Here is a 144,179-nt window from a genome sequence, read left to right as displayed (position 1 = left end):
CTTTATAAATATCATCAAGAAAGTTAGGCTTTACTGTTTATTGAGTTCAGGTCCAGCCAGGTTTTTACATCATGACAGTCCTTGTTTCTTTTAGAGTATTTTGTAATTCAGAATTGCAGATAAGGGATGTGGACCTTTAATAATAGTCATCATTAACATGGATGGTGGGTAGACCCAGACAGACAAATACTAAAGTCATTTACAAAAATAGGATAAGGAGAGCATCGGGGAAACACATAAACCTGGAGAATGAGTTTTTAATGTGTTCTTATAAAAATGAAAAAAGTAGGCCTCCTACAAGAGAACTCCATTCTCCTGGGGGAAGGAGATTAATGCAATGAAGCTAAAAGCAGGTGGCTCCATTGCAACTTAAATCTGTCATAGGAAAGAAGGTGGAGGGAGGATGATCTCATTTTGGTCTCTGTAGTGAAAACATAATACCAACTGCAAGACAGAATGGTCACGTAAGGCAATTGGATTATCCTATATGTCATTTAAACAGTATTTTTAGATCCAGTGACACGTGTTTGGAGAGGGAAAAATATATATAAGAAACATATAAATATGATATTATAGGTTGAATTGTGTCCCCAAAATATATGTTGAAGTCCTAACCTCAGAATGTGACCTTATTTAGAAATAGGGTCACTGTAAAGCAATTAAAGATGAGGTCATACAGAATTCAGTAAACCTTTAATCCTATATGACTGGTGTCTTTTTTTGGGTTTTTTTGGCCACGGCCACGTGGCATGTGGGATCTCAGTTCCCTGACCAGGGATCGAACCCGTGCCCCCTGCAGTGGAAGTGTGGAATCTTAACCACTGGACAGCCAGGGAAGTCCTTGACTGGTGTCTTTAAGATAAGAAAAGTAGCAGCACAGGCAGAGATACACAGAGGAGAAGATTACACGAAGACAGAGGCAGTGGCTGGAGTGAAGCATCGATAAGCCAAGGAATGCCCACGATTGCTGGCAATCAGCAAAAGCTAGGAGGAGGCAAGGAAGGAGTCCCCCTCTGGAGCCTTCAGAGAGATCATGTCGCTGCCAACACCTTCATTTTAGAGTTCTTGCCTCCAGAACTATGGGAGAATAAATTTCTGTTGTTTTAATCCACCCAAGTTTGTGGTAACTTGTTACAGCAGTCCTAGGAAATAAATACATATGTTGATGAGGCTTATAAAGGTATATTACTTTCACCATTTAAGAATACTAATATTTTCAGTAGTACGAATAAATATCCTAACTCATGTTAACCTCAACCACTTTCATCTAACATTAATGCTCCAGGAAAAGGCAGAATTTATAAGTAATTTATTCTGTAAATTATTTACAGAATGTAGGGGACCAGTAAATATCTGGCTGTCCTTTTGAAAGAAATAGTTAGCATAACATTAGCAATTATCCACTAGAGAGATTTACTTCAGTAAAAAAAAATGGTCGTGGTGAGAAAATGTTAACCAAGAAAACTACCTAGCTGAGAATCTGATGACAAACCTGGTTTAGTTCACATTTCTAAGGCTATGTTCCTAGAATTCAACTGCAAACCTACTAAATAAATAAATAGAGTGATGCTTCCAAGAAGGGCTTGAACTGAGATGTTGGTATAGCTTTCCAAGAAATTCTCTCAAATATTTTCAGAAAACTGATGATCCAAACATGAAAGCCTTTGTCCCTGCAATTTACAACTTTCACTGTATTTATGCTTTTCATCATCTCGTAGTTCTCTTTTAATGGAATATTCCACCCCAGTCTCCAAGGTCATCTCACTGCTTCCTGTGCTTTCAGTATTCATGCTTTTGCTCATCTTATTCCTGCTTCCAGAAACATCCTCCTTACCTCTTCAACCTGTTGATAACATAAGGCTTTCTTCACGGCCCATCTCAGGCCTACCTCATGACTATCTCAGCCTGCAGTACTCTCTGTATTTTGTGAATTCCTAAATTCCTGTGCCTCATATTTGAACAATCATCAGGGTAATTTTCTGACTATTTTCTATACAGGGTTCTGTATTTTTAATGGGCAGTAGCATTAACATCTTACAAAATTTTCTCCAGTGACTATTTGCCAGTGATGGATGCAGGAGATGTGAAGATAGAGCTATTCCCTAAAGGAGTTCAAAATATGGAGAAACACTCACTGTTTTTCCTTCAAATACCACTGGCCATGTGCAAACCAGGGGCTCCGGAAATGCAGAATTGGGAGGAATGACTTTCAGTCTGGGTGATCAAAAATGCATCCTGCGAGAGCTCTGAAGAGCCTAGATCTGGAGTCATACACATGACTTATCAGGATCAGGAGAGCTGCCCCTGTGCAGGGATGCCAGACTGTACCAACTTTGGTACCCCATTAACACTGGGATGTCAATAAGCTATCCCCCCCAACCACTAGGGGTCCCAATTGCTTTGAGGATGTCACACAACCTTTGTACCCTTCCCTATCTTTATTAAACCATTCTTCATTAAACTTTAAAATGTTGAATCTATTAAAAAAAATTCATCCTGGGAGAGAGTACACTTGACTCATTTATTCATTATATAAACACTTACTGGTGTCCAACCTGCCCTGGGCTTGTTCAGCTCAGGAGGCACATGGGGAAAGGCAGCGTGGGCAAAGGCCACACTCTAATAGGGGGAGTGGCTAAATAAGAGTGAAAACAATTTTACAGTTAGCAACTGTTCCCATTTTATTGTTTGGGAGGAATAAGAATTTTATTTGTGATGTTATTTTTTTTCCCTGAGCACTGGCCCTTTCAAAGTAAGCAAAGGGTAGATGACAGTGTGTGGATATGGTGCTTTCTTAGACCTGTATAACCAGAAAATGGGAATTTCATGATCTCTATCATTTAGAATTTGTGGGGGGGAGTCATGTTAGAATGTTTATAACATTCCTTTATTCCAGCATCTCTTTTGATAGGAACTCTGGCCACACATTTTTAATATTGTTAATCAGAGCAGAGAAAAATATTTAACTACGTACTTATTAAATGTGTAATAAATTAAATACCTTTATAATATCCAAAAAAGTTAAGCCAAAAGAAAAAGCTACTTTCCCCAAAGAGGCATGACAATTCATGTAATGGGAAAGAGAAATTGTATCACTGCTGCAAGATAACACAAAGTGGTTAAGACTCCAACGAATCCCAATGTATTCCACAGCTTATAGATTCCTTCACATAACAAAATGGCAAAGGGCTACATAGGACTTTTCCTCCCAGGGAAGTGCTGTGCCCCTCCACATGCTTGTTCATGTACTATACATTTAAACATCAAGCATTGCAGAATTCCAAGATTAAATCAGGAGTGAAAGAATAAACAAATTTTACTAATGTAAAGCAATGCAGACATCATGACAAACTGCTGTGTAACTGAAAAACATTAAAATAGATTATAATGACTTTTAAAAATTTCTTAGACTTCCACACTAAATTCCCATTCAGATATTGCTTTACCTTTGTTTCCCCCTAAATTGTACTTGTGCAATATATTTTAAAGTGCAATATGCACCTTGCTGTCTCTTAGGAATATTTTCAATTTAAGTTGGTGGATTTAGTTTCTCTACTTGATGTAATAGGTTTAAAATGACATGTGTGGGTTTTTTATAGTATTTTTAAATTTAATTTTGTTTTTTATTGAAGTATAGTTAAGTTACAAGGTTGTGTTAGTTTCAGGTATACAGCAAAGTGATTCAGTGATACATATGTGTGTGTGTGTGTGTATATACATATGTATATATATTTTTTCAGATTCTTTTCCTTTATAGGTTAGTACAAAATATGGAGTATAGTTCCCTGTGCTATACAGTAGGTCCTTGATGGTTATCTATTTTATATATTGTAGTATATATATGTTAATCCCAAACTCCTACTTTATCCCTCTCCACCCACTTTCTACTTTGGTAACCATAAGTTTGTTTTCTATGTCTGTGGGTCTATTTCTGTTTTGCATTTAAGTTCATTTGTATCATTTTTTTTAGATACCACATATAAATCATATGATATTTGTCTTTCTCTGTCTGGCACTTCACTTAGTATGACAATCTCTAGGGCCATCCATGTTGCTGCAAATGGCAATGTTTCATTCTTTTTTATGGCTTAGTAATATTCCATTTTGTGTGTGTGTGTGTGTGTGTGTGTGTGTATATATATATATATATATATATATATATATATATACCACACCTTCTTTATCCAGTCATCTGCCAATGGACACTTAGGTTGCTTCCATGTCTTGGCTACTGTAAATAGTGCTGCAATGTGATTTTTTCAATAGAGGAACATACCCAGATGTTGTCTTCTCCTCAGTATTACTTCCAGTTCCTCTAGCCATCACTGGACATCAGGAACTGGCTGATCATCCTGAACTGGAAAGAAGAAGGCAGGAACTATTCAAAATACTCTTGCTAAGTTTTTACAAAAAAAACCCAACACTCTAATTCTCAATATTTCCAATGTTTTAAATTACATATGCTAAATAAATACAGTTTTCATCTGGCATAGCTGTGTAAACAACCAGTTTGACTATGTGACCGGATGAACATAAAAAATCTCACTGGAGAGTCTGCTTGAACTTTCTCAAATCCAAGATTTGTTGCACAGATTTGGTGGTTCAATCAGAGACAAACATGTCTGTGTGCAAATAAGAACCCTGAGGAGCTTGTGCCTGGACATGTTTCAACCCTCAGTGCTTTCCTAACCTATTTTTCTCTTGGTGCCCTGTATTCTTTTGCTTTAAATTAAAAATGTACATGAGTATGCTCAATGGAGTCCTGTGTGTCCTTTCAAATAAAAAAAATTGTGAAATCTTCTCACTTACCAAATACATACACCACATTGCAAGAGACATTATTATGATTCCAAGATTTAGAATGTGACTTGAGATAGCATTCCTAAAGTAAAGTTCTCCAAATATAATTATGCATATTTCTGGTGTTGTATATTCAACAATATGAAAGTAAAGCTATCAAAAAGAAATGAGAGAATGAAAAAAGAGAAAAAAGAAAACTCATCTCTCCATTAAAATGCTTCTTAGACTAATGTTGCTCACTAAATCTGTTGAATTAGAAGACAGTAACATTTTCTGACTTTAACATCTTTCTCTTTCAAACAACTTTGTGCTGGGAAAATATATGACTGGATGGCTCCAATTATATAATTTCAGAATACATTCTAAAGTATTTTAAAATGCACTGAAGTCTATTAAATTCAGTAAGTATTTATGGGGTATTTATAGAGTATTATTAAGGAACGAGGCCATATCCAGCCTATGTCATCAAATATCACCATAAAAAATGCTTTGTATTTAATTCAAGCACCAGAGAATCAGAGTGTGAATAAAATGCTTACAATATTTTTAAGAAGTGACTCTGGTAAGAGACAGAGAGACATGTATGAGAGCTTGAAATTTAACTTTCACTTGATGCCATAGCAGAGAATTGAGATTGAGGATCACTGTTCATCTCGACCTGCATGACCTTGGGCGAGTCAATGACTCCCTCTGTTATTCAGGGTCCTCATTCAGACTATGCATGGCTTGCAAATCTCTTACCTCTATTCTTGCTTGATGAGTCCAATGCATCATTTAATCACTGCCTTACTTTGCTCAGCAAAGCTCTCTTGATCTTCATTGAATCTCTTGACTTCTTAGACATGGACCTTTCTTTGTCATCAGAGCTCTAAGAAAGTATATCAATTAGTAAAAATTTTAAGAAAAGATGATATCAAGTATCTTAGTGAGCTTTCCTCGGTTCTATTGTCATTCATTTATTGCTAGATTTATTAATCAATATATGATTAAACTCATTTAGTTTAAAAAATAGCATTTACAAAAAATTCAATTTCAAAAAAATCAAATGTGTTATATATGGAGTGCCAAATGGTTTTAATTCAGCATTTCTAAACTTCCATTAAACTATTTTTGTTAAGATGTCAGTATTTCAGGAAAAATTTTGTTGTTTCTGACTCTATTTTGCAAATGAGGTAAAGGTTTGATTCCAACTTTTAAGTTGTCTTTCAAACACTTTCATGTCCAATATGAAGGGCTAGCATACTTATCTAAAATTTTATATTCTAAAAGGATGATTTATAAATAAATTAAATAAATTGTATCTTCTCTTCCATTGCCATCCATTGGCAATTAACTTTAATAGGAAATCAATGAATTTCCTGGTGGAAGAATGGACCCCATCACTTTATTCTTTATTGTGCATTCAGTTTTGAAGCCTTTACATCTCCTCCAAGATAGGACTTGTAGGGTTGTGCTTGAATTCACAAAATGCATGAGAATCATTATCAATTCCCTAGAAATAATCAACTGAGAAGATCCACACATTCAGACTATAGTTGTTACACTCTTTTTTTTAAATTTTAAAAATACTTTCCATGGGCTTCCTTGGTGGTGCAGTGGCTAAGAATCTGCCTGCCAATTCAGGGCACATGGGTTCAATCCCTGGCCCGGGAAGATCCCACATGCCGCGTTGCAACTAAGCCCGTGCACAGCAACAACTGAGCCTGCTCTCTAGAGCCCATGAGCCACAACTACTGAGCCTGTGAGCCACAACTACTGAAGCCCGTGCACCTAGAACCTGCGCTCCGCAACAAGAAAAGCCACCGCGTGAGAAGCCTGCGCACCGCAATTGAAGAGTAGCCCCCGCTTGCCGCAACTAGAGAAAGCCCAAGTAGAGCAATGAAGACCCAACACAGCCAAAAATAATTAATTAAATAAATTAAAAAAAAATGCTTTCCACACAAAATAACAAGTTGAATTGAAATATATTACAAATCATCTTTGTTTTGATTTTTAAAATTAAAGATTCTTTCCAGAAGACAATTTTAGAAAATACAGTATTAAAATATATAAGCACTTTATAATAAATAAACACTTGAAAATTGTTTAATAAGTAGATGTTATTTCATTGCGAGCATTTAGGGTCATTAAAGTTATACTCAAAGTCTTCCAAATCAATCACTGAATTAAACAGAAGAAATTATTCAGAATCAATAATCTGTGAGTTTTGTTTAGAGATTCTCTAAAGATGTAACTCTGTTTTCTATTATTTGTCAGTTTATACTTATAGTAGGCTTTGCTCTTCGTGTCCACAACATCTATGAAGATTTTGTGGAATTGACACCAATCTCAACTTCATAGTCCATTCCACACAGGCTTAAGCTGATTGTCATCACCATTGCCCTGGTGATTTAATCATGAACAGGTATGTAGCCTAAATAGGTCCAATCAGAGTAATGACTTGGAGCTTGTTTAATGCTTGAGTAAAACAATGCTCTTTTTCTCCTTGTTTAGTCCAGTGTATGGCTGAGTGGAACTGCCATGGCCCTTCTCTACCAGGAGGGGCATCTGGAAAAAGAAACCAGAACATGCAGGAGAGTGCTGAGGGATGGAGCTGGAGCTGCTCAGTGTCTGAAATTTGATGAAGTCCATAACTATAGACTTGCACTAGTTTGTAAGTTCTCTTTATTTTTTACCATTCCATACATTATGAATCTGATAGGTTTTTGACAGCTGAATTGAAATATAAACCAATTTCTAGTATATTGTTCTTAATGGGAAAAATTGATTGTTAGTTTATAAACCATTAATGGTTTAAAAATTTTGAGTAAACAGCCATTTCAAAGTTTTATATGTAGACTTGGAAGTAGTAAGTAATGTGTCTAAAGAAGTATCTGCTTTCTTTTTTCATTCTAAATCTGACTTCTCCCACCTGCCCTTTTAAAAAATCTTTTGTGCTAATATCATTGGCTGTCAAGTAAATGCTGAAAAAAAAAAGATACCTGAAAGAATATTTACACATAGTTTCATCTTTATTTTAATGTCGTAATATGTATACATGAAATCCATTAGGACAAAGACTAGCTTTTTTATCTTTGCATTTCTGGTATCCAACAAAATTCATACTGTAGGCTAAATAAATGCCTTTTGAATAAATAAAGGAAAGACATAGTGCCCAAATATTGCAATGCTTTGTTTTCATAAAAAGACAATATAGTACAGTGGTTTAAAACATGGGCTTTATGGTCAGATGGACCTGAATTCAAATCTGGTTGTGCCAATCTCTACCTGAGTCATTTAGAGATGTTACATGCACCTAATCTCTATAAGGGGAATAGTTACAGGTCCTTCCTCAGAAAGCCCTCCTGACACTTCATACTGATTCTCTATATTTTCTCTGGATAAATGCTTTTGGGACTTAAGAGCAATATTGCTTAGTATTTTCTCAACTTTACCCTTTAGAGATCACATTTTCAGGTAAAAATATATCTAAAAATAAAGACCAAATAGAAATAAAAATCTCTAAGTATCAAGAGCTCTGCCACCATAAATTTAAAAACCTATCAAACGAATTGGCATTTTGTGATTACTTGGTTTTCTCTATATTTAAATCAGTGAAAGGATGAGATGGAATCAATTATGTTATGCACTGAAGACTGTAGTTAAGCTTGGAAGTATTAAACCAATTAATCCACTTTCAGGACAAAATTAACCTGTTTCCTAAATTTATGGATCTTATGTAATATAAATTGCATATAATCTGTCATAGGACCCAATCCAATAAGTACCCTTGAAGGCTGCTGATCTAGTACTTAATTCTGGCAGAGCTGTTATCAGGAAGATCTCTCAGATCATAAAATTGGTTTTACAACTTTATAAATTCTATGCCTGCCAAGTATGAGGATGAGGCTGGCAGAAAAAATAGATTCTGATCAATGCATATGGATTTTCTTTAATTTATTTTTTCCTTTTCTAGCAGTCTAAAGACACATTCACTGAACACACAATGAAAATCATTTTCACATTTCCTGGTGATCTAGTTCTGTTCAATGCAGTCAGGGATGGGATATCCACTTACACCAGTCACGTAAAGTAATTTCTTAATATGAGTCACCCTTTCCCCTTCCTGGTATATCTATAAAGTTAACATTTCCCCCTTTTTTCAATAAGATACATAGTCAAATTTTAAAAATAGGGTATAGAAAAGTAGATTTTTTCTTTTAAAAAATCAGCATTTATTTTTGTAGGCTGATGTTCTGATATTTCAGCTGGTCTCACCTTCACATAATGTTCTACTCCCTTTCATATTTCACACAGATGCCTGAGTTGTAGTTCTGAATCACAGATCTGATCCCCCTGTGCTGATGCTCAGAAACCTCTGAAGCCTCCCCAGTTCACCCCATTCCTGGCCAAGACCTGGTCTACTTAACAATAATGTCTCATAGTGTCCCCATCTTGTCACAATCCCTGGCATCTTCTCCATCCCTCCCTTCCCTGATAACCTGCCTACGACCAAGGGTTTACCCTCCACCTTTCCTCTTCCAAGATAAAATTCATCCTGTGGTTTTGGGGAAGTGGAGGCTTATTTCCCATGAGTTTCTCTATGCACCCACTTTGTAGATGTTTTCCTCGCTCACTCTCAGCTCTCCCTACAGTGCAGTGTCCTACAGTGCAGACACGTAACAAAGAGATTGATGGCATGCTCTAGCTTTAACCTTCTCAAATTCTGAAAAAGATCACATCCTAAAATGTGTTGCTAGCCGATGAACTGAAATGTCACTTGCAGACTCACTCCCATGAAAAACCTTTAGAAACAAGTAAGTGAACAAGTAAAATTGTTCTGTGTTTTATGGCTTCCAAAGGTTCTCTCTTTTATCCAATATGATTTCTAGATGGGGCCAACAGAAAAATGTTAGACATTTGCAGTTTGTTTTTTCTCTGAGAAAATAAGATGTTAGTGTTATTTATTTTTAAACTGTAAATTCTTTAAAAATTTTTGTAAAAGTGATGAATGCCCAAAGTAAATAATTTAAATAAAAGAGACTATGTGGATTTGAAATAGAACTTTGATTTGGGAGACACTGAGGGATCATAGCCCTAAAACTTGCCAATCAATTACATGCGACTATGGAGGAAGAGGGCAGAGCTTTTATTCTGATTTTCTCAAACCCCTAGTACCTGGTTAAAAGAATCAGACTTGGTTCCTGGTTATATCTTTGTAGCTGTGGTTATGTGCATGATTCAAAACTCTAAGGATGACTGTGAATGTCAATCAGTTACTTGGTCTAGCTCTTCCCCTCTCCTCCAGTCTCCTTTACCACTTGACCTGCCCATGAACTTGTGGGGTAGCACCAGGCTGGAGGAGACTCTCAGCTCCCTGCATGCTATCTTGGCAATTGTCAGAGTCTGTTGCTGATTCTGACCCTGACCTCCAGCTTCATATTACTTATCTAGGCCCTTGATCCCTGTAGCTTCATCTTCTAGATACCAATCCTTACTTCCTGCCTGGACCACCCTTCCCTTCTGCTTTTCTTCTGAGTCTACAAGGCTACTTCCCTTCTTACTTTATCGGGTCTTTTGTCTTAAAAACTGTTCATTCCACTGGGGTGACTTGAGTTCACTTACTCAAACTTGGTATCTTGTTCATCTCCTTGGTTTCTGAGGACATCCCAGAACTTTACAATAGCCTCATGCTCTAAATGGTATTGTTTTCTCCCCTCTAAAATATGTTCTCTCTGGCTGGCACCCTCTTTTGTTTACTTGGGTCTCTCAGAACTCATAGGACCAACCCATTTTCACATCTGACATATTTGCCAGGCCTGGCCCATTGATAAGCAGCCTAGCACCTGCTCCACTTCTCAGCAGAGCTGCACTAAATTAAACCAGAACACACACCTGTTCATTATTTTCATTAGCCTGACAAGAATAAAGGGTCTTTGGTAAAACACTTCATTGCAAATTACTACTTGATGCCTGGTACGAGTTTAAGTCTATTCCCTTACCAAGTGCCTTCCTCATCAGACTTGAAGAGCAGGTGTCCAGGGCCCCCCTTGTTGTAAGGACTGACGCTGGGGCCCTAGGACAGGTCAGGCTGAGGTGATTTCCAGGAGGCCAGCCCGACTGGAGTTGGCACACCTGCTGATATCTGAGCTCTGGGAAATGGGAGACAACAGAGGCAGTGTCAGAGGGGGCTCTGCAGATCAAAGTTTAGCCAGACTGTCTTCCTGAGACATCCCATAATGGGGGTTAGGGTGATATAAGGGGCAACGGAAGAGAAATCAGGCAAATCACAGGCAAGCAAGAAGGCTCATGGCAGAAGCCAGGAAACAAAGTCCTGAGACAAATTCCCTGAGTTGCAGGAAAAGGCATTTAGAATCTCTAAGACTGAGGAGTTGGCTGAGAGGAAGGGAACGGTACAAGAAACCAACAGACCCTCCCCAAATCCCATCTACATAATATGAAACTGCAAGGTTTCCATAGTGACTTAGGTGCCAAGATTGAGATGAACACACCCCAGTTATGGCATATGGACCACCATTGGCCTGTGCAGGATTCTCCTTTGGTTTTGTTTTATTATTTTTTCCTTGTCACGCCCAACTCCCAGTCTATTCGCTTCAATTTTAATTACCTTGTAAAGTGTAGATTCTTCTAACTCACCCACACACATACACACTTCCTTAGTACTTAAAGTGTGTGTGCTTTAGTGTGCAAAATATTGCATTTTGCTACTAATTTTATTCTGTTTCATACTTTTTCATTAACATTATGGTTTTTCATCTTACTTGTGTTACTGCATTATTTCTGACTGCTTTATGGTATTACAGAGCATTCATGAATCACATTTAAAATTTCAATCCCCCTAGTGATGCAGATGCTCCAACACTTTGCTGTCACTGATGACACTAGTCAACATTATGCAGGGTCAACATTATGGAATTGCTAAAGAACGTTTTAATATGAGGAAGACATATTTTTAGCTTAGTAAAAAAAGTATAATGTAAATAATCATTCTAGTCATTTTGAATATACTGCATTGGGTTTTACAAGTAGAATCCAGCTATTGTGACACTATATTGCCTCTTGCACAGTAAACACTCACTAAGTGTTAAAGTGACTTGGTTTACACACATAAGGTCCTAAATCAAAGACTCAAAATTTATCTCACCTTTATTCATGAGACATTATAATGTGATCAATAATGTGCTAGTGACCCAAGAATATCAATGTTTTTTCTTTAAAATTTGGCATAGCTCTAAAGAGCATATGTTAACTAGATTTTAGAAATTTGGAGCATAACTGGTTTTGTTTTGAGCCTTAGAGGATACCTAGTTCACATATTTTGGTTAGATAATGCATTGTTTTAGGATTAAGAAATTTATTTACTTCTAGAGGAGCCATTAATGTCTAAGAACCTCAAGTCTTCAATTTAGGCTTCAAGGAAATCTTTTCAATTTAGGATTTCCAAGGAACATAGACCCCAAATGTAATGTAATGGGTGATTGATAATGGTTTTAGAAAGTGGAGTATCCTCAGGATGCAGAAGTAGCTGAGATCATCCAGTGTCATCTGCAGGAACTGATGCTGGCTCATGGAGGGGTCCTCACAGGAACAGACCCATCTTCACCATGGTCCAGCATCTCCAATCACTGCTGGAACCAAATGCTCTTAGACGTAAATCACTCCAGAGCTTGACAATTGGTATCCCAGAGACTGACTCCATTTCATGTTTTGTTTTGTTTTCGTTCTTTACAATAAATTTTCTGCCTGCATTTAAAAATGAGGACATTTGTCATAAAAATCTACATTTTTAGCTTCTTATAAATTAAAGAAAATAAAGAAAAGATCTTCTAAGCTTGGTGACAATGGTTAGGAGTGAGGAGTAGCTGCCTCTGTAAGATGAAACATAAGATTTTCCATCTTGTCATATCACAAGCCCCACTCCCATTGTGTACTGAGGTTGAGCATCCTTTCTTTGTTGTATTTATCATTTACATTTTCTCACTGATGGTGCTCCCCGCTGCCTTCCCCTGGGAATAATATGCTCTGATGCTTAGGCTGTGTTAAAAAAAGAGAGTGTACCATGAAGAAAGGATCATGGACAATGATTAAGTCAAGAGACTCAGGTTTGTGCATCAGAACCTCCAGTAATTAGCTCTGTGACCTCAGACAAGCTACTTCACTTCTCCAACATTGGTAATCCTTTATAAAGTAAAGGGATTGGACCTTTCAGGATTTTCCAAAACAAGCACTGCTGTTCACAAGAAACTAATAGGTACCCCATAAAAAACTGAGTGAAATTTTTCTTCTAAAATATATTTCTAAATATATTGGCTTACAAAAACATAAAGGCTGCTTATTTTGCAGATTTTATTCTGCCAGTTTTATCTTGCCAATTCCCTAATTTATGTCTGGAGACGGCTACTCTATGAAAATGAACATATCTAAATTCAAACTCTTGATTCCTCCGAGTCCTGTTCTAACCCCTACTCCCAGATGTTAAACACATCAACCCTGTTGCTGAAGTAGAAACTTTTGTAACATATTTGGTTTATTCTTTTCCCAAAATTATCCATTCCATCAGTTATCTATTACTGTGTAACTAAAAAACCCACAAAATTTAGTAGCTTAAAACAATAAACATTTATTAGCTCACTGTTCTGTGGGTCAGAATTTGGGCTACATACAACTATGTGGTTGTTCTCTTGGTCTCACTTAATTCACTCAAGTAGCAGCATTAGCTGGTGGGTTGGCTGGTGGCTGGTGGGTCTGGAGGCCTTAGCTGTGACTGCTTGTATCTGCTACACATGGCCTAATCCTCCATTGAGCCAGCCTAGGCTTCTTCACACTGTGTTCTAAGGGCAGCAGGAGAAGACAAACCCCATTGTGCCGACACTTTTCAAGTCTTTGCTTGCATCACATTTGCTAATGTCCTATTGGTCAAAACATGTCAGCTAAACAAGTCCAGAGTCAGTGTGAGAAGGACCACACAAGAGTGTAGACACAAGAGTGGTTTACAGGGACCACTGCTGTGACAATCTTTCCCAAAATCCAAAACAAATTCCAAATCCTTCTGCACCTTCCCACATCCACCAGCTTATTTAGGATCCAAGACACTCTCATTTCTCACTTAGAAGTTGCAATAGACTGTTAACTTGTCTCTCTAGTTTTCCTTTTGTATCCCCCATAAAGTTTTCTAAGAACAACAGATAAATTATTTAAAATGTAAAGAAGATCGTTCTATTCCCTGACAAGACCCCTTCAAAGATTTATCATTTGATTAGAATGCAATACAGGGAATTCCCTGGCAGTCCAGTGGTTAAAACTTGTGCTTCCACTGCAGGGGGTGTGGGTTCCGATCCTTGGTCAGGGAACTAAGATCCCACATGCCACACAGCATGGCTAAACATTTTTAAAAATTAAAATTTTCTTTAAAAAATGGAATGCAATATAGATGCCTTCCTTGGGCTAAAACACCTGTATGATTTTGTTTCCATTTACCCATACTATTCCTCTCCCTTTCACTCTGCTAGTGTCACAGATGCCATTTTTCAATTCATTAAGAAAATTGAGTTCTTTCCAACGATGCATCTTTCCATTGTCAGTTATACACTCTATGTAAAAGGCTCTTCCCTCAGCCTTTGCATGACTTTGCTCCATCCTGGATATCATTGATGTGGGATCCTTTGTTCCCTTTGAAGCACTCTATAAGTCACAATTTTTTATTTGTTGGTGTAATTCTTTTTTACTTGTTAGCTCTGTTACTCACTAGTCTATAGATGCATGAAGACAGGGGTGTGAATGGTTTTTTTTTGTTGTTTGTTTGTTTTTGCACATTATTCTTCCTCTCATTTTAATACATAGTAGAAACTCAGGAAATCTCTGTATGATGATCTGTCTAAATTTGTTCTTCAGGATCTGTGCTCAAGAATGACACTGATTAAATAGTCCACATTGCACACCTAAGCTCCAGTTTACATTCTAGTCATTTATTTCAGATGTCACATGTTTGGTAACTGCAGAATCAGATTTTTCTAAGATCTGGTATAATCCTGAATTCTAATTTTCCACTCTCTCATTTTTCCAAAGCAGAGATTCTGATGTATGTAACAACCTAGATTAATCTCAAAAGTACTATACCAATAAAAAAAAAAAGGCAAAATATATATAGACTGGTTCTATTTCCATGGGAGAGGGAGTTGGTTGGAAAGGGAAATGAGGACTATTTTGTGGTGATAGACATGTTCTATATCTTGGTTGTAAAACTGGGTAACAGGTGCATACATTTGTCAAAATTCATCTATACATACCCTTAAAATGAGTGATTTTCATTGCATGTAAATTATAATTCAATAAAGTTGATTTTAATACTGCTCAACAAAAAAATTTCAGGTAATCATATAAACTCAAAAATATACTTAGAAATTTTATACACAATGTTGGAGTGTAAAACTTTAGAATTATTTGATATTGAACTTTGTTTCCTTCTTTTTTTCTTCAGGAAAATTTAATTATATTCCCAACCAACTGATGTATTTTGTTTTTATCTGGAAGTACAAAGTAAAAGAAGAAAAGAACAATTACATATTTATCGGTACTGCTATTATGAAGTGATAATAATTGAATTACCCACTAGAATTCACTTAGACTACTCATTTTTAGGAAGCATAGTTTGCCAAAAGGGCTGGCTCATTTTTTGACTGCAGCATAGACATAAACTTGGGTGAGTCAGGAATAAATGAGATTACAGAGGAATGTGAGCTGAGTGAATCCATTTTATTTTAAATGTAAATAAATGAATCCATTCCAAATATTCTTTAAAAACAATAAGCAAATAATTCTCATTTTACTAATGAAACTGAATGGGTTCATATGCACATGTGCTAAATATTAAAGGTTTTTATTTTGTAATAATTCAGTACTCTTGAAAAGATAATGAACATAGAAGAGTATCTACACAATTATTATTTGCACTGATTCTAACTGACATTTAAAATTTAATTCCAACAAGGATATTTTGAAAAAAAACTGATTTTTTAAAATGGGCAAAGGATCTGAATAGGCATTTCTCCAAAGAATATATACAAACGACCAGCAACACAAAAAGGTGTTCAACATCATTAGTTATCTGAGAAATGCAAAACAAAAGCACAATGAGAAACCCACTAGAAGGCTAATATGAAAAAGACAGACAATAACAAGTGATGGGGTGGAGACCTTCAAGACAGTGGAGGAGTAAGATGTGGAGATCACCTTCCTCCCTACAAATACATCAGAAGTACATCTATATGTGGAACAACTCCTATAGAACACCTACTGAATGCTGGCAGAAGACCTCAGACTTCCCAAAAGGCAAGAAAATCCCCATGTACCTGGGTAGGGCAAAAGAAAAAAGAAAAAACAGACACAAAAGGATAGGGACAGGACCTGCACCTCTGGGAGGGAGCTGTGAAGGAGGAAAAGTTTCCACACACTAGGAAGCCCCTTCACTGGTGGAGATAGGGGGTGGCGAGGGGGAAGCTTCGGAGCCGAGGAGGAGAGCACAGCAAAAGGGGTGCAGAGGGCAAAGCAGAGTGATTCCTGCACAGAGGATCGGTGCCAGCCAGCACTCACCAGCCTGAGAGGCTTGTGGGTTCACCCACCAGAGTAGGTGGGGGCTGGGAGCTGAGGCTCGGGCTTCAGAGGTCAGATCCCAGGGAGAAGACTGGGGTTGGCTGCATGAAACACAGCCTGAGTGGGGCTAGTGTGCCACAGTTAGCCGGGAGGGAGTCTGGGAAAAACTCTGGAACCCCTAAGAGGCCATTGTTTCGGGGTGTGCAAGGACAGGGGATTCAGAGCACCACCTAAACGAGCTCCAGAGATGGGCACAAGCCGCTGTTATCAGTGTGGACACCAGAGACGGGCATGAAATGCTAAGGCTGCTGCTGCAGCCACCAAGAAACCTGTGTGCAAACACAGGTCACTATCCACACCTCCCCTCCCAGGAGCCTGTGCAGCCTGCCACTGCCAGGGTCCCACGATCCAGGGGCAACTTCCCTGGGAGAACACACGGTGCACCTCAGGCTGTTGAAACATCATGCTGGCCTCTGCTGCCACAGGCTCACCCCACATTCTGTACCCTTCCTCCTCCTGGCCTGAGTGAGCCAGAGCCTCTTAATCAGCTGCTACTTTAACCCTGTCCCAACTGAGTGAAGAAAAGACACCCTCAGGCTACCTACACACAGAGGCGGGGCCAAATCCAAAGCTGAGCCCCTGGAAGCTGTGCGAACAAAGAAGAGAAAGGGAAATCTCTCCCAGAAGCCTCAGGAGCAGCAGATTAAACCTCCACAATCAATTTGATGTATCCTGCATCTGTGGAATACCCGAATAGACAACGAATCATCCCAAAATTGAGGCGGTGGAGTTTGGGAGCAACTGTAGACTTGGGGTTTGCTTTCTGCATCTAATTTGTTTCAGGTTTATGTTTATCTTAGTTTAGTATTTAGAGTTTATTATCATTGGCAGATTTGTTTATTGATTTGGCAGCTCTCTTCCTTTTTTTTAGTATCTAGATAGATATATATTTTTTTCCTTTTTCTCTTTTTGTGAGTGTGTATCTGTATGCTTCTTTGTGTGATTTTTGTCTGTATAACTTTAGTTTTACCGTTTGTCCTAGGGTTCTGTCTGACCATTGTTTTTTTTCAAATTTTATTATTTTAATAATTTTTATTGTTTATTTTAATAACTTTCTTTTCTTTTCTTTTCTTTTTTCTTTCTTTCTTTTTTTCTCCTTTTTCTTCTGACCTGTGTGGCTGACAGGGTCTTGATGCTCCGGCCAGGTGTCTGGCCTGTGCCTCTGAGGTGGGAGAGTTGAGTTCAGGACTTGGTCCACCAGAGACCTCCCAGCTCCATGTAATATCAAACAGCAAAAGCTCGCACAGAGATCTCCATCTCAACACAAAGACCTAGCTCCACTCAAACACCAGCAAGCTACAGTGCTGGACACCCTATACCAAACAACTAGCAAGACAGAAACACAATCCCACCCATCAACAGAGAGGCTGCCTAAAATCATAATAAGGTCACAGGCACCCAAAACACACCACTGGACATAGTCCTGCCCAGCAGAAAGAAAATATCCAGCCTCATCCACCAGAACATAGGCACCAGTCCCTTTCACCAGGAAGACTACACGATCCACTGACCAACCTTACCAAATGGGGACAGACGCCAAAAACAATGGGAACTATGAACGTGCAGCCTGTGAAAAGGAGACCCCAAACACAGTAAGTTAAGCAAAATGAGAAGACAGAGAAACACACAGCAGATGACAGAGCAAGGTAAAAACCCACCAGACCAAACAAATGAAGAGGAAATAGGCTGCCTACCTCAAAAAGAATTCAGAGTTATGATAGTAAATGTGATCCAAAATCTTGGAAATAAAATGGAGAAAATACAAGAAACGTTTAACAAGGACCTAGAAGAACTAAAGAGCAAACAAGCAATGATGAACAACACAATAAATGAAATTTAAAATACTCTAGAAGGAATCAATAGCAGAAAAACTGAGGCAGAAGAATGGATAAGTGACCTGGAAGATAAAACAGTGGAAACAACTACCGCAGAGCATAATAAAAAAAAAACAATGAAAAGAACTGAGGAAAGTCTCAGAGACCTCTGGGACAACATTAAACGCACCAACATTCGAATTATAGGGGTTCCAGAAGAAAAAGAGAAAAAAAAAGGGACTAAGAAAATATCTGAAGAGATTATAGTTGAAAACTTCCCTAATATGGGAAAGGAAATAGTTAATCAAGTCCAGGAAGTGCAGAGAGTTCCATACAGGATAAATCCAAGGAGAAACACGCCAAGACACATATTAATGAAGCTATCAAAAATTAAATACAAAGAAAAAATATTAAAAGGAGCAAGGGAAAAAGAAAAAATAACATAAAAGGGAATCCCTATAAGGTTAACAGCTGATCTTTCAGTAGAAACTCTGCAAGTCAGAATGGAGTGGCAGACATGTTTAAAGTGATGAAAGGGAAAAACCTATAACTAAGATTACTCTACCCGCAAGGATCTCATTCAGATTCAAAGGAGAAATTAAAACCTTTACAAACAAGCAAAAGCTAAGAGAATTCAGCTCCACCAAACCAGCTTCACAACAAATGCTAAAGGAACTTCTCTAGGCAGGAAACACAAGAGAAGGAAAACAACTACAATAACAAACCCAAAACAATTAAGAAAATGGTAATAGGAACATACATATCAATAATTACCTTAAATGTAAATGGATTAAGTGCTCCAACCAAAAGACACAGACTGGCTGAATGGATACAAAAACAAGACCCTATATATGCTGTCTACAAGAGACTCACTTCAGACCTAGGGACACATACAGGCTGAATGTGACGGGATGGAAAAAGATATTCCATGCAAATAGAAATCAAAAGAAAGCTGGAGTAGCAATTCTCATATCAGACAAAATAGATTTTAAAGTAAAGATTATTTCAAGAGACAAAGAAGGACAGTACATAATGATCAAGGGATCAATCCAAGAAGAAGATATAACAACTGTAAATATTTATGCACCCAACATAGGAGCACCTCAATACATAAGGCAAATGCTAACAGCCATAAAAGGGGAAATTGACAGTAACACAATCATACTAGGGGACTTTAACACCCCACTTACACCAATGGACAGATCATCCAAAATGAAAATAAATAATGAAACACAACTTTAAATGATACATTAAACAAGATGGACTTAATTGATATTTATAGGACATTCCATCCGAAAACAATAGAACACACTTTCCTCTCTAGTGCTCATGGAACATTCTCCAGGATAGATCATATCTTGGGTCACAAATCAAGCCTAGGTAAATTTAAGAAAACTGAAATCTTATCAAGTATCTTTTCTGACCACAACGCTAGGAGACTACATATCAATTGCAGGAAAAAATCTGTAAAAAATACAAATACATGGAGGCTAAACAATACACTACTAAATAACCAAGAGATCACTGAAGAAATCAAAGAGGAAATCAAAAAATACCTAGAAACAAATGACAATGATAACACAATGACCCAAAACCCATGGGATGCAGCAAAACAGTTCTAAGAGGGAAGTTTATAGCAATACAATCCTACCTCAGGAAACAACAAACATCTCAAATAAACAAGCTAACCTTACTCCTAAAGCAATTAGAAAAAGAAGAACAAGAAATCCCCAAAGTTAGCAGAAGGAAAGAAATCATAATGATCAGATCAGAAATAAATGTAAAAGAAATGAAGGAAACAATAGCAAAGATCAATAAAATTAAAGCTGGTTCTTTGAGAAGATAAACAAAATTTGTAAAACATTAGCCAGACTCATCAAGAAACAAAAGGGAGAAGACTCAAAACAATAGAAGTAGAAATGAAAAAGGAGAAGTAACAACTGACATTGAAGAAATACAAAGGATCATGAGAGATTACTACAAGCAACTATAGGCCAATAAAACGGACAACCAGGAAGAAATGGACAAATTCTTACAAAAAGCCTTCTGAGACTGAACGAGGAAGAAATAGAAAATATACACAGACCAATCACAAACACTGAGATTGAGACTGTGATTAAAAATCTTCCAACAAACAAAAGCCCAGGACCAGATGGCTTCACAGGCGAATTCTATCAAACATTTAGAGAAGAACTAAAACCTATCCTTCTCAAACTCTTCCAAAATATACCTGAGGGCAGAACACTCCCAAACTCATTCTACGAGGCCACCATTACCCAGACACCAAAACAGAAAAGATGCCAAAAAAAAGAAAACTGCAGTCCAATATCACTAATGAACATATATGCAAAAATCCTCAACAAAATACTAGCACACAGAATCCAACAGCACATTAAAAGGATCATAAAACATGAGCAAGTGGGGTTATCCCAGGAATGCAAGGAATCTTCAATATATGCAAATCAATCAATGTGATACACCATTTTGACAAATTGAAGGAGAAAAACCATATGATCATCTCAATAGATGCAGAAAAAGTTTTCAACAAAATTCAACACCCGTTTATGATAAAAACCCTCCAGAAAGTAGGCATAGAGGGAACTTACCTCAACATAATAAAGGCCATATATGACAAACCCACAGCCAACATTGTTCTCAATGGTGAAAAACTGAAACCATTTCCTCTAAGATCAGGAACAAGACAAGGTTGTCCACTCTCACCACTATTATTCAACATAGTTTTGGAAGTTTTAGCCACAGCAATCAGAGAAGAAAAAGAAATAAAAGGAATCTATTTGGAAAAGAAGAAGTAAAGCTGTCACTGTTTGCAGATGATATGATACTATACATAGAGAATCCTAAAGATGTTACCAGAATACTAGAGCTAATCAACGATTTTGGTAAAGTAGCAGGACAGAAAATTAATGCACAGAAATCTCTTGCATTCCTATACACTTATGATGAAAAATCAGAAAGAGAAATTAAGGAAACACTCACATTTACCATCACCATGAAAAGAATAAAAAATGTAGGAATAAACCTACCTAAGGAGACAAAAGACCTGTATGCAGAAAATTGAAAGACACTGATGAAAGAAATTAAAGATGATACAAACAGATGGAAAGACATACCATATTCTTGGATAGGAAGAATGAACATTATGAAAATGATTCTACTACCCAAAGCAATCTACAGATTCAATGAAATCCCTATCAAACTACCACTGACATTTTTCATAGAACTAGAACAAAACATTTCACAATTTGTATGGAAACACAAAAGACCCCGAATAGCCTAAGCAATCTTGAGGAAGAAAAACGGAGCTGGAGGAATCAGGCTCCCTGACTTCAGACTATACTACAGAGCTACAGTAATCAGAACAGTTTGGTACTGGCACAAAAACAGAAATATAGATCAACGGAACAGGATAGAAAGCCCAGCGATAAACCCACACACATATGGTCACCTTATCTTTGATAAAGGAGGCAAGAATATTCCGTGGAGAAAAGACAGCCTCTTCAATAAGTGGTGCTGGGAAAACTGGACAGCTACATGGAAAAGAATGAAATTAGAACACTCCCTAACACCACACACAAAAATAAACTCAAAATGGATTAAAGACCTAAATGTAAAGCCAGACACTATAAAACTCTTAGAGGAAAACATAGGCAGAACACTCTATGACATAAATCACAGCAAGATCCTTTTTGACCCACTTCCTAGAGAAATGGAAATAAAAACAAAAATAAACAAATGGGACCTAATGAAGCTTAAAAGCTTTTGCACAGCAAAGGAAACCATACACAAGATGAAAAGACAACCCTCAGAATGGGGGAAAATATTTGCAAATGAAGCAACTGACAAAGGATTAATCTCCAAAATTTACAAGCAGCTCATGCAGCTCAATACCAAAAAAAGCAAAAAACCCAATCCAAAAATGGGTAGAAGACCTAAATAGACATTTCTCCAAAGAAGATATACAGATTGCCAACAAACACATGAAAGAATGCTCAACATCACTATCCATTAGAGAAATGCAAATCAAAACTACAGTGAGAGGGCTTCCCTGGTGGCGCAGTCGTTGAGAGTCCGCCTGCCGATTCAGGGGACACGGGTTCGTGCCCTGGTCCGGGAAGATCCCACATGCTGCGGAGCGGCTGGGCCCGTGAGCCATGGCCGCTGAACCTGCGCGTCCGGAGCCTCTGCTCCGCAGCAGGAAAGGCCACAACAGTGAGAGTCCCGCGTACTGCAAACAAACAACAAAAAAAAACTACAATGAGGTATCACCTCACACCAGTCAGAATGGCCATCATCAAAAAATCTACAAACAAGAAATGCTGGAGAGGGTGTGTAGAAAAGGGAACCCTCTTGCACTGTTGGTGGGAATGTAAATTGATACAGCCACTATGGAGAACAGCATGGAGGTTCCTTGAAAAACTAAAAATAGAACTACCATACGGCCCAGCGATCCCACTACTGGGCATATACCCTGAGAAAACCATAATTCAAAAAGAGTCATAAAAAAAAATAAAAAAAAAGAGTCATGTACTATAATGTTCATTGCAGCTCTATTTACAATAGCCAGGACATGGAAACAACCTAAGTGTCCACTGACAGATGAATGGATAAAGAAAATGTGGCACTAATATACAATGGAATATTACGCAGCCATGAAAAGAAACGAATTTGAGTTATTTGTAGTGAGATGGATGGACCTAGAGTCTGTCATACAGAATGAAGTAAGTCAGAAAGAGAAAAACAAATACCGTATGCTAACACATATATATGGAATCTAAAAAAAAAAAAGTTTCTGAAGAACCTATGGGCAGGATAGGAATAAAGATACAGACGTAGAGAATGGACTTGAGGACACTGGGAGGTGGAAGGGTAAGCTGGGACAAAGTTGGAGAGTGGCATTGACATATATAGACTACGAAATGTAAAACAGATAGCTAGTGGGAAGCAGCCACATAGCACAGGGAGATCAGCTCGGTGCTTTGTGACCCGCTAGAGGGGTGGGATAGGGAGGGTGGGAGGGAAAGGCAAAAGGGAGGAGGTACGGGGATATATGTATATGTATAGCTGATTCACTTTGTTATAAAGCAGAAACTAACACACCATTGTAAAGCAGTTATACTCCAATAAAGATGTTAAAAAAAGCAAGTGTTGGCAAGGATGTGGAGAAATTCCAAGCCTAATATATTGCTGGTTTGATTGTGAAATTGTATAGCCACTTTGGTAAAGAGTCCGACAGTTTCTTCAAATGTTAAGCATAGAGTTACTCTGTGACTTAGTGATTTTACACTTAGGCATATGCCCAAGAGAAATGAAAACATACATCCATACAAAAACTTGTACATGAATGTTTATAGCAGCATTACCCATATAACTAATGTGGAAACATAAACTGATTAATGAATAAATAAAATGTGATATACCCATACAAAGGAATATCATTCTACAATTAAAAGGAATTAAATACTGATACACGCAACAACGTGGGTGGACCTTGAACACATTATGCTGAGTGAAAGAAACTAGACACACAATGCCACCTACCATATGATTACATTTATATGAAATTTCCAGAATAGTCAAATCTATAGATACAGAAAGTAGATTAGTGTTTGCCAGATGCTAGGCGGTAGTAGGGGTGGGGCATGGAGAATGACTGCTTATGGATATGGGTAGTTTTTTTTGGGGGGGTGATGAAAATATTCTAAAATGAGGCAGTAGTTATGATTGCACAGCTCTGATGCTACACTAAAAAAAAATTGAGTTTGTACTTTAAATGGGGGAATTTTATGGTATGTTAATTATATCTTAATAGAGCTGTTATGGTATGTGAATTATATCTTAATAAAGCCGTTAAAAATTCATTCCTAGAGAATGAAATAAAATCAGGCATAGCAGTATTCACATTGGTCCTGATTTTTTTCTAGATAAAGAGGCAGCATGATTTTGCATACAGCTGTTCCAAAACTCCTCTAATATCTGTTTGCTGTTTATCATTTCCATGAAAGAGGAAAATCTTAAAATACTGAGTGTTATAAAATTTGAAACAAGAGAAATCAGCTTAAAAGCTCCTCTGATTATGATGTTCAAATTACAGATAACATTACAAAAATCATAGAATTTTAAACCTTAAATTTATTCTAAAGAGGATTTTATCATAAAATGCTATGCCCCTGAAGATATCTTAATTAGTTACACACACACATAGACACACACTTCTAAATGCATTTTGACTATGCAAGCACCAGGGTAACCCCAGTCACCATTCTGACTCCTAACAGGTATAGAAGTTGGCTTTTTCTATGTTTGTGAAAATTCACCTTGGTTGTCAAATCACTATCAATTGCTGATTTTATCTGCCTGAAACTTGAAATTATTTGAGTTTGCAAACTGAGTCTGCTCTAATTCCTTTATTAGTCAGATAAAGAAGATTAGCCAGTGTGTTTAAGAGACTAACCTAAGATGATATAGCTAAAATCAAAATTCCAGTCTCTGGATTTCATTTTCCTTTGTCTTTGCCCTAAATTTTGTCATCAAAATTTGTAATTTTTTTTTTTTTTTGCGGTACGTGGGCCTCTCACTGTTGTGGCTTCTCCCATTGCAGAGCACAGGCTCTGGACGCGCAGGCTCAGCGGCCATGGCTCACGGGCCCAGCTGCTCCGCGGCATGTGGGATTCTCCCTGGACCAGGGCACGAACCCGTGTCCCCTGAATCGGCAGGCGGACTCTCAACCACTGCGCCACCTGGGAAGCCCCAAAATTTGTAATTTAAGAGCTATAATGTGGTACTAATAATACTCTGTTTTGGAGTTTGCTGCCTGTTACAATTTTTTGGAATAGTGGTTCAACAGTGATGGTGATCCACACATCAGCGCCACATTTTCATTGATGCCTGATGTTGCTGAAGCAAAAGCTATCATCTTGCCACTCAGGAAAAACAGCCATCACATCCACACAATTCTCTCACCAGAAAATGCTTTTCCTAAGAGGTGTGAGAATCTTATTTCCCACGTCCCATATTCTTTCATGTATTCTATCGTATTCTTAGGAATGTTTTTTTTTAAAAAAAAAAAACTCTCTGAAATAAAAATCTACTACTCTGTTTCAACCTGTCACATTATTTAGCACATTCTATACTGAATAAGTGGACTGAACAACCATGCTAACAGTTTATTATATGACTGTAGAGATTAAAGACTGTACACTATGGAAAATGTCTCCCATCATGAAGGGACAATGAGATACCCAGGTCTGTTAAGCTGTGTTGGATCCCCACAGTTCCTTAATTAAACAACCAGTCTCCATGTGGACAAGCTGTCCTTCTGCTGGCATGAGTTTTGTCTCCCTCCTTGACACATGTGTCCTACAACAAATGCTCACTGAAATAGCAAGACTGACTTCACTCCTTATAATTTAAAGAGCCCACCTGACTCAGGGTTAAATGTATAGAATACCACGTAACTTATCAATGGGGCCTGAGTTAAATACTGAATTTGGAGTTTAAATATAAAGATAATTTGAGTACAAAATTGAATAGAAGTTGATCTAAATAAAAAATTAATGAACTAGTTTTGGTTCACAATTTTTCTTACTGGAAAGAAGACAAATGATAATTTATCAAATATTTACATGCCAAGTGACTTACAAATTATGTTCTATTTAATCTTGACATGAAACGTATGAGCTACGTATTATTCAGTCTGCACTACAAATGAAGAAATAGAGGCTCAAGAGGTTTTAATAATTGCTTGAGATCATATAACTAGTGAGATATATAATTACTTTATAAAGTAAGTTTGACCAATTTTGTCATTTTTAATACCAAAATATACATCTAGATTTCCTCAAACTTAGAGAAATATACAGAAGTTTTGGAATTGAAGCCATTTCACAGTAACTTATTGACATTAGAAGAAATTATTTAAATCATTTGAGAGTTTAAAAGATTGTTAAAGGAAAAGGAAATTGGAAAAGTGTATTGTTGTTGTTGTTTTTTCTGAAATAAAGTGGCTTTCCTGTCCTCAGAGCTAGGGTTCAAAAGTAAGTGAACTGTCTGTCTGTTTGCTTCTCAGAGAAGGATGAAAGCCTTCCAAAATTCAAGGCAAAAGATTAGAAAACCTGATATTATAAGATATCTTGATTCCGTAGCTTTGCTCCTGTCATCTTCATGCAATTCATATTTTGACCCCACTACTTTCACATTTATCAAAAGAATACAAAACTTTAATCAAAATCGTATCAAAATTTACATTTTATTTCATTTAAAATATTCAATTAATATTGTCTTCCTTAAATGTATTTCCACTGTAGATAAAATCTAATTTCTGCATTTAAAAAATTGCATTAAAAGTAATTTCACTGGTTCCAATTCCTTAGTGAAGCACTATTATAGAAAAAAATTTAATTTCCTGACCAAAGTTTACTAAGTCTATCTTATGTCAATGTGCATTTTGTTTTGTCTGTAGTTGTTAACTAAGTGAAATTATTTAAGATTAGCTTGGTGCTTTGTGTCCACCTAGAGGGGTGGGATAGGGAGGGTGGGAGGGAGACGCAAGAGGGAGGAGATATGGGGATATATGTATACGTATAGCTGATTCACTTTGTTATACAGCAGAAACTAACATACCATTGTAAAGCAATTATACTCCAATAAAGATGTTTAAAAAATTAAAAATAAATTTAATTTAAAAATATTTTAAACATTGTCAAAATTTTTAATTATTGGGCTTCCCTGGTGGCGCAGTGGTTGAGAATCCGCCTGCCGATGCAAGGGACACGGGTTCGTGCCCTGGTCCAGGAAGATCCCACGTGCCCCGGAGCGGCTGGGCCCGTGAGCCATGGCCGCTGAGCCTGCGCGTCCGGAGCCTGTGCTCCGCAGCAGGAGAGGTCACAACAGTGAGAGGCCTGCGTACCAGAAAAAAAAATTTTTTTTTAATTATTTATCAACATTTTACCAAATTAAAATCTTACCATGTAAATTTTACCTGTCATCAATATTATTTTGTGCTGATTATTTCTATCAAGTGTAATTTTTTGTATTATATTATTGCTGTTTTTAAGGTTTTGTGAGCTAAATGATTCTTCAATCATATTTTTACTTATAACTAATTTAACACTGTCAGTATGGATTTGTGGATTACTTTAATCATAATATTTACTACGAAATAGATAAAAGTTTTAGATGTAATTATCATCACGTTTCATGATAGGCATTTCAGACTTTTTAAAAAGAGCTATCATTTGGCTTAATAAAATAAAAAAAATTTCTCCTGAATTCATTTCAAGAAATGCCATACTTTGGGCATTTTCTATTGAATAGTTCAGTAATCCTATTCTATTCAATCTGTTCTTAAAGCTATCCATTTTGTTCTTAATTTTAGATATCACATTTTTCAATTTTAAGTTATGGGTTTTACTTCTATAGAATGTCTAAATTCTTTGATAAAATCATCCATTCAATCATTTTTGTGTCTTTTTCTCTATTTTTTTAGCATATTAATCATGATTACTTAGAGGTCCTGTCTGCTAAGGTTACTTTTTGGATCATCCATTGAACTTTTCTACTATCTGTTCTTTTTTTCTTGTGGGTTTAGCCACACCATGTTACCTTGTTGCATGTCTTGTAACTTTTAATCGCATGTCACAGATTTTGGATAAAAGAACTTTTGAGGATCTAGATGGTACCTTTTATTACATATCCATTTCTTCTATTAGACAGAAACCATAAGTGGCTGGTTGCTTCCATCCAATTAGTAAATTTCAGTTTGGGTAAGATTTCATTTACCTCTCCCTCATCCTTCTTTCTAAGGCTGGGCCTTCAATAGCTTTCAATTGACAGATTGTTAGATCCTCCAAACAACATAGCCTTAAAGTAGATATTCTAGAATTTAAAAGTACATTATTTAAAATAAAACACAAAAGATGGGTTTAAGAGAGACTCATTTTTGCCCTTTAAAGATTTGTAGCTTAGTCTATCAGCCAACAGCTTCAAAATTTGAAAACTGGACTTCAGTTTTAGATTGGTGATGTAAGGAGTTAGAAAGAGGATTGCCCCATCCTTAAAACAAGAAAAAAGCTGTAACTAACTAATTTTCATGAGACTATAAGAGAACTGAGGACACAGCTGATCGATGAGAATCTGTAAGGAGAACAGCACCAGAACATTTGCTTACCTGAGACAGAAGTTGCCAAATAACATATAAATAGGTAGAAATGTTAAACAAGACATTTTAAACAAATTGTTGAAGCATGGGCTATATTGAGAGTGTGAAGCTTCTGATATGAGGGCGGGACTTTGCCATCTTGCGGTCTTTTCCCTCTAGAAACCCCACCAGACAACCACAGGGAAGATGGGGAGAATGCTGAGAAAGGTACTGGCTGGTGAGGGAACAGCAGCCACTGCCAAAACCCCACCCAGACCCCTCCCTCCTTATTTATCCTAAAGAACAAAGATCTTAATTTAAAGGAGGAAGATCAGTTAAATGTGCAGTTTGGGGAGCTGGGGAAGAACAATGGAGGCCACCACTGAAAATCTACCCAGATCCATCTCCCTTATCTTTCCAAATGAATAAAAGCCTCAATCTTCAGAGGGAAGAGTGGCCAAACCATAGGGGAGGGGGCTGATGGAAATCCACGGAGCCTGGTGGAGGGGCAAGAACACGAATGAGGTCCATCTCCCAAGACCCAGATTCAGAGTGACTGCTTAAAACTGAGGTTTAATTAAATAACCAGAGGATTCAACGATCATCCAACCTCCATCCCAAGCACCACACTAACCAGCCTGGAATAAAAATATCAACGGAACACAACAGAGAACTCAACATCACTGGTTTTAGGGAAATGCAAATTAAAATCAGAATGAGATACCACAGTTAGAATTAGTACAATTAAAACAATAAAATGATGACACTAAATCCTGGTGAGTATGCAGAACAGGAATTCTCCTTCACTGCTGATGTGAATCCAAAATGGCAGAGCCACTTTAGAAGACAGCTTCTTGTAAAGTTAAACATATGCTTATGTTACAACCCAGTAATCTCACGCCTGTGCTTTACTCAAGTTAATTGAAAAATTATATTCACACAAAAATGGCCTGTACATGACTGCTTATAGTTGCCAAAAATCGGAAACAATCAAGATATCCTTGAACAGATGAGAAAGTAAACAAACTGTGGTCCACCTGTACAATGGAATACTGCTCAGAAATAAGAAACAATGAGTTGTTGATTCACATAATAACATGGATGAATTTGAAAGGCATTTTCCTAAGTGTAAGAATCTCTCCCAACTTCTCTGTCCCTCGGAAGATGCCTTCTGACAAAAGCACAAAATATGTCCAAGTGAAACACAGCTGTGTTCCTCAGTGTCAATTCACCACTCTCTAGAACTTTCTTCCCAGTCTGTTTTATTTTCTGGGTCTGTTCACCTTCACCAGGATGGAGGGCACAGCGAAGTGTTTTCTTCCTAAAGATTGTGAAACTAGTAGAGGTTTTACTCTGCCTTCTATAAGTTTATTTATTTATTTGTTTATTTATTTATTTTTGCAGTACGCGGGCCTCTGACTGTTGTGGCCTCTCCCGTTGCGGAGCACAGGCTCCGGACGCGCAGACTCAGCGGCCATGGCTCACGGGCCCAGCCGCTCCGCGGCATGTGGGATCTTCCCGGACTGGGGCACGAACCCGTGCCCCCTGCATCGGCAGGTGGACTCTCAACTACTGCGCCACCAGGGAAGCCCTATCAAGAGTTTTAATTCATCATGGGTAGTCTGTCGGCAGGAGAAATTCAGCTGAGGGCTAACCAGGTTACTGATGAGTCTCTGGAAAGTACAAGGAGAATCCTGGGTTTAGACATTGAGTCTCAGGATGCATGAATCAAGACTATCACTATGCTGGATGAACAAGGGGAACAACTAAAACACATAGAAGAAGGCATGGACCAAATAAACAAAGACATGAGAGAAGCAGAGAAGACTTTAACAGAACTAAACTAGTGCTGTGGCCTTTGTATATGCCCATGTAATAGTATTAACAAATGATGCCAGGGAAGACGAAATGGAAGAGAACCTGAATCAAGTGGGCAGTATCCTAGGAAATCTAAAAAACATGGCCCTGGACATGGGCAATGAGATTGAGGCCCAAAATCGACAAATAGAATGGATCACAGAAAAGGCTGACACCAACAAAGGTCGTATTGACAATGCCAATGCCAGAGCAAAGAAACTCATTGACAGCTAAAGCTACTGCTGTACTTCTTTACCATTTATTCACTTCCCTATCTCCCCCTTCAAAGTAATTACCTTTCCAGAGTTTGAAATTTTGTTTCCACACTCTTCTAATCGGGAGATGATGTGGAAGAAGATCGAGGAGTAACAGCCCCCTATTCTTTTATTTTCTCTTTTTCCCTTGAGGGTAGACTGCTGCTTAGCTTTCCTTCTAGCATTTTCTTTCTCAGTCCATACTCTTAGGTTGGTATCCATACATCATATATGGTGTTGTTTTTCATTCTCTCCATTCACTTAGCAGGTTCTTCTGCTTTCAAAATTTGGAAGCATTGCCAAACACAGCCATGTAAAAGGAAGCTGGGGGCATTGGGGGCAGGCACAAGGAGGAGAGGCAAGAGATAAGAGGTTGTTACCTCAGTAAAATCTGCAGACCCTAAAGCCAAAAGTTGCATAACCACAGTGAAGATCTAATTGGGTTTAATTTCTATTTAGGTTGCAGTTATTGCCAATTTAGGCCAATGCTTTGTTCTGGAGTCTGTATACACAATATTTTTGTTATACATCACAATTTTGCAACCTCTGCTTCAAAAAAGAATTGAATGAGTTTTCTTAAAGTGAGCTTAATTTCTGAACTCTCAGTGATTCATTTATGTACATAAATTCTATGATCCCATTTTATTTTGCACCATATAGGAACACATGGTATAAATGAATGGCTTTTTATTTTCATATTATTAGCACTATCATTTGGACTTCCCTGGTGGCACAGTGGTTAAGAATCCACCTGCCAAAGCAGGGGACACGGGTTCGAGCCCTGGTCCGGGGAGATCCCACATGCCGTGGAGCAACTAAGCCCGTGAGCCACAACTACTGAGCCTGTACTCTAGAGCCCGCGAGCCACAGCTACTGAGCCCATGCACAACTACTGAAACCCGCGCGCCTAGAGCCCGTGCTCTGCAACAGGAGAAGCCACCACAATGAGAAGCCTGTGCACTGCAATGAAGAGTAGCCCCCGCTCACCACAACTAGAGAAAGCCCACATGTAGCAATGAAGACCCAACTCAGCCAAAATAAATTAATTAATTAAAAAAAATAGTATCATGGTCCCATTACAGGCCTATTAACCTCATAAATGTGTCATTAGTCTTTGAAGAAAAAATATGTAAATATGTATCTATAATATGAGAATTTCTCTCTACAGCAGGGCTTAAAATTTTTTTGAAAAGTTTGACAAAGTATATCACATGAATTCAGATTTACCTCAATGCCAAGAATTATGTTTAGATAGGAAAAAAGAAATTTGTTTTGATCTCAGGTAGAAAATGGTTAGATTACTTTGAGTTTTACGTAGCTTTAAACTTTTTTAAAACTAGAATTTATTCTGTTTAAAAATGATTTAGAAAATTATGTCTTTGGTTTACTTATTGATGACTGCACTATCATTCTCTTAGCCTTTTGTATTCAACTTCCAGAATCACATTTGTTTAGATCTTGAACAGTGTTATAAGAATTTGATTGGCATTTGTCACCTTTATTTAAAAACTAGCTTCTGCACACTTCAAAGCTATTGATGTCGATTGGTTTGACCAATAACCACTGTTTGATCCTTACAATTAAATTTTGTAACTTAGGAAACTGTTTTTTCAAATAAGCGATGTGCTTCTGGGACTACTTTTTGGGGGGTGGAAAGCAATAATTTTGTCAACTCTTATTCGACAAACTGAATAAAGCAAAGATCCGTAAATAAAAAAAAAAGAAAGAAAGAAATATGGATAGAAGGGAAGAGGGAATCAATAATAAATTAGCCAGGTAAATATGTCTTAAACAATAGGTTTTAAGTAGACCTAGTATCATTAAGATATTAGTTATTCATAAATTAATGTATACATTCAATGTGATCCCAATTAAAATAACAACAGTTTTTGTTTTCATTTTTGTTTTGGTGAGTGGTGAGGTGCTTTAGTCAAGCCAATTTGAAAGTTCACATGAAAAATAAACAAAAAAATTTAGTAAAACTCTGAGTAAAGGAGCAATAAAGAGTAACGGCTCCTACCTGATAGTAAACATTCACATCCCTCTCATGTACCCAGTACATTCACCCCATTCTAATATCCCCCAAAACCTTAACCCATGCCAGCATCAACTCTAAGCTCAAACTCTCACCTAAATATCATCAACATAAAAGGTCCCAAATCTCATCACCTAAATCAGGCATGGGTGAGACTCTGGGTAGTATGGTCCATGCCTGGAAAAACTGTCTCCCCATCTGTGGACCTATGAAACTAGAAAACAACCTTTTGTAATATGGAAGAATCTTTTGTATTCTGTTACAAGTTAATCACTAAAGGGATGTTGCCTATAAGCTTAAATTATACATAATGGCCCATCTCTGGGAACCCTGCTTTCCAGGTAATGAGCATTAAGCTAAAATACCTTTGTTTAGCTCACAGGAAACATCCTGATCAGGCCCACCTGTGAATGACTGCAGGGAGGAAAATATTAACACATCCCCTCCAGAGGCTGATGGAAACTAGGAAGTGTTTGACTTTACTCCCTCCCCTTTTAGTATAAAAGGAGCCTGAATTCTAACTCAGGCAAGATGGTTCTTTGGGGCACAAGCCCACCATCTTCTCGGTCTGCTGGCTTTCCAAATAAAGTCATATTCCTTGCCCCTACAACTTGTCTCTTGATTATTGGCCTGTCGTGCAGCGAGCAGTATGGTCTTAGACTTGGTAACACTTTCTCCTCCAGAATAGAGATGTGGTACAGGTACAGAGTAGACACTCTCATTTTCATCTAGGAATGGAAAGGGGTCACCAAGCAACTCTAAGCCCAGCAGGACAAATCCCATTAGGTTCTCTGTGGCTTGATGCCCTGTCCTTTGGGCCCATGGTGGTGGCCTTTTTGGCCCCTGGCCCTAAGCCTGTGTCTCTGGGCTCTGCTTCCATGCCCACACTCTGTCTTTGGAACTGTTCATCCTTTTTCCTGAAGGGCAGCCCATGTTTGTAACCAAGTAGTTCTATCAGTCCCACGTCCTGTTTGTAAAATCTCAGGAGTTTAATAGCCTCCCTTCATTACTTCCTGTCTCTATTCCCTTCAGTCTAAGCTGGCAGTGTTTCTGCTGATGTAACATTCTCAAAAACCCCATTGGTCTTTGGTGCATGTCAAGGGGGTCTACTCCATTAGGCAAAAGAGTTCTTCACTGAATCTCCCCGTATAACCCCATCTCTATTCCAGGCTTCTGCTGAGATGGTTGAGTGGACCCAGGAGTCACCTACATAATCTCTTCTGCAACACATTTTCCAGCCACACCTTGGCCCTCTCTCCCCAGCACACTTCCCCCCAAAAATGAATTTCCTCAGTTCTTCATACTTTGTAATCTGGATTGGCTTGAAACACTCCAAATAATCAAGGGCTGGTTCCTTTTTGCCTAGTAGTTTCTTGTTCAGTTTCTCTCTTTCCTCAGGCATTTTAGTATCAGCAGGAAGGAGCTTTGCTTGGAAATCTCTTCAGCTCCATATCCAAGTTTATTGCGTGTAAGTTCTATTTTCCACCCAGAATGAAAGAACACAGTTCAGCCAAGTTTTCTGCCACTTTATAACAAAAAATACCTTTTCTCCAATTTACAATAAAATGTTCCTCATTTCCTTTTAAAGTCTCACCAGAGAGATTTATATTTATAATTATATTTATGTCAAGATTCTGTTCATGAACAATAGGATGTTCATGATGAGACACTTTCCTTACAATGCTTTTGACTTCTCTCTGAGCTCTCATCAAAATCACCTTTGACATCATATTTCTACTTTCTCATCAAGATGATCTAGGCTTTTCCAATCACCAACCTCTAAATTCTCCTAGCCTTTACTCATTACCTAAATTCAAAGCCACTTCCACATTTTTAGGTATCTGTTACTATGGCACCTTACTTCCCAGTACCAGAATCTGTATTAGTTTCCTAGGGACTGCCAAAACAAATTTTCACAAACTTGGTGGCTTAAAACAACAAAATTGTTTTCTCCCTACAGTTTTGGAAGGCCAGAAGTCAAAAAATCAAGGTTTGGGCAAGGTTAGTTCCTTCTGGAGGCTCTGAGGGACTATCTGTTCCATACCTTTCCCCTAGTTTCTGGTGGTTGCTGGCAATCCTTGGCATTTACTGGATTGATCACTCAAATCTCTGCCTCCGTCTCCACACGGTGTTCTCCTTTGCGTCTCTGTGTGTGTTCTTTTCTGTTTCTTATAAGGACAATCTCATTTGATTTAGAGACCACTCTCACCTAATAGGATCTCATCATAATCCTTACCTTAATTACATCTGCAAATACTCCATTGCCAAATACATCACATTCTGAGGTTCTGGGAGGACATGAATTTTGAGGGGACACTATTCAACCCATTATGGTTAGTTATACTTCAAGAAAATTATTATTTTTAAAAAGTTGCCAGAGCTTGCTTATATAAGATAGATAAGATAGTGTATTAGGGAATTTTTCTCCTACTGAAATGTTCTTCTCTAGCCTGTTTGGCCCATTTTAAAATCCTGTTATCCACATGGTGATTTAAAGTGATCCTCCTTTTCTGTCAAGTAAATTAGAATTTGTCTCATTATGCCCCCAGCGTTGAATTTTCCTTTTGATCTGATTGACTTCTGAAGTGATAAGTTCACAATTTGTTTTGGTACTTTGAGCATATAGTTGCTGTTTTACACATCAGAGCTTAAGGTCCCCTGAGGGGTTTCTGTGATTTTCCCAGGAATCTTAACAGTAAGTTTCATTCATATTTTCACACCATATTTACTATTACTTTTCAGACTCCGGTTTATTCTATCAATTTGTTGCATTTTCGTTGATGTGTATACTCTATTTCTCCCTCTCTTGGTCTCTCTGTGGAGTACAGAATGGCTGTGTGCTGCTTTTCTCTGTTATGCGGTGCTGGTGTGACTGGACCCCTCACTAAAGAAGACTCCCTACCCTTCCTGCTGGTTTCTCCTCAAATTTATCAGTTATAAAAATATTCACCTCATAGCAGACCTTATTATGAGGTCTAACATAACACTTGTGCATCAATAAAGCCTTTTTTTTTTTTTTTTTTTTTGCGGTACGCGGGCCTCTCACTGTTGTGGACTCTCCCGTTGCAGAGCACAGGCTCCGGATGCGCAGGCTCAGCGGCCATGGCTCACGGGCCCAGCCGCTCCGCGGCATGTGGGATCTTCCCGGACCGGGGCACGAACCCGTGTCTCCTGCATCGGCAGGCGGACTCTCAACCACTGCGCCACCAGGGGAGCCCAATAAAGCCATTTTGAAAACACTTGTAATTCCCCAACATTTCATGAAGTAAGCAGCTCCATGTTTTTTTAAATGTTTCCAATATCATGATTTCATCTTTTTGTTATGCTACCTGACCGTGAACGATGTTAATGTTGTGGAGGTTGCTTTCTGATACAAACTAAGTTATAAGAACTTATTTATGGTCAGGAGTATATAGGCAGCTTGTGGGCCAAATTCTTTTGTCTCTTTCAACATTTTATCCAGCCAAGTACATACACATATCAAAATGCAGCCACAAGTGTCATATAACACTCTGACCTGCTTCCAAATTCAGAGTTCTGTCCTTTTATCTCATAACATGGCTGTTACCATCTTGTCCAGAGCCAAGTGTTCCTTGATAATATGCATTCCTTATCAATGCAGCCTCTGCATGGAAATCCCTGAAGAAGAAGGCTGGTGTAAACCTTCCTATGTCCATGAAAGTGGTATCAACAGTGTTTGATACATGAACAAAGTATGTGTGCACTTCTGATAGAAGTTGGGAGAAAATGTGAAAGAGTGTAATTGATGGAGTACCAAATGAAATAAAATATAACAGTTCAATGGAATGACTAGCAGGATCTTGATCTACAAGATACGTAGATCAGGGATATATATATGTATATGAGAATTAGAGCAAAAATGAGTGGGGATTTTTTGTTTTGTTCTTGAGCTCATAGAGGAGTTGTTAAGAAGACTCTTGAAATCATATCATGGAGGTGCTACACCCACAAAGTGCTGTCCCTTTGGTTTTTTATGAGAGAGAAATATATATATATATATATAACCTTTATATATATATATATATTTCCCTCTCATAAAAATAATATATATACTACATTAATATTATAGTAAATTATGAAATAGTAATATTACATTAAATTATACAATATATCATATTATTATATATTATGTATATTATATTAATAATATCTATATTTCCCATATATATAACCTTTATATATATAGATATAGATATACACATAACCTTAATTGTTCTGGGGCTAGTATTTCTTGCAATTGAGTGCAGTTTCCCGTTTTTCACTCCCATTCTTGCTTCCCCTCAAAGAATAGTTCTTATGCTTACATAGAAGTTACTAAAAATCTCAACATAATTCCCTACTACTCTTCTTGATATAGATAGACAGATACAGATAAATATATAGATATAGATATAAATATATAGATAAAACCAATCAACATTACATTGTATAATTGTGTGGTGATGAAATGCAAATTTATTTTTATTTATATTCTCATATAAAACATCAATAAAATAAGTTCCATGTAAGTAAAAGTCAAAAAATGTATAAAAACTAAATAAATATTCATGCCAGTGAGGTCAGGTAAGGTTATGCTGTGGTATAAAAACTCCAAAAGTCTTAGCTGTTAAACAACAAAACTGATTTCTTAGTTATATGATATGTCAAATACATATCATATAGGTTGGCAAGGACAGGCAGGCAAGACTTGATTGAGGCCAAGAGATTTGATCTCCAGTGATTTTTTTTTAATGATCTCTCTCATTGAGAAGGGTGGCGTTTGTCTAAAAATCCTTCTCTGAGAGCTTTGTCCTTCAATGTATGAATCTATGTAACATCTCAACGGCAGTAAAGAAAAGTGTGTGCTTCTACGTGAAACTGGCTTGAATATTTAGATGAAAAGAACACAGTTTAAGTTTTAAACAAAGTGAATACTCTCTACCTACAAGGGGGAGAGCTCAATGGACATGTAACTACAATCTTGGTATTAGAAATACGTCTTCTCAAAATAACATTACAGAAATACAACTTGAATTTGCTAAAATAAACAAAAAGAGATTGTTTCTCTTTTCTCTGCTTCCCTATATGTGTGTACTTTATTCTTATCCTCCTGGGTGGGATGGCTTTTTTGTTCCTTCAATGAATGTGGGTACCTAAGATTATGTCTTTTGTTCACGAGATGAATTAGATGGGAGTGGGGAAGTGAAACATTTTAGTCTCATTTTAGATTCCTAGGGAAGAATCCTGATCATCCAACCCTAGGTCAGAAACTCATCCCTGATGAATCAACCAGGGGTTCGTCAGCTAAGAATATGACACCTTCTGTAGAGATCATGTGGATGGAAGGCATTGCAGAGATGAACAGGGTAGAAAGTGTCTCCCAAAAAGAGAACACTGGACAGATAGAACAATAAGTGTCCAGACAAAGAACAAGACCCAGAGAAGAAGGTGAGTTACACATCACTGCAGAGTTAGCCAGAAGGACAATTTCATCTAATAGACATTGGGGGCTCAGGGGAAAGGAGTGGTCACAGGTCATTGTTACCAAATGATCCAAGGACTCAGGATCTCTTCTTCATCTCCCAAGGGAGCTTGAGACCTAAACTCAAGAGCACTCCTTGTGTCAGCAGGAAGTAGATACCACCTTACCCACATCCACCCTCCCCACATCCACCCCCCCACATCCACCCTCCTCTCCACCTTCCCCACATCCACTCCTCCTTTCATTAGGAGTTCCTAAATGGGCACATTGGTCTGAATTTTGCCCATTGCCTCCACTGCATAGTATTTTCTTGTTGCTTTAATTTTCTAATTTTTGTACATGCAGTGTATTTTCTTGCCTCTTAAAACCATAGATGATTCCAGGGTTTATTTACTTAAAACAGAAAGGTAATTTTCAGGAACTTGGGAATTTTCTTGTCTGTACCCAACACTATCATGGTCTATTTTGAAATGTGAAAGAACATGATGATTCCCAGCCTTAGTCTAAAAAGGAGCTAAGTAACTCTGCAATGAAACAAAATTCTAGATATTTAGCATTACTTTTGTTAAAATTTTTTTAAAAAAATATTTGGTTTTTACCTGTGTTTCCTTACTGCTTTACCCCACTCTAGTAGAGGATTACCCCACCCCCAGTAATAAAAAGAAGCAAGCATAAAACTTGGAAGAAACCCTCGAGAATATAGAAAAACAAAATATTTGAATTATTGGTGGAGCTTTTCCCATTTTGTTTTCTACATTCACTATTTAAAATATGCTTCTTACACATAGAAGGGCAGCAAAATGCAATGGCTCTAACAACTTGCAAACATAAAATGTTAATTAAAATGTGTGGCTCTCAAAGTTTCTAATGGCCTATAAAATTCATTCTGCTATTAGAATTTCAGTTTCTGTTCTCTTTTCTTGATTGTATCTCTAATTATAGACTATAAGCTAAAATAATTTTATTTTTATATTTTATAAGAGCTATAAAAGAAAACTACCAAATGTTTAAAAATATAAATGGCTTCCTAAGATTCAGTTGATGCAAATACTATTAAATAATTTGGTTTCACTATGAAGTGAAGACTTCTAACAGAAATGATTGTGCCTTTACTTCATGGATTAGGATTTAGGGAAAATAATTTCAAATACTGATAATGTCTAATTAAATTATGGACATAATCCCATTTGTAGGTGATGATATTACATATTCTTCATTTTCTTTTTTATCTAAATGGCACAAGAATGTGGCAGGAAAAGGTGAGTTATCACTCCATTTTTTGAGTATGTATACAAGTTTGGTCTCTTAATCTTACATAGTAGTTAAGAAGTCGAAATGATGACAAAGAAGAGTCAGAAATCAAGACAATAGTGATACTAATAGCTGCCATTCATTAACTAGCCCCATACACCATGCATTTTTACCACAACACTGAAAGTTGCCAGCTTTATTGATGTATATATATCATATATATACCCATAGAATTATATATTATATGGTATAAGTATACATATATACATACCATAAAAGTCACCAAATTTAGGTGTAAAATTCAATAGCTTCTAGTAAATTTGTAGTGTTGTACAACTAAGACCACAACCCAACTTTAGAACATTTCCACCCCCACATAAAGATCCCTCGTGTTCATCTGCAGTCACTCTTCATTCCCACTCCAATTCTAAGTGATCACTAATGTACTTTCTGTCTCTACATATTTATATTTTGTGGATATTTCATATAAATAGAATTTTATAATCTGTGCTTTTTAAAATTTACTTATATCTGAGGTTCATCTGTGTTGTAACATGGATGGGCATTTGTGTTATTTCCACTTTTTAGCTGTTATAAATGATCTGCTATGACCATTCGTGTACAAATCTTTGTACAGACACACATATTTTTATCTCTCTTGGATGGATGCTCAGGAGTTAATTTTCAAATAAGTGAGAGCAGCATCTTTTTATATTCCCTTGAGCAATGAATGAGGATTCCAATTTCTCCACATCTTCTCCAGCACTTGTTATTGTCCAGTGTTTTTATGTAGTCATTCTAGAGATTGTGAATTAGGATCTCATTGTGTTTTTTACTTGCATTACTAAAATGTCTAAAAATATTGAGAATCATGTATGTGCTTGGTCACTCCTATATATGTCTTCTTTGATGAAATGTCTATTCAAAAATATTTGTTTATTATTTATTGCATTTTTCTCTTCTGGTAAGGGGTGAGTATGCTTTGAAAATATATTTTAGATACAAGTCATTTATCATATATATGCTTTGAAATTTTTTTCTCCCAATCTATGGCCTGTTTTTTCATGTATTAATGATGTCTTTTGAAGTTCAAGATGTTTGAATTTTGATGAAGACCAACTTATCTTTATTTAATCACTTGTGCTTTTTTTTTTTTTTTTTTTTTTTTGCTGTACGCGGGCCTCTCACCGTTGTGGCCTCTCCCGCTGCGGAGCACAGGCTCCGGACGTACAGGCTCAGCGGCCACGGCTCACGGGCCCAGCCGCTCCGCGGCCTGTGGGATCTTCCCAGACCAGGGTACGAACCCGTGTCCCCTGCATTGGCAGGCGGACTCTCAACCACTACACCACCAGGGAAGCCCAATCACTTGTGCTTTTGATGTTGTATCTAGGACTTTGCCTAATCCAAGGTCACTCTTTTACTTAATTTTTGCTGAAGAGGAAACTGAGGCTTGGCAAGACCAAGGAGACACTTACACGCAAGACTGTGTTCCTCTGCAGGATATTGTCCCTGCACGACTTTCCTCTCCGCTCACTGCTACCAGTGTAGAATTCAAGTGAAGTCTGATATTGGGCCAGGTTTTTTGCAAGCTGAAATGTTTCTACAGGCAGCATACCCATTTTGAGTGACTGAAGTTCACACAGAAGGATCAGATGTGTCTTTCCAGAAAACTCTCCTCTAGTTTCTTCTGCGTACCTTTGGGATGAAGGTAAGAAGCATACCTAGAATAGAATTTTTTACTAGGGAGTTTGAATGAGATAATGCAACTCTGCTTTTAGAGCATGAACCTGTTGATCAGCCCTGTCTGCAGCTGGCTGAGCTGTGGTCCTTACTGGGGAGGGAGGAACCTCATCATGACATCTTGGTCTCAAGTGGGCCTTCTGGGTGTATGAAGTGTGAGGTCTATGCTGGATACTGATGAGACGATATTCTATGTGAATCTGTCAACATTAACCATTTTACTTCTGCCAAATTACTATTTGAAAGTTCAACTATGTACTCAAACTTGAAAGGTTCTATAAGCAAACACATAGTACAAGTAAGTCTCTGAGGACCATTTAATCATCCCAAAATAAAAAATAATTTTCTTTGAGCTTAAGACCTATAAAAGTATACATTTAAGTTCAACACTGTCCTGTAAAGTTTTAAAAAATTTTCTATACAAAAAATTTTTATATAAGAAACAAAACAAGTTAAATTTGGAGTGATCAAAAATTTCAACTGTATTATCAAATGAGAAAAATGGATTATGTATTGTGACATGCCAACAATTAAGGCTAATTGCAGTGTATGCCCGTTTGATGTTAAGACTGACCAGAGAAATTTTATGATGAATAAATTGTGGAGACTGGCTCATTTTGTATATGTAGAAAGCATTTCAAAAAAGTGTTCTTATGGGAGGCAGCCTCTAAGGTGACCCCCAAAGGCCCCTATCTTCTTGTATCCCCACTGTTGTATGATTCCCCCTTCCCTTAAATATGGGCTAGACTTATTGATTTCCTTCAAACAAATAGTATATAGCAGAAGCATGAATAGAGGTACTGCTTCCAAGATAAGTGACAAAATGACTTGCTCTCCCTCTCTTACTCACTTGCTCTGAAAGAAGCCAGTTTCATGCTATAAGCTGCGCTATGGACAGGCCCACATGGTAGACGCTGGGCCTCTTGCCAACAGTCAGGTAGGCCCTGGGGCTGGGGAGTGTCATTCTCTGGCCCTGGGGAGTGGCCATATCTTCAAGGGATCCTCACCAATGAGAATTTTCAAATCTACAGAAGAGTAAAAATATCCTTTAAATCAGTATGACTTTTGGAAAAACTAATTATTCCAATTAAATGGAGATTGGTCAAACCGATAGAGGGTGAGTTCATTTTAAGTATCCCTCTATTCTCCAAGCATGTTACAGGTAAGGGCTAATGAGAAAACGCTATCAGCAGCCAATGTCACCGCACTAAACTCTGTGGGCGATGAGCTCTGACTGCCATGATGACATAATAATCAAAACAGTTCCTGGCACTGTTTTACTTGAGGGCTGCATTGAAGGACCAAGGATGTCTTGCTCATTCAAACTGCACATTCTTAATACTTGATGTTCTAACTACTAGAATTTAGGGGTTTATTTTATATTCTTGGTTCAGTGGTAGCTTACTTAGCAAAGGACGCAATTCAAAATCAAGCAATTAAAGGGAGCAAAATTTCTTATAACTTACCTCTCTTCAGTTATATTATAATGAATGGTTCTAAGCTACTAGGTATAGAGAACACAGCAATGATGAATATGGAAATAAACAGGGAATCTTTCAAGGAAGTGCGACTCAAAATGTGCTGATGACTGCAGCATCAACAACATCTTGTATTAGAAAAGCAAATTCCCTCCCCCTAGTCCCAAAATACTGGATCAGAATCTCTGGGTCTGGGGGGGTCCTCCCAGTGATTCTTACATTCTCTGAAGTTTGAGACACACTACTCTAAAGAATTTGCTTTCAAAATGTGGCCTTGTCCTAGAACCAAGAGAGTCTCCAAGACTGGCTAAAATTTGATAGCATATGCAATATAGAATGCTATATTTTTCATTTTCCATTCTGCTGAGGATTAGATGTTAACAAACCAAACTGGACTTATGATTATTCATAATTTGTGGTTATTCATAATATTATGGTTATTCATAATTTGTATTCATAACCTAAGATCAATTATTCAAGTTTAGTGTTGAAACCAGTTTCACTATGTATTTTAGAAATCTGGTTGCAAAATTCCTGCACTAGAAAATAGTCAAAAGTTCCACGTGTTTTCAAGAATGATATTTGGTTATCAGCGCATCATCAGGATACACAGTGGGACTGGTGAAATCTGTTGCTGACTGAGAGGCCAGATTTAGAAGGAAGAATTAGGCCTCATTAGGTATAGTTAAGCAATGAGATCATGCATCTAACAGAAAAAGCAATAAGTCTTTCTTTCTTTCTTTCTTCTTTCTTTTTGTTTTTATTAATATTTCTTTGCCTCTGTTGAGAGAAGTGTTACTGCCTGGGACCTTTCCTGGTCCCCAGGTTTTGGAGGATTTGAGTTTGGAGAGAATAAGGATGGGGATTGGTACATCCCCACCTTGAGTTCAAGGATATGGAGGGCAGTGCTTTGTGTGGGGATGTGGGGGAGGACTAGGTCTGATGGTTCAGGACTCAGAGAAGACTGTGTGAGGAGTTTTGGAAGGAAAAGAAGTATTGAGACAAAATTTCCCTTCTTCCCCAGTGAGGCTGTGAGCCCCTCTGAAAAGTTCTTTGCATTTCTGGAAACATTTTGGCTTTTTTTTTTTTTTTAATCTGTGCAGCAAGAGTAACTTTTTCTAGCAAATAAAACTGTGAACTGGAAAAATGAATAATCAAGAGGAGGGCCTAGGTGGGAAGGGGATTTGGTGATCCCCAGGATCAGCCTGGCATCTTCCTATCTACCTGCCCAATTTAATATCTTTCAATTCAGTCATGAAGGGGTTTCCAGGGCCTCTAAAGTGGATGTGCCATATGCCCTGACCTGGGAATTTGGCTCTCTCCTTCAATTTAAGACATCTTTAATCCACCTCTCTCTTCTCCCCAAATTTCAGTCCTCCCTGTGTTATTTGGTCAGAGATGGTCCCTTTCTCGTGGATTTCTGGGATAGAGACGTCTGCCTCTTTCTTCATACTCGTTCCCTTTATTCTATTGCCCTAAGTCTGATGATTATGTTTACCTTTAATTCACTGGGAGGAGGATGTCACGAGAAGGTCGGTGAGGGCCAGGCCTGGGGGAGTGCCACTGGACTGAGGAAGGAGGCTTTGGGTAACACTTCAGAGAAGAGCCTCTGGAAAGGCCGTTCAGTGGGCTGCTTCCTGCCTCTTCCTCAGCTTTTATTTCCAGACTCCATCTACCTCCTCCTTCAAGAATCTTCTGCCTCAAACTAACCTTGCTGCTGACCTCAGTCTCATTATCTACTACCTTTAGAGTATCTAGATTCACTTATTCCCAATAACTGATCTCTTCCCTTTTCCTCATTTCCAATAGTCAACAGTTTCCTTCACCTTTGAAATCCCCTTAAAATGCTAATGTCTGTCTCCTAAAACCTGCCATGCTCTTGCCTACCTCTGTTTATCCTGTGTGCCTAGTGGCCCCTGCACATGTCTTTCCCACCAGAGACAGGGAGGTCCCTGTCCCTTCACTCATGCTATGCTCTCAGCCTCCTACACGTGACTGCTCATGTTACTATTCTCCAAATTGTCAGTCTCTCTTCTTTAAATTTATGTAATTCTGACATATGCTTAAGAACTAGTGATTTATTTTCTAGTCTTTAAAGGATCTACCATGACCTCTACCTAATTGAATACTTTTTTTCCCAAATTCTTTCTGCATTTCTAGTGAATTACAAATGGATGCAAGCCATGATTTATATACACTTGCTGTTGGCCATTGGGCCATTAACAAATGATATATTGCTGATTGAGATAGCAACATTTGGAATATCTAAGATGGTTTTTAGTAGCTGATAAATAGAAATTGTCCCCCAAATAGGTGTTACGTGGTGAATAAGAGGTGATAGGTATGCAGAATAAATCTGATTCTACTGATAAAAATATTTCTGTATTGAAAAATCACTGTGAAATGCAGATAATAGTTGGGTCATATTCTTTTGGAATTGGTAAAGTGTTAGAATTTTATAGGTGACAGTGAGTTGCCTGGGTTTTCCCTTTTTGCATCTAATATTCCAGACTTGGGTCTGGAGAAGTCAGCACCCATAAATGCCAATTGGAAAAGGCAAAATAGTGTACATAGTAAAATAAAATCCCAATAAAAGCCTGTCCTCTCTAGCTAAAGGACCAGAATACGTGAGGCCTAAAGATACAGAAAACTTTTAGGCAATAACTGTTCTACTCCAGACAAACACCACAGAAAAACTACAGCCCCCTCCCCAACCCTACCAGCAAAGTCCAATTTGGGAGTCTAGACTTCCACCCCTGCCAGTCTGCAATAAGGCAACCCAGTACTGACTCCCCCGGTCCCTGGGCATCAGAGAAGGCCTGAAAAGGTATTGCCAGAGTCGCTCCAGATCTTTGCTCAAAACCCATCCACCCCCAACTTTAGTAGGAGTGTCCTTGCTCACAACCCTCCAACCCTCCCCCGACCAACCTTTAGCAGGAGTGAACATAAATCCTTAAGCTAAAGGGTCCAGAGATAAGAAAGGAAGCTACACACAAAAAAAAAAAAGAAAAAAAAGAAACAGATGGAACCGCTTGAGACCAAGATGGCAACGAATCTGACCTCCAACTGACCCTGAGTCTCATTATATGTTGATTTTTACCACATTAGCATATTAAATGACACACCTACTGGTGGCCAGAACCAGACATTAAGGATCAAAAATGTATATAAAGGGGGTATATCCCACTCCCTCAAAAAAGCCCTGCCCCTTCCCTGGTTAACTAAGGCATGTGCCTCCCCATCCTCTGCCTCACTCCTCTTCCCTTTGTCTTTACTCTTTACAGTTAAATCACTTTCACCAGGTTGGTGAGAAGTTGATCTATGAACTTACTTCCTGCTTCTCCATTTTTTTTGCCCATTGAATAAGGGTTGTGCTGTGTGGATCTCTCGTTATTCGGCTACTCGAAGAAAAAGAACCCTCCCCTGCTGAGCTGGGCCTGAACAAGGTCCATATGACTTAATTCTGTAACATAAGGAGCCAGGATATTCATCCTGAGCAGGTGGTAATGCCGATGGTGATGAGTGACCATCTCAGCAGTGCCCCTGAAGACCACAGAGACCCTGGACTTCCACTTCCACCCAGCAAGAACAAGGCACACTCACCCCTCCCTGCAGAGGTAGTTTCAGAGTCAGGACTCTCACCACCATCCAAAGGTAATGAGGCTCTTCCGTGATGTCAGGTTAGGCAAAAGGAGGCACAGGAACAAGGCACCCATGCCCCTCCCAGAAGGGGGTATCAGTGAAGGTCCAGTGAGAGCCAGAACTCCCAACCCCACTGAGCAGTAACAAGGAACCCCTCGCTCCCTGGGTGAGAACAGAGACAAATCCAAAACCTGGAGACCATGACCTGGACCCCCATTTCCACCAGGCAGTAATGAGATGGCTTGTCATCCCCTGCTAGACTGGTGTCAGAAGAGGCAAGTCAAACAGAAAATTTATATAATATCCAGAATCTCATAATGTAATACTCAAAAAACCCAGGTTTTTATTAAGAATCACTCATAGTAAGAACCAAGATGATCACAACATATATGAGGAAGGACAAAGACACTCAACGGACACCAACAACAAGATGTCAGACACACTGGAATCATCTGATTCCAACATTCTTGCATAGCACTGATATTTGATAGGAAAATAAAGAGATCTGATTTATTTGCAGCAAGAACATTCAATAAGTAGGAAATGGGAGAAAACAAAACCACTGTCTTAGTTTAATTAGTTTACATTGTTTTCTAAACTGCTTCGTGCAGAGTCTTGCATTAAGAATACAAAATTTGGGGCTCCCCTGGTGGCGCAGTGGTTGAGAGTCTGCCTGCCGATACAGGGGACACGGGTTCGTGCCCCAGTCTGGGAGGATCCCACATGCCGCGGAGTGGCTGGGCCCGTGAGACATGGCCGCTGAGCCTGCGTGTCCGGAGCCTGTGCTCCACAGCGGGAGAGGCCACAACAGTGGGAGGCCCGCGTATCGCAAAAAACAAAAAAAAAAAATATGAAATTTAAAGCTGTAGGGACTCCAACAGGGCTACAGCAGTCTGGTATGAATCATAAGAATTTCTTTATTCCAGGACATGTTTTACTGCCTGGGATATCTACTAATACGGCCTAGAGTTTGGGGAAAGTCCTTAGTTTACTGTCTTGTGGATGTGGGTAAATGATGTGGAAGCACTCATAGATTATGGGAAGTTGCATCCTGGACCACTGAGTAAGCTTCATAAATAACAGTGTTAATCACAGAGAATAAGGTAGTATGAGATACACTGTATGATATTGCCATGAACCGTAAACCTTTTCAGACAGGGCTGGATGGTGAAAGGAGGAACCACCCCCGAGTCAGAAGGACCTGGGTTCTGGTCCCAGCTCAGTGCCTGACTGAAGAGAAATTACTTAATCTCTCTGATCATCAGTTTTTTTATCCAGTGTGTGAGATGAGGGATGTCAAAGCCAGTTGTAAAATGCTATCATTCTCACTACTCAGTATAAATACCTACAGTCTTCACAGTTGTCTTACAAAACAGAACATGTTATGCATCTTCAGGATTATTTTGTTACAACTACACAAACAAAACAATCTATGTGTAAAAAATGGTATTTAAATTTCTATGAAGACAGTTATATATTTTAACTTTGATCTTTTTCAGTAGTGTACATTTTAATCTCCTTAAAAGTACCTTTTATGGCTACCGCATATATACCCCAGGGTCGGTTAACTCAGAAAGCCACTAGACTGATGTCATACACATTTGATCTGACGTCCCATTGTGAATTCAGTTTTTCCATTTGTGAGGGTCTCCTGATCCTAAGAGGCTTTGCAGTGGCACACCAGGGACTGGGTGTGGTCAGATCATGGCATAAGACCCACATCTATGAAACAACTACAGTCCAACTCCAAAAAAAGATGTAAGTGGCATGTGTCAAAGAAGAAATAGAGTTCTATATTGCGTTTTAGGTTTAAAAGCTGTCAGAAGTATCTTAGTCGAATCCACCTTGTCATAAACAAGGTAGCGGGAGGGAACAGAGAATCACTGTTTCAAAAGCTAGGAACCTCACTGAAATCATTAAGATGTTGTGAAACAAAGCTTTCCTCTGGTGTACAAAGAAGCCATTTGAATGTGTTTTTCTGTGTCCTCTGTAATACTTTCTAGCAGACAGGGCTCACTTTTTCTTGTTGCTATTGCTATATTCCTTTTCCCCAATTGTTTGTTGACATTATTGTTTTGATTTGTCTTTTAAAACTTGCAAAATAATGTGTGAAAGTTATGCAGAAGATGTAAAGAATAAAAATAAATGAACACTCATGTGTAACCACTCTTCCTAAAAAGAAAACTTACCCATATCTTTGAAGGCCTCTGTTGGTCCTTCTTTAAGCCTAACCTGTTTGTTATTTCCACTGTTTTTCTTTACAGTTTCATCAATATGAATATACTGCTAAATAAGATATTGCTTTGACTTGCATATTTTGAACTTTAAAAAAATGGAATCATACTGTATGTATTCTGCAAATAGCTTTTTTGCTCAGTGTTATAATATTCATTATTATGAAAATTTTACTGTAGTCTATTGTCATTGCTTTATTATATCCCTTATAAATTTATATTAAGCAAATGCATCTATTCCAATTGATTGGATTGTTTTTCCCCCATTTTTGATATTACAATAAAAACAGCTATGAATATTCTTAAATGAGTTTTCTATATAAAGGAGCTGGAATTTCCCTAGGTTATATAAAGTGCAATTGCTGTGTCAAAATGTTTACACATTCACACCTACTAAATTATGAGAAACTGTTTTCCAAGGTGGTTGTAACAATTTACATCCCTACAAGCAGTTTAAAGACAATGTCACGTTTTTTAAATGTGTCCAATTTGGTGTTTTTCAGGAAATGGTATCTCACTGTGTTTTAATTTACATTTCCTTAATTACTAAGGCAGCAGACAAAGAAAAATAATTTTAGTTATTAATAAATGCCATGAAAAATAAACAAGTCAAGGAGAAAAAGATGGAAAGGGGTTACTTCGGAAGAAGGATCAGGGGAGAGGTCTCCCCATGGAGGCTCATCAGTGTTAGAAACAAGTGACAAGATGGGGTGAGCCAGGTAGTGAGGTAGGGGCAGGGGGCTGCAGGGCAGAACAAGTGGGTTCCAGCTCTAAGAAGAGGCAGAACAGTCTCTCCTTTTAAGTGCTGAAACTAAGTATTTTTAGTTAATGAGTTAGAGAACAGGCCAGAAGGATCTCAGCTAGACTGGGAGATTTAAACAGATGGTGTTGAAGAGAAAACAGAGCTTTGGGTATGAAAAGGGGGTGTGGAGGGAGCCATACATGGTGCCTATTTATTCTCTTAATTAGGATCTGAATTACTTTGCATTATAAAAAAATCACATGTGAAAACAAATTTTTTAAAATCCTTGAAAAAAATTAACCTGTCATGAATTATGTGAATATTTTAAACCTAAAAGAACAATTAAGATCTTTCTATATTTACACAATTTAAACAAATTTTGATCTATTGAATTTAAGATCTGTGTGGTTTTATAGGACAATGCCCTGTCTGTGTTAAATCTAGATGAAGCATTTCCAGTCCTTTGGAGATGCCTCTTATTATTCCCCAAGTTTTATTATCTGCAGTCCCAATGGGTCATTCATTTTCTGGAGTGAAAAATAATCCTTGCTTTCCTACCTTGAATGTTAAGCTGAGTTGAGTGTCGCCATTAATTCCTAGAAAAGGATTCACTTGCTATTGATCAAGTGGAGTCTAGAGGAGCCCAAAGGAAATTTTTCTTAGTGGATCACTTAGGGTTCTCTTGCAAGCAGATGCCAAGATGAAATCAGACTTGTAAGTGATCTGCTGGGGAAACACCTGTGGAGGATAAAGAAGTGATGGAACAGGAGTAGGAGGGAAAAGCATTCAAACTGCCCTGCAGATCTGACACCTGTGAAAGGAGACAGGGAAGGAGGGAGGATTGTGGAAGAAGAGCCTCAGACTTCAATGCAACTCTGAGAAAGTCTTGGCTACATGTGTAGGGAGTCCCGGAGCAAAGGCTGCCAGCTATGGTAATCCCACACGGGGCAGGGAGGGCCCTGTTCCATTATCCAAACATTGGCTGGGAGCAGCCTGGGGAGAGCATACCCTCGGTGTAAAGGCTGTTGGAGGTCCCAAAGGTCCAGAGGCACAGCAGCTGGAGGCTGTCGCTTTCTCCCACTCCTCACAGTAGGTTCTTTTGAAGGGTGAGTTGGAAAATGTACTTCCTTAGCTGCCACTTAGAAATAAAATATATCAAATTTGCTCTAACAAGATGCTTACAGTCTTTGATGTCTGCATAACAATGAAATATGATAAATACATCTGGGTTTCTAATCAATATTCTGACCTATCAATTACCCTGTATAAGAATAGCTCACTGGTTTTCCTAATGATATTGAAGGGAAATAAGAATTATTTGGCTCAAGAGATTATTTTATAGGACTTTGTTTATAAACAACTTAAAACCTCACAATATTTTTCAATAAAGAATATTCCATTTAGTTTATATTTTTAATTCTCCAAAACCATTCCTTGAATGAGCCCGCCCCCTGCCCCCATGAACACACTTGTTTTTGGTTCAGTTTGATTTACTAATTTATCTCAATAGTTATAACATCAGATTTATTTTAAAATTCCTTCATAACCATTTAGTGACAATTCTTTTTTTTTTTTTTTTTAATTTTTGGCTGTGTTGGGTCTTCATTTCTGTACGAGGGCTTTCTCTAGTTGTGGCAAGCGAGGGCCACTCTTCATCGTGGTGCGTGGGCCTCTCACTATCAAGGCCTCTTGTTGCGGAGCACAGGCTCCAGATGCACAGGCTCAGTAGTTGTGGCTCATGGGCCTAGTTGCTCCGCGGCATGTGGGATCTTCCCAGACCAGGGCTCGAACCCGTGTCCCCTGCATTGGCAGGCAGATTCTCAACCACTGCACCACCAGGGAAGCCCTAGTGACAATTTTTTACTCTGATTATAAATAGAAAACAAGAAAATATTGAGATGTATATTTGTGCATGTGTTGTGGTCTATGTCTTTTTATTTCCAACTCCCAAACTTCTTGGCTATTCTGGTTAGTTTTTACATGGCTTAAACAGAGGTTTTCTGTGTATCTCAAAAGTTTTCCTTATGGAACATTTTTCTACAACATTTTGCTCGATTAATTTAGATGTGATTTCTCAAAGGGCACCTGACTTGAAAAAATTATTTTATTCATTCAGGGATTGGCAATGCCCAGATTTTAGGAGAATGAAAAACCTCAGAGAGTAAGGGGAGGAGTGAAGTAAAAACTGCAACATAGTTTTGAATGTTGAGTTTTCACTGTGAGTATATTTCAAAGGTATCTATGTACATTTTAACACTCTGAATAAAGATGTGCAATCTAAACAAGTTCAGATTGACTACACTTCAGGGTTTTAAAGCATGTAAACTCTTTGGGGAGCTTTAGCTTTATAAACCTTGTAATAACAAAGCCACATGAGTCCTACAATCATTATTCATACTTCTTAGTTTCTCACCTGGGAAGCATTATTGACTTTTCTTTCTGCAGAGCATACCTCATTTTAAAACACATTGAATTATGGTTATCAAATAGTGTTATAGTAAATAATCTTGTTTGGTTAATGTACATGAAAGGCTAATTGTGTGGAGATAGAGAGCAAAGTGTTGCAATTTTGCCTAAGATTGGAGTTCCTTGAAAACATAAGATTAGTTCCTTGAAAACTAATCCTAAGATTAGTTCCTTGAAAACATAAAAACAGAGAGCAGAAAACAACTCTCAATACTATTCTCTGCCATCTTTTTCACACAAGACATATATTATGTCAATGAATTCAGATAACTAAAAAGCCAAGTGAAAGCAGGTATAAAAATCTCCTATCTTTTACTTTACCTTTTGTTAGATATTGACAGGTTTGTTATAACTCAGTGGGTAGCATCACCTGGAACATAGAATTTACCGGTTGTGATTCGTTGTGTTGTTTTAGCTGTAGCTTCAGGGTTTCAAATATACATTTTTACTTATTACAGCCTATCTTCAGCTTTTATTATACCACTTCACAGGTAGTATAAGAACCTTACAGCAGTGTACTGTTTTCTCCCCTTGGGCCTTTTTGCTATTATTATCACAGGTTTAATTAACCACTTATACATTTTATTTACCCACCTTTTGATGGATATTTGGGTTGCTTCACTTTTTGGTTATTATGAATAATTCTGCCAGGAACAGTCATGTGTTGAGTCTTTCTGTAGACATAATGTTTTCATTTCTCTTGAGTAGTTACCTACTAGTGGAATTTTGCTAGGACATGTGGTAAATTTCTGTTTAACAATTTAAGAAAGTGCTGAGCTGGTTTCCAAAGTGGCTGTACCATTTTACATTCCTGCCAGCAATGTTCCTCCCCACATCCTCACCAATATTTATCTTCTTTCTCTTCATTGTTAGCCATTCTTGTGGATGTGACTGGGGTTTTAATTTGCATTTCCCTAATAGCTAATGATATCGAACATCTCTTCATGTGGCATTCACCATTTGTATACCTTCTTTAGGGGAAATGTCTATTCAAATCTTTTGTCCATTTTTAAACTGAATTACTTTGTCTTCTTCTTATTGAGTTTTTAAGAGTTCTTTACATATCCTGGCTATAAGTTCTTTATCAGATATGAATGGCAGATATTTTCTCACAGTCTGTGGCTTATCTTTCCACTATTTTTTTCAGTATTTTTTCCAGTTTATTGAGGTATGAATGACAAATTAAAATTGTATATATTTAGGCTGTACACGTGCTTTTTTTAAATGCCATATGTGATGATTTAATATACATATGTATTGTGAAATGATTCCCACAATCAAGTTAATGAACACATCCGTTACCTCACATAGTTAGCTTTTCTTAGTGAATTTCAAGTATACATTATAGTATTAACTATAGTCACTAGGCTGTACGTTAGATCCCCAGAACTCGTTCATCTTATAACTGGAAGTTTGTACCCTTTGACCAGCATCTCCCCATTTTGTCCACGTCCAAGCCTCTGGAAACTAACATTCTACTCTCTGACTTTATGAGTTCAACTTTTTCAGGTTCCAGATGTAAGTGAAATCACACAGCATTTACCTATTTGTGTCTGGCTCATTTCACTTAGCATAATGTCCTCCATGTTCACGCAAATGGCAGGATTTCATTCTTTGTTATGGATAAATAATATTTCATTATATGTCTTTATAGATATATGTGAAATATATATATGTATTTGAATATATCACATTTTCTTTATTCATATAAAACCTCACAATATTTTTTTTAATTTACAAATTAAACCAATATAGAGGCATATTCTGTAGTCTCCTTTTTCTATTTAACTGTAAGTACAGTGATTCTCTATTGTGCTCCTATCCTCAGGCACCTTTAATTGGTTTACTGTGAATAGGGTTTCTTCTGCATGAACACATGCTAATTATTTATTTGTAATTCCTCACACAAGAATTGCTATCCCTGACCCAGTGGTCCCAAACCACTCAGGTGTCTCTAGAATGTTCTGTGCCTAGTGATGCTGACATACAACTATGGAAACCAGCCCTCCTACAGTGTTTATTATGTGATGTTCAGACCCCTCAGACTTGTTTGCCTCATTGACTTTATTCCTATTAATACCACATCCCATTAAAGCAGAAAAACACAACAACTGGATACACATAAAAGAGGCCAAGCTTAACCAAGAAACTGGTTCTTTATCCCTCTCTTTGTTTCTGATGTTTGGTTTATCTAATTTACAATAGGAAATGGGGTGAATTGGCTCACTTACTAAAAGCAGAAGTAAGTGGAGAAGGAAAATTAATTAGTCAGAGCAAGGGTTCAGCATGCAGTAGCAGGTTGGCCATCTGTGCGGGAGAACAGAAAGTTGCATTCCTGCAGGAGGCCTCTCTAAAGGAAGCCATGCGGCCCAAGGAGGCACAGAGAACTCTAGAACTGACATACATTTATGCTGTGTGTGACCTGCCTTTATCTAAACCTCTTTCTGTCTCACTAGAACTTCTTACTACCTGGCATGATTTACCCAGCATTAGCCCCAAAATTGCAGTAAACTTTCTGTGAAGAGAATAACTTTCCAGTTGGAAAACAGTATTCTTTGCTCTCCCAATGGCCTTACCTTCTGGGCCCCTGACTCTGCCTAGGCACCTTTGCCCCTGAATTGCTCTCACTGACCACCTGACTTTCTTTTGCTTCTGTCAAGACCCCTAAGCCCCCTTTAATGGAAACAAAGAGTGTTCAATGACAGTTGCAGGAATACCCGTCAAAAACGGAACACAAGTCACTGACCTATTAGAAGACATTGCAAACCAAATAATTAGCTATTCTCAAAATCAAAGTTCACACTGGAAGCCAGAACTCCCAAAGCCAAGGAAACTACCTGACTGACAAAAATGTTAACATAGCCACTTCCCAAGAAAATCTGTCCTCTGTCACCTACATACTTCCCCTTGCTCAATCGTTTTTAGAGATGGGAAACTCTACTTAAGGAACCTACGGCACAACAGCCTGCTAAAACCTGAGGCTGAAAAATCTCATTGGAAACAAGCTGGATGTTTTGCCACTCAGATGGATTTTGGAGGCACCCAGATGGCCACTTGGTCTCTTCTTGGTTACTTGCCGAAAATTTACTACACAGCATCCATTAGATTACACATCAGGACAAAGGGAATCTTGACGATCTCTTTTACAAGTATTGGTGGGACAAGGATGAAAGCTAACTCTTTTATATGGCCCAGGGATCATGTATTAGTATCTCTGTGCTTTTGTCCAACGCATGGCTAAAGTTGTAGACTTGAAGCTCTCTATCTGTGTCTGCCTGTATGTATTTTTGTCTATGAATGTGTAATAAGTTTCTACCTTTGGATGGTATTACAAAATTGCACTATGAAATTTCTTAAAGAGAATTCTGTTTTGATTAGCTTAAACATAAACAAACACACATAAATAGTTCTAAAATTACCAGAAATTAAGGAAGCTGAACTTCTGATATTTTCATATGCTTAAAAAAGTATTCTTACGGAAACTAACTAAAAAGTTTTTAAAATTCAAGTTTACATAATTAAGGCAAATCTTTGTCAAAAAAGACTAGTTTAATATTATTGGTTTAATAAAAACAGCTATGTTTTCAACATCATACATTTTTATTCTACCTGGATATGCTCTTCCTAAACTTATAAAATTTTTCTGATTGAATAAACTAGCATTGTATCTACCAGATGTTTCAGGTTATGAAGAATGTAAATTTTTGTTTAACCAAATTGAATCATTATTCAAACCAATCTTATCTTAACAGTGCTTATGCTTTGTGGTATGAAGATAGTTTCCAAGATCTTTAGGTAACTTAAAACATTAGACTTATGCTAAACTGAGTTAAATAATAGTATTCTTTAGATACCTATACATTTTTAAATAAGCTAAAATCCTGAATATTCGTTACTAAACATAATTTTAAGTTGATATGATTTTGCCTCTAATTTTCACATGGAAAAGAGAGGGTACAGACTTTTTACTTACTATAATATTTTATGTTAATACTTCTCTTCTTCATTTTAGAATCCCTCTTTTAAGACGCCTGATCTCCAGAACTCTAAAACGCTCATCTTTTCCACTTCCTCTCAACAATTGTTCAAATGATTTTGCAGGAACAACGCCAAACAAGAGTCTTCAGGAGATTATTCCTTAGACCCAGATTTGACCCACTCAAAGGTTTATGATTGTCTCTGTGTTGTTCAACAATGAATGACATTTCTTGGTCATGAACAAAACTGAGGCCCATCAGTTTTGAATATTACCTGTGATTTGTGATCTCAGAAAATAGCAACAGTTAAGAAATCACCTTATCCTCTGTTTTCTGAAATCCTCCACCTTTTGTGTACCACAAAGAACCACCCCACTTAAGATAAGATTTGCTACCCAGGCCTTCTCAGGATTCCCCTAAGACCTGGAGATCACTCCCTTGTTTATCTGTGACCAGGGAAACACCAACTTTTCCCCTGTTGCTTTAACCTGCTGATAAGACCAGGCACTGATCTCTCAACTTCCCTTTCTTTGTTTCATGAAATATTAGCTGAGCTCAGAACTGTTTGTCCTTCTAAAAGTAGCCAGACACAGAGATGAACCTTCCTGTTCATCTAACTGACTGAGACTTCACCTAATTGCAAAATAATTCCAATTGTAAATCAGCCCCACCTGTAATTTTCCTACTTTCCCTAAAAACGTCTAAGGCAAAAACCACCCTGCAAGACATTCTGATCTTCTTATTGCAAAAGCCTGAATAAAATCAATCCTCTTACTTATTTTTTGTCTTTGAAAACATGAATAAGGGCATATATATCCAGCAATCTATGTGGGCATATTTTGTTACATACATTAATGGGGCATACTTAGCTATACTGACAGCTGTATTAGCATCCTAAAAAGAACTAAATAATTTATATAGCCAAATGAGGGACAATGTGGAGAGAATCACCTGGAGTGGGGTGGAGAAACTGACTTAAATGTGCTAATTTTTCCAGGATTTTTTACTTTTCAAAAATTCGGAACTGAGGGCAAGAGATGCACCATTAATTTATTTGAGATAGTTTCATAATTAAGCAAGTACACTTAAGGAGCATATTAAACTACTACTTTGGGAATAATTTTAGAATAACAGCAAAGTTGCAAAAATAGTACAGACTGTTCCTTGTACCCAGTTCCCAGTTTCCCCTAATGTTTCCATTTTATCTCCTCATTTAAGAGTGTAAGTTATACTTCTTAAATTTTTTATGGTTTCCTTAGAGTTTACAATATGCATTTTTGAAATAAACTACTCCCACCTTGAAATAACACCACACCACTTCATGGGTTCAGGAACTTTATAACATAGTATTCCCAATTCTTTTCTCCCATCCTTGTGACGTGGCTGTCATTAATTTCACTTATCCATGTGCCATAATTCCTTAACAAATTGTTATTACTCTCCCTTAAAACAGTTATATGTTATCCATTAGGCCACCAGGGCTGATAAAAAGTTATTTTTTAGATTGATTAAGAAGCAGAAAACTCAAGGATTTCATTTTACCAGCATTCATTTCTCCTTGGAAGTTCCTCCTTTATGTAGATATAATTTTCTGATCTTTGTCAGTTGTTCTGTTTTTAATGTTTGTGGTAACATAGGTGCCAAAGGCTTCAAATTCCTCTAATGTCCTTGTTTTTGTCTCTCCTCTTTTTTTTTTTTTTTTTAATATTTACTTATTTGGCTGAGCCAGGTCTTAGTTGTGGCATTCAGGATCTGGTTCCCTGACCAGGGATCAAACCTGGGCCCCCTGAATTGGGAGCACAGAGTCTTAACCACTGGACCACCAGGGAAGTCCCTTGTCTCTCATCTTGATGTTGGGGCTTCCCTAAGTACTGTTGCTCAGCTTGAGTCTGTGTCTTGCAGTTCTTTTGGCAGTGATCTACTCTTAACTATCCTGGAGGCCTGCAGGTGTGATAGTAAACGGTGAGGGAGGGAAAACATTCTATAATCTTGCGGGCCTCTGTTTGAGGGTGTGGCCTTCACAAGTGTTTCTGACTCTCCCCAGGGATATGGCTCTTTCCCCTGCCCCTACTCCTTGCCTTGGCTGCAGCATTTCCTTGAAGCCTTATCCCCTGCTGATATGTTCCCCCAACATACCGCATCACATGAGAAAGGAAGGATGTAGAAGGCTGAATTGGGGGAGAATTTATTTCCTCTGGCTGGGATGAGATTTCAGAATTGCACTCTGGCCAAGTCCTTTCTCTGGAGAGTAAGATTCTGCTACATAGAAAGCTCCATTGCCACCCCTTCATCCCCATCCGTTCCAGAGCCACCAGGGCACCTCTTTCCATCCTCACCATGAAAGCCTGCAGGGGTTCCTGAAGGGAACACCCCACAAGAGTCTGCCTCCCAGGATTTTCTCCCTCTCAATTAGTCATCCATAAGTCCCCCTGCAAATGAAGCAGAATTCAGGACCCACCATGATCTCCAGGTACCCTGGCAGCCCTCTGCTTTTACAGGCAAAAGGAGACTGGACCGACAGAGGACAAGGTCCAGGTGCCCTAGGAGATCCCACAGGAAGGGTCAAATGCAATTCCAACCAGGGCAGGATTTCGGCAAGGGTCTAAGGCCACGTCTGAGGAGGATCTCAAAAGCTTCCTCCAGGACCAGGCTCCCAGTCAAGTTTCTGCAAAGAAACTCTGAAAAGGAGTCAGAAAGATACTTGATGACGCCCTTGAAGAGTAACTCTGGAAACTGTTTACCCAGTAGCCCAGAGCAGAAACATCTAGAAAAATTCTTGAAAGCCCATTTGAGCACAAAGTCGAGGCAGATTAATCAAGGAATGACGCCTGTGATTGTGCGTCAATCCTGGCTTGCTGCCAACTATGCTTCTTATAAGCCCCACCCTCACGAGGAAATCAGAAATCTAGCATCCTCGAAGTATTGGAAACCCTGTGCAAACTCCTCCCGTGAGCTTTCCTTCCTCAGTCCAAGCATTCGGCAGATGCTGGAAGCACATGTTATAAGCTGGCGGGTAAGGCACGGGTGGGACTTACCCAACCAGGCCTTTGAGCCCATAAATCTCAAGCCAGGTGGGGCTCAACCCTTGTCCTCTCCAAGGTCCACCTTTTCCCCCTCTGCCACCTGTCAATCTAGAGCACACTCAAAAGCCAACTTTGCTAATAAGCTCTCTGGAAAACCTCAGCCCCATCAGGGAAAGAAAGTGATAACAAAAGCAACAGTTCCTACCCTGGTGAGTCCCCTCCCTGTTCCCTCACCTGAGCATACAGAAATCCAGAGGGCCCTGGGAAAGACTTCACCTGGTGACAGGTATGGGCCCTCAGAGGCCCCTCTGACTGGACAGGAGGGCAGACTGCCTTATCAGATGCCCACAGTCAACCTCATGGGCAGAAGCTGGGAGAATGGGACTGTCTTGGGGTTTCCAGCCACTAGGAAAACCCTGTCACCACCAACAAAGTCAGTTGCCCAACATCCAAAGGAGCCATGCCTTAAAACACAGGTGGCTCAAGGCCGTGCCACTGGTGAGCTCCTTCCAGACTCTCACAGTGACATCCTCCTTCAAGACTATGCCATTGGCATGCGTCTCCAGGACTTTGCCACCAATGTGCTCCTTCGAGACCATCACACTGATGTGCTCCTTTCTTCAGACATCTTGGCTTCTCACAGGTCTCTTTCTAGTTCCCAGAGGGAACATGCTAGTGAGGACGCACCAGCTTTCCAGGTGGTGCCAAATGACCTCAACGTGAGTGAACAGAGCAGCCGGGGGCAGCAGAAATTCAAAACACCACAACTTCAGGACCCATTTAAAAGCCAGAGCAACATGCCTGCCCCAGCTGAGGAGTGGAGCTGCGTTAGGAGCCTCCAACCTGGAGACCATGAAGAAACAAGAAGCAACCAGCAACAACAGGAACCCGGGAAACCAAAAGTTAGGGACCCGTGTAAGGGCCAGTTTGCCTCGACTGAGGGGAGGGAGGACAACTGGAAGCCCAAACCAGGAGAGTATAAAGAAAGGTCTTCAGGACTAAAGGCTTCGCAAGCAAGTGGGATGAGTCACGCTTCTCAGGTCAGGGAAAGAGGGAGAGTCCCTTGGGAGCAAATACCCCCAGCTCTCACCAGGGAAGAGACAGCTTTCACCAGAAAGCCAAAAAAGGATGAAGCAGTATGTTAGCCACAATAAAAAAGGCAAAGGAATAGAAGAATCCCTTCAAAAAGGCAAGCCTGCATCAGCCACTGCTCACCAGCAGAAACCAATCAAAGGCAAACCTGTTGTAGAGAGCAGGGCTATCGACCCTTGTGCGATTGCAAGAGCTGTTGGACAGGTCCTAAGAGAGAAACTGGGGCTTCACCAAGGACTCTGTGCCTCAAAGTTAAATCAGCACCCAGAACAGCTCCAGGCCCCAGCAGAGGGGCATTCCCACTACCACAGGGTTCTCTCCTCTTCAGAACAGAGACGGGTGTTGAAAGATACAGCCTACAGGCACCAAGCCAGCCCCAAGGACCACAGCTACCTTAACAAGAGCAGGCATACCACAGGCAGGGGCGACAAGTTAGCCTTCCCACCCAGGGAACTGGAGTCCCCAGTCAGACGCTGCCAGCATGGACCAAGGGTGGCCGGTGGCTCAGGCCACCTGCGCCATCACCCAACATGTCCTCAAAAATGTGTTCCCTCTGGTCAGCCAGAGTGTGCTTCTCATGCCTTTCCTGGGAGGAAAGTAGTGCCAAAAAAAGTTCAGTTCATGGAAAGAAAACCTGCTTCTTCTCACGTTAACCGATCATCTATGTGCTAATGGCTTCTCTTCCTACCACAATTTTCATTCTTTCCCAAAATACATGTTTTTTCTCTTGAGAGGTGGTGGTCTCGGTCTGTGCCCTGCTGGGGGGAAGGGAAGGGATCAGGGTCCACTCTTCCCAGGTGCCTGCTCTGGCTTCCAGATGGGATGGGGCCATGGAGGGAGGTTGACCCCAGCGTGCAATACTCATCCTCACCTCAATTCCCTCACTGCACTTAAGTTTCCATAATAGCAGCATTACAGAAACAAGCAACAGCGTTCAGGACGTGTCAAGGTGAACTAAACCTAAAGACCTCCCCCTTCTCAGGAACCGGCTCAGTCCTCTCCTGCTCTCTCTCTACCTTGAACTTGTGGGACTGTAGGGGAGGGGTTTGCAGAGGCTGAAATTCCCCTCAGGCTCCAGAAAGTGTCACAGACAAGTTCACATGTCAGAATAAGTAGGGGAGTTTGGGGGCAGTGCTATTCAGAGATTTTTATGGAGGCTTCATTATGTAGGAATAGTTGCTATTAGTAATTAAGTGAACCTCCGGCTCTTCCACACCTCCCTAGAGGTCAAGGGGTGTGCCTTAAAGTCACAACCCTCTAGTGACTTGATTGGTATCCCTGGCAACAAGCCTACTTCCTCAGGGGGGTTCCAAAAGTCACCTCATTAACATGAATTCAAGCATGGTTGAAGTGGCTTGTTATGAGCAACAAAAGACAACTTAATCTCTCTTATTACTTGGGAATTTGCAAGGGTTTTAGGAACTCTGTGCCAGGAACAGGGATGAAGACCGAATATTTCTTTCTTATAAATCACAATATCGTACTATGCTACTAAGGTGTAAGAACAGACATCATAAGAATAAAAAAACCTTGAAAGTACAATGGAATACAACTGAGAGGCCAGAAACAAACCCTCACGTTTAGAGACAACTGAATTTCAACAAGGGTGCCACAATTCAATCAGAAAACTAATACTCTTTTCAATAAATGGTTTTAGAACACCTGAATATTCCCATGCAAAAGAATGAAGTTGTACCTCTGCCTCACACCATCTATAAAAATTAACTCGAAATGAATAACAGACCTAAATGGAAACACTAAAGTGGTAAAAAATGTAGGAAAAAAAGAGGAATAAATACTTTTGATTTCTGGTTAGGCAAAGTTTTCTTAGATTTGACAAAAACAAACAAAAGGAAAATAGATCAACTGGATATTATCCAAACAAAAAACTTTTGTGCTTCGAAGAACTCCATGAAGAAAGTGAAAGCAACCCACAAAATGGCAGAAAATATTTACAAAAATCTAACAGATCAAGAGGCTTGTACACAAATCATATAAGAAATCTTACAAGTCAACAACGAAATGACAAATAACCCAATTTATAAACGGAGAAAGAATGTGAACAGACATTTCTCCAAGGAATATATACAAACAGCCAATAAAAAATTAGAACACGGAAAGATGCTCAACATTAGGGAGATGCAAATCATGACCATAATAAAATCGCACTTCACACTCACCAGGAGGGCTTTTAAAAAAAAGACAGGCAATAACAATTATTAACCATAGTTGTGGGAAAATTGCAACCCTCATTCATTGCTGATGGGGTGGTAAAATAGTTCTGCTGCCTTGGAAAATTGTTCTGGCAGTTTCTAAATTTGTTGAACAGTTGCCTTATCACCCAGTAATTCCATTCTAAGTATATATAAAGTAGATTGGAAAACTGGGTACACACAAAAATGTTTACACAACTGCTCGTAACAGCATTATTCATAACAGTCAAAACAGAAATAACAAATGCCTATCAACTGATAAACTGATAAACAAATGTGATATATCCATGCAACTAAACGTCAGCTTGGCCCGAAACTGAATTGGATTACTGATGCATATTACACACTGATGGGCCTTAAAAAGGTCATGCTAAATGGAAGAAGCCATTCACCAAAGGGTACATATTTTGGGATTCCATTTATATGAAACCTCCAAAATAAGCAAATCTCTAAAGACACACAGTAGATTAGTAGCTCCTAGGAGCTTGGGAGCAGGAATGGAGAGTGACTAATAAAGAGTACAGTGTTTCTTTTGAGGATGATGAAATTATATTAACATTAAATAGTGTTGATAATTCCACATCTCTGTGAACATATTAAAAAAGAGCAATGAACTGTACAGATTAAAAGGGTGAACTTTTGGTACAAGAATTGTACCTCAATAAAATTGTTATAAAAAAAAATTCTGACAAAGAAAACTTCAGGTCCACATTGCTTCTGTAGTGAATTCTAGTGTGAATTTTTAAGGAAGAAATGATACTAATTTTATAGCACCAGGAACAGGAAGAAAAAAAAAGATCTGATAATGAGAAGCTATTAAGGCATATGACTAACATCATACTTAGCAGTGAATAAATAAATTCTTCCACATTAAATCCCAGCCTGACTGAAAAAGAAATTAAAGCGCATAGAGATAAAAAGAAATAAAAAATATGCTTATTTAAAAATCACACTATTTAGTATATAAAATCAAAAACAAAAAACTAAAACCCATTATTAGCAAGTAGCATCCATACAGGAATTCAAGAGTAAGTTAATATTCTAAAATCCATTTCAGCTACCTCTAAAATTTGCGGATTAAAGAAAATAAGCTATACCTTTACTACAATACACACAAAAAGCTACTCAGTATAACTCAATATAACTAAGTGTACATTCCTGACTCAAGTAAAATCTTAGCAAACTAATCATAAAAGGAAAATAACTAACATTGATAAAGACTGTATAAAACAGGCTGAGAGTAATCTGAAATCAAGAGTTAAATCCATCACACCACAAAGTGGGAAATGAATAGAGAGCTGACCTCAGATATGTCCATTTTCTGTAGCATTTAGGAAGGTGCAGAGGACTGAAGATTCAGCTGGGGGGACAGAAAAAGGACACTGTCAGGACACATGGCCTGCCTTACAGTTCCTACACTCACCTCCCAATCACATCAGCAGCCCAGCTGAGAAGCAGCCGCCCTACAGCATCCCTTTAGCCCTTGAAAAGGCAAGGGAAAGACCCTGTGGAAACACCATCTGTCCATCTACCAGTCTGAAATGATCACGGGGCTTAAACCTACCACTCTCATTTGGTAAAAATAATTTTGTCCATTGATGTAAATTGATTTAATTAAATACAGACAAAAAATGAACAACAGATGATTGAAGTACAGCAAAGGATGACACTACTTCATTAAAATTAACAGTAAGAAAAAGAGACACAGGCTGCATCCTTTATCTATTTTCCTAGCAAAACTGTTTACCCCTTGAGTTAGAGAATCCACAGAATGCCCAATAAAAAGGATGCGGTGCTTTATGGCAAACTTTTAAAAATTACTACTTTCTAGTGCGCTGCAGTTTCTCAGAAGAGACTCGGTAAGTTTCTTCTGATGACTGAACGGTATGAACGACTGTTGGACTCCTGGCTCTGTCACATTCCGGGTGAGCCTGGAGAAGTCACAGGCGCTCTCAAACTCAGGACCACCTCACCACCCTGAGACTCAGATCTGCTTTTTGCTTAACGTGTGTTGAATGCAGATGCTCATACCGCTATCACGAGATAATTGGGAGGGTTATGTAAACCACCCAAGGAAAAGAACAAAGTGTCTTCTGAACAACAACATCTACTATCACTTTTTCGGCGGTCAGTACCTGGCACTTGCCTCTTTTTCCAAATGACACCACATCGAATTCCCAGAACAACGCCATGAAGCAGGCATTATTCATAGCCTCCTTTGCAGACCTGACTCGTCCCCAGGTTACTTCTCCCGCCCACAGTACCGGTGACACGGCTGTAACTGACTGGGTCTCTCCCGCTCCAGAGCAGGGATGCCCAGCACACCCTCCGCCCACGCTTTCTGGCCCGCTCACGGCCAGCGTGACCACCGCGCTTTCCCTCCCACTGTCCGCCCCGGCGTCCCGTCCCCCCCTCCCCCCACCGCCAGATGAAGGCGGGGCCGGGCATTCCGTCCCCACACGCACCGTTGCCGCTCCTAACGGGTCTCAGCTCCACCTGCCCCCGAGACCACAAGGCCCGAACCGGGATCGCCCCACTCACCTTCCCAGGGCCGAGGTCCAGGCCAGACCCGGGCACTGCAGTCCCGCCTGGACCAGAAGGCGGCCCGCAACGTACCACTTCCGACCCCGCCACAAGTACGCGGCTCTCAGCAAAGCTACAGGCCACGCGAAGACCTCCAACTGCCACGACCAAAGCTCCAGGTTTTTGTCACCTTGAGGCCTGTAAGGGTGGAAGGGGTGAGGCGGGGCCTACGTTGCATATGCGCATAGGAAGCCGCTAAAGACCAGGAAAGCCCTAAGAGGGAGAAAGACTACATTCCCCTTGGCCCCCTGCACCCTGGGTTGACTGTGAACCAAGCAATCAATTCAGTACTTCAGACTAGAAATACGGGGGAAATGCTTATCCCAGGGTCCTGGGTGCCCTGAGACCCCTGATTGGGTGTGTGTCTGAGGCAGGAGATAGATGGGCCCCAGGCCAGGCATTCACAACTGACCTCCCGTTTACATTTCATGGGGCAGGAAAAAGTGGCCTTCCCACACAACTTAGTCTCCTGTTTACATTTGCTGAGACAGGAGATAGATAGGCTTCAGTGTAGACGTTTAAAATCTGCCTCCTGGGCTTCCCTGGTGGCTCAGTGGTTGAGAGTCCGCCTGCCGGTGCAGGGGACACGGGTTCGTGCCCCGGTCCGGGAAGATCCCACATGCCGCGGAGCGGCTGGGCCCGTGAGCCATGGCCGCTGAGCCTGCGCGTCCGGAGCCTGTGCTCTGCAATGGGAGAGGCACAACAGTGAGAGGCCCGCGTACCGCAAACAAAAAAACAAAAAAAGGATAACCGACAAGGACCTATTCTACAGCACAGAACTCTGCTCAATATGTAACAACCTAAATGGGAAAAGATTTTGAAAAAGAATAGATACATGTATAAGTGTAACTGAATCACTTTGCTGTACACCTGAAACTAACACAACATCGTTAATCAACTGTACTCCAATATAAAATAAAAAGTTTAAATAAAAACAAATGTAAAGTTCACATTTTCATATGTTTATAGAAATACACAACAATGAAGTGACAGTTATGACGGTAAAATATTAAAAAATTAAAAATAAAAGACCTAAATAAATGGAAAGACACATACCTCATATTCAAGGATCAGAAAAGTTAGTATTGTCAAGATGGCAATACTCGAGAAATTGAGCTACAGATTCACCCCAACCCCTATCAATATCACGGCTCTATTCTTTTACAGAAATTGACAAACTAATCTTAAAATTCATATGGAAATGCAAGTTATCCAGGATAGCTAAAATATTCTTGATAAAGAGAAGATAGAGGGCTCTCACCTTTCAATTTTGATTACTCCATGCTTACAGAAGACACTCCTGTTTCTCCCCTATATTACTGTAACCCTCTAGTCACAGAATACTTCTGTATTCTCAATGCTACTTCACTGCTGGTCACTGAATGCGTAGAGGTTTTTCCCATTACCAAACAATTCTGCAACACTAGCAGGGTGTCCTACAATTCAATTCAGTCCTGACTCTACCTACCTGGACTCTGCAACAGATCTTACAAGTTAGAAGTTCAGTTCGACAAGACTGCCCCTCCTTACCTTTCAGATGCAAATTACAAGTCCAGATTGCTACCTGTGCTTTTGACCAACTTGCTATAAATGAGACAGCCTCATCCTCAGGTTCAGTTAATTTGCCAGAATGGCTCACAGAACTCAAGAAGACAGTTTACTTACTAGATTGCCAGGTTTATTACAAAGTATACAACTCAGAAATAGCCAGATGAAAAAGCTGCAAAGGGCACTGCTTCTATGCCCATTCCAGGAGCATAACCCTCCCAGCACCTCCACGTGTTCACCAACACCAAATATGTCCAAAGCTCTCCGTAGTTCAGAGATTTTTATGGAGGCTTCATTATGTAGGAATAGTTGCTATTAGTAATTAAGTGAACCTCCGGCTCTTCCACACCTCCCTAGAGGTCAAGGGGTGTGCCTTAAAGTCACAACCCTCTAGTGACTTGATTGGTATCCCTGGCAACAAGCCTACTTCCTCATGGGGGTTCCAAAAGTCACCTCATTAACATGAATTCAAGCATGGTTGAAGTGGGTTGTTATGAGTAACAAAAGATAACTTAATCTCTCTTATTACTTGGGAATTTGCAAGGCTTTTAGGAACTCTGTGCCAGGAACAGGGATGAAGACCGAATATTTCTTTCTTATAAATCACAATATCGTACTATGCTACTAAGGTGTAAGAACAGACATCATAAGAATAAAAAAACCTTGAAAGTACAGTGGAATACAACTGAGAGGCCAGAAACAAACCCTCACGTTTAGAGACAACTGAATTTCAACAAGGGTGCCACAATTCAATCAGACAACTAATACTCTTTTCAATAAATGGTTTTAGAACACCTGAATATTCCCATGCAAAAGAATGAAGTTGTACCTCTGCCTCACACCATCTATAAAAATTAACTCGAAATGAGTAACAGACCTAAATGGAAAGACTAAAGTGGTAAAAAATGTAGGAAAAAAAGAGGAATAAATATTTTTGATTTCTGGTTAGGCAAAGTTTTCTTAGATTTGACAAAAACAAACAAAAGAAAAATAGATCAACTGGATATTATCCAAATAAAAAACCTTTTGTGCTTGGAAGAACTCCATGGAGAAAGTGAAAGCAACCCACAAAATGGGAGAAAATATTTACAAAAATCTAACGGATCAAGAGGCTTGTACCCAAATCATATAAGAAATCTTACAAGTCAACAACGAAATGAAAAATCACCCAATTTATAAACGGAGAATGATTGTGAACAGACATTTCTCCAAGGAATATATACAAACAGCCAATAAAAAATTAGAACACGGAAAGATGCTCAACATTAGGGAGATGCAAATCATGACCATAATAAAATCCCACTTCACACTCACCAGGAGGGCTTTTAAAAAAAGGCAGACAATAACAATTATTAACCGTAGTTGTGGGAAAACTGCAACCCTCATTCATTGCTGATGGGGTGATAAAATAGTTCTGCTGCCTTGGAAAATTGTTCTGGCAGTTTCTAAATTTGTTGAACAGTTACCTTATCACCCAGTAATTCCATTCTAAGTATATATAAAGTAGATTGGAAAACTGGGTACACACAAAAATGTTTACACAACTGCTCGTAACAGCATTATTTATAACAGTCAATACAGAAATAACAAATGTCTATCAACTGACAAACTGATAAACAAAATGTGATATATCCATACAACTAAACATTAGCTTGGCCAGAAATTTGTTACTCACACAAAACATATCATTTAGAAGTTTAATTACTTATCTTTTTATTATACTTGGTTTTGTAAATTTGAAATAATAATCATTAGTTTGAATTTTTGTGTTAATTATTCTGAGTGAAGTTGGCAAAGGTGGATGGAAACGATAACAAATTAAATATTCAAAATTAAGTATAAAAAAAGTTCTATTTCTGGGTTGATGAAAGCAAAAAACTTATATGGGAAAAGTGGTGTTCATATTTGCAACAATGTGGATGAATCTACAGGACATCATGCTAAGAGAAAGCCAGACAGAGAAAGGCAAATACTGCCTATTATCAATTATATGCAGAATCTACAAAGAAAAAAGTCAAACTCATAGAAACAGAGGAGTGTTTGCCAAGGGCTAGGGTTGGGGGAAATAAGGAGAGGGTGGCAACAGGGTATAAACTTTGTATAAGATGAAAGTCTTAGGATCTAATGTACAACGTGGTGACCAGAGTTGATAATGCTGTATTGTATAATTGAAATTTGCTGAGAAAGTATTGATACAACTTAAATGTAAATATGCGAGATGAAATAACAATGGAATTGTGAATAAAGGAGATTCTGAGAGTATAAGTCACTGGGAAACGGCCAAAATCCTGGGAGAATTTCAGAGTTTCAAAGGCTATGAAAATGGTGGGTTCAAGCCGAGATCCCCAAGAGATCTGAGGAACCCGGAAAAATGTGATTTCCAGGTGGAACGAATAGAAAATTGACTAAGGTCTAGAAGACCCATGAGGGTGGAGGGATAGAGCTGTGGGGCGGATGTTTAGGGAGGGGCCGTGGTACAGCCTCCTCCTCTATTACTCCCTCCCACACCCTCAGGAGCCCTTTGTGACCAAACCACAGCTCTATGATAAAGGCCTAGGGCTTTAGTCTCCAAGTACATGCCCTGTGCTCAGTTGCCTGCTGGCAGCCGTGTGATTCAGATAATGGAGAATGCTCTCTTTTCTCTGAAAAGCACTTTTGATACTTGGCAGTACTCCAGTTGCACTCTCTGTGTGAGTGACATCATCCTAGCCTTCCTGTGTGGACTGGGGCTCTATTTCCTGTTACTCCGCTACCTCGAGAATAATGTATCTTCACCACCTCCCAGGAAACAAGAAAACATCAGGAAGGTAAGGAACCCTTGGGCCAGACCCACAAGCACAAGATCCTCTCTTCTTTTCTATCGTTATTTCCACTTTTCTCAGTCAACTACAGAGACTCCTGAAATGGGAAAGAATAGGACATCTATTCTCAAGTATACAACATCATCCCTGTAAGGACAAGCCAGTCTGGGCAGGGGATAGAGTGAACACTAGGATTTCTAACCAAAGCTCTCAGACCAGTCGCCCAGGTATGGTAGAGGGCTCCAGGGCAAGTCTCACACACAGTGACCAGAGGTCGAGGACTGGATACCGAGTTCAATCTCAGCCAGAGGACAGGCCCATGAGCACTGGATCACCAGCTGTGAACAGGTGTCTCGGATGAGGGCTGATCTGCTGGCAGTGCTGAGGCCCTGAGAGCCTCAGAGCCGGCGCTGGAGTGGCCCTGGCCTTGGGAAGCACCTGTTGGAGCTCAGAATGAATCCGTAGTTCAGAGAGAATGTGTGTGTTTTTTGAGCAGAGGAACAGTGACGAAAGAAATCCAGGGTGAATCTCACATTGAAAATCCTTCTTTATGTTCTTCAGAGAAGGAAAACAGAAAATATTTTTATCCTCTTTAAAAATGAGTGAAAAGTAACAAACGTAAGGTAGATAGCTAGTGGGAAGCAGCCGCATGGCACAGGGGTATTGGCTTGGTGCTTTGTGACAGCCTGGGGGGGAGGGGGGGATAGGTAGGGTGGGAGGGAGGGAGACGCAAGAGGGAAGACATATGGGAACACATGTATATGTATAACTGATTCGCTTTGTTATAAAACAGAAACTAACAGACCATTGTAAAGCAATTATACCCCAATAAAGATGTTAAAAAAAAAAATGAGTGAAAGGAAAGAAAAACCACAGAGCTCTGTTAGTTAAACGTAGAAAGTCATATTATGTCATGGACACTGAGTGTCTGATGCTTGTCTAGAGAGGGGCGAGTGAGAATTGGGTCCCAGGTCCTCATTTGTTCTGTCTCTCAGCATCAAATGGAGCCGAAGGGGAGACGCAAGATTAACGAGAAAAAGAGAGCTGTGAAAGGTAAGTTGTGCCATTCATCCCTGTGTGCCCCGAGGGTTAGCCCCCATCTCTCTCAGCCCTGAGGGCCCAGCTCCACAGGCTCCGAGGAGGCCAGTGGCAGGGCCTGTCCCTCAAGAAACAGAACCCTCAGGGAGGCTCCTGGGAAGGAGAGCAGAACAACCCAGATACCTCCCAGATTCCATGTGCACAATGAAGTGGTGAGGGGCCTGGAAAAGGGTGTGGCCCAGCAGGGGTGTGTGGGCTACAGCGGACCAATAGCGCCTGGGTTGGGAGGTGGGACCTCCAGGTCCAACCGTGGACAAGTTGTTTAACTTTGCTCAGATTCCTCTGTAAGGTGACCCCTGCCCATTCTCCCCCACATGGAGGATGTGAGGACGGCAAGGGGTAATGGATATGGAAGTACTTTGTAAATGATAAACGCTTTCATGAGCTTCGCCATCGCTGTCAGGGATCATGTGGCTTTGGACGCTGGTGCCTGGGCTGCAATCTCCCAATGGTGTCCCCTTAAAGGGACACTGCACTCAGCCTCCTGTGAGACCCCCTAGGCCCTTGCCTTCACCACCGTGACCCACTCTGCTGATTTCCAGCTTGCAGAAATCCCCTGAAAGAGCTGGAAAAGGCTCGGGACCTGATTTCACTTCTGCAAAGGTAAAGAATCTTTCCCTTCTCTCCTTGGTTCTTCTTCCACGCAAAGCCTATGGTGTGACACCTGGGCTGCAGGGAGCCTGGGGCTGAAATGCGAGGGGGAGCCCTGAGGACAGCGTACGTCTAAAGCCCCGGGGTGAGGGACAGCAGAAGCACTGTGAAGTCAGCACGGGGGCCGTGGAGGGCCGTGGGGCCACAGGGGCCCACCCCTGCCTGCCCTGCCCAGCCCTCCTGGCCCTGGGGGCTCCTGGCTGCAGCTTGTGCCTCATGTCTCCTGCAGCCACCTGGACAAGCTCCCTCACAAGGGCGGCTTCCATCAGATCTCCTGTCAAGACCCCCTCGGTGAGGTGGGCAAAGCAGCGCCTGCTGCAGCCCACCAGCCCTGCAGGGAACCTGCAGAAGACGATGCTCCTGCCGTGTGCCCATCAGCTGCCCTGGTTCCTCTGACCCAGGGCTCTTTACCTGTGGCGTCCAGCCTGTCAACAGAACCTCAAGACCAATCCAACTTGAAGAGAGTCACCCTTGGCACTGTTGCAAAGAGCTCACCTCCAGGTAATTCTTTTTTGCCATCTACCACTGAAGCCATCTTGAGTCTTGGCCTCGCATGCTATCACATTTTGTTCCTGTCCTTCTGGTGGAAGATTACCAAGGCCTTGTTCTTCCCCACCTCATCACAGAGTAAGTCCTGGCAAGAACACCTGTCCCACCAGCCACCAGGGGCCCCGTTCTCGGGAGGGCCCACAGACAAGCAGGTAGAGACTGGTAGCCCCTTATTTGTCAACCCTGAAGTCCAGAAGCTGCTGGAGCTTCTAGTCACCAAGAAAGTAAAACTAAACACTTGTAAGGAGAAAGAAAAGGATGGGTCATTCTCAGAACAAATGAGCTCAGACTACCACCTGAACACGTCAGGGAATATGTGGAAATCACTGGGTGCTGAGCAGGAGAACACAACCCCTCAATCTTTCTGGAACATGAAAGACAAAACAGAGCAGCTAGAGCGGCTACCTGGTCCTCAGCAGCTCTTACACTCCGAGGTCTTGAGGGACCACTTGGAACAGAAATACAGCCAGCTCTACTGGGGTCTCCCCTCTCTGCACAGCGAGGCCCTGCTGGCTGTTCGGAGCTCTGCTCAACAGCAGGCACCCTTTGTTTTATTCAGTGGAGTTTCTCATGGCTTTTCAGTTTCAATTCAACCTGGAATACCTTTAGGTGCTTCCCAGGCCCCAGTCTTGCCCTGCCCGGGGGTCCCACCCCAGCCTTTCACTCAAAACTTGCCTCCCTGCCAGCCCCCACCTCTGGCTCAGATCCAGGCCCAGCTCTACCTCCCATCTTCTCTCCTATCCAGACCACCTTATTCTCCACCCCAGATGAGTACCTGTGGACTAGACTGTCCTACCTTTCAGAACAAGACACTATATTTTATCCCCACTGAAACTCAATGTCTGAAATGCCCCTTGTTGCAGAAGCAACTGAAAAGTGGGGAGCCTTCACCCTCTGTGGTCAAAAGATCTCAGAAAGGCTTTAACCAACTCATTCTCACCCTTCCTCCAGACAGGGGACGCTCTCAGGCCCGAAGGTCAGCAGTTTCCATTCATCATGAGGACTTAATTGGCCCTGATCTCCAGAAGCAACATCTTCAAAAGAGGCTCATCAAAGAGCAAACCAAGAGGGGCCTGGCCCGCAGTATCCACCTGTCTCCGTCTCTGGAATTGAGCTCCTCTCAGTGCCAATTTTTAGGGACTCATCAGGCACAGGGCAAGCAGGGACCCTGGCAGCCCTCTGCTTTTACAGGCAAAAGGAGACTGGACCGACAGAGGACAAGGTCCAGGTGCCCTAGGAGATCCCACAGGAAGGGTCAAATGCAATTCCAACCAGGGCAGGATTTCGGCAAGGGTCTAAGGCCATGTCTCAGGAGGATCTCAAAAGCTTCCTCCAGGACCAGCCTCCCAGTCAAGTTTCTGCAAAGAAACTCTGAAAAGGAGTCAGAAAGATACTTGATGAGGCCCTTGAAGAGTAACTCTGGAAACTGTTTACCCAGTAGCCCAGAGCAGAAACATCTAGAAAAATTCTTGAAAGCCCATCTGAGCACAAAGTCGAGGCAGATTAATCAAGGTATGACGCCTGTGATTGTGCGTCAATCCTGGCTTGCTGCCAACTATGCTTCTTATAAGCCCCACCCTCACGAGGAAATCAGAAATCTAGCATCCTCGAAGTATTGGAAACCCTGTGCAAACTCCTCCCGTGAGCTTTCCTTCCTCAGTCCAAGCATTCGGCAGATGCTGGAAGCACATGTTATAAGCTGGCGGGTAAGGCACAGGTGGGGCTTACCCAACCAGGCCTTTGAGCCCATAAATCTCAAGCCAGGTGGGGCTCAACCCTTGTCCTCTCCAAGGTCCACCTTTTCCCCCTCTGCCACCTGTCAATCTAGAGCACACTCAAAAGCCAACTTTGCTAATAAGCTCTCTGGAAAACCTCAGCCCCATCAGGGAATGACAGCGATAACAAAAGCAACAGTTCCCACCCTGGTGAGTCCCCTCCCTGTTCCCTCACCTGAGCATACAGAAATCCAGAGGGCCCTGGGAAAGACTTCACCTGGTGACAGGTATGGGCCCTCAGAGGCCCCTCTGACTGGACAGGAGGGCAGACTGCCTTATCAGATGCCCACAGTCAACCTCATGGGCAGAAGCTGGGAGAATGGGACTGTCTTGGGGTTTCCAGCCACTAGGAAATCCCTGTCGCCACCAACAAAGTCAGTTGCCCAACATCCAAAGGAGCCATGCCTTAAAACACAGGTGGCTCAAGGCCGTGCCACTGGTGAGCTCCTTCCAGACTCTCACAGTGACATCCTCCTTCAAGACTATCCCATTGGCGTGCGCCTCCAGGACTTTGCCACCAATGTGCTCCTTCGAGACCATCACACTGATGTGCTCCTTTCTTCAGACATCTTGGCTTCTCACAGGTCTCTTTCTAGTTCCCAGAGGGAACATGCTAGTGAGGACGCACCAGCTTTCCAGGTGGTGCCATATGACCTCAACGTGAGTGAACAGAGCAGCCGGGGCCAGCAGAAATTCAAAACACCACAACTTCAGGACCCATTTAAAAGCCAGAGTGAGATGTCTGCCCCAACTGAGGAGTGGAGGGACCTTAAGAGGCCCCAACCAAAAGAGCATGAAGAAATGAAGAGCCAGAGGGAGATGCTCGCATCAGCTGAGGAGTGGAGGGGTTTCACGAAGCCCCAACCAGGACAGCATGAAGAAACAAAAAGCCAGAGCAACATGCCTGCCCCAGCTGAGGAGTGGAGGTGCGTTAGGAGCCTCCAACCAGGAGACCATGAAGAAACGAGAAGCAACCAGCAACAACAGGAACCCAGGAAGCCAAAAGTTAGGGACCCGTGTAAGGGCCAGTTTGCCTCGACTGAGGGGAGGGAGGACAATTGGAAGCCCAAACCAGGAGAGTATAAAGAAAGGTCTTCAGGACTAAAGGCTTCGCAAGCAAGTGGGATGAGCCACGCTTCTCAGGTCAGGGAAAGAGGAGAGTCCCTTGGGAGCAAACACCCCCAGCTCTCACCAGGGAAGAGACAGCTCTCACCAGAAAGCCAAAAAAGGATGAGGCAGTACGTTAGCCACGATAAAAGAGGCAAAGGAATAGAAGAATCCCTTCAAAAGGGCAAGCCTGCATCAGCCACTGCTCACCAGCAGAAACCAATCGAAGGCAAACCTGTTGTAGAGAGCAGGGCTATCGACCCTTGTGCGATTGCAAGAGCTGTTGGACAGGTCCTAAGAGAGAAACTGGGGCTTCACCAAGGACTCTGTGCCTCAAAGTTAAATCAGCACCCAGAACAGCTCCAGGCCCCAGCAGAGGGGCATTCCCACTACCACAGGGTTCTCTCCTCTTCAGAACAGAGACGGGTGTTGAAAGATACAGCCTACAGGCACCAAGCCAGCCCCAAGGACCACAGCTACCTTAACAAGAGCAGGCATACCACAGGCAGGGGCGACAAGTTAGCCTTCCCACCCAGGGAACTGGAGTCCCCAGTCAGACGCTGCCAGCATGGACCAAGGGTGGCCGGTGGCTCAGGCCACCTGCGCCATCACCCAACATGTCCTCAAAAATGTGTTCCCTCTGGTCAGCCAGAGTGTGCTTCTCATGCCTTTCCTGGGAGGAAAGCAGTGCCAAAAAAAGTTCAGTTCATGGAAAGAAAACCTGCTTCTTCTCACGTTAACCGATCATCTATGTGCTAATGGCTTCTCTTCCTACCACAATTTTCATTCTTTCCCAAAATACATGTTTTTTCTCTTGAGAGGTGGTGGTCTCGGTCTGTGCCCTGCTGGGGGGAAGGGAAGGGATCAGGGTCCACTCTTCCCAGGTGCCTGCTCTGGCTTCCAGATGGGATGGGGCCATGGAGGGAGGTTGACCCCAGCGTGCAATACTCATCCTCACCTCAATTCCCTCACTGCACTTAAGTTTCCATAATAGCAGCATTACAGAAACAAGCAACAGCGTTCAGGACGTGTCAAGGTGAACTAAACCTAAAGACCTCCCCCTTCTCAGGAACCGGCTCAGTCCTCTCCTGCTCTCTCTCTACCTTGAACTTGTGGGACTGTAGGGGAGGGGTTTGCAGAGGCTGAAATTCCCCTCAGGCTCCAGAAAGTGTCACAGACAAGTTCACATGTCAGAATAAGGAGGGGAGTTTGGGGGCAGTGCTATTCAGAGATTTTTATGGAGGCTTCATTACGTAGGAATAGTTGCTATTAGTAATTAAGTGAACCTCCGGCTCCCCCATACCTCCCTAGAGGTCAAGGGGTGTGCCTTAACGTCACAGCCCTCTAGTGACTTGAGTGGTATCCCTGGCAACAAGCCTACTTCCTCAGGGGGGGTTCCAAAAGTCACCTCATTAACATGAATTCAAGCATGGTTGAAGTGGCTTGTTATGAGTAACAAAAGACAACTTAATCTCTCTTATTACTTGGGAATTTGCAAGGCTTTTAGGAACTCTGTGCCAGGAACAGGGATGAAGACCGAATATTTCTTTCTTATAAATCACAATATCGTACTATGCTACTAAGGTGTAAGAACAGACATCATAAGAATAAAAAAACCTTGAAAGTACAATGGAATACAACTGAGAGGCCAGAAACAAACCCTCACGTTTAGAGACAACTGAATTTCAACAAGGGTGCCACAATTCAATCAGAAAACTAATACTCTTTTCAATAAATGGTTTTAGAACACCTGAATATTCCCATGCAAAAGAATGAAGTTGTACCTCTGCCTCACACCATCTATAAAAATTAACTCGAAATGAGTAACAGACCTAAATGGAAAGACTAAAGGCTTTTGCTACAACAATCTTTTCAAGAGTTACCAACGCATACCCAGTGTGCCACCTACACCTTGGTCCATGAAGCTGCTTCCATCAGTGAGCAGCTCTATATATGGCTCTGCCAAGGGTTGGTCCGTTAAGTCTGGTCTGCCAGAGTACACTAACTTGATGACATGTAGGCAGTCATGCTCTGGGGATTGTGCAGCATCACCTGGGAGAAATGTGGCTAGATTTAGGGCTGAAGTGACCTGAAGTCTTACGTTGGGATTGTCTCATAGAATGGCTTGCTACTTTCTCATTCTCCCAGAAGTAAGCCAATGACCCCCTTCTTGTTCCAGTAAAGAAAGAACATGGTGAGGGACATACACAGTGGTGGGTTGCCCCACGGTGAACTTCTCAGCTTCCTGAAGTATGTCACAAGTAGCTTCTACAGCCTGAAGGCAAGGGGGCCATCCCTTAACAGTCTGTTCTAGTTGTTCTGAGAAGTAGGCAACGGGTCAAGGGATATTTCCCAGAGTTTGAATTAACACCTGAGACTTATGCCTTGTCTCCCATGGACATGCAATATGAAAGGATTCTTTAAGCCTGGTAGTCCCAAAGCCGGGGCTGAGATTAACTTTGTTTTTATTGTTTCAAAGACTGTTTGGCACTCTGTAGTCCAAGTAAGGGGCTCAAAATCGTGACCCTTTAAAGCCTCACAGAGGGGCTTTACTATGAGCGCACAGTTCAGGATCCAAATCTGACAGAACGCTGTCATTCCCAGAAACTCCCTCACTTGTCTGCGAGTCTTGGGTGTTCCCCCACTTGCAACTGCCTCTTTTCTATCAGGAAAAGGTGCCACTGTCCTGGGGAAATGAGAAAACCCAGACACATGACTTGTTGCTTACACACTTGGGCCTTTCTCTGGGAGACCTTATATCCAGGACTGGCCAAATAGTTCAGGGTCCTCATGGTATTTTGGAGACACTTATCGTAAGTACGGCCTGCTATGAGCGCATCGTCCACGTATTGGCGTGAGAGCCCTTCATCCAATATTAAGTTTCTAAGGTCCCTGCCGACATTTCCCCAAACAAGGTAGGGGAATTCTTAAACCCTTTAGGCAGGACTGTCCAACAATACTACCGGACTACCTGTGTTTTTGGGTCCTGCCATTCAAAACAAACAGCTGTGCTCTGATTCCTCTGCAATAGGAATGCAGAAAAAAGCATCTTTCGAGTCCAAAACTGAGAACCGACTGTATTCTCCCAGAACAGTTGTAAGCAGGGTGTATGGACTAGGCACAACAGGTTGCAGATCTTGGACTATTTCATTAATAGCTCTCAAGTCTTAGACAAAGTGATACTCTGTTGAGTCTGGCTCTTTGACCAGGAGGACAGCAGTACTATATGGGGACCTGCAAGGCATCATCAGTCCTGTTTTCAAAAACTTTTTGACAATTGGCTGCATTCCCTTTCGGGCCTCTTGACTCAGAGGGCATTGTTTTAGATTAGGTGTCCCAGCACCCCTTTTTAACAGGATTTGTGTTAGCCATGCATTTTTGTCCTTCCCTGGGGTGCCATCAGGCCCACACTTCTGGCCTTACCTTTCCGTAGACCTCGGGGAGAGAGAGCTCTGTCCCCTTTTCTGGGGCACCCATGAGTGCCATCTGTAGGCTTACAGCATGCTCCATTGGGACCCTGATGTCAAGCTGTTCTGGCAAAAAAGTTGCTTGAGCATTTAACTTACAAAGGAGATCTCGGCCCGAAACAGGGACTGGACATGCTGGCATATATAAGAAACTGTGTTTCGGGCTGAGGTCCCCTAAATGGCATCCTAGAGGTTGTAAGAAAGGATGATTTTGTACTTCTCCAGAAACTCCCATAACTGAGATGGGTAGACATGTTTTCTGTGCCACCTTGATGTTTACCACAGAGTATGTTGCACCCTAACCTATCAGAAAGTCAATCAACTTGTCCCCGACTGTCAAACTTACGAGGGCTCCTGTGGGGAAATCGGAATTGGGAGCCTCAAGTCCAAGGAAGCCCCCGGGCCTCTTCATTCATCTGTCGACCATATGAGAGGCTCCCATCTTTCTTTTGTTGTTTTCTTTCTTAGTTTTTAGCTTAGGGCAATGTTTTTTCCAACGCCCTTCCTCTTTATAGTAAACACATTGTTCCTTCCCCAATGGCGGCTTACCTCTCTTCAGGTTAATTGCCTTCCAGGAATCCAATGCTGCTGCCAGAAAAGCTGTGTTCCATCTTGCATCCTCTTACTTCTGTCGTTGTTCCCCGTTGTTGAACACTTTAAAAGCAACATCTACTAACTGAGAAGGGTTCATTCCAAATGCACCATCTAACTTTGGTAATTTTCTTCTTATATCTGGGGCGCTTTGCCCAATGAAGGTCATATTTACCGTATTTTCGGGGGCCTCGGGGTCTGTATCCGCGTGGAGCCTCTAAGCTTGATAAAGTCTTTCTAGAGACTCTGATGAATCCTCATGGGGATTTTGGTGTATCTCCTGAATTTTGTTTAAGCTCTTTTGCCTAGGGTATCCCCTTTCAAAGATGAGACACACGTCGTATAATGCTCTAGGTGTGGCATATCTCCATTATTAGGAGCCCAGTCAGGCTCAGCAGTAGGAACCGTCAGATTTACTTCTGGAGTTCCATCTGGATCTGCTAGATGAAGCTGGTGTGCTTCCTCTCTAGTCCTGTCAATGACCGTCCTTCTCTCATCTCCAGGAAGCATCATGTTCATAAGAGTGTGAACGTCTTCCCGAGAGAGATGGTGAGTAGCAAAGATGGACGTGAAAGGTTCAGTCATATGTAGGGGGTCCTCTCAGCAAGGAGGGCTATGGTTTTTCTAATTAAACAAATCTGAAGTTGAGAACTGAAATGTAAATATGCGAGATGAAAAAACGATGGAATTGTGAACAAAGGAGATTCTGAGAGTATAAGTCACTGGGAAACGGCCAAAATCCTGGGAGAATTTCAGAGTTTCAAAGGCTATGAAAATGGTGGGTTCAAGCCGAGATCCCCAAGAGATCTGAGGAACCCGGAAAAATGTGATTTCCAGGTGGAACGAATAGAAAATTGACTAAGGTCTAGAAGACCCATGAGGGTGGAGGGATAGAGCTGTGGGGCGGATGTTTAGGGAGGGGCCGTGGTACAGCCTCCTCCTCTATTACTCTCTCCCACACCCTCAGGAGCTCTTTGTGACCAAACCACAGCTCTATGATAAAGGCCTAGGGCTTTAGTCTCCAAGTACATGCCCTGTGCTCAGTTGCCTGCTGGCAGCCGTGTGATTCAGATAATGGAGAATGCTCTCTTTTCTCTGAAAAGCACTTTTGATACTTGGCAGTACTCCAGTTGCACTCTCTGTGTGAGTGACATCATCCTAGCCTTCCTGTGTGGACTGGGGCTCTATTTCCTGTTACTCCGCTACCTCGAGAATAATGTCTCTTCACCACCTCCCAGGAAACAAGAAAACATCAGGAAGGTAAGGAACCCTTGGGCCAGACCCACAAGCACAAGATCCTCTCTTCTTTTCTATCGTTATTTCCACTTTTCTCAGTCAACTACAGAGACTCCTGAAATGGGAAAGAATAGGACATCTATTCTCAAGTATACAACATCATCCCTGTAAGGACAAGCCAGTCTGGGCAGGGGATAGAGTGAACACTAGGATTTCTAACCAAAGCTCTCAGACCAGTTGCCCAGGTATGGTAGAGGGCTCCAGGGCAAGTCTCACACACAGTGACCAGAGGTCGAGGACTGGATACCGAGTTCAATCTCAGCCAGAGGACAGGCCCATGAGCACTGGATCACCAGCTGTGAACAGGTGTCTCGGATGAGGGCTGATCTGCTGGCAGTGCTGAGGCCCTGAGAGCCTCAGAGCCGGCGCTGGAGTGGCCCTGGCCTTGGGAAGCACCTGTTGGAGCTCAGAATGAATCCGTAGTTCAGAGAGAATGTGTGTGTTTTTTGAGCAGAGGAACAGTGACGAAAGAAATCCAGGGTGAATCTCACATTGAAAATCCTTCTTTATGTTCTTCAGAGAAGGAAAACAGAAAATATTTTTATCCTCTTTAAAAATGAGTGAAAAGTAACAAACGTAAGGTAGATAGCTAGTGGGAAGCAGCCGCATGGCACAGGGGTATTGGCTTGGTGCTTTGTGACAGCCTGGGGGGGAGGGGGGGATAGGTAGGGTGGGAGGGAGGGAGACGCAAGAGGGAAGACATATGGGAACACATGTATATGTATAACTGATTCGCTTTGTTATAAAACAGAAACTAACAGACCATTGTAAAGCAATTATACCCCAATAAAGATGTTAAAAAAAAAAAATGAGTGAAAGGAAAGAAAAACCACAGAGCTCTGTTAGTTAAACGTAGAAAGTCATATTATGTCATGGACACTGAGTGTCTGATGCTTGTCTAGAGAGGGGCGAGTGAGAATTGGGTCCCAGGTCCTCATTTGTTCTGTCTCTCAGCATCAAATGGAGCCGAAGGGGAGACGCAAGATTAACGAGAAAAAGAGAGCTGTGAAAGGTAAGTTGTGCCATTCATCCCTGTGTGCCCCGAGGGTTAGCCCCCATCTCTCTCAGCCCTGAGGGCCCAGCTCCACAGGCTCCGAGGAGGCCAGTGGCAGGGCCTGTCCCTCAAGAAACAGAACCCTCAGGGAGGCTCCTGGGAAGGAGAGCAGAACAACCCAGATACCTCCCAGATTCCATGTGCACAATGAAGTGGTGAGGGGCCTGGAAAAGGGTGTGGCCCAGCAGGGGTGTGTGGGCTACAGCGGACCAATAGCGCCTGGGTTGGGAGGTGGGACCTCCAGGTCCAACCGTGGACAAGTTGTTTAACTTTGCTCAGATTCCTCTGTAAGGTGACCCCTGCCCATTCTCCCCCACATGGAGGATGTGAGGACGGCAAGGGGTAATGGATATGGAAGTACTTTGTAAATGATAAACCCTTTCATGAGCTTCGCCATCGCTGTCAGGGATCATGTGGCTTTGGACGCTGGTGCCTGGGCTGCAATCTCCCAATGGTGTCCCCTTAAAGGGACACTGCACTCAGCCTCCTGTGAGACCCCCTAGGCCCTTGCCTTCACCACCGTGACCCACTCTGCTGATTTCCAGCTTGCAGAAATTCCCTGAAAGAGCTGGAAAAGGCTCGGGACCTGATTTCACTTCTGCAAAGGTAAAGAATCTTTCCCTTCTCTCCTGGGTTCTTCTTCCACGCAAAGCCTATGGTGTGACACCTGGGCTGCAGGGAGCCTGGGGCTGAAATGCGAGGGGGAGCCCTGAGGACAGCGTACGTCTAAAGCCCCGGGGTGAGGGACAGCAGAAGCACTGTGAAGTCAGCACGGGGGCCGTGGAGGGCCGTGGGGCCACAGGGGCCCACCCCTGCCTGCCCTGCCCAGCCCTCCTGGCCCTGGGGGCTCCTGGCTGCAGCTTGTGCCTCATGTCTCCTGCAGCCACCTGGACAAGCTCCCTCACAAGGGCGGCTTCCATCAGATCTCCTGTCAAGACCCCCTCGGTGAGGTGGGCAAAGCAGCGCCTGCTGCAGCCCACCAGCCCTGCAGGGAACCTGCAGAAGACGATGCTCCTGCCGTGTGCCCATCAGCTGCCCTGGTTCCTCTGACCCAGGGCTCTTTACCTGTGGCGTCCAGCCTGTCAACAGAACCTCAAGACCAATCCAACTTGAAGAGAGTCACCCTTGGCACTGTTGCAAAGAGCTCACCTCCAGGTAATTCTTTTTTGCCATCTACCACTGCAGCCATCTTGAGTCTTGGCCTCGCATGCTATCACATTTTGTTCCTGTCCTTCTGGTGGAAGATTACCAAGGCCTTGTTCTTCCCCACCTCATCACAGAGTAAGTCCTGGCAAGAACACCTGTCCCACCAGCCACCAGGGGCCCCGTTCTCGGGAGGGCCCACAGACAAGCAGGTAGAGACTGGTAGCCCCTTATTTGTCAACCCTGAAGTCCAGAAGCTGCTGGAGCTTCTAGTCACCAAGAAAGTAAAACTAAACACTTGTAAGGAGAAAGAAAAGGATGGGTCATTCTCAGAACAAATGAGCTCAGACTACCACCTGAACACGTCAGGGAATATGTGGAAATCACTGGGTGCTGAGCAGGACAACACAACCCCTCAATCTTTCTGGAACATGAAAGACAAAACAGAGCAGCTAGAGCGGCTACCTGGTCCTCAGCAGCTCTTACACTCCGAGGTCTTGAGGGACCACTTGGAACAGAAATACAGCCAGCTCTACTGGGGTCTCCCCTCTCTGCACAGCGAGGCCCTGCTGGCTGTTCGGAGCTCTGCTCAACAGCAGGCACCCTTTGTTTTATTCAGTGGAGTTTCTCATGGCTTTTCAGTTTCAATTCAACCTGGAATACCTTTAGGTGCTTCCCAGGCCCCAGTCTTGCCCTGCCCGGGGGTCCCACCCCAGCCTTTCACTCAAAACTTGCCTCCCTGCCAGCCCCCACCTCTGGCTCAGATCCAGGCCCAGCTCTACCTCCCATCTTCTCTCCTATCCAGACCACCTTATTCTCCACCCCAGATGAGTACCTGTGGACTAGACTGTCCTACCTTTCAGAACAAGACACTATATTTTATCCCCACTGAAACTCAATGTCTGAAATGCCCCTTGTTGCAGAAGCAACTGAAAAGTGGGGAGCCTTCACCCTCTGTGGTCAAAAGATCTCAGAAAGGCTTTAACCAACTCATTCTCACCCTTCCTCCAGACAGGGGACGCTCTCAGGCCCGAAGGTCAGCAGTTTCCATTCATCATGAGGACTTAATTGGCCCTGATCTCCAGAAGCAACATCTTCAAAAGAGGCTCATCAAAGAGCAAACCAAGAGGGGCCTGGCCCGCAGTATCCACCTGTCTCCGTCTCTGGAATTGAGCTCCTCTCAGTGCCAATTTTTAGGGACTCATCAGGCACAGGGCAAGCAGGGACCCTGGCAGCCCTCTGCTTTTACAGGCAAAAGGAGACTGGACCGACAGAGGACAAGGTCCAGGTGCCCTAGGAGATCCCACAGGAAGGGTCAAATGCAATTCCAACCAGGGCAGGATTTCGGCAAGGGTCTAAGGCCATGTCTCAGGAGGATCTCAAAAGCTTCCTCCAGGACCAGCCTCCCAGTCAAGTTTCTGCAAAGAAACTCTGAAAAGGAGTCAGAAAGATACTTGATGAGGCCCTTGAAGAGTAACTCTGGAAACTGTTTACCCAGTAGCCCAGAGCAGAAACATCTAGAAAAATTCTTGAAAGCCCATCTGAGCACAAAGTCGAGGCAGATTAATCAAGGTATGACGCCTGTGATTGTGCGTCAATCCTGGCTTGCTGCCAACTATGCTTCTTATAAGCCCCACCCTCACGAGGAAATCAGAAATCTAGCATCCTCGAAGTATTGGAAACCCTGTGCAAACTCCTCCCGTGAGCTTTCCTTCCTCAGTCCAAGCATTCGGCAGATGCTGGAAGCACATGTTATAAGCTGGCGGGTAAGGCACAGGTGGGGCTTACCCAACCAGGCCTTTGAGCCCATAAATCTCAAGCCAGGTGGGGCTCAACCCTTGTCCTCTCCAAGGTCCACCTTTTCCCCCTCTGCCACCTGTCAATCTAGAGCACACTCAAAAGCCAACTTTGCTAATAAGCTCTCTGGAAAACCTCAGCCCCATCAGGGAATGACAGCGATAACAAAAGCAACAGTTCCCACCCTGGTGAGTCCCCTCCCTGTTCCCTCACCTGAGCATACAGAAATCCAGAGGGCCCTGGGAAAGACTTCACCTGGTGACAGGTATGGGCCCTCAGAGGCCCCTCTGACTGGACAGGAGGGCAGACTGCCTTATCAGATGCCCACAGTCAACCTCATGGGCAGAAGCTGGGAGAATGGGACTGTCTTGGGGTTTCCAGCCACTAGGAAATCCCTGTCGCCACCAACAAAGTCAGTTGCCCAACATCCAAAGGAGCCATGCCTTAAAACACAGGTGGCTCAAGGCCGTGCCACTGGTGAGCTCCTTCCAGACTCTCACAGTGACATCCTCCTTCAAGACTATCCCATTGGCGTGCGCCTCCAGGACTTTGCCACCAATGTGCTCCTTCGAGACCATCACACTGATGTGCTCCTTTCTTCAGACATCTTGGCTTCTCACAGGTCTCTTTCTAGTTCCCAGAGGGAACATGCTAGTGAGGACGCACCAGCTTTCCAGGTGGTGCCATATGACCTCAACGTGAGTGAACAGAGCAGCCGGGGCCAGCAGAAATTCAAAACACCACAACTTCAGGACCCATTTAAAAGCCAGAGTGAGATGTCTGCCCCAACTGAGGAGTGGAGGGACCTTAAGAGGCCCCAACCAAAAGAGCATGAAGAAATGAAGAGCCAGAGGGAGATGCTCGCATCAGCTGAGGAGTGGAGGGGTTTCACGAAGCCCCAACCAGGACAGCATGAAGAAACAAAAAGCCAGAGCAACATGCCTGCCCCAGCTGAGGAGTGGAGGTGCGTTAGGAGCCTCCAACCAGGAGACCATGAAGAAACGAGAAGCAACCAGCAACAACAGGAACCCAGGAAGCCAAAAGTTAGGGACCCGTGTAAGGGCCAGTTTGCCTCGACTGAGGGGAGGGAGGACAATTGGAAGCCCAAACCAGGAGAGTATAAAGAAAGGTCTTCAGGACTAAAGGCTTCGCAAGCAAGTGGGATGAGCCACGCTTCTCAGGTCAGGGAAAGAGGAGAGTCCCTTGGGAGCAAACACCCCCAGCTCTCACCAGGGAAGAGACAGCTCTCACCAGAAAGCCAAAAAAGGATGAGGCAGTACGTTAGCCACGATAAAAGAGGCAAAGGAATAGAAGAATCCCTTCAAAAGGGCAAGCCTGCATCAGCCACTGCTCACCAGCAGAAACCAATCGAAGGCAAACCTGTTGTAGAGAGCAGGGCTATCGACCCTTGTGCGATTGCAAGAGCTGTTGGACAGGTCCTAAGAGAGAAACTGGGGCTTCACCAAGGACTCTGTGCCTCAAAGTTAAATCAGCACCCAGAACAGCTCCAGGCCCCAGCAGAGGGGCATTCCCACTACCACAGGGTTCTCTCCTCTTCAGAACAGAGACGGGTGTTGAAAGATACAGCCTACAGGCACCAAGCCAGCCCCAAGGACCACAGCTACCTTAACAAGAGCAGGCATACCACAGGCAGGGGCGACAAGTTAGCCTTCCCACCCAGGGAACTGGAGTCCCCAGTCAGACGCTGCCAGCATGGACCAAGGGTGGCCGGTGGCTCAGGCCACCTGCGCCATCACCCAACATGTCCTCAAAAATGTGTTCCCTCTGGTCAGCCAGAGTGTGCTTCTCATGCCTTTCCTGGGAGGAAAGCAGTGCCAAAAAAAGTTCAGTTCATGGAAAGAAAACCTGCTTCTTCTCACGTTAACCGATCATCTATGTGCTAATGGCTTCTCTTCCTACCACAATTTTCATTCTTTCCCAAAATACATGTTTTTTCTCTTGAGAGGTGGTGGTCTCGGTCTGTGCCCTGCTGGGGGGAAGGGAAGGGATCAGGGTCCACTCTTCCCAGGTGCCTGCTCTGGCTTCCAGATGGGATGGGGCCATGGAGGGAGGTTGACCCCAGCGTGCAATACTCATCCTCACCTCAATTCCCTCACTGCACTTAAGTTTCCATAATAGCAGCATTACAGAAACAAGCAACAGCGTTCAGGACGTGTCAAGGTGAACTAAACCTAAAGACCTCCCCCTTCTCAGGAACCGGCTCAGTCCTCTCCTGCTCTCTCTCTACCTTGAACTTGTGGGACTGTAGGGGAGGGGTTTGCAGAGGCTGAAATTCCCCTCAGGCTCCAGAAAGTGTCACAGACAAGTTCACATGTCAGAATAAGGAGGGGAGTTTGGGGGCAGTGCTATTCAGAGATTTTTATGGAGGCTTCATTACGTAGGAATAGTTGCTATTAGTAATTAAGTGAACCTCCGGCTCCCCCATACCTCCCTAGAGGTCAAGGGGTGTGCCTTAACGTCACAGCCCTCTAGTGACTTGAGTGGTATCCCTGGCAACAAGCCTACTTCCTCAGGGGGGGTTCCAAAAGTCACCTCATTAACATGAATTCAAGCATGGTTGAAGTGGCTTGTTATGAGTAACAAAAGACAACTTAATCTCTCTTATTACTTGGGAATTTGCAAGGCTTTTAGGAACTCTGTGCCAGGAACAGGGATGAAGACCGAATATTTCTTTCTTATAAATCACAATATCGTACTATGCTACTAAGGTGTAAGAACAGACATCATAAGAATAAAAAAACCTTGAAAGTACAATGGAATACAACTGAGAGGCCAGAAACAAACCCTCACGTTTAGAGACAACTGAATTTCAACAAGGGTGCCACAATTCAATCAGAAAACTAATACTCTTTTCAATAAATGGTTTTAGAACACCTGAATATTCCCATGCAAAAGAATGAAGTTGTACCTCTGCCTCACACCATCTATAAAAATTAACTCGAAATGAGTAACAGACCTAAATGGAAAGACTAAAGGCTTTTGCTACAACAATCTTTTCAAGAGTTACCAACGCATACCCAGTGTGCCACCTACACCTTGGTCCATGAAGCTGCTTCCATCAGTGAGCAGCTCTATATATGGCTCTGCCAAGGGTTGGTCCGTTAAGTCTGGTCTGCCAGAGTACACTAACTTGATGACATGTAGGCAGTCATGCTCTGGGGATTGTGCAGCATCACCTGGGAGAAATGTGGCTAGATTTAGGGCTGAAGTGACCTGAAGTCTTACGTTGGGATTGTCTCATAGAATGGCTTGCTACTTTCTCATTCTCCCAGAAGTAAGCCAATGACCCCCTTCTTGTTCCAGTAAAGAAAGAACATGGTGAGGGACATACACAGTGGTGGGTTGCCCCACGGTGAACTTCTCAGCTTCCTGAAGTATGTCACAAGTAGCTTCTACAGCCTGAAGGCAAGGGGGCCATCCCTTAACAGTCTGTTCTAGTTGTTCTGAGAAGTAGGCAACGGGTCAAGGGATATTTCCCAGAGTTTGAATTAACACCTGAGACTTATGCCTTGTCTCCCATGGACATGCAATATGAAAGGATTCTTTAAGCCTGGTAGTCCCAAAGCCGGGGCTGAGATTAACTTTGTTTTTATTGTTTCAAAGACTGTTTGGCACTCTGTAGTCCAAGTAAGGGGCTCAAAATCGTGACCCTTTAAAGCCTCACAGAGGGGCTTTACTATGAGCGCACAGTTCAGGATCCAAATCTGACAGAACGCTGTCATTCCCAGAAACTCCCTCACTTGTCTGCGAGTCTTGGGTGTTCCCCCACTTGCAACTGCCTCTTTTCTATCAGGAAAAGGTGCCACTGTCCTGGGGAAATGAGAAAACCCAGACACATGACTTGTTGCTTACACACTTGGGCCTTTCTCTGGGAGACCTTATATCCAGGACTGGCCAAATAGTTCAGGGTCCTCATGGTATTTTGGAGACACTTATCGTAAGTACGGCCTGCTATGAGCGCATCGTCCACGTATTGGCGTGAGAGCCCTTCATCCAATATTAAGTTTCTAAGGTCCCTGCCGACATTTCCCCAAACAAGGTAGGGGAATTCTTAAACCCTTTAGGCAGGACTGTCCAACAATACTACCGGACTACCTGTGTTTTTGGGTCCTGCCATTCAAAACAAACAGCTGTGCTCTGATTCCTCTGCAATAGGAATGCAGAAAAAAGCATCTTTCGAGTCCAAAACTGAGAACCGACTGTATTCTCCCAGAACAGTTGTAAGCAGGGTGTATGGACTAGGCACAACAGGTTGCAGATCTTGGACTATTTCATTAATAGCTCTCAAGTCTTAGACAAAGTGATACTCTGTTGAGTCTGGCTCTTTGACCAGGAGGACAGCAGTACTATATGGGGACCTGCAAGGCATCATCAGTCCTGTTTTCAAAAACTTTTTGACAATTGGCTGCATTCCCTTTCGGGCCTCTTGACTCAGAGGGCATTGTTTTAGATTAGGTGTCCCAGCACCCCTTTTTAACAGGATTTGTGTTAGCCATGCATTTTTGTCCTTCCCTGGGGTGCCATCAGGCCCACACTTCTGGCCTTACCTTTCCGTAGACCTCGGGGAGAGAGAGCTCTGTCCCCTTTTCTGGGGCACCCATGAGTGCCATCTGTAGGCTTACAGCATGCTCCATTGGGACCCTGATGTCAAGCTGTTCTGGCAAAAAAGTTGCTTGAGCATTTAACTTACAAAGGAGATCTCGGCCCGAAACAGGGACTGGACATGCTGGCATATATAAGAAACTGTGTTTCGGGCTGAGGTCCCCTAAATGGCATCCTAGAGGTTGTAAGAAAGGATGATTTTGTACTTCTCCAGAAACTCCCATAACTGAGATGGGTAGACATGTTTTCTGTGCCACCTTGATGTTTACCACAGAGTATGTTGCACCCTAACCTATCAGAAAGTCAATCAACTTGTCCCCGACTGTCAAACTTACGAGGGCTCCTGTGGGGAAATCGGAATTGGGAGCCTCAAGTCCAAGGAAGCCCCCGGGCCTCTTCATTCATCTGTCGACCATATGAGAGGCTCCCATCTTTCTTTTGTTGTTTTCTTTCTTAGTTTTTAGCTTAGGGCAATGTTTTTTCCAACGCCCTTCCTCTTTATAGTAAACACATTGTTCCTTCCCCAATGGCGGCTTACCTCTCTTCAGGTTAATTGCCTTCCAGGAATCCAATGCTGCTGCCAGAAAAGCTGTGTTCCATCTTGCATCCTCTTACTTCTGTCGTTGTTCCCCGTTGTTGAACACTTTAAAAGCAACATCTACTAACTGAGAAGGGTTCATTCCAAATGCACCATCTAACTTTGGTAATTTTCTTCTTGTATCTGGGGCGCTTTGCCCAATGAAGGTCATATTTACCGTATTTTCGGGGGCCTCGGGGTCTGTATCCGCGTGGAGCCTCTAAGCTTGATAAAGTCTTTCTAGAGACTCTGATGAATCCTCATGGGGATTTTGGTGTATCTCCTGAATTTTGTTTAAGCTCTTTTGCCTAGGGTATCCCCTTTCAAAGATGAGACACACGTCGTATAATGCTCTAGGTGTGGCATATCTCCATTATTAGGAGCCCAGTCAGGCTCAGCAGTAGGAACCGTCAGATTTACTTCTGGAGTTCCATCTGGATCTGCTAGATGAAGCTGGTGTGCTTCCTCTCTAGTCCTGTCAATGACCGTCCTTCTCTCATCTCCAGGAAGCATCATGTTCATAAGAGTGTGAACGTCTTCCCGAGAGAGATGGTGAGTAGCAAAGATGGACGTGAAAGGTTCAGTCATATGTAGGGGGTCCTCTCAGCAAGGAGGGCTATGGTTTTTCTAATTAAACAAATCTGAAGTTGAGAACTGAAATGTAAATATGCGAGATGAAAAAACGATGGAATTGTGAACAAAGGAGATTCTGAGAGTATAAGTCACTGGGAAACGGCCAAAATCCTGGGAGAATTTCAGAGTTTCAAAGGCTATGAAAATGGTGGGTTCAAGCCGAGATCCCCAAGAGATCTGAGGAACCCGGAAAAATGTGATTTCCAGGTGGAACGAATAGAAAATTGACTAAGGTCTAGAAGACCCATGAGGGTGGAGGGATAGAGCTGTGGGGCGGATGTTTAGGGAGGGGCCGTGGTACAGCCTCCTCCTCTATTACTCTCTCCCACACCCTCAGGAGCTCTTTGTGACCAAACCACAGCTCTATGATAAAGGCCTAGGGCTTTAGTCTCCAAGTACATGCCCTGTGCTCAGTTGCCTGCTGGCAGCCGTGTGATTCAGATAATGGAGAATGCTCTCTTTTCTCTGAAAAGCACTTTTGATACTTGGCAGTACTCCAGTTGCACTCTCTGTGTGAGTGACATCATCCTAGCCTTCCTGTGTGGACTGGGGCTCTATTTCCTGTTACTCCGCTACCTCGAGAATAATGTCTCTTCACCACCTCCCAGGAAACAAGAAAACATCAGGAAGGTAAGGAACCCTTGGGCCAGACCCACAAGCACAAGATCCTCTCTTCTTTTCTATCGTTATTTCCACTTTTCTCAGTCAACTACAGAGACTCCTGAAATGGGAAAGAATAGGACATCTATTCTCAAGTATACAACATCATCCCTGTAAGGACAAGCCAGTCTGGGCAGGGGATAGAGTGAACACTAGGATTTCTAACCAAAGCTCTCAGACCAGTTGCCCAGGTATGGTAGAGGGCTCCAGGGCAAGTCTCACACACAGTGACCAGAGGTCGAGGACTGGATACCGAGTTCAATCTCAGCCAGAGGACAGGCCCATGAGCACTGGATCACCAGCTGTGAACAGGTGTCTCGGATGAGGGCTGATCTGCTGGCAGTGCTGAGGCCCTGAGAGCCTCAGAGCCGGCGCTGGAGTGGCCCTGGCCTTGGGAAGCACCTGTTGGAGCTCAGAATGAATCCGTAGTTCAGAGAGAATGTGTGTGTTTTTTGAGCAGAGGAACAGTGACGAAAGAAATCCAGGGTGAATCTCACATTGAAAATCCTTCTTTATGTTCTTCAGAGAAGGAAAACAGAAAATATTTTTATCCTCTTTAAAAATGAGTGAAAAGTAACAAACGTAAGGTAGATAGCTAGTGGGAAGCAGCCGCATGGCACAGGGGTATTGGCTTGGTGCTTTGTGACAGCCTGGGGGGGAGGGGGGGATAGGTAGGGTGGGAGGGAGGGAGACGCAAGAGGGAAGACATATGGGAACACATGTATATGTATAACTGATTCGCTTTGTTATAAAACAGAAACTAACAGACCATTGTAAAGCAATTATACCCCAATAAAGATGTTAAAAAAAAAAAATGAGTGAAAGGAAAGAAAAACCACAGAGCTCTGTTAGTTAAACGTAGAAAGTCATATTATGTCATGGACACTGAGTGTCTGATGCTTGTCTAGAGAGGGGCGAGTGAGAATTGGGTCCCAGGTCCTCATTTGTTCTGTCTCTCAGCATCAAATGGAGCCGAAGGGGAGACGCAAGATTAACGAGAAAAAGAGAGCTGTGAAAGGTAAGTTGTGCCATTCATCCCTGTGTGCCCCGAGGGTTAGCCCCCATCTCTCTCAGCCCTGAGGGCCCAGCTCCACAGGCTCCGAGGAGGCCAGTGGCAGGGCCTGTCCCTCAAGAAACAGAACCCTCAGGGAGGCTCCTGGGAAGGAGAGCAGAACAACCCAGATACCTCCCAGATTCCATGTGCACAATGAAGTGGTGAGGGGCCTGGAAAAGGGTGTGGCCCAGCAGGGGTGTGTGGGCTACAGCGGACCAATAGCGCCTGGGTTGGGAGGTGGGACCTCCAGGTCCAACCGTGGACAAGTTGTTTAACTTTGCTCAGATTCCTCTGTAAGGTGACCCCTGCCCATTCTCCCCCACATGGAGGATGTGAGGACGGCAAGGGGTAATGGATATGGAAGTACTTTGTAAATGATAAACCCTTTCATGAGCTTCGCCATCGCTGTCAGGGATCATGTGGCTTTGGACGCTGGTGCCTGGGCTGCAATCTCCCAATGGTGTCCCCTTAAAGGGACACTGCACTCAGCCTCCTGTGAGACCCCCTAGGCCCTTGCCTTCACCACCGTGACCCACTCTGCTGATTTCCAGCTTGCAGAAATTCCCTGAAAGAGCTGGAAAAGGCTCGGGACCTGATTTCACTTCTGCAAAGGTAAAGAATCTTTCCCTTCTCTCCTGGGTTCTTCTTCCACGCAAAGCCTATGGTGTGACACCTGGGCTGCAGGGAGCCTGGGGCTGAAATGCGAGGGGGAGCCCTGAGGACAGCGTACGTCTAAAGCCCCGGGGTGAGGGACAGCAGAAGCACTGTGAAGTCAGCACGGGGGCCGTGGAGGGCCGTGGGGCCACAGGGGCCCACCCCTGCCTGCCCTGCCCAGCCCTCCTGGCCCTGGGGGCTCCTGGCTGCAGCTTGTGCCTCATGTCTCCTGCAGCCACCTGGACAAGCTCCCTCACAAGGGCGGCTTCCATCAGATCTCCTGTCAAGACCCCCTCGGTGAGGTGGGCAAAGCAGCGCCTGCTGCAGCCCACCAGCCCTGCAGGGAACCTGCAGAAGACGATGCTCCTGCCGTGTGCCCATCAGCTGCCCTGGTTCCTCTGACCCAGGGCTCTTTACCTGTGGCGTCCAGCCTGTCAACAGAACCTCAAGACCAATCCAACTTGAAGAGAGTCACCCTTGGCACTGTTGCAAAGAGCTCACCTCCAGGTAATTCTTTTTTGCCATCTACCACTGCAGCCATCTTGAGTCTTGGCCTCGCATGCTATCACATTTTGTTCCTGTCCTTCTGGTGGAAGATTACCAAGGCCTTGTTCTTCCCCACCTCATCACAGAGTAAGTCCTGGCAAGAACACCTGTCCCACCAGCCACCAGGGGCCCCGTTCTCGGGAGGGCCCACAGACAAGCAGGTAGAGACTGGTAGCCCCTTATTTGTCAACCCTGAAGTCCAGAAGCTGCTGGAGCTTCTAGTCACCAAGAAAGTAAAACTAAACACTTGTAAGGAGAAAGAAAAGGATGGGTCATTCTCAGAACAAATGAGCTCAGACTACCACCTGAACACGTCAGGGAATATGTGGAAATCACTGGGTGCTGAGCAGGAGAACACAACCCCTCAATCTTTCTGGAACATGAAAGACAAAACAGAGCAGCTAGAGCGGCTACCTGGTCCTCAGCAGCTCTTACACTCCGAGGTCTTGAGGGACCACTTGGAACAGAAATACAGCCAGCTCTACTGGGGTCTCCCCTCTCTGCACAGCGAGGCCCTGCTGGCTGTTCGGAGCTCTGCTCAACAGCAGGCACCCTTTGTTTTATTCAGTGGAGTTTCTCATGGCTTTTCAGTTTCAATTCAACCTGGAATACCTTTAGGTGCTTCCCAGGCCCCAGTCTTGCCCTGCCCGGGGGTCCCACCCCAGCCTTTCACTCAAAACTTGCCTCCCTGCCAGCCCCCACCTCTGGCTCAGATCCAGGCCCAGCTCTACCTCCCATCTTCTCTCCTATCCAGACCACCTTATTCTCCACCCCAGATGAGTACCTGTGGACTAGACTGTCCTACCTTTCAGAACAAGACACTATATTTTATCCCCACTGAAACTCAATGTCTGAAATGCCCCTTGTTGCAGAAGCAACTGAAAAGTGGGGAGCCTTCACCCTCTGTGGTCAAAAGATCTCAGAAAGGCTTTAACCAACTCATTCTCACCCTTCCTCCAGACAGGGGACGCTCTCAGGCCCGAAGGTCAGCAGTTTCCATTCATCATGAGGACTTAATTGGCCCTGATCTCCAGAAGCAACATCTTCAAAAGAGGCTCATCAAAGAGCAAACCAAGAGGGGCCTGGCCCGCAGTATCCACCTGTCTCCGTCTCTGGAATTGAGCTCCTCTCAGTGCCAATTTTTAGGGACTCATCAGGCACAGGGCAAGCAGGGACCCTGGCAGCCCTCTGCTTTTACAGGCAAAAGGAGACTGGACCGACAGAGGACAAGGTCCAGGTGCCCTAGGAGATCCCACAGGAAGGGTCAAATGCAATTCCAACCAGGGCAGGATTTCGGCAAGGGTCTAAGGCCATGTCTCAGGAGGATCTCAAAAGCTTCCTCCAGGACCAGCCTCCCAGTCAAGTTTCTGCAAAGAAACTCTGAAAAGGAGTCAGAAAGATACTTGATGAGGCCCTTGAAGAGTAACTCTGGAAACTGTTTACCCAGTAGCCCAGAGCAGAAACATCTAGAAAAATTCTTGAAAGCCCATCTGAGCACAAAGTCGAGGCAGATTAATCAAGGTATGACGCCTGTGATTGTGCGTCAATCCTGGCTTGCTGCCAACTATGCTTCTTATAAGCCCCACCCTCACGAGGAAATCAGAAATCTAGCATCCTCGAAGTATTGGAAACCCTGTGCAAACTCCTCCCGTGAGCTTTCCTTCCTCAGTCCAAGCATTCGGCAGATGCTGGAAGCACATGTTATAAGCTGGCGGGTAAGGCACAGGTGGGGCTTACCCAACCAGGCCTTTGAGCCCATAAATCTCAAGCCAGGTGGGGCTCAACCCTTGTCCTCTCCAAGGTCCACCTTTTCCCCCTCTGCCACCTGTCAATCTAGAGCACACTCAAAAGCCAACTTTGCTAATAAGCTCTCTGGAAAACCTCAGCCCCATCAGGGAATGACAGCGATAACAAAAGCAACAGTTCCCACCCTGGTGAGTCCCCTCCCTGTTCCCTCACCTGAGCATACAGAAATCCAGAGGGCCCTGGGAAAGACTTCACCTGGTGACAGGTATGGGCCCTCAGAGGCCCCTCTGACTGGACAGGAGGGCAGACTGCCTTATCAGATGCCCACAGTCAACCTCATGGGCAGAAGCTGGGAGAATGGGACTGTCTTGGGGTTTCCAGCCACTAGGAAAACCCTGTCGCCACCAACAAAGTCAGTTGCCCAACATCCAAAGGAGCCATGCCTTAAAACACAGGTGGCTCAAGGCCGTGCCACTGGTGAGCTCCTTCCAGACTCTCACAGTGACATCCTCCTTCAAGACTATCCCATTGGCGTGCGCCTCCAGGACTTTGCCACCAATGTGCTCCTTCGAGACCATCACACTGATGTGCTCCTTTCTTCAGACACCTTGGCTTCTCACAGGTCTCTTTCTAGTTCCCAGAGGGAACATGCTAGTGAGGACGCACCAGCTTTCCAGGTGGTGCCATATGACCTCAACGTGAATGAACAGAGCAGCCGGGGCCAGCAGAAATTCAAAACACCACAACTTCAGGACCCATTTAAAAGCCAGAGTGAGATGTCTGCCCCAACTGAGGAGTGGAGGGACCTTAAGAGGCCCCAACCAAAAGAGCATGAAGAAATGAAGAGCCAGAGGGAGATGCTCGCATCAGCTGAGGAGTGGAGGGGTTTCACGAAGCCCCAACCAGGACAGCATGAAGAAACAAAAAGCCAGAGCAACATGCCTGCCCCAGCTGAGGAGTGGAGGTGCGTTAGGAGCCTCCAACCAGGAGACCATGAAGAAACGAGAAGCAACCAGCAACAACAGGAACCCAGGAAGCCAAAAGTTAGGGACCCGTGTAAGGGCCAGTTTGCCTCGACTGAGGGGAGGGAGGACAATTGGAAGCCCAAACCAGGAGAGTATAAAGAAAGGTCTTCAGGACTAAAGGCTTCGCAAGCAAGTGGGATGAGCCACGCTTCTCAGGTCAGGGAAAGAGGAGAGTCCCTTGGGAGCAAACACCCCCAGCTCTCACCAGGGAAGAGACAGCTCTCACCAGAAAGCCAAAAAAGGATGAGGCAGTACGTTAGCCACGATAAAAGAGGCAAAGGAATAGAAGAATCCCTTCAAAAGGGCAAGCCTGCATCAGCCACTGCTCACCAGCAGAAACCAATCGAAGGCAAACCTGTTGTAGAGAGCAGGGCTATCGACCCTTGTGCGATTGCAAGAGCTGTTGGACAGGTCCTAAGAGAGAAACTGGGGCTTCACCAAGGACTCTGTGCCTCAAAGTTAAATCAGCACCCAGAACAGCTCCAGGCCCCAGCAGAGGGGCATTCCCACTACCACAGGGTTCTCTCCTCTTCAGAACAGAGACGGGTGTTGAAAGATACAGCCTACAGGCACCAAGCCAGCCCCAAGGACCACAGCTACCTTAACAAGAGCAGGCATACCACAGGCAGGGGCGACAAGTTAGCCTTCCCACCCAGGGAACTGGAGTCCCCAGTCAGACGCTGCCAGCATGGACCAAGGGTGGCCGGTGGCTCAGGCCACCTGCGCCATCACCCAACATGTCCTCAAAAATGTGTTCCCTCTGGTCAGCCAGAGTGTGCTTCTCATGCCTTTCCTGGGAGGAAAGCAGTGCCAAAAAAAGTTCAGTTCATGGAAAGAAAACCTGCTTCTTCTCACGTTAACCGATCATCTATGTGCTAATGGCTTCTCTTCCTACCACAATTTTCATTCTTTCCCAAAATACATGTTTTTTCTCTTGAGAGGTGGTGGTCTCGGTCTGTGCCCTGCTGGGGGGAAGGGAAGGGATCAGGGTCCACTCTTCCCAGGTGCCTGCTCTGGCTTCCAGATGGGATGGGGCCATGGAGGGAGGTTGACCCCAGCGTGCAATACTCATCCTCACCTCAATTCCCTCACTGCACTTAAGTTTCCATAATAGCAGCATTACAGAAACAAGCAACAGCGTTCAGGACGTGTCAAGGTGAACTAAACCTAAAGACCTCCCCCTTCTCAGGAACCGGCTCAGTCCTCTCCTGCTCTCTCTCTACCTTGAACTTGTGGGACTGTAGGGGAGGGGTTTGCAGAGGCTGAAATTCCCCTCAGGCTCCAGAAAGTGTCACAGACAAGTTCACATGTCAGAATAAGGAGGGGAGTTTGGGGGCAGTGCTAGCCCAGAGTCCAGATGTGGCAGAAACCTTGCCCCCAGGTCTTGTTGGGGATAGATGATGCCTGCCCTGGAAGCTCCTTCTCTCCCCGATGGAGCTGGGATTGAGATGGGCTGGGAGTGTCACCCGGCCTCTGCCTTTCTCACAGTCTGGAGCAGCGGTGAGAACAAAGACCACGCACTCCCAGCTCTGAGGGTGTGAGGTGAGGACCATGGAGGCCGCCAAAGGCCGTCCACTCCTGCCCCAGAGGAGAGGACAGCCCTACTCACAATGTCCACCTCCCCCAGGGAGCGAGCAGGGATGTGACTGTGTTTGCAGTCACCTCACTGTCTGTCATGTGCCCCTAGGTTGGGATGCAGAGGACGGAGGCAAGTGGCAGAGGTGCCCATAAATGGCACAGTGACCAAGGAGCCCCTGGCGTCCCACCACCGTGTACAGGCCCAGAGAAAAGAAGCTAGGGGCCAGTGGCTCACGGTGGCCCCAGCCCAGACTCTCCCCCGACTCCAGCTCCCAGAGCCCAGACAGAGGGAAGGCGCCTGGAGCTCCCCTCCACAGAGGGTCAGGCTCCCAGAGGCCACGGAGCCGCCAAGCAGGGAAGTTTCACTTCCCCACAAGGTAGTTAATCAACTTTCACAGGACTGGGGGCTCACGACAGACTCGCGGTGTGTGACCTTTACCTAAACGTGTGGCCCAAGGAGGCTCCCAGGGGACAGGTTGGACTTAACAGGCTCAGGGACTGTGCTGGGGTCGTAGCAAGTCTCACCTGCTATCAGCCTTGCTCACCCCAGAGCCTGGAGAGGGAGGAGGCCAGCAGACAGGATGTGTCACCCAGTGGGTGGGAAGTGACCTGTGGAGAACGAGGGTGCCGTCAGCTTTCCTCTCCGGCCCGTCCACACAGGAAACCAGAGAGACAGGAGCAATTCTACAGAGCAATTTGGGGCTCTGTGTCACAGTCACTCCCGTGGTGGAAAGTCCTGCTCCAGGAGGGTCCCCTGATCCAGGTGACAGCTTGAATGGCCCTGCCCTACGCCTATCAGGACCCCAACATGTGGGACCAGTACCTGCTGGGGGGGGAGCAGGCACAGGCCTGCTTGTGCTGTGGTTTCTCCCTGAAGCCAGGTCTCACCTCTGGGCTCCATCCTCCAGGTTGGACACAGCACTGGGGGCACAGCCAGGGCCTGAGGGAGGAGCTGGAACCCAGAGCACAGAACAACCTCCAGAGCTCAGGAGAGGGTGGCACAGAGCGGAGACCCTGAGCCTGACTGCTGCCGGGTCCTCTCAGGGGCACCAAGAGGTGAGTGCTGGGTTTGAGGGTGCTGGACGCCCAAGGCACATGTCGAGAGAAGTGACACAGAGGGACACTGACAGAACAGCAAGAAACAAGAAGGTGCAAGTCCCTTTGCCCTTCTGCTGTGAGGTGCAGAAAGGCCAGCAATGGAGGGCCCCTCACTAAAAGTCCCCAACACAGGGACCCACACTCACCCCACACGGTGACCCACATTGTTTCCACACGGGGACCCACAGTGACCTCACACGTGGACTCACACTGATTCCACACAGGGACCCACACTCACCCCACACAGGGACCTCTCAGAGATAATACACAGACTTCACAGAGACGTCTCACAGGAGCCTTATACAGAGCCCTCTATGAGAGGAGAAATCTCAAGAGACCTGCACACAGTTCCATGCAGTCCACACACAGGCGCCCAGTGCCCCACCGAGACCACAGAGACCCTTCAAACAGCGGCCTGACACCCACTCAAATGAGCCTGAGCCACCAGCTGGCTCTGAGTGCATCCCAAGCCATGTAGCAAACTGAAAGTGCAGAAGGAGATCGGTACCAGTGCCCACAGAGAAAATTCTTGTGTAGTTTTTAATTACTTCTGAAAAAAAAGAATTACACATTCCCCATGAAAACCCACAGAATCCTTTCCTTCACGGGTTTTACTTAGCTTGAGCTCTGACTCACAGCTGAAAGAATGACAGACTTTGAAAAGGAGCAAAACTCTGCCAGCATCTAATGAGGGAAAAATCTTTGTCCAATTTGAAATATCATTCGGTCAAATGGCATCAGGGGGTCACATGCTTTGTTTTGCTGGGGACAAGTTCCTGCACTCAAAGTGACTTCTTTCCTTTGGAAACATGATGCAGAGAGGCCTACAGCAAGTGGGATCCATGGTGAAATGAACCAGCAAAGAGGCATCTAACCCCTACTTCCTAGCTGTGCAAACGGCATGGGATTTCGTACAGAATAGCTTGTGTCAGGTTTGTGAGGTTTGCTTCATTTTTCAGTGAAGTGAGCCACCTTATCAAACACACGAAACTTATTCACAAATGTGACAGATTTTTGGCAATATCTCTATTACATTAACTGGCATATTTGTACTTAACTGCCTAATATTAAATGATATTGTTTATTTTACTCCTTTTAAAATATAGTAGTACAGTCAAGATGGTTGTATGTTATGCATGTCTCTAGAACATGAAAAAATCCTAATGTTCACCTGTGATAACTTAAACTTCTGAACCATTTAGAAGAATTCATATTTTATATAATTCTAAGAAATGTGCATTTTCCAAGACTCAGGAAATTTATATTTTATTTATTTATTACAGGGCTACAAAAAGGATACATTGCTTAAAAGAATTCTGAAATCTCAGAAAAGATGTCACTTAATTGGTGCTTGAAATATATATTACCTCATATTGCTTGGGAATTGGCATTTTAACATCTGTTAAAGAAAGTATACCTTTAATCGGCATTTCTATTATAATAATAAAAGAGGTCTCACTGTCTGCCTAATACTTTCCAAACTGCACTCAGTTGAGACTACATATTTCTCATTGGTCATAAATTCTGTTGCCCTTTACATGGTAAAATCTGGATGACGTACAGATGTCAAGTATTACGTCTGGTTAAGTCTCTCAGGTCACTCTGTGGGGTAACAGTGTCATGGTCCTTTCTCTCAAAAGAGAAGAGTAAGCTGATGTGAGGGCCCTGTGTATTTTTTTTAATTAAGAAAAACAAATATTCAGGCTGTAAAATATTTTTAAAAATCATAGCTATTAATTTTTTGAAATGTGCTCCCTTTGTGACATTTTCTTATGTTATGGAATCACAGAACTTTGGAAAGTAGCCACAGATGTCCTCTAATAGCCAATCAATAATATTTACTAACTAGACTAGCTGATCATTCTCCTATAGATACCCACACCTATAACATCTCACATTCATGAACATGACACTCTCTTTTCAGAAGTTTAAGCCAATATTTCTAAACCATGTGTTTGAGATAAAACTAAATTCTAGTAAGAGGCGTTATAAAATAATGTAATTAATTCCCAACAAAATATATGAGGATTTAGGAAATACTGGCATCTTTCATAGGAAAACACAGTTGCCTCATCTCATCCTGATAACAAGAAATGTGAGTGACACAGCTCTTTGGTCTAAGCATTTGTGTGTGTGTGTGTGCTTTAGCTGGTCCTCTGGATTGCATGCATTAATATTCTATTTTTAAGATGTGTGGGCTAGAATATTTTTACATAAGTGATGCATAGGATATGTGGTTTATAAATTAGGCTCTATGGCCATTCTTATCCCTCATGGAATGGAACATGAGGGTAAACAGAACAACCAGCACAAATAGTTTCTGGAAAAACGATTACATTCCCTTGAACTTTCCCAGTAGAAGAAAAAAGGTGGAGACTTCAGGTAGGCAGCTGAGATACATTTGCCCCACAAATAAGTACATAAATTTTAGTCTATTAAAACCGGAAGGGGGGCTTCCGAGAAGATGGCGGAAGAGTAAGGCACGGAGATCACCTTCCTCCCCACAGATACACCAGAAATACATCTACACATGGAACAACTCCTACAGAACACCTAATGAACGCTGTCAGAAGATCTCAGCCCTCCCAAAAGGCAAGTAACCTCCCACGTACCTGGGTAGGGCAAAAGAAAACAGAATAAACAGAGACAAAAGGTTAGGGACGGGACCTGCACCAGTGGGAGGGAGCCGTGAAGGAGAAAAGGTTTCCACACACTAGGAAGTCCCTTCGTGGGCAGAGACTGCGGGTGGCGAAGGGGGAAAGCTTCGGAGCCGCGGAAGAGAGCACAGCAACAGGGGTGCGGGGGGCAAAGCGGAGAGATTCCCGCACAGAGGATCGGTGCCAACCGGCACTCACCAGCCCGAGAGGCTTCTCTGCTCCCCCGCCGGGGCGGGAGGGCCTGGGAGCTGAGGCTCGGGCTTTGGTCGGAGCGCAGGGAGAGGACTGGGGTTGGCGGCATGAACACAGCCTGCAGGGGGTTAGTGCACCACGGCTGGCCGGGACGGAGTCCGGGGAAAAGTCTGGACCTGCCGAAGAGGCAAGAGACTTTTTCTTCCCTCTTTGTTTCCTGGTGCGCGAGGAGAGGGGATTAAGAACGTTGCTTAAAGGAGCTCCAGAGATGGGCGCGAGCCGCGGCTAAAAGCGCGGACACCAGAGACAGGCATGAGACGCTAAGGCTGCTGCTGCCGCCACCAAGAAGCCTGTGTGCAAGCACAGGTCACTATCCACACCCCGCTTCCGGGGAGTCTGTGCAGCCCGCCACTGCCAGGGTCCCGGGATCCAGGGACAACTCCCCCGGGAGAACGCATGGCGCACCTCAGCCTGGTGCAACGTCACGCCAGCCTCTGCCACCGCAGGCTCGCCCCGCACTCCGTGCCCCTCCCTCCCCACCGGCCTGAGTGAGCCAGAGCCCCCGAATCAGCGGCTCCTTTAACCCTGTCCTGTCTGAGCGAAGAACAGACGCCCTCCGGCGACCTACAAGCAGAGGAGGGGCCAAATCCAAAGCTGAGCCCCTGGGAGCTGTGAGAACAAAGAAGAGAAAGGGAAATCTCTCTCAGCAGCCTCAGGAGCAGCGGATAAAAGCTCCACAATCAACTTGATGTACCCTGCGTCTGTGGAATACATGAATAGACAACGAATCATCCCAAATTAAGGAGGTGGGCTTTGAGAGCAAGATTTATGATTTTTTCCCCTTTTCCTCTTTTTGTGAGTGTGTATGTGTATGCTTCTGTGTCAGATTTTGTCTGTATAGCTTCGCTTCCACCACTTGTCCTAGGGTTCTATCCGTCCCCTTTTTTTTCTCTCTTAATAATTATTTTTTATTTTAATAACTTTATTATATTTTATCTTACTTTATTTTACTTTATCTTCTTTCTTTCTTTTTCCCCTTCCTTCCCTCCTTCCATCCGTCCTCCCTCCCTCCCTTTCTTTCTTTTTCTTTCTTTCTTTCTTTCCTTTCTTTCTTTCTTCTACTAATTCTTTCTTTCTACTTTTTCTCCCTTTTATTCTAAGCCGTGTGGATGAAAGGCTCTTGTTGCTGCAGCCAGGAGTCAGTGCTGTGCCTCTGAGGTGGGAGAGCCAAGTTCAAGACACGGGTCCACAAGAGACCTCCCAGCTCCACATAATATCAAACAGTGAAAATCTCCCAGAGATCTCCATCTCAACACCAGCACCCAGCTTCACTCAAGGACCAGCAAGCTACAGTGCTGGACATCCTATGCCAAACAACTAGCAAGATAGGAACACAACCCCACCCATTAGCAGAGAGGCTGCCTAAAATCATAATAAGTCCACAGACACCCCAAAACACACCACCAGACGTGGACCTGCCCACCATAGACACAAGATCCAGCCTCACCCACCAGAACACAGGCACTAGTCCCCTCCACCAGGAAGCCTACACAACCCACTGAACCAACCTTAGCCACTGGGGACAGACACCAGAAACAACAGGAACTACGAACCTGCAGCCTGCAAAAAGGAGACCCCAAACACAGTAAGGTAAGCAAAATGAGAAGACAGAAAAACACACAGCAGATGAAGGAGCAAGATAAAAACCCACCAGACCTAACAAATGAAGAGAAGATAGGCAGTCTACCTGAAAAAGTATTCAGAATAATGATAGTAAAGATGATCCAAAATCTTGGAAATAGAATAGACAAAATGCAAGAAACATTTAACAAGGACCTAGAAGAACTAAAGATGAAACAAACAATGATGAACAACACAATAAATGAAATGAAAAATACTCTAGATGGGATCAATAGCAGAATAACTGAGGCAGAAGAATGGATAAGTGACCTGGAAGATAAAATAGTGGAAATAACTACTGCAGAGCAGAAGAAAAAAAAAAAGAATGAAAAGAACTGAGGACAGTCTCAGAGACCTCTGGGACAACATTAAATGCACCAACATTCGAATTATAGGGGTTCCAGAAGAAGAAGAGAAAAAGAAAGGGACTGAGAAAATATTTGAAGAGATTATAGTTGAAAACTTCCCTAAGATGGGAAAGGAAATAGTTAATCAAGTCCAGGAAGCACAGAGAGTCCCATACAGGATAAATCCAAGGAGAAATATGCCAAGACACACATTAATCAAACTGTCAAAAATTAAATACAAAGAAAATATATTAAAAGCAGCAAGGGAAAAACAACAAATAACACACAAGGGAATCCCCATAAGGTTAACAGCTGATCTTTCAGCAGAAACTCTGCAAGCCAGAAGGGACTGGCAGGACATATTTAAAGTGATGAAGGAGAAAAACCTGCAACCAAGATTACTCTACCCAGCAAGGATCTCATTCAGATTTGATGGAGAAATTAAAACCTTTACAGACAAGCAAAAGCTGAGAGAGTTCAGTACCACAAAACCAGCTCTATAACAACTGCTAAAGGAACTTCTCTAGGCAAGAAACACAAGAGAAGGAAAAGAACTACAATAACAAACCCAAAACAATTAAGAAAATGGGAATAGGAACATACATATTGATAATTACCTTAAATGTAAATGGATTAAATGCTCCCACCAAAAGACACAGATTGGCTGAATGGATACAAAAACAAGACACTTATATTTGCTGTCTACAAGAGACCAACTTCAGACCTAGAGACACATACAGACTGAAAATAAGGGGATGGAAAAAGACATTTCATTCAAATGGAAACCAAAAGAAAGCTGGAGTAGCAATTCTCATATCAGACAAAATAGACTTTAAAACAAAGACTATTAGAAGAGACAAAGAAGGACACTACATAATGATCAAGGGATCGATCCAAGAAAAAGACATAACAATTGTAAATATTTCTGCACCCAACATAGAAGCACCTCAATACATAAGGCAAATACTAACAGCCATAAAAGGGGAAATCGACAGTAACACATTCATAGTAGGGGACTTTAACACCCCACTTTCACCAATGGACAGATCATCCAAAATGAAAATAAATAAGGAAACACAGCTTTAAATGATACATTAAACAAGATGGACTTAATTGATATTCATAGGACATTCTATCCAAAAACAACAGAATACACATTTTTCTCAAGTGCTCATGGAACATTCTTCAGGATAGATCATATCTTGGGTCACAAATCAAGCCTTGGTAAATTTAAGAAAATTGAAATTGTATCAAGTATCTTTTCCGACCACAACACTATAAGACTAGGTATCAATTACAGGAAAAGATCTGTAAAAAATACAAACACATGGAGGGTAAACAGTACACTACTTAATAACGAAGTGATCACTGAAGAAATCAAAGAGGAAATCAAAAAATACCTAGAAACAAATGACAATGGAAACACGATGACCCAAAATCTATGGGATGCAGCAAAAGCAGTTCTAAGAGGGAAATTTATAGCAATACAATCCTACCTTAAGAAACAGGAAACATCTCGAATAACCAACCTAACCTTGCATCTAAAGCAATTAGAGAAAGAAGAACAAAAAATCCCCAAAGTTAGCAGAAGGAAAGAAATCATAAAAATCAGAAAAAAATGAAAAAGAAATGAAGGAAACGATAGTAAAGATCAATAAAACTAAAAGCTGGTTCTTTGAGAAGATAAACAACACTGATAAAACATTAGCCAGACTCATCAAGAAAAAAAGGGAGAAGACTCAAACCAATAGAATTAGAAATGAAAAAAGAGAAGTAACAACTGACACTGCAGAAATACAAAAGATCATGAGAGATTACTACAAGTAACTCTATGCCAATAAAATGGACAACCTGGAAGAAATGGACAAATTCTTAGAAATGCACAACCTGCCAAGACTGAATCAGGAAGAAACAGAAAATATGAACAGACCAATCACAAGCACTGAAATTGAAACTGTGATTAAAAGTCTTCCAACAAACAAAAGCCCAGGACCAGATGATTTCACAGGTGAATTCTATCAAACATTTAGATAAGAGCTAACACCTATCCTTCTCAAACTCTTCCAAAATATAGCAGAGGGAGGAACACTCCAAAACTCATTCTATGAGGCCACCATCACTTTGATATCAAAACCAGACAAGGATGTCACAAAGAAAGAAAACTAGAGGCCAATATCACAGATGAACATAGATGCAAAAATCCTCAACAAAATACTAGCAAATCCAACAGCACATTAAACGGACCATACACCATGATCAAGTGGGGTTTATTCCAAGAATGCAAGGATTCTTCAATATACGCAAGTCAATCAACGTGATACACCATATTAACAAATTGTAGGAGAAAAACCATATGATCATCTCAATAGATGCAGAGAAAGCTTTTGACAAAATTCAACACCCATTTATGATAAAAACCCTGCAGAAATTAGGCATAGAGGGAACTTTCCTCAAGATAATAAAGGCCATATATGACAAACCCACAGGCAACATCATCCTCAATGGTGAAAAACTGAAAGCATTTCCACTAAGATCAGGAACAAGACAAGGTTGCCCACTCTCACCACTATTATTCAACATATTTTTGGAAGTTTTAGCCACAGCAATCAGAGAAGAAAAGGAAATAAAAGAAATCCAAATCGGAAAAGAAGTAAAGCTGTCACTGTTTGCAGATGACATGATACTATACATAGAGAATCCTAACGATGCTACCAGAAAACTACTAGAGCTAATCAATGAATTTGGTAAAGTAGCAGGATAGAAAATTGATGCACAGAAATCTCTGGCATTCCTATACACTAATGATGAAAAATCTGAAAGTGAAATCAAGAAAACACTCCCTTTTACCACTGCAACAAAAAGAATAAAATATCTAGGAATAAACCTACCTAAGGAGACAAAAGACCTGTATGCAGAAAATTATAAGACACTGATGAAAGAAATTAAAGATGATACAAATAGATGAAGAGACATACCATGTTCTTGGATTGGAAGAATCAACATTGTGAAAATGACTCTACTACTCAAAGCAATCTACAGATTCAATGCAATCCCTATCAAACTACTTCTGGCATTTTTCACAGAACTAGAACAAAAAATTTCACAGTTTGTATGGAAACACAAAAGACCCCGAATAGCCAAAGCAATCTTGAGAATGAAAAACGGAGCTGGAGGAATCAGGCTCCCTGACTTTGGACTATACTACAAAGCTACAGTAATCAAGACAGTATGGTACTGGCACAAAAACAGAAAGATAGATAAATGGAACAGGATAGAAAGCCCAGAGATAAACCCACGCACATATGGTCACCTTATCTTTGATAAAGGAGGCAGGAATGTACAGTGGAGAAAGGATAGCCTCTTCAATAAGTGGTGCTGGGAAAACTGGACAGGTACATGTAAAAGTATGAGATCAGATCACTCCCTAACACCATACACAAAAGTAAGTTCAAAATGGATTAAAGACCTAAATGTAAGGCCAGAAACTATCAAACTCTTAGAGGAAAATATAGGCAGGACACACTATGACATAAATCACAGCAAGATCCTTTTTGACCCACCTCCTAGAGAAATGGAAATAAAAACAAAAATAAACAAATAGGACCTAATGAAACTTCAAAGCTTTTGCACAGCAAAGGAAACCATAAACAAGACCAAAAGACAACCCTCAGAATGGGAGAATATATTTGCAAATGAAGCAACTGACAAAGGATTAATCTCCAAAATTTATAAGCAGCTCATGCAGCTTAATAACAAAAAAACAAACAACCCAATCCAAAAATGGGCAGAAGACCTAAATAGACATTTCTACAAAGAAGATATACAGACTGCCAACAAACACATGAAAGAATGCTCAACATCACTAATCATTAGAGAAATGCAACTCAAAACTACAGTGAGATATCATCTCACACCAGTCAGAACGGCCATCACCAAAAAATCTAGAAACAATAAATGCTGGAGAGAGTGTGGAGAAAAGGGAACCCTCTTGCACTGTTGGTGGGAATGTAAATTGATACAGCCACTGTGGAGAACAGTATGGAGATTCCTTAAAGAACTACAAATAGAACTACCATATGACCCAGCAATCCCACTACTGGGCATATACCCTGAGAAATCCATAATTCAGAAAGAGTCATGTACCACAATGTTCATTGCAGCTCTATTTACAATAGCCCAGAGATGGAAACAACCTGAGTGCCCATCATTGGATGAATGGATAAAGAAGAAGTGGCACATATATACAATGGAATATTACTCAGCCATAAAAAGCAACGAAATTGAGCTATTTGTATTGAGGTGGATAGACCTAGAGTCTGTCATACAGAGTGAAGTAAGTCAGAAAGAGAGAGACAAATACCGTATGCTAACACATATATGTGGAATTTAAGAAAAAAAATGTCATGAAGAACCTAGGGGTAAAACAGGAATAAAGACACAGACCTACTAGAGAACGGACTTGAGGATATGGGGAGGGGGAAGGGTAAGCTGTGATAAAGGGAGAGAGAGGCATGGACATATATACACTACCAAATGTAAGGTAGATAGCTAGTGGGAAGCAGCCGCATAGCACAGGGAGATCAGCTCGGTGCTTTGTGACCACCTGGAGGGGTGGGATAGGGAGGGTGGGAGGGAGGGAGACGCAAGAGGGAAGAGATATGGGAACATATGTATATATATAACTGATTCATTTTGTTGTAAAGCAGAAACCAACACACCATTGTAAAGCAATTATACTCCAATAAAGATGTGTAAAAAAAACTGGAAGGACTCCCCCAAAGCTATTTGATGAAAGGATTTGCAAAGAGTAGATCAAGAGGGACAGGCAGGTCTAGGGTCTGCTGGCCACGGCCAGGATACCACCTAAAAGATTTGTCCATAATTGAAGTAGGAACCACAACTTGGCCAAAGTGATGGGTGCTGCTCCTTCCCTCTATTTACTCCTAGATGACACTGCCTTTCACCACCCTACACTCTATAGCCCTCCTTCATTGTCTGTCTGGGGACTTACTGGGGACTTTAGATGAAGGAGATTAGGTGAGGAAGAAGAAGAGGAAAAGGAGGAGAGCAGGAGTGGGGAGGGAACAGGAGAAGGAGGATGATGAAGGAAAGTCATTACCAAAAAATGACTGTGGCCTCTTCTGTAGTCTGGTCACCTAATGAACAAATGGGGACCCTGAGACAGACAGAGATTCCCCAAACCATACAGATATTCGCTTTCCACAACTGACGCAGACCAAATGCTTCCTCTGCTACATCATATAACCTGTGTGAAAGAATCCTTTTCATAGATCATCCAGATGATCAACCTAGTGTAAATTATTTCCACCACCACGAGGTTATGGTACGTATTACTGTTTTAGCAAAGAAAAAAAAATCATTTTGCCACTTAAGTATTTAAGAGTATACTACCCTTCTTTGATAGCAGTCTGTTATTTTTCATCATAACATGGTTTAAAAGGAAAAGAATAACAAGAGAAAGAAACTTCCAGGAAAAACAATGAAATGTAGTGTGATCCACATCCACTTCTCTGGATAGAGCTCCATCATGAAAAACATAACTCTCTGAATCTTGAATCCACCTGCAATTCAAGGTCATCCATGCAGATTTTGAGAGTTGAAGGCAAAAGTACACAAAATCCAGTTCCTGGAAATACCATCCCTGCTTTGCCCCCATGTCCCCACACACACCTTCACCTGAGCGGCATGGAGGCTCACTAAGAGACATCTTGATGGGGAAGCCCACCTGTCAGAGTGGACAAGACAGTATACTAGGATGCAGGAAGAAAGTATTAGAACTTCCATTTGTATTCTTTCTCATCTCATTCTTTTAAAATTCCTATATCTGTATAATTTTTGTCTTGCATATAAATTACAGAACCATAGTACATACATTTAATTTGAAAACGCATAAATATACACACTGGATCTTCATGCTCAGAAAACTTTTTTCTGAGTAGAAGGATAGAAATGTTGGAGAACACTAACATGAGCCAGATTCCTGGCCTTTTCTAAGGAATCAAACCAGAATCCAAAACAGCCATGGGCTCTGGGCTCTGTCAGGCAAAGCACATGTGTGTGGCCTGTCCAGGGAGAAGGAGAACCATGAATAAACTCTAGAATATCTGTTTCACCAAACTCTGAAACTCAGAGGGACCCCGTCAGCCCTGAGTTTCACCTTGTAGGCAGAGGGCAGATTACACAGGTAAGTGAACCATTCTCCCCCTACTAGCCTGCAAACACCATGCAGCTGTGGATAGGTAGGGACCCCAAGTCCGTAGTAAGAGCACAGATCCAGTTAGAATACAGTGAAGGAACTTCCGGACCTTCCAGCAGCATCAGAGCTGCAGGGGGAATATGTGAGGGTGTAGAAGCAAGGGGGACCTCAGGCAGCATCTAGCAGAGATTGGTGAACAGCAGCACACACCAATCCCAGGACAATGGCTTTTAGTTAAGAATGCAGTGGTTTGCATTTACATTAGATTGTTGAAAGTATCCTGTTGCTTTCGAGGCAAAATTCTGAAGGCAGTAGTTTTATTTACTAATTTAAAATACAGGTTTTACATATAGAAAATCCACTGGAAGGTGTTTTGGATCAGGTAAACAGTTCTGAAGAAAGAAAAGAAAAATGGACACATTAAGTCAAATTTATGGATATAGTGACTTGACTAGTAAGCAGAAGAGTAAAAATATTAGACAAAATTAAACATCAGATCAATATACCTAGGGTGCACAACCACTGAGCACACCCACAAACTGGCATATTGAGAAAGGGTCTCAGCTATTAGGCCAAGCAACTGCTGTGATCCAGCTTAAGCACAGGCAGATCGGATACACTTTCTCCCAATTCAGGGGTTTTAAGCTAAGATGAGGGGAGTTTAGTCAATAATGAAGTTTTAGTGAAAGCAGCATCTGTAGTTGTCAGCACTTGCCATTGGAAGATAATGTGTGAACAGCAAATTAAGAAAGAGAAGTATTTCAGTTTTGAGGCCAAAACCAATCACTTGAACACATTATTAGATGTAGGAAATGGACTTAGTCTATACTGGTCGATCCACTGCACACTGTCTACATTACCCAGTAATCTTCAGTAGTTGTCATTATTTCACACACTCTGATCTCTAACACAGCGGGGAGGTCAGATATACTTGTCAAGGTCAAGCTGGATGTCAGTGAAGGACTCAGTGAAAGTGTGGAAATCTTGCAACTTGCTCTCAGATAGATGACCATCAAATGAAACATTTCATGATATGATATATAATAAATGATATGTAATATGACATGACATGATTAATGTATCAATATACAAAGGAATGGTAAAAAATACTGATTGATATGATATGATATGAAATGATATATAATACACAATATATGATACAATATTACATGATTGATTTATCAACACAAAAAGGAATGGTAAAAAAATATACTATACATTACAAACTTGAAAAAAGCGTTGCCTGATAATCTCTGGAGACATACTCTATTTTTAATTTCATCCCACATGGCTTCATGGGCTATCATGTCTACACTCTTTTTATTAGGGTAACATTTTTGCTTTTACTCAGTATATGGATAATTTAGCAGTGGTTAAATTCTTTTTTATTGAAACACTTTGTATTCAAATTATGAGCAGACTTTATATACAGTATTTTTGTGCATGTGGATGTCTTCTTGGTTTTATGTCATCCCACTCCGATATCATTTCACCAGTTTCCTACTGAATAGAGTTGGGGAGGTGTACTGATATGAGATTTAAATCCTAAGCAAAGGGAATCAACACTCCCAGGCTGAGAAAGTATTGAAGGGAAGATGGATGAACTGAAATCTCACTGGTGGTCTTCACATTTATGAATTTTTACTATATCAAAATATAACGAGTATAAAATACGGGAGTAGGGGAGCTAAGCAAATCTTAGAAAATACATTCAAGCTAACAATGCACTTACTCTGTTAATCTGTTTGTCCTTCATACAAACAGATGTATGGGTTTGGCTAGAAGACCTGTACTTTTCCATTGATTTCTAAAATTCTAGAATGATACCTTCCAATTGAAGCTAAATGCTTCTCCCATGCTTCATTTGTCTTGTGAGAGAAAAAAAAAAAGCAAAAACAACAACCGCCCTGATGATATCCAGAGGTAAGCCTAGACATAAATACCAAAAGGTATCACAGAATACCAATCAATGCCAAGAAAGATTACTCTGAGATAATGATGAAGTGAGAAAAAGTGAAGGCAATTCACAACTGTTTTCTAAGTACAGAAAAAGAAGTCACTTTGCCATCCCCCCAAAATACCAAACACTCCATTCTCTTGGTTAAAACGAGTGACATCTACTTTGTTTCCAGTAATGGCTTTATTTTGACTACAGTCTTCCCTCTTGTAGCTAAAATTTATTGAGATGAATTATAGAATTGCCTTTGCTTTCACCATCCAATTTAAGTAATAATTGAAATTAGGAGCTTAGTGGATAGGCTAAATGAATAGATTAGACAGAACTTGAATCTAATGGACACATCTAGGAAGAAAACTCTGTCCAATTCTTCAGAATACATATTCTTTTCATATATGTACATAGAACATATGTGAAAATTGCCAAATGCTGTTCCATAAATCAAGCCTCCACAATTTCAAAGGAATGAAATCATGGAGTACTTTCTATGACCACAGTGGAATTAAGTTAGAAATCAATAATTATAAACAAATAATAATCAAAGTGGGAACTAAAACATTCTTATGTTAGAAAATTGTGAAACACCAATCTAAATAATCCAATGGTCAAATAATAAAACAGAAGAGATAATTTAAAATATTATGAGCTGAATGATAATGAAATAATGGAAAATCAAGACTTGTGGGATGGCTTAGAGGGACATTTATAATAGCTTTAAATGTGCATATCTGAAAAGAATTTTTTAAAAACAATAATCTAATCATCCATCTGTGTAAGCAAGAAAAAGAACAGCTAAAGCAAAAGAAAGAAGGAAAAAATAAAGATGAGAGCAGAAATCAATGAAGAAGAAACATACATAGTTTTAACATTGCTAAAACTAGTTCTTAGAAAGACTATAAAATTAATAAACCCAGTGGCATTTGGTAAATTTTTCTTATAATCTGGAAACCTTCTATCAAGGGACATTTTGAATCTGGATCTGAAAGATCTTCCCACCCTCCACACCCCGTCATACATGGAGCTCACAAAACTCTGTGCTGTCCCTCATTTCACGTTTTTTTTCCATTCCAGAGCATTTATTTTAGAATGCAGTTAAAAATGGAAAAAATGAAGGTACAACTAATTATTTCTGGGTTTATAAAAATGTGAGTTAGAATGTTTCATCCATTCAAAACAGCCAGTTGTGAGATTAAAAACCTAACTCATTCATTTAATGCTTTTCAGCAGACATCACAAGAATGAAGACATTCTCATAGCTCAAAACCTGTGTCCAGGACATTTTTTCTTGGTTCTGATTTCAGCAGCTATGGAGTAAAAACTCTTTTATCTCCAGGGACTGTGTCACTTAACATAAAGCCTCCAACAATAACAACAAAAAAAAGTAAAAGAAAACATGAATTCAGCATACTAATAATGACCATAGGTATGAAGATATATATTTTCCAAACCTGATAACTGTAATACTGTTCAAGTTAGTATGTTTTTAGAATAAAAAATTACCTTTCTGAAGCCACGTGACTGATATAAGAACAAGAAAAAACGACATCCATGTTAACAGGAGCTGTCAACAAATAGATTATTATTAGTCAAATGTACAAACTAGATCATTTGTTTTGTAACTTTATGTCTTCCAAGCAACATGGTGCACAAAGTTGAGGTTACAGTGTTCAGAAAATATAACAAACATGAAAACTTTGATCCTGTGGTCGCTGTCACATGCATCACATTTGTGACATTTGAATGTATATGCCACAAAAGAATTAGACACACACATATCCACACACATACACACCCACTTACACACAAATACATATGTACACATACATATACACATGTAAACACAAAAACAGAAACGTACACATATATATATACACATACATTTCGACTTACACACATAAACACCTGCTTATACACATGAACATATTTATACACATGCACACCTACTTACACATACATACACCCATGCATGAATACACATACTACACACACATACCCTACCACACATACACACACACTACAGGGTATAGATGTATAGATGTCCAAAAAATAATTTTTAAGATTAGGGTTTTGAAAATATGAAAACATCCCAATAAATGCTGCATTAAAACCAAGTAAAATATGTAAATGCTCATTTGGACAAGAGAACCTTTAGCAAAAGAAATGTCCTTGAAAACATTGTGATTATTATGAGCTGTGAGTACAAATGTACCCTATAGTATAAAGCTCAAATATTCTCATTTGTAGAGCTGTTCCATTTCATCCTATCATCTTTTCCTATTCTGTGTCTGCCCCAATTCTCTCTTCTCCTCCCATGATGTTTCAGCCCTGACTTGAAAGCAGCAGAAGTTTAATGCTGGAGGTAACCAGCATTTTACAGGCTGATTGCCATTGCTGGGCTATTAGTAGAAATAAAGATGGCTTAATAAACTCTAGCATTCCACGCTAGTTAATGTCATTCCAGGTGTAGAGAGAGATAAAGAATTCTATGTCTTCATTGTAATGATATTAAAACAAACTACTGTGTATTAAATCATGCTTGGAAATGAGCAGACACTGCAGCTAAAAGCAAGCTCAGGAAACCATGGGAAACTATTTTGACTACTTCATCCAGGTTCCGTTTGAGGGAGAAGGCTCTGTATAAGGAAATGAGCTGCCTCAGAGCCCCATCTTGACTTACACAAAGACCATCACTGACTTGCTGTGATTCTCAACTACTCAGTGGAAGAAACAGGGGCAGCATGGAGAGCAGATGCAGAGGAGCATGAGGATGGACCACTGGGCAAGCAGTGATCAGAAGAAAAAGCTTATTTCTCTAATATTCAGCAATTCCTAGTCATTTGTGTTCTAGGCTTACTCCACCATAAGAACTGAAACACTGCCAGGAAATGCACAATATTAGATTCCTTGAGAGAAACTTCCTTGGGCCTGGACACATGTACACTGTCTTGGGTCATTTTACATTTATCCACAGAGCTCACAGCAGAAGACTGAATAGTTAAAAGATACAACTAATCTTATTTTTCACTTAAAGATTCTTAAATTCTACCAGTGCAGCATGGCTAATAAATTGGGAAAACAAATCTAACTTTAAAGCAGTGCAATCCTCTATAATAATTTGAAAAATCTAAACTCTTTCCTCTCTGGAATTTTAAATAGATGACAGACTCATAACCATTTAAAAATATGTTATGCTACGGAAATTGACAGATAATTGATTATCAGCTTAAGCTGAAATAATAGTCTACTCTAAATCCAGGACTAAGTACGGATGAAAAGCTTAACTTTGGTGCCTTATTTTTGGACATTAAATTAAGACAGAACGGGAGCAGCAGGCATGTGGTGTAAGGAATGGTGGAAGGGAGGAATAAATACTGGGAGTGCAGAGGAGGAAAAGTTGACACCTGTTTCACCCTTCCCCTCTATTTCTACTCCAATGTTCCTGGCTTGGGTATTACCATCTTTCACCCAAATGACTCATGGACCCCACAGCTGCCTCCTTAGCTGATGTTTTGTTCCATTGCTTTCATGTACAACAAAGTAATGGATACGCCCTGCTTTATGTAACCTTTTTGTACTTTCAGCAGTCCTCAATGCAAATCTGTTTTATTAAAAACTTAGAATAAACATGGAATTCAGTAACTGCCCAAATTCTAGAAGGAAGTAAAAAAAGATGTAGGAAGGATGATTCATAGTTCAAGTTATTTTTTAAACATAATTTCTATAAACTTTGTACATACTGGAAAAAATAGAATCAACGCCTTAATCCTTTCTTAGTGTCTGGCTGTGTCCATTAAGGACCGTGCATACGCACAGACACATATGTTACCCAGCTGTCTGCTTTGTGGGAGTCACAGGTGTCCTATGTCTACGTGCCATCATCCAGGGAGAAACAGGATCACGCCATTTCAGAGAGGCCTTAAGGCTGTTGAGCACCCCTTCCTCTGACAGCTCAGGATTGGTAGTGAGTGGTCACAAAGAAGTGTTCACTGAATACGTTTTTTAAGGACTGGATTAAATGTTTTACAACAACAACAATACACATTTGGGGGCATAAAAGAAATAGCTCAAAACATTAAACATGCTAATATTGGAAAATATTAGCATTTCCAATCACTGCTAAATTATCCTGATTCAGCTTCCCAGTGACAGTCCTATTTCCTTCACTTTTTTGCTGGATCATATGGTAGTTGTATTTTAAAATTTTTGAGGAACCTCCATACTGTTTCCCATTATGGCTGTACCAAATTACATTCCCACCAACACTGTACAAGGCTTTTCTTTTCTCCACACTCTTGCCTTTTTGGAACTTTAAGGTAATCCAAAAACATTATCCCTGCATTGTATGTATGCAGTTAAGGTAGAAGCACCAGGGAATGGAGAGTGCAACAATCTCCTTAAGTCAGTGTTTGCATCTGAAAAAAACACGAGGGGATTTATGCCTGCCATTATTTTTTAAAAGGGCAGTAGAATGCTGATCACACACAGGTGGGATGCTTAAAGTAAATCCTGCATGTGGACTAAAAAGGAAGAGGCTCGGCCTGGCCCTTGCATGGAATATTCTACCTCTTCTTTTCTTTTAAATTTTTATTGCAGTCTAGTTGAGTTACAATGTTGTGTTAGTTTCAGGTGTACAGCAAAGGAAATAAGTTATATATATACATATATCCACTCTTTCTTAGATTCTTTTCCCATATAGGCCATTACAGACTATTGAGTAGAGTTCTCTATGCAATACAGTAGGTTCTTATTAGTTATCTATTTTATATATAGTAGTATGTGTATGTCAATCCCAATCTCTCAATTTATCCCTCACCCTCCACTTTTCCCCCCTGGTAACCATAAGTTTGTTTTCTACATCTGTGACTCTATTTCTGTTTTGTAAATAAGTTCATTTGTACCATTTTTTAAAATTCCACATATGATACCATATGATATTTGTCTTTCTCTTACTTACTTCACTCAGTATAACAATCTCTAGGTCCATCCATGTTGCTGCAAATGGCATTATTCTTTTTTATGGCTGAGTAATATTCCATTGTGTGTGTATATATATACACACATATATATGTATATATATACATATATATATGTATATATATGTGTATATATATATATGTGTGTGTGTCTAATATATATATATACACCAAATCTTCTTTATCCATTTCTTTGTTGATGGACATTTGCTTCCACTGATTCTTAAAGTAGTCCTCTTCCTAACAGGTTCAGTGGTGGTTACATGAAGCATATTAGCTATTACATACCTTGTCCCGTTTCTCATTAAGCAGAAGCCCTTTTGGAGTGGGAAATGTCCCGAAGTGAAAGAATTTATTCTAAGATGACTCTCATTGTCTTATAGATAAAATGTCAATATGGCATCAATTCATTAAACAAAACATATAGATTGTGAAGCAGTTTCCATGAGGTTTCAGGATTTGAGTCACTCCCTAAAACATGCTCAAGTGAAGACGAATCCTTCACCTCTCCAGGATGTGCACGGCCAGCCTTCCTAGCAGTCCCTTGTAGGGGGCCTTTAGGCAGCTCCCCCAGAGCCTGAGGGCCAGGACAGTCAGACTGAATTTTGATCTCACACAATTAACCACTTCTACACTTCATTCAGCCACTTCTTTGTGGAGCACTTCTGAAAGCTGAATCATGTGATGTGGAGAAGGACAGTGACTTTAGCACCAGCCAACAAAAGTATAATTTCTTCAAGATTACAGTTTTCTCTTCCAATGTTTTAATAGTTTGAGTATAAATATTTTCACAAAGAACATTTATGAGCTATTTTATTCTTTGAATTTGCTCTGTACAAATGAAATCGTCTCTAGCCTCACTGGGATAATTATTTTGGCTATAATTTAATTGTCATGCAGAACCTAGAGCAAACCAAGCATTGTAAAAGAGAAGAGGAGAAGGAAGAAAAGACTTGTAGGTGTGGGAAAAATAAAACTAAAGTAGCATTGTTACTATATTAATGTTCTTGCATTTTTCTAGCAGCTTTTCTTTTTCTAATAATCTTGAAGTATTTCATGAACTGTTGCTGTAGGAAAGCCATGAGATGCAGATTACTAAGAAAAAAAGACATCAGGATTATCCTAACCCCACGATTCTGCATGACCTTTACTACAGTTCCTTTGACAGATAATTACGTGAGGAGAGAAGTAACAGCCATGTGCTGAGCACCTCTGAAGTCCAAGTATTTTCTCCAGCATCTTCACTGCTAACCTCTACCCTGTGAGGCAGCTGTTACCAGCATTTTACAGAGGTTCCCAAGAATCAAGAAAATGGTCCCAAGTGGTGTGTGTGTGTCTGTGTGTGTGTATATATATGTATGTGTATATATATAATATATATATAATGGAATATTACTCAGCCATAAAAAAGAATGAAATAACGCTATTTGTGGCAACATGGATGGGCCTAGAGATTATCATACTAAGTGAAGTAAGCCAGACAAAGACAAATATTGTATGATATCACTTATATGTGAAATCTACAAAAAAGTGATACAAATGAATGCATTTACAAAACAGAAATAGACTCACAGACATAGAAAACAAACTTATGGTTACCAAAGGGGAGGGGAGGAGAGGGACAAATTAGGAGTTTGGGACTAACTTATACACAGTACTATATATAAAATAGGTGAAAAACAAGGGCCTACTGTATAGCATCGGGAACTACACTTAATATCCTGTAATAACCTATAATGGAAGAGAATGTAAAAAACAATACATATATTTATACATATGTATAACTGAATAACTTTACTGCACACCTGAAACTAACACAAAATGTAAAACAACTATATTTCAATAAAAATAAAGAAAAGAAAACAATAAATTAACCAAATCACATGAAGAAAAAAAAAAGAAAGAAAATGGCCCGAGGTACTCTGCCTTGTGGATCTTGGGCGAACAACTGAGCTCCAAATCAGTGTGTATTTCCTTCTTCATTTATGCTCATCCCTCAAATGAAATATGAGACACGTAACTGCTATTTGGCAAGGGAATAGGGCAGGCAGGCTCCAAAATGCAACATTCTTGGCATTACAAAAAGTTGAGGTGGATGCCAATTCCAGAAGACTCAGAGGGAACTGAGCAAGTGCTCAGACTGACCAGTATCACTGCCCAAGGTGACCTGGACATCTTTATGCCAAGGAACAATGTATAGAAATGGCATTGATGACAGAGGCCAGCAAGGCATGGGTCAGGGGCTCCTTTCCACCCCTTACCAACTCCCCATTCCATAATGCATGTAAGCCCCTCGCATAAAAACAGATACACAAAGAACTTGGATTCCCACAGTAAAACCTTGCGTTGACTGAGAAATTTCTGCAATGAGTTGAGAAATCTGAAATTGACTAGATTATTTTCTACTGTCAAGCAGAAATGAAATTTTATGATGAAAAATGAGATATTTTTTAAATTACAATTTTGCCTTCTTTACTGGCTTTTTGGACTGCAACTATGAAACTTAACCACAGTTTTAGACTTATTTTCAAAACAAATGTTTTAAAACCTTTAATGAAGTAGAAGTAACATAAAATAAACTGCACTTTACAGTGTACAGTTCCATAGGTTTGATATATGTGTGCCCATGAAACCATCAGCCTAATTAAGATAGTGAACACATCCATCACCCCCCAAAGTTTCCTCATGCCCTTCTGTAACCCCTTCCTACTCCCCTCATTCCTTGCATCCCCAGGCAAACATTTAACTACTTTTTGTAATGACAGATTTGTTTGCATTTTCTAGAACTTCATACACATAGACTCATACAGTATTTTTTTCTAGCTTCTTTCCCTCAGCATAATTGAGATTAATCATGCTGTTGTGTGTACCAATAGTTTACTTCCTTTTATTGTCATGTATTATTCTATTGCAGGGATATATCATACTCTCTTTATCCATTCACTTGTTGACGGATATATGGGTTATTTACTGGTTTGGGCTGTTACAAATAAACCTGCTATGAACATCCATACACAAGTCTTTGTGTGGATATATGATTTATTTGTTGTGGGTAATATCTAGGCGCAGAATGGCTGCATTATATGATGGCTTTGTATGATGGGTGTCTGCTTGGCTTTCTAAGAAACTGCCAAACTGCAAAACAGGTACCTTCTAAGAATATTAAAATCAACTCACTGATTTTTGCCAAATGCCAAAGGAAAGTGTACGATCTTCTTTTTATCTCTTTGTTTTTCTACTGAATGTATTACGTTTTCACTTTGAAAACAGGATTCCCCTCCCCTCTTAATACTGAAACATTTTACTGACCAAAGCAGGCAATGTAAAAAATATCTCATCCCTTTTAATATTATAAGCCTTTGATTGTTACAACTTTTTTCCTCCTCAGAAAGCCATCCCCTGCTATTCCAGACCCACAGATGTGGGAAGGGAGTACTGTATCAAGCAGCCTCCCAAGCGACAGGACATTAATTACTGAGACAAGAAAAACCACGGCCTAATTATCATTAATCCAAGTGCATCTCTATTCTAGAAAAGCAGAGTGCTGTGAAGGGCAGAGAATATGCCTATTCATAACATTATGTCCCTACTAAGTAACTCGTGATCTATTTCAGCTTCTCTACTGATACCTCAAGTCCAGAGAATTATTCTCTGGTTTCTACCAAGTGCCTGAAAAAATAACTTTTTTTCCCCACTGATTTTCTTTTTCTGGCCCTCAGAAAATTCTATCATCTTAAGCAGATATGATTGTATTTTGAATTCCTCTGCAGGCTCTTTCTGCTTCACTGTCCCCCTGTGAGGTTTAGCAGTTCATCCATGAGGGGTAATGTTCTTCTATGAGTGAATTACACTCAGTGGTTGACATACACTTACCTGTCCCCATCACTTCTATTATCTGGCATATTCCCTAAAATAGGTCTGCCTCCATTTTCCTGGTACTCTTACCTTACTAAAAGAAAAGAAAACATAATCAGTGCCAGTGTTTTCACTGGCTTCAGTTAAGGTTGAAGTCAGGAATAAATCATAAACTTTTTAGTGGGGTTTGTTCTGCCCCTTTTTTTTTTACACTTAAAATAATATTTATACTACTTTTTCCCCATGGAACGTGTTTTTTTATGCACACTATTTGGATCATTTACAGATTTCAAGACAAATCAATAGAATCTTAGCTTTAAGATAAGTCTCAGGCTTAAATCCCAACTCTGTTGACCAACTAATGGTGGTGATTGTGCAAGTTACATAATCTCTCTGCATTGTGTTTATTTCTCCATGACGTTGGAGTACCTCCAATCACAGAGCTCCCTGAGGGCACGTATCTTGGGCCATTTTGTTATTATATAGCTGATGCCAAGAATTGTGCCTGACATATGGGAGGCACTAAATAAATAATGACTGAATGTATAAAACAAAAACAGCAATTATAATAACATAACCACCTTCACACAATTTGCTGCACGAAGCCAGTGGATAAACAATACTATTTAACTTCCATTACATACAAAAGTGTTCTACCAGGAAGACAGCAAAGTAAGTGATGATTTCACCATCAGAGAATTTAGAGGGAATGGGTTCCAGGGATCCTAGACCTGGGATCTGTGATTTATTCCTGACATCAATCTTAACTGAGGCAAATGGAAACATCAGCACTGATTGCCTTATGTTTTCTTTTCTTTCTGTAAGGTAAGGGTACTAAAAAATGGATCATGATAGACCACATGAAATTCTATGCTAAGAAAGTAAGAATTTTACATGTCAATCTTTTCCAGTTGTCACATAACAAAGTGCCACTTTTTAGAGAAATACACCCAGGTCCATTCTAGTAGAGTAGTTAGGACACAGGGCCTGAAGCAATGCCCAAGACACCCAATATGTGGCCACAAACATAACTGAATTGCCTTCCCAATTTCAGAGCAGAACTACTTGTAAAAATGGAAAGAAGAGATCCCAGAGACATCCTCAGAAAAGAAAAAGAACTCACCTCTAGGCGGGGCTCACTGTGTCTGAGAGTTACTAGGTAAACATATTGTGCCCCTTCGACAAGATTTGTCCAGCATCTACTGCAAGAGCAACATACCTTGAAACCTCCTCCCAATGCTATAGCTCACATGGAGAGTAGTGGCTCAGAATATGCAATGGACCCAGTAATAAACAGAAACCATGGCCCTAGCTCATCATCAGACAACAAGGCAGCAGGTAGCAGCACCTTGAAAAGTCTAAAATACCTTCCTAAACTACATAAGGGATAAATAATGAAGACAGCTTGGAATTAACTTCTGATGATGCGTATTTTACTATTTACATGTTGTTCAGGACGCATTATATTTATAAAACCAAGGAAGAAGGACCCAGAAAAAAAGTATGATGATACAGGCAGGGCCACCAAGTCAGTGAGCAAGTCAGTGGTTCCTGGGAAAAGAGCCTGAGGAGCTGCAATGGAAGTTACAGGACAGTGGTGGGTCTCGGGGCTGCCAGGAGAGGCTCTGATTACAGCTGCCACAGTTGTCAGCCACTTCTCCAAAACTTGGAGTCGCTCTGGCTTGACTGAGTTTTAGAAGGTCTTTTTACTCTGTGTACCCCTGAGAAAGACAGATTCTCTGTACAAGTCAGATGAAAAGGAAGGAGAATGGGATCCTTCTGTCTCCTGAGAGACGGCTGTTCCTCCTGCCTGCTCTCATCCTCCAAGAATGGGAGAACCTAGTCGCCAAAGGCACATTGCAAAGCTTATCAATTAAAAACACTCTGAAGAAATATAACCCTTCTAGGTTTCTTTCTTCTAAGGACTCCTCCCAATGTCCACTCCCAGGAGCATCCATTCCTGAGGGCGAAGTGAGGACAGCCAACCCCATCATGCACACAGCTCTGCAGGTCCGGCCCAGACTGACCCCACCTGCACAAACACCACCACCCAGTCAGAGAAAGACCAATTCCCATGTTCACATTAATCCTGACTGAGCCAGCCCTTGATTTCTGGCAATGTTTCATATTTCTCTTTGTGAACCGTTCCTTCAAATCCTTAGGTGTTTAGCATTTCTTGTTTTTAGGTACCATGTTTCTTTCCTGTGTGCATGGAACACTTTTGCAAGGAAAGGTAATTCTTACTTGATTAGTGTGTTGTGGGCTCTTTGTACTGTTTTTGCTAATGGAATTTAATTCATATCAACCCTCCATGGCAAATGTCATTCCTATTTTAAATATGCAGAAGTGAAGACTCAGGGAGATTAAGTAAGTTGTGAGTGGACACTCCACAAATAAAGAGATTTAGGTCTGTCCAATTCTGAAATCCCCATTTTTTCACTATGCTAAGCAGTGTCTGAGAACAGGAGGCACATACATTTAACAAATAAATCTACTAAATTATCTATAACACACCACGATTAAGCCAGGACAGAGAATAGTTTATAAATGGACTAAATAAATATCTCATATGTATCATATGTTCATGATGAATAGAGAGATGTTTTCAAAGTCATAGGAATAGAAATTCCAAAAAAACAAACTCATATGGCCAACTGAGAGTTTTAAGAAAGGTTTTCTTGCAAAAATATGTTATTTTGCCATTCGGATATTTTTCTTCTAAAGAAATCTTGTTTGGTCTCTTTATTAGTGGCATACAAGATAAAAAGATAATGATAAGGACATACATATTATACACCCTGTCCCTTCAAACTATAAATCAAGAAGTATTTTTTATCCTCCAACCTAATAAGAGGAGTCATGTTGATGTTTTTTCTTACTTTGAAGGAAATAAAGGCAAATTCATCGCTTAAGAATTTTATCTGCTTCAGAGTCATTATGAAATAACTAACAAAATAATGTAGAGTATTTTTTATTAGGGTATAGTTGCTTTACAATGTTGTGTTAGTTTCTTCTGTACAGAAAAGTGAATCAGCTATACGTATAAATATATCCCCTCTTTTTTGGATTTCCGTCCCATTTAGGTCACCACACAGCATCGAGTAGAGTTCCCTGTGCTATACAGCAGGTTCTCTTTAGTTACCTATTTTATACATATTAGTGTATATATGTCAATCCCAATCTCCCAATTCATTCCCCACCCCTCACTTTCCCTCCTTGGTATCCATACATTTGTTCTCTACATCTGTGTCTCTATTTCTGCCTTGTAAGTTGGTTCATCTGTACCATTTTTCTAGATTCCACATGTATGTGTTACTATATGATATTTGTTTTTCTCTTTCTGACTTCACTCTGTATGACAGTCTCTAGGTCCATCCACATCTCTACAAATGACCCAATTTTGTTCCTTTTTATGGCTGAGTAATATTCCATTGTTCATATGTACCACATCTTCTATTTAGGGTCTTTTGTGTCTCCATACAAATTTTAAGGTTTTTTGTTCTAGTTCTGTGAAAAATGCCATTGGTAATTTGATAGGGATTGGACTGAATCTGTAGATTGCTTTGGGTAGTACAGTCATTTTCACAATATTGATTCTTCCAGTCCAAGAACATGTATATGTCTCCATCTGTTTGTGTAATCTTTGATTTCTTTCATCAGTGTCTTATAGTTTTCTGAGTACAGGTCTTTCACCTCCTTAGGTAGGTTTATTCCTAGGTATTGCATTCTTTTTGTTGCAATGGTGAATGGGAGTGTTTCCTTAATTTCTCTTTCTGATCTTTTGTTGTTAGTGTATAGGAGTGCAAGAGATTTCTGCGCATTAATTTTGTATCCTGAAACTTCACCAAATTCATTGATTAGCTCTAGTAGTTTTCTGGTGGCATCTTTAGGATTTTCTATGTATAGTATCATGTCATCTGCAAACAGTGACAGCTTTACTTCTTCTTTTCCGATTTGGATTTCTTTTACTTCTTTTTCTTCTCTGATTGCCATGGATAGGACTTCCAATGCTAGTATGGAAGTTAGTAGAAGGAAAGAAATCATAAAGATCAGAGCAGAAATAAATGAAATAGGAACAAAGAAAACAACAGCAAAGATCAATTTTTTAAAAGGCTAGTTCTTTGAGAAGATAAACAAAATTGATAAACCTTTAGCCAGACTCATCAAGAAAAAGAGGGAGAGGACGCAAATCAATAAAATTAGAAATGAAAAAGAAGAAGTTACAACAGACACCACAGAAATACGAAGCATCATAATAGACTACTACAAGCAACTGTATGCCAATAAAATGGACAACCTGGAAGAAATGGACAAAATCTTAGAAAGGTGTAACATTCCAAGACTGAACCAGGAAGAAATAGATAATATAAGCAGACCAATCACATGTAATGAAATTGAAACTGTGATTAAAAATCTTCCAACAAACAAAAGTCTAGGACCAGATGGCTTCACAGGCAAATTCTATGAAACATTTAGAGAAGAGCTAACATTTATCCTTCTCAAACTCTTCCAAAAAACTGCAGAGGAAGGAACATGCCTAAGCTCATTCTATGAGGCCACCATCACCCTGATACCAAAACCAGACAAAGATATCACATAAAAAGAAAATTACAGACCAATATCACTGATGAATATAGACGCAAAAATCCTCAACAAAATACTAGCAGACAGAATCCAACAACACATTAAAAGAATCATACACCATGATCAAGTGGTATTTATCCAAGGGATACAAGGGTTCTTCGATATACGTAAATCAATCAATGTGATACACCATATTCACAAATTGAAGGAAAAAAAAATTCATATGATCTCAACAGATGCAGAAAAAGCTTTTGACAAAATTCAACACCATTTATGATAAAAACTCTCCAGAAAGTGGGCATAGAGGGAACCTACCTCAATATAATAAAGGCCATGTATGACAAACCCACAGTTAACATCATCTTCAATGGTGAAAAACTGAAAGCATTTCCTCTAAAATCAGGAACAAGGATGTCCACTCTCATCACTATTAATCTAAAGTATTTTTAAAGTGCTAAAGTGCTAAGAAATAGCTGTCTAGTACTAGTGTAAAGATGTCCACAGAGGGCTACTGCAGAAAGTCTACACTCTGGATCTCCACATGGAGCAGAGTTAAAGATGCTGATTAGCTGCATATAAGGGCATTCCATACAGGAGTCCAAGAAACAGACTCAGAAGTTCTAGGGACAAGTAGAAAAGAAAGAAAACACCATGCCTTAGCAAGTCTTAAGATGTTTATTGTATGTGGATCTTTCATTTTTATTAATATTCCCTAAGTATCTAGTCCATACGCCTCCTGCATCTATTAAATCTACAGAAGGCACAATCCTGTTTGTGACAGAGGAATTAACAAAAATAAGACTATTTCTGACCTTGAGAAACCCTATTACCTGGTTGGTGAGGATGTGGAGAAAAGGGAATCTTAACACACGGTGGTGAGTAAGTTGGTGAGCCACTGTAGAAAACAGAATGGAGGTTCCTCAAAAAACTAAAAATAGAGCTACTATATTATTCGGTTATTCCATTTCTGGGTATATATCCAAAGAAAACAAAAACACTAATTCAAAAAGATAATGCACCCCAATGTTCATAGCAGCATTATTTATTTACATTAGCCAAGATACAGAAGCAACCTAAGTGTCCATCAACAGATGAAAGGATAAAGAACATGTGGTATATATATATATATATATAAAATGGAATATTACTCAACCACTAAAAAAAAGGACATTTTGCCATTTGCAACAACATGGATGAACCTGGAGGGTACTGTGCTTAGTGAAATAAGTCAGACAGAGAAAGACAAATACTGTATGCTCTCACTTATATATGGAATCTAAAAGATAAAGCAAACAGATGATCAACAAAAGCAACAAAAGAGAAATAGACTCACAGTTATAGAGAACAAACTAGTGGTTACCAATAGGGAGACAGAAGGGGAGAGGGGTAAAATGGGGTAGGGGATTAAGAGGCACAAACTGCTATGTATAAAATAAGTAAGCTCCAAGCATCTATTGTACAGCACAGGGAATAGAGCCAATATTTTATAATAATAACTTTAAATGGAGTATAATCTATAAAAATATTGAATCACTATGTTGTGCACCTGAAACTACTGATAATATAATATTGAAAATCAAGAATACTTCAATAAAAAAAAGAAAAAAGAAACCCTATAACCTGGAGGTGCAGACACCTACGCATCAACATGCTTTCAACTGGAGAGAGAGGTGGTTGCTAAGTGTCATGAGTCCTCCTTTAAGGAAACAACTCCGTCAGAAACAATAACCCATGATAACATCTGTGTCCAAGGCTCCAGATCCCTCAGACTGATTGCTTTGTGGCATAAACTGCTGTCAGTCAATCCTTCCACAGCTGCCAGCACCAACAGGCATGTATAGAAATACTCACTATGAGCCGTTAGAATTGTTATTGCAGTGTGATTTGGAATAGCCAAAAACTGGAAACTATGAAATGTCCATCAAAAACATAAAGGAGAATAAATTGCAAATGTAAAGTGGAAAACAACACAGCAACGAGCATAAATGCTCTACCACTATGTGTAATAATACAGATGAATACAAAAACACAATATTAAGCAAAAGGAACCCATGACGAGAGAGTACCTGCTGCACCATCTCACTCATATAAAGGACAAGAATGGGAAACATCAAGCTACATGAAGCTCAATGACAAAAAAGACAAACAATTCAGTTACAATATAAGCAAAGCACTTGAATAGATATTGTTCCAAAGAAGACATACAAATGGCCAGCAAGCACATGAAAAGATGCTCCACATCATTATTCATTAGGGACATGCAAATCAAAACCATAATGAGATAGCACTTTACACCCACTAGGATGGCTATAATCAAAACAGTGGAATATATCAACTGTTGGCAAGGATGTGGAAAAATCAAAACCCTTGTCCAATGCTAGTGGGAATAGAAAATGGTACAATCAGTATGGAAAACAGTTTGACATTTCCTAAAAAAATTAAACTTAGAATTACTGCAATTCTACTCGTAGGTATATATTCCAAACACGTGTGGAAGTAAAAACTTCTATATAAATATTAATAGCAACACTATTCACAATAGCCAAAAGGTGAGAACAAACCAAAACAAAGTTTGGAAGTACTATTTTTAATATCAGCCAAAAGAAAACATCTGTGAGATTTGGAATTCTGGTCTATTCCCTGCATGCTGAGGTCATCAAATTGTACTTTCCAAAAATCTTTGCATGTGATGTTTATCACCTCAATCCATATTGAAATAGGAACATCCAGCAAACTTGTAATTTTCCTAATTCAGACATCTGGATGTCACAATCTAAGTGAGATCTAAATATATTTCATTTAGGCCTAGGGTCATACTTTTCTGGTAAAAGGAATGCTTTTCCATCTTCAGAGCTGGCTTGTTCCCAGAATCCTCTTTCACTGGCCTGATGCTAATGATTCATGTGCATGAGTTCTGGCTCTTTAGGTGGTCACTAGAATGTGCAACCCCCTCAAGAGAGTACCTGCTTCTAGATCCTTCCTAAATCTCTACCACCAACATTCTTTTCATTAATTCCAAAGTTTTTTTGTGTGTTGTTCTTTTTGGTTTTTTTTTGCGGTACACGGGCCTCTCACTGTTGTGGCCTCTCCCGTTGTGGACCACAGGCTCTGGACGCACAGGCTCAGCGGCCATGGCTCACGGGCCAAGCCGCTCCGCGGCATGTGAGATCTTCTAGGACCGGGGCACAAACCCGTGTCCCCTGCATCAGCAGGCGGACCCTCAACCACTGTGCCACCAGAGAAGCCCAATTCCAAAGTTTTGACTGCATACATTATATGACCCTTAATGAGTATGTGGGCAGTCCATATGCCACACATCAGTCACTTTCCTCTCTTCCTCAAAACAGAGGGTTGTTTTGTTACTTTAAAGAATCTAACAGGGAATATCCAACAAAGCCAGAGGGGATTTTCTGAATACAGTGGGACAATGCCTACAAACCAAGAGCCCTGCCGGCCCTTCCTTACTACTTGGCTGTGCTTCTGCTCACTTTCAGAATGGAAGTGAGACAATTTGTTCCCACATCTCCCTCAGAATCCTTCCAGTCCATGTCACCATCACGTGGAGGTCCTCTTCTTAAAGTCACCTATTCTAGTAGGGGACAGAAGGGATACTGATGAGTATTAAGAAAAACATGAACTGTCAGGCACTGACAGGAAGAGCAGGAAGCTCTCACTTTTGTGAGATGGGGCCCACTAGCAATGCATATTTCACTTTTAAATATATGCACCAACCGGAGATTTTAAAAGGTAACTTACAATTATCTGTTCCTGAAATGGTGCTCCCCTTCTCACTGCAGACGTCTTAAGGGTACTTGCAGTTACTTTACCATTTAACATGCAGTGGTCTGAGCCAGGAATTCATTGAAGGTGATGGATTCACACTGTACTTTTTTGGCTCTCACAAAAGTAAAATCATTTATTTCTGTATATAACTTTCCTCTACTTTTCCTTGACAGAGATTAGAGAAATAAGCAAAAGGCATCAATCAATCCCAAGAATGCATTGATTAACTGTCATGGGCCAGGCAGCTATCTGGATCCTGGAGTCAGAGAATGAGTTACCTGCCAGCAAAGACCATAGACTCTGGCAGAAGCACAACAAAGATGTGCCCAATCAATCAATAATCGCCCACTGAACAGTACATGTGAAAGGCACTCTGCTGAAAACTGGAGACAGAAAGATCAACAAACCATAGACCCTGTAGTCTTTTTGTCTACAAAGAGAGGACGCCAGACTGGAAGGAGAGGTATGATTAAACATAGGGAGGTAATGGGAGTCATATAGTGGGATTGGCTAATATATAAAATGCCTTAAGGACAGCTGACTGTAAGTTGATAATGCTGAGCTTTCCTAACCATGTAGTACCTTACAACAGTTGATCAAAAACAGAAAACTAGTTAAATGGAGCATTTAAGAGAAACAAAGATCAAGATCATGAATTCTTAGTCCTTTTACTAGACTTAACCCTGCATGCTGGCATTTAGAATAACTGTGTTAGAAATCTATCACTGCATAACGAAGTACCCCAGAAGGGGCTAAAACAGGATTATATTTGCTCACAATTCTATTTGGGCCGGGCTCAACTGAAAAGTTCTTTTGCTTGTCTCATCTGAGATTATTCATGTGGCTGTTCAACTGGGAGGGACCTCAGCTGGAAGATCCCATCTCAGCTCCACGTGGTCTCACCCTTTATGAGGCTCTTCCAAGCTTCCTCACACAGACACACTACATTCTATGGGGTAAGAGGAAGTTACAAGTCCCCTTGAGTCCTAGATCAGATTGTCACAAATATTACTCACTCCACATTCTTTTGGTCAAAGCTGATCATAAGGCCATTCTAGGTAAATAAATGGGATAAAAGACTCTACCTCTTAAAAAGATGGACAGTAAAGCCATGTATTTCAAAGAGGTGTGTATACAGGAAATGGAGACTTGTAGGCATCAATTTAACAATGTCTTAACATTTAGGACTCCAAATACCTAATTTTCACAACTGAAAGATCCTTTCTTTTCACTGCTCACTTTTCACAGTGTAAATATTCCTGATTTCATATAGAAATCTCTAAACTCTAAACATACTAGTTTTATCAATGAACATGTTTATACAGCACCTGTATTGATAACATTTTTACCACACAGGCTAAGTACAATACTCTTGCCATGTGAATTACTAAAGTAGATAATAAGGATAATAATAAGCATGTTCCTTGTTCCAAAATTATTCCATGCTACTAGGGTCAGCATCTGAGGACTTCTGATTAACATAACACTTTTTTGTATTTGACAGTAATTTTAAAGGCATCAGTTAAAAGTACAAATCCTGGTCTTCCCTGGTGGCGCAGTGGTTGAGAGTCCGCCTGCCGATGCAGGGGACACGGTTCTGGGAGGATCCCACGTGCCGCGGAGTGGCTAGGTCCATGAGCCATGGCCGCTGGGCCTGTGCGTCTGGAGCCTGTGCTCCACAGCGGGAGAGGCCACAGCAGTGAGAGGCCCGCGTACCGCAAAAAAAAAAAAAAAGTACAAATCCTATATAATTAGGTTGAAACAACTTATTTAAACATGTAACTATTCATGGAGACCCACCTGTCAATACTTCCCCTCCTCCTTCAGACACTTGAAGGTAAGTGACCATGAACAAATGAATAACTCTGATTTTTATATTACAATGTGCAGTTTTTGTTTCCTTGACAAGAGGGATAGAAATAAGAAAATATTGGAATTTTTGAATCTCCTAATTAAAGACAATGTGTTCTGCGTTTGTTTATAACTCAAACTGGCTATAATACTTCAAGCATAGTGAAATTCACTTACTATTGAACAAGAGATGACTAGTCTCAAAAATAAAATTCCAGTGTTCTTCCAAGGTAATTTTATCACAATCGTTTCTGCTAGAAAAGATGGAAAGTCCAGGTAATACACTCAAAATTTCCATTAGGAGAGGCAGCCCAAATAGTATCCTATCACCTTATGATTTTCATGCTGCTTTCACCCACCACAAGGTCACCTGGCAATGTTCTGAGACAGCCTTCTCTGATTTCGCTTGGCAGACTGAGGCAGTTTTTCTACTCTGTGATTGATTGCAGCATTACCTGGATAGTCTTAGTCCAAGCTCCCCTGTGAAAGTCTTGAATAATTTGTAACTCCTGCCATGAGCTCAGCACCTGATTTATCACACCTCATTACTGCAGCTGCCTGTCTGTGTACAGAGGCAGCAGGTAGTGAGAGCACACAGAGTACAGGGAAAAAGACAGTCACCATCCCCCCAAAGCAGCCTAAATAAGACGGACAATGGAATTAGAGTCTACGTTACAAAACTCCAAACTAAACACAGAAGCTTTCCTGTTAGAGACTTAGTCAGTGTGGACCTAGCCAATGCCTCCACTCTTTCTTTCTCATAACATTCATCTTACCTGTGTCCTAGCCAAATGTTAGACCCACAGTGAAATTATCCCCCATTTTGTTCAACTGCAAATAACCCCATTTTGAATTGAACTGAGTACAAGAAAACATCCAAGACAATATAAGCATACAGATGGCCAAGACCTATATTTAAACCAACAAAGAACAACAGCCAACATTCATTCAGAATTATCTATGAAGCATTTCTCACAAAACAACCTAGGTGTCTAGTTCACAGCATCAGTGTTCCTGTTTCTGAGCTGGTGGTGTCATTGTCACTAATCAATTCTCTTTATGTGTGAAAGATTCCCAAACATTCTTCTTTATCACATTTTTGTTTCATTTAAGAATAGCCTTCCCGCAACACTTACAAAGGGACTCCTCTGTTGAATTGTACACTTGAAATGGATTAATTGCATGGTATGTGATTATATCCCAAAAGAGGCCTGAGAGGAAAGAGAGAGAGAGAGAGTTTCCTGCCTGCCAAGTTTTCTCTCAGGACTACTGAACCCTGATTCTCAGAGAGGAGTGGTTAACCCTCTCCCAGTGTACAGGTGCACATATCCTACATAAGCTGGGGATGTGGGCTCTATGATTATCTTAAAATCCAATGATAAATGTGGGGGCAATCACCTGTTACGTACTGAATGTTTATGTACACCCCAAATTCATATGTTGAAGCCCGCAAGTAATGCTATTTGGTGGTAGGACTTCAGGAGGAAATTAAGTTTAGATGAGGTCATAAGGGTGGGGCCCCCATGATGGGATTAGTGTCCTTATAAGAAGAGATAGAGCTTGCTCACTCTCTCTCCACTGTGTAAGGACACAGCAGGAAGGTGGCCACCTACAAGCCAGGAAGAGGGTCCTCACCAGGAACTGAATCTGCCAGCACCTTGATGCTAGACTTTAAGCCTCCAGAATTATGAGAAATAAATTTCTATTCTTTAAGCTACCCAGTCGGTAGTGTTTTGTTAAAGCAGCCTGAGCAGATTAATATGTCATCTCTGGGCATCTTTACAGTGTGTTACCTTCTTTACACTTAAGTGCCTTTACCTAAGGCATTGGGCATCAGATTGTTAGCAAAGCTTGTAGTGCTTAAAAACCTTCCACCCAAAGAGCAAACAGAAGACATCTCTGTCTTGACAGTCTGTACTATTTGGGGATCCTTTTAGGCATATTTTGTAGGGAGAAAATTGCATAGGCTTTTAAGATGTCCTGGGTAGAGTCAGAGAAAAAGTCATTTAAGGTCAAGTTAATAAAGAAAAATGTTCCTGGCAAGAATTTATCTCAATTTCACTAAACACGGCAGTAACAAAGTATTTAATTAGCTCCTTCTTCTTGATACACCTGCCCTCTCCACCAACATCAGAAGCATACTTGAAAAATAGTCTATGAGGTGATCCTGAAGGAGGCAGGCTTATAGCCTGACTCAAATTTTGATCTGTAAGCTACTGGGCCACAATCCTATGCATAGTTATTTAATGAATACAGAGTTACCTGTTAATATCTGTGTCTCTAAAGTTTTTTCTCCTTTTGTCTACAGAATAAAACTGTTTTTAGATTTCATAAAAAGAAGCTGCCACATCTACACCCAAAACAGTCAGGTCTCATGGTGTCCTGCTTCTTGCTATTCTTTGAAGGGGACACTCACTGCTTGATACCCCATACCACCCCCACATTGTTTTTATTTTTGAAAAAATTAAATAATTGCCAGTAACAACCAAGGTCTTTTATGAAGAATAAAACATTCCATGTGTTTTAATTAATGAAAAACAAGGATTTTATGTTTGAAAAGCCACAATGATTGCCCTAGGAAGAAAATTAATGTAGGTCCATTTCTCTACACTGTTATTCTAATGGTGTAAACGGTATGCCAGCACTTCCATAGTGAGGTGCTAGGCACAGAGGAGGTTTTTAACAAATAAAAAGGAGGAAGGAAACAGGAGAGAATGACCAGACACCTCAAGTAATTACTAAATGACTACAGTCATCTAAAGTGATAATTTTGACTGAGCACAAATCTCCCTAGAAAATACTCATCACAAAGACCTACTAGAATATAGGAGAGAAAGAAGAGTTTTTGGCTGGAAGCCCCTGGAAAACGCCTGTAGCAGTAACTCTCTAACAGAAGGGAGATAAGAATTTATGGTGACATAATGCAACCATAAGAATTTATGGTGACATAATACAAAACCACAACACAGAGGCAAGAATACTTGGTGCAGCGCAAGGGAGGGCAAGTGCCCATACAGGTAGAAAATGAAGGATTCATTAGTGAGAAAGGCTAAAGAAGTTGCTGGGGTAGTATGTGAAGGTCTTAAGTGCCAAGATAAGGCTGAGGAACTGCATCCTGCACTCAGGACCAGCACCTTGGAAGTGAGTAGCTTAAGCCATATGTCACCATAGCCAGTAGCCTTGCTTATATACAACAGAACCCTGGTAAAGATCATATCTTTGCTTTAGAATGACAACTCTGCTAACAGAGCATAGGATCACAGAGCAAAGAAGACAGAAAACTGTAACAGCAAGAATGGTTAAGGGTCTCCCTAGAGAATTGGTTGTACCAACAGAGTAAAATGACAGAGCAGCCATTAAAATCATGGTTATAAAAAAATGTTATTTTTCAAAAGGAACATGTTTAGGATATGAAAAGAGAAAATCAGAATAATAAATGCTCCTATTTCCAATTTTTTAAATTATTCAAGATAAACACAAGAAAAATCTTAGTAGTAGACACAACATATAAAGTCCATTTCCAGGTTGACAATGTGAGAAGTTTCACGAACCCATTCATGGACCCTCTGAGGTTTCACACTGCTTCACACTGTGGAAGAAATAGACTTCACAAAAATAATCTTAGCCAAGTCACAAAACAAATAAACAAGCAAATAACAACAAGCCAGGAGAGCAGGGAGGGGAATCAGTACCCAGAGTTGCTATAATACATTACCCAAAATGTTCAGCTTTCAACAACAACAAAAACAACCATATGAGAAGTGCAAAGGAAGAGGAATGTTTGACACATACTCAGGCAAAAAAGCAAGCAACAGAAACTGACTTTGAGAAGGACCAGATTTAACAGACAAAGACTTCAAAACAACCACTGAAAAATATATTCAGCAACTAAAGTAAATCATGCTTAAAGACGTAAAGCCTGATATGAAGACACAGTTTCATCAGAGATACCAATAAAGAGGCAGAAATTATTTTTTAAAAAATGGAAATTTTTGTATTGAAAAGTAGTATAAATATTAATAAAAATAAAAATTCATTGGAAGGACTCACCAGTAGATTTGAACTGAGAGAAGGAACAATCAACAATCTTGAAGACATATAAATAGATAGATTATACAATCTGAAAAACAGAAAAAAAATAGAATGAAGAAAAATAACCGAGCCTCAGAGAAATCTGGACACCATCAAATATACCAAAATATATGTGATAGGAGTACCAGAAAAGAGGAAAGAGAGAAAGGAACAGAAAAACTATATTATAAATGGCTGAAAACATCCCAAATTTGCTGAAAATTATTAACTTACGCATCCAAGAAGATCACCAGCTCCAAATAAGATAAAACACAGTTAAAATGAGATCCTCATCCACCAGAGGGCAGACAGCAGAACCAAGAAAAACTACAATCCTGCAGCCTGTGGAATGAAAACCACTATCACAGAAAGACAGACAAAATGAAAAGACAAAGGGCTATGTCCCTGATGAAGGAACAAGATAAAACCCCAGAAAAACAACTAAATGAAGGGGAGATAGGCAACCTTCCAGAAAAAGAATGCAGAATATTGATAGTGAAGATGATCCAGGACCTCAAAAAATGAATGCAGGCAAAGATTCAGAAGATGCAAGAAATGTTTAACAAAGACCTAGAAGAATTAAAGAACAAACAAACAGAGATGAACAATACAATAACTGAAATGAAAAATACATTAGAAGGGATCAATAGCAGAATAACTGAGGCAGAAGAACAGAGGAGTGACCTGGAAGACAGAATGGTGGATACCACTGCTGCAGAAGAGAATAAAGAAAAAAGAATGAAAAGAAATGAAGACAGCCTAAGAGACCTCTGAGACGACATTAAACACACCAACATTCGCATGATAGGGGTCCCAGGAGGAGCAGAGAGAGAGAGAAAGAACCTGAGAAAATATTTTAAGAGATTATAGTCGAAAAATTCCCTAACATGGGAGAGGAAATAGCCACCCAAGTCCAGGAAGCGCAGAGAGTCCCAGGCAGGATAAAGCCAAGGAGAAATACACCGAGACACACAGTAATCAAACTGGCAAAAAATAAAGACAAAGAAAAATTATTAAAAGCAACAAGGCAAAAATGACAAATAACATACAAGGGAACCCCCATATGGTTAACAGCTGATTTCTCAACAGAAATTCTGCAAGTCAGAAGGGAGTGGCACAATATATTTAAAGTGATGAAAGGGAAGAACCTACAACCCAGAATACCCTACCCAGCAAGGATCTCATTCAGATTCGATGAAGAAATCAAAAGCTTTACAAACAAGCAAAAGCTAAGAGAATCTAGCACCACCAAATGAGGCTCTACAACAAATGCTAAAGGAACTTCTCTAAGTGGGAAACACAAGAAAAGAAAAAAACCTGCAAAAACAAACCTAAAACAATTAAGAAAATGGTAATAGGAACACATATATGAATAATTACCTTAAATGTGAATGGATTAAACACTCCAACCCAAAGACACAGACTGGGTCTTCCCTGGTAGCACAGTGGTTAAGAATCCAAGTGTCAATGCAGGGTACGTGGGTTCAAGCCCTGGCAAGGGAAGATCCCACATGCCGTGGAGCAACTAAGCCCATGCACCACAACTACTGAGCCTGTGCTCTAGAGCCCATGAGCCACAACTACTGAGCCCATATGCCACAACTGCTGAAGCCCACATGCCTAGAGCCTGTGCTCTGCAACAAGAGAAGCCACCACAATGAGAAACCCATGCACTGCAATGAAGAGTAGCCCCCACTCGCCACAACTAGAGAGGGCCCACATGCAGCCATGCAGCCATAAAGACCCAACGCAGCCAAAAATAAATTTTAAAAAATAAAATAAGAATAAATAAATTTTAAAAAAAGACGCAGACTGGCTGAATGAATACAAAAACAAGACCTGTATATATGCTATCTACAAGAGACCCAATTCAGACCTAGGGACACATACAGACTGAAAGTGAAGGGATGGAAAAAGATACCCCATGCAAATGGAAATCGAAAGAAAGCTGGAGTAGCAATACTCGTATCACATAAAATATATTTTATTTTTATTTATTTATTTATTTTATTTTTGGCTGTGTTGGGTCTTCGTTGCTGCATGCAGGATTTCTCTAGTTGTGGTGAGTGGGGGTTATGCTTTGTTGCAGTGCACGGGCTTCTCATTGCAGTGGCTTCTCTTGTTGTGGGCCACAGGCTCTAGGCGTGCTGTCTGCAGTAGCTGCAGCACATGGGCTCAGTAGTTGTGGCACACAGGCTTAGCTGCTCCATGGCATGTGGGATCTTCCCGGACCAGGGCTCAAACCCGTGTCCCCTGCATTGGCAGGCGGATTCTTAACCACTGCACCACCAGGGAAGGCCCAATAAAATAGACTTTAAAATAAAGAATGTGACAAGAGACAAGGACAATACATAACGATCAAGGGATCAATCCAAGAAGAAGATATAACAATTAGAAATATATATGCACCAAACAAAGGAGCACCTCAATACATAAGGCAAATACTAACAGCCATAAAAGGGGAAATTGACAGTAATACAGTAATAATGGGGAACTTTATTTAACACCTCACTTACACCAATGGACAGATAATCCAGACAGAAAATTAGTAAGGAAACACAAGCTTTCAATGACACAAGAGACCAGATAGATTAATTGATATTTATAGGACATTCTATCTGAAAACAGCAGAGTACACTTTCTTCTTAAGTACACATGGAACATACTCCAGGACAGATTACATCCTGGGTCACAAATCAAGTCTTGGTAAATTTAAGGAAATTGAAATCATATCAAGCATCTTTTCCAAACACAAAGTTATGAAATTAGAAATAAATTACAGGAAAAAAAAGTAAAAAACACAAACACATGGAGGTTAAACAATGTGCTACTAAATAACCAAAAGATCACTGAAGAAATCAGAAAGGAAATCAAAAAAATACCTAGAGACAAATGACAACAAAAACATGACAATCCAAAACTGATGGGATGCAGCAAAAGCACTTCCAAGAAGGAAGTTTATATTAATACAATCCTACCTCAAGAAACAAGAAAAATCTCAAATAAACAATCTAATCTTACACTTAAAGGAACTAGAGAAAGAAGTACAAACAAAATGCAAAGTTAGCAGAAGGAAAGAAATCATAAATATCAGAGCAGAGATAAATGAAATAGAAACAAAGAAAACAATAGCAAAGCTCAATAAAACTAAAAGCTGGTTTTTTGAGAACATAAACAAAATTGATAAACTTTTAGCCAAACTCACCAAGAAAAAGAGGGAGAGGACCCAAATCAATAAAATTAGAAATGAAAAAGGAGAAGTTACAACAGACACCACAGAAATACGAAGCATCATAAGAGACTACTACAAGCAACTGTATGCCAATAAAATGGACAACCTGGAAGAAATGGACAAAGTCTTAGAAAGGTGTAACATTCCAAGACTGAACCAGGAGGAAATAATATAAACAGACCAATCACATGTAATGAAATTGAAACTATGATTAAAAATCTTCCAACAAACAAAAGTCCAGGACCAGAGGGCTTCACAGGCAAATTCTATCAAACATTTAGAGAAGAGCTAACATCTATCCTTCTCAAACTCTTCCAAAAAATTGCAGAGGAAGGAACACTCCCAAGCTCATTCTATGAGGCCACCATAACCCTGACACCAAAACCAGACAAAGATATTACAAAAAAAGAAAATTATAGACCAATATCACTGATGAATATAGACGCAAAAATCCTCAACAAAATACTAGCAGACAGAATCCAACAACACATTAAAAGGATCATACACCATGATCAAGTGGGATTTATCCCACAGATGCAAGGATTCTTCAATATACAGAAATCGATCAATGTGATACACCATATTAACAAATTGAAGTAGAAAATCCATATGGTCATCTCAATAGATGCAGAAAAAGCTTTTGACAAAATTTAACACCGATTTATGATAAAAACTCTCCAGAAAGTGGGCATAGAGGGAGCCTACCTCAACATAATAAAGGCCATATACAACAAACCCACAGCAAATGTCATTCTCAATGGTGAAAAACTGAAAGCATTTCCTCTAAGATTAGGAACAAGACAAGGATGTGCACTCACACCACTATTATTTAACATAGTTTTGGCAGTCCTAGCCCCAGCAATCAGAGAAGAAAAAGAAATAAAAGGAATAGAAATTGGAAAAGAAGTAAAACTGTCACTGTTCGCAGATGACATGATACTATACATAGAAAATCCTAAAGATGACACCGGAAAATTACTAGAGCTTATCAATGAATTTGGTAAAGTTGCAGGATACAAAATTAATGCACAGAAATCTCCTGCATTCCTATACGCTAACAACAAAAGATCAGAAGGAGAAATTAAGGAAACACTCCCATTCACCATTGCAACAAAAATAATAAAATATCTAGGAATAAACCTACCTAAGTATGTAAAAGATCTGTACTCAGAAAACTATAAGATGCTGATCAAAGAAATCAGAGATGACACAAGCATGTGGAGAGATATACCACGTTCTTGGATTGGAAGAATCAATATTGTGAAAATGACTATACTACCCAAAGCAATCTACAGATTCAGTCCAATCACTATCAAATTACCAATGGTATTTTCACAGAACTAGGACAAAAGATTTCACAGTTTGTATGGAAACACAAAGGACCCCGAATAGCCAAAGCAATCCTTACTAAAAACAAAAAAACAGAGTGGGAAGAATCAGACTCCCTGACTTCAGACTATACTACAAAGCTACAGTAATCAAGATAGTATGGGACTGTTACAAAAACAGAGATATAGATCAATGCAACAGGACAGAAAGCCCAGAGATAAACCCAGGCACATATGGTCATCTAATCTATGACAAAGGAGGCAAGAATATAGAATGAAGAAAAGACAGTCTCTTCAATAAGTGGTGCTGGGAAAACTGGACAGCTCCATATAAAAGAATGAAATTAGAACACTTCCTAACACCATACACAAAACTAAACTCAAAATGGATTAAAGACCTAAATGTAAGACCAGACACTGTAAAACTCTTAGAGGAAAATGTAGGAAGAACACTCTTTGACATAAATCACAGCAATGTCTTTTTTGACCCAGCTCTTAGAATAATGAAAATAAAAACAAAAATAAATAAATGGGACCTAATGAAACTTAAAAGCTTTTGCACAGCAAAGGAAACTATAAACAAGATGAAACGACAACCCTCAGAATGGGAGAAAATATCTGCAAATGAATCAATGGACAAAGGACTAATCTCCAAAATATATAAAAAGCTTATGCAGGGCTTCCCTGGTGGCGCAGTGGTTGAGAGTCTGCCTGCCGATGCAGGGGATATGGGTTTGTGCCCCGGTCTGTGAAGATCCCACATGTCACGGAGCAGCTGGGCCTGTGAGCTATGGCCACTGAGCCTGCGCGTCTGGAGCCTGTGCTCTGCAACGGGAGAGGCCACAACAGTGAGAGGCCCGGGTACCGAAAAAAAAAAAACAACAGAACAAAAATAAAAAGCTTATGCAGCTCAATATCAAAAAAACAAACAACCCAATCCAAAAATGGGCAGAAGACCTAAATAGACATTTCTCCAAAGAAGACATACAGATGGCCAAGAGGCACATGGAAAGCTACCCAACATCATTAATCATTAGAGAAATGCAGATCAAAACTACAATGAGGTATCATCTCACACTGGTCAGAATGGCCATCATCAAAAAATCTAGGAACAATAAATGCTGGAGAGGGTGTGTCAAAAAGGGAACCCTCTTGCACCGTTGGTGGGAATGTAAATTGATAGAGCCACTATGGAGAGTAGTATGGTGTTTTCCTTAAAAAACTAATAATAGAATTACCATATGACCCAGCCATCCCACTATTGGGCATATACCCAGAGAAAACCAAAATTCAAAAAAAAACATGCACCCCAATGTTCATTGTAGTACTATTTACAATAGCCAGGTCATGGAAGCAACCTAAATGTCCATCAACAGATGAATGGATAAAGAAAATGTGGTACATATACACAATGGAATATTACTCAGGCATAAAAAGGAATGAAACTTGGTCATTTGTAGAGACATGGATGGACCTAAAGACTGTCATACAGAGTGAAGTAAGTCAGAAAGAGAAAAAAAATATCGTACATTAACACATATATGTGGAATCTAGAAAAATGGTACAGACGAACAAACTTACAAGGCAGAAATAGAGACACAGATGTAGAGAACAAATGTATGGGTATCAAGGGGCAAAAGTGAGGGGGGAGAATGAATTGGGAGACTGGATTGACATATATACATTAATATGTATAAAATAGATAACTAATAAGAACTTGCTGTATAGCACGGGGAACTCCACTTTGCTGTACCATAGAAACTAACCCAACATTGTAAAACAACTATAGCCTAATAAAATTTTTAAAAATAAAAATAAATAAACATTTAAAATGCTGAAAGTCAAAGAAAAAGAGAAAATCTTGAAAGCAGCAAGAGAAACACAATATAAGATACATGTTTAATGTGATTATCTGTAAGAGGAAGAGAGATGGATATTGTTTAGGTTATTTTTAATGGTTTTATTTTCTAATTTTTTTAATTTAGCACATATTACTTTTGAATAAAAAAGTCGTTAAAATATGTTATTAAAGTAAAACAAATGAACAGCCTCAGTATTCTGAATGAGTGATGGAAAGATGGTGGGTGAATGGACTAGAGAATGGAGCTGCTAAGAAGACTGCTTTGCTGTCTTTTTCAGTCTGGTAAGTCATGCTAAGGCCATGTGGTAGTGTGCTATGTTCTCTTGACCTGACTTGATACCAGTCTAATTGCTGCTAACTTTCCTAGACTTTGGAATAAGAACTATATCATATACTTGAATTACACCATGCTAAAAATAAAAGTCACCTGGTCAAAACAAAATTAGTAAGGATGATGATGTTGGATGGAAGGAAATATAAACCAGACAATGTTTAGAAAGTTAAAAATGGTAGTCCTTATGAAGCTCTTTTTCCTCCTTATGCCTGTGTCCACAAGTTCCTACTAACCCATCTCTGATCTCTTTCCATAGTCCTCCTTGAGCTTATCTAACAATTATCACATCAGTGCCATAGCTTTACTCACCCTCCCCACTGAAGCTATCAGTTTAAGGTGCCCCAATTTCCACCTACACTAATTTTTGAATTTAGGCCTATAATTCTCAGTTTGTGTTGTTGTAATTTTCTTTAATTACTCAGATGGTTACCTCAGAAAATAAATCATTTCAGATCTTATTTCATCAGGCTATTCTGCATTCAGAAGTAACATAAATATACTCTGGTATGGTTGTATATGCTCCCGTTTTTCCATTGGAAAAAACGAATATAATCTGAAGAGCATAAAAGAAAAATCGAGTAGTCACACAGACATCACTACTTCATTTTGTTCTGGGTTCTGCCTCCCAAGACATGTGATCCCTCTTAGGGATTCCAACACAAGCTTGTGAATCAGGTTCAAGGGGTTAGAAAACCTAAGGAATTTGCATGCAGTTGTAGGTTAGTGTGTGTGTGGATGAGTAAGTTTCATTTGTATGCGATACATTCCATAATTTTCAGCTGATTCTCAAAAAGATTCATAACATAATAAAAGGTCAAGAATTAGAACTCTAAAATGACCTCAATTCTTGGTTATTTCTTCTCTTGGGTTCAAGTTAAATCACTTTGCAGTTCCTGAATATATACAAAACGGCAGTGTAAAAAGTGTCAAGAGTCTCTCAGAGATTCAAGAGGAGCGAGTCAAGTAGATATAAATTAATCCACCAAAATGATTCAACAGATATTCTACATTCAAAGGATTTCTTAATTCAAGAAATTGATTTTAATAGGGTCAATCAGTAGTGTATAAATGTAAATGTGGAGCTAATTTTTTTTCAGAAATTTCTTTTTGATTAAGGAAAACCTTAATCAAATGCCATTGGTCAGGGCCAGTCTCCACAAAGGAGAAAAGAAGGTACCAAACATCATAGGGTGACTTCAAAGCAACCTCTTATGAAATAAGCACCTAAAGGCAGACTGATGCTGAGAGAGTAGATGGTAGAAAAGGGAAGGCATTCAGCACATGGGGCAATAAAAGGATTGGAAGACAGATCTCAATTTCTGAGTCCATTTGGGCTTCTATAACAGAATACCATGAATGTGATGGCTTATAAACAACAGAAATTTGTTTTTCATAGTTGTGAAAGGTAGGAAGTGTAAGATGAAGGTGTAGACACATTTGGAGCCTAGCGAGATCCCACTTCTGGGTTCATAGAAGGCCTTCTTCTGGTTGTCCTCACATAGCAGAAGGAGTCAGGGAGCTCTCTTTAGTCCCTTATAAGAGCATTACAGGTATACCTTCTTCTGTGGTGCTTCACAAATGTTGCATTTTTTACAAATTGAAGGTTTGTGGCAACCCTGCATCCAACAAGTCTATCAATGCCGTTTTGCAAACAGCATGTGCTCACTTTGTGTCTGTGTGTGTCACATTTTGGTAACTCTCACAATATTTCAAACTTTATTATTTTTATATTTGTTATGGCGATCTGTGATCAGTGATCTTTGATGCTACTATTGTGACGGGAGGGGGCGCCACAAACCATGCCAATATAAGACAGCAAACGTAACTGATGAATATTGTGTGTGTTCTGACTGCTCCACTTACTGGTCATTCCCCCATCTCTCTTCCTCTCCTCGGGCCTCCCTATTCCCTGAGACACAATAATATTAAATTTAGGTCAATTAATAATCTTACAATGGCTGTTAAGTGTTCAAGTGGAAGGAAGATTCACACATCTCTCACTTTAAATGAAAATCTAGAAATGATTAAGCCTAGTGAGGAAGATGTGTCAAAAGCTGAGACAGGCCAAAATCTAGGCCTCTTGAGCCAAATAGTCAAGTTGTGAATGCAAAGGAAAAGTTCTTGAAGGAAATTAAAAGTGCTACTCCAGTGAACACACGAATGATAAAAAAGCAAAACAGCTTTATTACTGATGTGGAGAAAGTTTTAGTGGTCTGGATAGAAGATCAGGCCAACCACAACATTCCCTTAAGCCAAAGCCTAACCCAGAGGATGACCCTTACTCTCTTCACCTCTATGAAGGGTGAAAAAGGTAAGGAAACTGCAGAAAAATATTAAGCCTAGCAGAAGTTGGTAAATAAAGTTTAAGGAAAGAAGCCTTCTTTATAACATAAAAGGGCAAGAGGAAGCAGCAAGTGCTGATGTGGAAGCTATAGCAAGTTATCCAGAAGATCTAGCTAAGATGATTAATGAAGGTGGCTCCACTACACAACAGAGTTTTAATGTAGATGAAATGCTCTTCTATTGCAAGCAAGAAGATGCCATCTAGGACTTTCATAGATATAGAGGAGAAGTCAATGCCTGGTTTCAAAGCATCAAAGGACAGACTGACTTGTTAGGGGTTAATGCAGCTGGTGACTTTAAGTTGAAGCCAATGCTCATTTACCATTCCAAAAATCCTAGGGCCCTTAAGAATTACACGAAATTGACTCTGCCTGAGCTCTTTAAATGGACCAACAAAGACCTGGATGACAACACACCTGTAGAAAAATATGGCTTACTGAATATAAGTCCACTGTGGAGACCTACTTCTCAGAAAAAAAAATTCCTTTCAAAAAATAAATGCTTATTGACAATGCACCTGATCACCCCAAAATTCTGATGGAGATGTACAGTGAAATTAATGATGTTTTCATGCTTGATAACACAACATCCATTCTGCAGCCATGGGTCAAGGAGTAATTTTGACTTTCAAGTCTTATTATTTAAGAAAGGCATTTTGTGAGGCTATGGCTTCCATAGATAGTGATTCCTCTGATGGATCTGAGTAAAATCAATTGAAAACCTTCTGGAAAGGATTCACCATTCCAGATGCCATTAAAAACATCCATGATCCATAAGAAGAGGCCAAAATATCAACATACATAGGATTTTGGAATAAGCTGATTCCAACCCTCATGGATGATTTGAGGGGTTCAAGACTTCATTGAAAGAAGTAACTGCAGATGTGGTGGACATAGCAAGAGAACCAGAATTAGAACTGGAGCCTGAAAATGTGACTGAATTGCTGCAATCCCTTGATAAAAATTTAATAGATGAGTTGTTTCTTAGATGAGCAAAGAAAGTGGTTTATTGAGATGGAATCTACTCCTGGTAAAGACACTGCAAAGATTGTTGAAATGCCAAGAAAGGATTTAGAGCATTACATAAACTTAGTTGATAAAACAGTGGCAAGGTTTGAGAGGACTGACTCCAATTTTGAAAGAAGTCCTACTGTGGGTGAAACACAATCAAACAGCATCGCATGCTACAGAGAAAATGTTGATGAAAGGAAGAGTTAATCGACGTAGCAAACTTCACTGTTGTCTTAATTTCAGGAAATTGTCACGGCCACACCAACCTTCAGCAACCACCACCCTGATCAGTCAGCAGCCGTCCATGCATGCAAACCCCTCCACCAGCAGAAAGACTGTGACTGG

At 41.1% G+C, this 144,179-nt stretch overlaps 4 protein-coding genes and 2 pseudogenes across 4 annotated transcripts; all 6 read left to right on the top strand.

The window, feature by feature from the left end:
• The first annotated feature begins 29,691 nt into the window (after positions 1-29,691).
• On the top strand, positions 29,692-30,764 carry LOC111167652 (synaptosomal-associated protein 23 pseudogene; annotated as a pseudogene).
• A 27,517-nt stretch (positions 30,765-58,281) lies between these two features.
• On the top strand, positions 58,282-60,798 carry LOC149748882 (spermatogenesis-associated protein 31E1-like). Its single transcript, XM_089912614.1, is given in 2 exon segments — positions 58,282-59,652; positions 59,654-60,798. Coding segments are annotated over 2 exon segments (2,082 nt in total). The 3' UTR covers positions 60,365-60,798.
• A 7,859-nt stretch (positions 60,799-68,657) lies between these two features.
• On the top strand, positions 68,658-75,277 carry LOC149748881 (spermatogenesis-associated protein 31E1-like). Its single transcript, XM_089912613.1, has 4 exons — positions 68,658-68,843; positions 69,833-69,890; positions 70,478-70,538; positions 70,696-75,277. The coding sequence occupies exons 1-4, from the start codon at positions 68,658-68,660 to the stop codon at positions 74,774-74,776; spliced, it is 4,386 nt and encodes a 1,461-aa protein (XP_089768739.1). The 3' UTR covers positions 74,777-75,277.
• A 3,242-nt stretch (positions 75,278-78,519) lies between these two features.
• Positions 78,520-85,770, top strand: LOC149748880 (spermatogenesis-associated protein 31E1-like). Its single transcript, XM_089912612.1, has 5 exons — positions 78,520-78,624; positions 79,198-79,335; positions 80,326-80,383; positions 80,971-81,031; positions 81,189-85,770. The coding sequence occupies exons 1-5, from the start codon at positions 78,520-78,522 to the stop codon at positions 85,267-85,269; spliced, it is 4,443 nt and encodes a 1,480-aa protein (XP_089768738.1). The 3' UTR covers positions 85,270-85,770.
• Positions 85,771-89,564: 3,794 nt separating this feature from the next.
• Positions 89,565-97,479, top strand: LOC149748878 (uncharacterized; annotated as a pseudogene).
• LOC149748879 (spermatogenesis-associated protein 31E1-like) lies at positions 91,683-96,251 on the top strand (the record flags this gene model as incomplete). Its single annotated transcript, XM_089912668.1, has 1 exon — positions 91,683-96,251. A coding segment is annotated over one exon (4,080 nt), but the record flags the coding sequence as incomplete, so codon positions are not given.
• Positions 97,480-144,179: the final 46,700 nt, after the last annotated feature.

The sequence above is a fragment of the Delphinapterus leucas genome, chromosome 6 (genome assembly GCF_059928025.1).
Source record: "Delphinapterus leucas isolate spDelLeu-1000000601 "Yukka" chromosome 6, BTC_Dleu_Yukka2, whole genome shotgun sequence".
NCBI lineage: Eukaryota > Metazoa > Chordata > Mammalia > Artiodactyla > Monodontidae > Delphinapterus > Delphinapterus leucas.
The sequence above is the reverse complement of the archived record's forward strand: the minus strand, read 5'-3'. Positions and strand labels throughout refer to the sequence as shown.

Bases quoted from the DNA above. Each gene is read 5' to 3' on its own strand.
- LOC149748881 (XM_089912613.1), top strand. From the start codon at position 68,658: ATGGAGAATGCTCTCTTTTCTCTGAAAAGCACTTTTGATACTTGGCAG. The intron at 68,844-69,832 runs GTAAGGAACCCT...TCTGTCTCTCAG, and splicing joins AACAAGAAAACATCAGGAAG to CATCAAATGGAGCCGAAGGG. The intron at 69,891-70,477 runs GTAAGTTGTGCC...GCTGATTTCCAG, and splicing joins GAAAAAGAGAGCTGTGAAAG to CTTGCAGAAATCCCCTGAAA.
- LOC149748880 (XM_089912612.1), top strand. From the start codon at position 78,520: ATGAAGCTGGTGTGCTTCCTCTCTAGTCCTGTCAATGACCGTCCTTCT. The intron at 78,625-79,197 runs GTGAGTAGCAAA...GATACTTGGCAG, and splicing joins ACGTCTTCCCGAGAGAGATG to TACTCCAGTTGCACTCTCTG. The intron at 79,336-80,325 runs GTAAGGAACCCT...TCTGTCTCTCAG, and splicing joins AACAAGAAAACATCAGGAAG to CATCAAATGGAGCCGAAGGG.